At 43.4% G+C, this 144,179-nt stretch overlaps 1 protein-coding gene across 4 annotated transcripts; it reads left to right on the forward strand.

The window, feature by feature from the left end:
- The first annotated feature begins 20,559 nt into the window (after positions 1–20,559).
- On the forward strand, positions 20,560–120,724 carry MFHAS1 (multifunctional ROCO family signaling regulator 1). 4 transcript variants are annotated; one of them, XM_053578654.1, is made up of 6 exons: positions 20,560–23,680; positions 106,945–107,071; positions 112,021–112,136; positions 113,554–113,729; positions 114,378–114,488; positions 117,842–117,862. In XM_053578654.1, exons 1-3 carry the CDS (start codon positions 20,683–20,685, stop codon positions 112,061–112,063), a joined length of 3,168 nt encoding a protein of 1,055 aa, XP_053434629.1. In that variant the 5' UTR covers positions 20,560–20,682; the 3' UTR covers positions 112,064–112,136; positions 113,554–113,729; positions 114,378–114,488; positions 117,842–117,862. The 4 variants fall into 4 exon arrangements, with proteins under 4 accessions (XP_053434629.1, XP_053434628.1, XP_053434631.1 ...); XM_053578653.1 differs by having other exon boundaries at positions 112,021–113,729; XM_053578656.1 differs by lacking the exons at positions 112,021–112,136; positions 113,554–113,729 and having other exon boundaries at positions 117,842–120,724.
- The last annotated feature ends 23,455 nt before the right edge of the window (positions 120,725–144,179 follow it).

The raw sequence follows: 144,179 nt of genomic DNA on the forward strand, positions 1-144,179 counted from the left end.
GGACATTCACCACAACAAGACCAGCTCTACAGGAAATACTTCAACCTGTTCTGCACACTGACCATCACAATGGATCAGCAGCAAAGTAAGAACTCAGAAATTAAAGGACAGAACCTAACCTCCACACTGATGCAAAAGATAAAACTAAGCAATGGACTCTCACAAAGTAAGACGAATAGAATACTACCACACTTATCAATTATCTCAATAAATGTTAATGGCTTGAATTCCCCACTGAAGAGACATAGATTGGCTGACTGGATTAAAAAACACAAGCCATCCATTTGCTGTCTGCAAGAAACACACCTGGCTTCAAAAGACAAATTCAAGCTCCGAGTCAAGGGTTGGAAGACAATTTTTCAGGCAAATGGAATTCAGAAGAAAAGAGGAGTTGCAATCTTATTTTCAGATACATGTGGATTTAAAGCAACTAAAGTCAAAAAAGACAAAGATGGTCACTTTATATTGGTCAAGGGAAAAATACAACAAGAAGACGTTTTAATTCTAAATATTTATGCACCCAATTTAAATGCTCCCAGATTCTTGAAACAGACCTTACTCAGTCTGAGCAATATGATATCTGATAATACCATAAGAACAGGGGACTTTAACACTCCTCTTACAGAGCTGGACAGATCCTCTAAACATAAATTAAGCAAAGATATAAGAGATTTAAATGAGACCGTAGAACAACTGTGCTTGATAGATGCACATAGAACACTCCATCCCAAAGATGAAGAATATACATTCTTCTCATCACCCCATGGAACATTCTCCAAAATTGATCATATCCTGGGACACAAAACAAATATCAACAGAATCAAAAGAATTGAAATTTTACCTTGTATCTTCTCAGACCATAAGGCAATAAAGGTGGAACTCAACTCTAACAAAAACGCTCGACCCCACACAAAGGCATGGAAATTAAACAATCTTCTGTTGAATAACAGATGGGTGCAGGAAGAAATAAAACAGGAAATCATCAACTTCCTTGAGCATAACAACAATGAAGACACAAGCTACCAAATCCTGTGGGATACTGCAAAAGCAGTTTTGAGAGGAAAATTCATCGCTTTAGATGCCTACATTCGAAAAACAGAAAGAGAGCGCATCAACAATCTGACAAGAGATCTTATGGAATTGGAAAAAGAAGAACAATCTAAGCCTAAACTCAGTAGAAGAAAAGAAATATCCAAAATCAAATCAGAGATCAATGAAATTGTAAACAAAAGAATCATTCAGAAAATTGATGAAAGAAGGAGTTGGTTTTTTGAAAAAATAAATAAATTAGATAAACCATTGGCCAGACTATTGAGGAATAGAAAAGTAAAATCTCTAGTAACCTCAATCAGAAATGATACAGGGGAAATAACAACTGATCCCACAGAGATACAAGAGATCATCTGTGAATACTACCAGAAACTCTGTGCCCAGAAATTTAACAATGTGAAGGAAATGGATAAATATTTGGAATAACACCCTCTCCCTAGACTCAGCCAGGAAGAAATAGAGCTCCTGAACAGACCAATTTCAAGCACTGAGATCAAAGAAGTAATAAAAAAATCTTCCAACCAAAAAATGCCCTGGTCCAGATGGCTTCACTCCAGAATTCTTTCAAACCTTCAAGGAAGAGCTTATTCCTGTACTGCAGAAATTATTCCAAAAAATTGAGGAAGAATGAATCTTCCCCAACACATTCTATGCAGCGAAAATCACCCTGATACCAAAACCAGGAAAAGACCCAAACAAAAAGGAGAATTTGAGACCAATCTCACTCATGAATATAGATGCAAAAATTCTCAACAAAATCCTAGCCAATAGATTACAGCTTATCATCAAAAAAGTCATTCATCATGATCAAGTAGGCTTCATCCCAGGGATGCAAGGCTGGTTTAACATACGCAAGTCCATAAATGTGATCCACCATATTAACAGAGACAAAAATAAAGATCACATGATCCTCTGAATAGATGCAGAAAAAGCATTTGATAAAATCCAGCATCCTTTTCTAATTAGAACACTGAAGAGTATAGGCATAGGTGGCACATTTCTAAAACTGATTGAAGCTATCTATGACAAACCCACAGCCAATATTTTACTGAATGGAGTAAAACTGAAAGCTTTTCCTCTTAGAACTGGAACCAGACAAGGTTGTCCTCTGTCACCTTTACTATTCAACGTAGTGCTGGAAGTTCTAGCCAATACAATTAGGCAAGACAAGGAAATAAAGGGAATCCAAATGGGAGCAGAGGAGGTCAAACTCTCCCTCTTTGCTGATGACATGATCTTATACTTAGAGAACCCCAAAGACTCAACCATAAGACTCCTAGAAGTTATCAAAAACTACAGTAATGTTTCAGGATATAAAATCAATGTCCACAAGTCAGTAGTCTTTGTATACACCAACAACAGTCAAGATGAGAAGCTAATTAAGGAGACAACTCCCTTCACCATAGTTTCAAAGAAAATGAAATACCTAGGAATATACCTAAGGAAGGAGGTGAAGGACCTCTATAAAGAAAACTATGAAATCCTCAGAAAGGAAATAGCAGAGGATATTAACAAATGGAAGAACATACCATGCTCATGGATGGGAAGAATCAACATTGTTAAAATGTGTATACTTTCCAAAGCAATCTACCTATTCAATGCCATTCCTATCAAAATACCAACATCGTACTTTCAAGATCTGAAAAAATGATTCTGCGTTTTGTATGGAAGCGGAAAAAAACCCGTATAGCTAAGGCAGTTCTTAGTAATAAAAATAAAGCTGGGGGCATCAGCATACCAGATTTTAGTCTGTACTACAAAGCCATAGTGCTCAAGACAGCATGGTACTGGCACAAAAACAGAAGCATAGACACTTGGAATCAAATTGAAAACTAAGAAATGAAACTAACATCTTACAACCACCTAATCTTCGAGAAACCAAACAAGAACATACCTTGGCGGAAAGACTCCCTATTCAATAAATGGTGTTGGGAGAACTGGATGTCTACATGTAAAAGACTGAAACTGGACCCACACCTTTCCCCACTCACAAAAAATGATTCAAGATAGATAAAGGACTTAAATTTAAGGCATGAAACAATAAAAATCCTCAAAGAAAGCATAGGAAAAACACTGGAAGATATTGGCCTGGGGAAAGACTTCATGAAGAAGACTGCCATGGCAATTGCAACAACAACAAAAATAAACAAATGGGACTCAATTAAACCGAAAAGCTTCTGTACAGCTAAGGAGACAATAACCAAAGCAAAGAGACAACCTACACAATGGGAAAGGATATTTGCATATTTTCAATCAGACAAAAGCTTGATAACTAGGATCTATAGAGAACTCAAATTAATCCACATGAAAAAAGCCAACAATCCCATATATCAGTGGGCAAGAGACATGAATAGAACCTTCTCTAAAGATGACAGACGAATGGCTCACAAACACATAAAAAAAATGTTCCTCATCTCTATATATTAGAGAAATGCAAATCAAAACAACCCTGAGATATCATCTAACCCCAGTGAGAATGGCCCACATCACAAAATCTCAAAACTGCAGATGCTGGCGTGGATGTGGAGAGAAGGGAACACTTTTACACTGCTGGTGGGACTGCAAACTAGTACAACCTTTCTGGAAGGAAGTATGGAGAAACCTCAAAGAACTCAAGCTTGACCTCCCATTTGATCCTGCAATCCCATTACTGGGCATCTACCCAGAAGGAAAAAAATCCTTTTATCATAAGGACACTTGTACTAGACTGTTTATTGCAGCTCAATTTACAATCGCCAAAATGTGGAAACAGCCTAAATGCCCACCAACCCAGGAATGGATTAACAAGCTGTGGTATATGTATACCATGGAATACTATTCAGCCATTAAAAAAAATGGAGACTTTACATCCTTCGTATTAACCTGGATGGAAGTGGAAGACATTATTCTTAGTAAAGCATCACAAGAATGGAGAAGCATGAATCCTATGTACTCAATTCTTACATGAGGACAATTAATGACAATTAAGTTTATGGGGGGGGGAAAGCAGAAAGAGCGGTGGAGGGAGGGGGGTGGGGCCTTGGCGTGTGTCACATTTTCTGGGGGCAAGACATGATTGCAAGAGGGACTTTACCTAACAATTGCAATCAGTGTAACCTGGCTTATTGTACCCTCAATGAATCCCCAACAATAAAAAAAAAAGAAAAGAAAAAAATGAATTACAAGGTCATTTAACAGAGTAAGAGTGGTAAGTCCAAAGTGAATATGGATCTTTGAAGAACTTTAATTTTATGATCCTATTTATTTTGCTCAAGTTTCTACATAATGAGAAGCAGATGAAAATGTTGAACCAGGGTCAATCTTCAATATTTCCAGCAGCAGCAAATTAATCTACTAGAATACCTGGACTTTACGCACAAATTCAACGTATTTCATACAGATAAACATAACAACTGTCTTGGACACAGTTTTCCATAGTCCTACATTATTTTCTGGGTTCCCATTCTTTTGAATTCTACCAAGTCAAATTTTCTTGACAGATTTTAGCTTCTAAAGGAAGAATTCTGCTTCTGTTAACTCCTTGTGTTGTGTTTTACACACATGGAATTCAGGGAGTGGCATGACCAAATTGAGAGTTAGAAAGAAATTCTGGTGGCAATATGAAGGCTGCCTGGTAGAACAAAGAACCTTTTCAAGGTATATGATGAGTGGGAGGACACCTGAGTCACCTGCTGTCACAACTGATTTCTCACTTTTTTTTTTTTTGAGATAGAGTCTCACTACGTTGCCTGGGTCGAGTGCTATGGGATCCTAGCTCACAGCAACCTCAAACTCTTGGGCTCAAGCGATTCTTTTGCCTGAGCCTCCTAAGTAGCTGGGACTACAGGTGCCCAGCGGAATGCCTGGCTATTTTTTGTTGCATTTGTCATTGTTGTTTTAGCTGGCTGGGCTGGGTTCGAACCCACCACTCTCGGTTTATGCGGCTGGCGCGGTAACCACTATACTATGGGTGAGCTGATTTCTCACTTTCAAATGTGGGAAAAGCCAATGCTATTAAATGAGTTGTAACAAGCAGACAATATAGCTAAATGACTTTGGGGAGTCAGTTGCTCAAGACTAAATATCCCAAATTCTTTTCATCTAGCTCTGACATTGACTCACTCATTGATCTTGAGGGAGTTGGGCTGTGCTTTCGTTTTCCCGTGTATAGATTGGAGTATTAGCATCTGTGTCATGGATTAATTCATATTGTGCTTTGAAGATGAAAAGGACATGCAATTACATTCCTTTGACTTCTGTAGGTCAAGTTTTCTTGACAAATTTGGTTTCTAGAGGAAGAATTCTACTTCCATTAACCCTTTTAACTCAAGTTCATTGGTGTAGAGCTAGAAGCTAGAATCTCCTTGACTGTATATCCCTTTTCAATTCTGCCTAATTGATGCAACAAATATTCACTTGCAATTTACCATGTGCCAAGGTCTAGGTTAAAAGTCAGTGGTAAATAAAACAGTTAGATTCCCTTCTTCATGAAGTCAGGGGGTAACAGGTAACAAACATACATATACCAGGTAGTGATAAGGGGGAGGAGGTGGGAGGAGTGGGATAAAGAGAGCAGTAAACACAGTCAGTGGGATCTAACTGAGCTAGGTGGTTAGAGAAGGCCTCCAGGAAAGGTTACAGGAAAAACTAGAGGAAGGAGGTTCATTCAAACATCTTAGGAGCCAGATTTCCAAACAGAGGCCACCATGAGGAGATGTACGAGGGTTTTCAAGGAACAATACAAAGTCATTTTGTACAGAGGGGTAGATTAAGTGAAGAAGTGAAGAAGTTTGTTTTAAGTTAATATCAACCCATGTGCTGTAGGAGTCAAAGTAACATTAGTAGACTGCTTTTCAAGGTATATGATGATGGTACACAGGTCACCATAAAAATTCCAAAAGTGAAGACTTGGGCATTCTTTCATTCATCAAAGATTTATCAATGCCCATTATTTTCTAGCCTGAATACATTTTTATTCTCAAGAAGTATACAGTTTAGAGAACATGCCCATGAATTTAGCCCCAGTTTGGGTAAGGAACCTATAAATTGCAATAGGTAACACATTTTGGTTAAAAATAATCTGTTTTGGCTCGGCACCTGTAGCTCAGAGGTCAGGGCGCCGGCCACATACACCCAGGCAGGCGGGTTCCAACCTGGCCCGGGCCTGCTAAACAATAATGACAACTGCAACAAAAAAATAGCTGTGCGTTGTGGCAGGCACCTGTAGTCCCAGCTACTTGGGAGGCTGAGGCAAGAGAATCGTGGAAGCCCAAGAGTTTGAGGTTGGTGTGAGCTGTGACACCACAGCACTCTACCCAGGGCGACTCTGTTTCAAAAAAAAAAAAAACTCCATCCTGGGCGGCGCCTGTGGCTCAGCGGGTAGGGCGCCGGTCCCATATGCCGGAGATGGCGGGTTCAAACCCAGCCCCGGCCAAAAAAAAAAAAAAAAAAAAAAAACTCCATCCAGAGGGACTCTGTCTCATAGTACTTATGGTGACTCTGTGTCATAGTGAGATTTTGTCTCAAAATCCCCCCCAATAATAATCTATTTTTGTTTCATTTATGTAAGATTAGTGGCAAAATGCAGTTATAGCCTTGATCTTTGCGATTTACCAAAGATCTTTTTCTTTTATTTTTATATTAATTGACTCACAATCAACACTATTTTGTCTATTCCCCCCCCCCGGCACCCCCTTTTAACTCTTCACTGGATCATTCTGAAGCAAACGGAGGCATCATTTCCTCTGTAAATATTTCATATGTTTTGTTAAATAGTCTTTTAAAAAACCCAAACAAACAATACTTCCTTTATATCATGGCACATCTGGTTGTCCAAATTTCCTTCATTGCCTCATAATTCCTCTTTTAAAAAAATTCAGTATGTTTTAAAAGTTGCAAAACATACAAAACATCAAATGTATCATTTTCAAAATGTTGAGTTCAGTGGCATTAAGATCATTAACAATGTTGTACAATCATCACCACCATCTATCTCCTGAAGTTTTTCATCTTTCCACACTGAAGCTCTGTATCCTTTAAATGCTAACTCTCCCATTCTCTCCACCTGCCCACCTCCCCCAGTAGCAAAGCAACCAATATTCTGCTTTCTGGCCCTGCAGTTGACTGTGTTAGTACCTCATCTGAGTGGAATCAGACAGTGTTTGTCTTTTTTTAGACTGGCTTATTTTGCTCAGCATAATGTCTTTGGGGACAACCTGTGTTTTTTGTATTTCATTTCATTCTATTTTGTTTCAGATACAGAGTCTTACTCCATCACCCAGGCTTGAGGGCAGTGGCGTCATCATAGCTCACTGCAGCCTCCAACTCCTGCACTCAAGAAATTCTCCCATGTCAGCCTTTTGAGTAGCTGGGACTGCTTTTTCTAGACTTTGTCGAGATAAGGTCTCTCTATGGTGCCCAGGCTGGTTGTGAACTCCTGGCTTCGAGGGATCCTCTTGCCACACCTTTCCAACGTGCTGGGAATACACCCATGCTATGGTATATGTTAGAATTCTATACACCATGCTATGGTATGTGTTAGAATTCCTTCTTTTTAAGGCTGAATAACATTCCATTGTCTGGACAGACCACATTTTGTTTCTCCAACTGTCTCATTATTCCTTTTAAGTGTTTGATTTTGGTATTCTATTGGCAAATTGACTGAATTCTTTGGGTGCAAAGCTGTACATAATACATGGGGTAGCAATACTTTTCAAAAAACCAAAGAGATGATTAATCTAAGGATCAGTGACCTCATTTATTCAGGATCCCTAACAATCCCAGGTTAGATCACTGCTCTCCACAGTTGCAGGGGCAGGCTATTATTTTGTTTTGTGGATGTGGTATTTCTGTCATGCGCTAAGACTTGGTTGCAGAGAAGCCAGAACCAGAGAGATTGACCCTGTACTCAGCAAGGCTGGTCAGGAAATGGGTGAGACCCAGCATGTGGACATAATGGCTTCTGCAAAAGCACTGCTAGAGTGAGTTCCTTCTCAGACCAAATTTCCAAGTACACCTGCAGCTGGTTTCTAAGGCAACAAGACACTATGTATCCACATTACCATAAAGTCATTTTTTTTTTTTTGAGACAGAGTCTCACTATGTCACCCTCAGTAGAGTGCTGTGGTGTCACAGCTCACAGCAACCTCAAACTCTTGGGCTTAAGCAATTCTCTTGCCTTAGCCTCCCATGTAGCTGGGTGTACACATACCCACCACAATGCCCTGGCTATTTGTTGTTGTTGTTGTTGTTGTTGTTGTTGCAGTTGTCATTGTTGTTTTAGCTGGCCTGGGCCATGTGGTCTCTTGAAAGTGTATGTAAATATCAGAGAGACTGGTGCAAATAGGTATTTTGCATTATCAACGTCAAGCAGAAAATAAAAATCTGGAGATTCTGAATTCATTATAGTTAGATTATTTATACATTAATGGGATCAAGGACTTGTCAACAGAGTTCACCTAACTTAGGTGATCAGCATGTCCACCGTGGTCCAGGTGCATTGCCCCTTCTGGTCTCTGATAAGGCCTCCACTTCTCCCAGGGGGCATTTCTGGTGGCACATTTGTATTGACTTGGACAGGCCCTCGAGCATCCTCCTCCATTCAGATTCCACATGACGGAAACTAGACTGTGACGTGCGTCAGTCACCAGCTCAGACTCTTCTTGCTCATACCGAATTCTCTTTGGGGCTCTTGGTTTCCTTTCCTGCTATTAACCAGACCTCTATACGCATTTGCCTACTCCCGTGATCGTCTCCGCACAACACGGGGTGGGGATGGTAGAGAAATATGGTGTCTATGGTGGGGCAGGGTGAGAGTGGCTGAGGAAAGGAGTCTCTTTAGCAGGATTAAAGTCAAGCAAAAGCAGCATTTTTAGAACTTTACTTCAATTTTTTTTCATCTACAAGTGAGAGTTCTGGAAATGTTTTGGACTGAAATACTAAGCAACCAGATTCCTGACATTGTTGAAATGTATTTAAAAATCCCCAATTTTATGAGTCCCATGCAATTAAGTTGGAGACATTGCACATGTTGGATATGGGTTGTGAGGGCCAAGAAGGAAGCTTAGAGTGATATTCCAGGAAGGAGGGGGATTTCCTTGTGAATATATTTGCTCTTAATCACAAATTAAAAAACAGGATACAGCATTAAATAAAAAGTAATTTTGGGATTGCCTGAACAAAATTTATGTAGATTTTTGCATAAATTTCTTTTGAGATATTCTGGTGATAAAGATAGTACTTATTATAGAAAATTTGGAAAATGAAAAGGGAAGAAAATAAAATTGCTGTAATTCCAGCAAGTAGAAGTAATGACTATTGAACATTTGTTGCATATATCATCAGACTTTTTTGTATGAACGTACATTTACACACACCTATGCACATATAAGTATGTATGTATCTCTTTTATATATAAAATAGGATCACGCTTATATAATGAACAGTATCTTGATACTTTCAACAAATATTACAGCATAAATATTTTTTAAAGTTATTAAATTTTGTTGGAAAACAGCTTTTAATAGCCACATGGAGTCTATTATATATCTATGACAACGTTTAACCATTACTCTACTGTTGAAAATCCAAGGCATTTTCAGTTGTCTCCACTGAATATCCTTGTATGTAGATCTTTGGATGTTTCTCTACTTTAGAACAATTTCTAAGAGCAGTACTTTTTTTTAGATTTTTGCTGTATATTATTAAATGTTTTGCATAAAGTTGTACCAATTTGCAGTTCTAGCTGTGCTACTTACAAATGTCCCTTTTCCTTATTTTTGTATAAATATTGGATGTTTAAAAATTGACGCCTATTTGATGGGCCAAATATTGTGTCCTATTTTAATCTGAGTTATTTTGATTACTTTTGAAGCTAAACTCTCTCTCTCTTTCTCTCTCTCTCTCTACATATATATATATATATCGGCTATTTGCATTTCTTAATCTAAACTGTTTTCTTTGTCAATTTTTGGATTATGGTATTCATATTTTGCAAATTGATTTGTAGGAACTCTTTATATATTTTGACTATAAACCCTATGTCATTTGCATTGCAAATATTTTCTCTGTAGTTTTCTTTAGCTTATGATGACGTTTTTTTCCCCCTCTAACATATCACGAAATGTCCCCTGTGTTGATCTGACCTGAATGGCTTTACAAGGAGGCAGGCTTCATTGTGCTATACGATGGGGTAAATGAGTGGAATAGAGAAGGCGCAGTGCAGTGTTTGCAGAGGTAAAGTTGAGGTTCTGAACTTGAAGTCCTCAATGCTTCTGGTTGAGGATATTCCCATTTAATTGCCAAAATTGTAAATTTTCTCAATAAATACTGCATATTTAGTTTTAAAAATGGTTACAACAAAGAATCTGGTTGGTGCTAAGCAGGATACGTGAATAGCGTCCTTGAGGTGCCTTTTAGACTGACTTTGAGCAATCTTAGGTGACTGGATGTGATCATAAAGGCTTCATATTCTTACTCTGTTTTCCCGTCTTCTGTGAGGAGGCAAACTTGGCCTGAAGTCTCTTTCTTGCTCTTCCTTGAAAGGCTGTAAGAACTGCGCGTGGCCTAACATACTGTTCTTTGGTTGAGGGACTATCCACTTCTCACCCCATCTGTTTTGATAACTGCTTTTTTTGATGGACTATAACTTGAAAATTCACTTCCAGATAAAAATATCTATGTTAAGACTCTTTCAGCTTCAAAGAAGAGAAACCAATTAAAGAGCACTGGAAAAATCAGAGGATTTATTATAAGTCTTTAGGGCAGGAAATTGAGCTAGGATTCAAGAATTACCAGTTAAGAAATCAAAGTGTTTTTGGAAACCCAAGAAATATGGTCTGTCTCTCCTATCTGCTATCATTTCACGTCTGCCTTTTTCTTATTTGGTGACTGGCTTTCTGATATTCCTTCTTGATGAAATAGCTTTGTGGTGCTCCTAAGTCCTCCCAATATTCTACAGATGGCTGCTCATGGCTCTAAATTTACTAGACCCCCCTAGAAAGACCGACTTTCCTTCTCTCAATCTCAAATCCAAATTTCTAGGAGACGGACTTTGGCCAAATCTCAGTTAAGTGCCTAGCTCAGGTCTAATTATCTGAAAGCAGGAGTGTGGAGTCACACAGGACAATGGCTCTTGAGAGCCCATTGCTGGGGACAGTTAAAAGAACTCCTGTGAATTTACACAGACAGCAAAAAGCTGTGCATCACAGTGACTGTAGGTTTTTGTTGTTGTTGTTGATGCTGTTCTTTGTTTTTTGTTAGAGACAGGGTCTTGATATGTGGCCCAGGCTGGACTCAAACTCCTGGGCAACTGATCCTCTGGCTTCAGCCTCCTGAGTAGCTGGGATTGTAGGTACATATCTACAAACTGCACCTCACCCAATTATGTTTTAAAAAACATGTCCTATAATCTTCTATCAAAGTTAATGTTATGTATAAGGAAACTTAAAAATAACTAAAACTATCTATTTTAAGAATATTATCTGCAAGAAATTTAAGACAAAACCTGAGAGTTTTATTCTAGTCAAATTCAGTTCCTCTGCAGACACATAGCCTCTGGCACCATAATGATAAGTAACAGGGGTGCGTGACTATGTTGAATGCTGTATGGAACATGACCTACAAGGATACAGCTCTTATAATTTTTCCAGTTAATCTTGGAACATATTTTCATTTACTTTGCTTAAAAACTTACTTCATTTACTTTGTTTAAAAACTTACTAAGATAAGCCGAATTAAAAATAATAATCAATGTAGTATTCCATACTAGAACAAAACCCAAATCCCTAATACATAAACTTAATATTCCAAGGATGGTCTTGAAAATGTAAATTAAAGGTTAATACAATTATTTTCAAGAACCACCAACACAATGAAACAATATTTCCTTACAGAGGAAGGGAAGGACTTCCTCAAATTGTTCTTTAATACCTGAGCGGCCACTGTAGTTAGGGAACAAAGGAACCAAATTGAGGTGTCTGCTAGCAGCTCTATCTAGACGTCTATGAAATCTGCTCTGAGAATTTCGCAATACCAGCATCTTTTGAACTTACCAGAGGACCACAGCTTTTGAAGACTTTATTTTTGTGCCTTGATGAAGAGAACAAAGAAGTCTTTTGAAGTTATCCCAAGTTCAGCCACCTTAGCCAGGGCCTTACATAAGTATTTGTTGGATTAATACCGAAGTTATGAACAACTGCGATGCTTACATTATAACACACAATATCCCCCGCCTTTTTTTTTTTGAGGCAGAGTCTCACTCTGTGCCCAGGCTAGAGTACCATGGTGTTAGCTTAGCTCACAGCAACCTCAAACTCCTGTGTTCAAGGGATTCTCATCCCTGCCCCCCAAGTAGCTGGGACTACAGGTGCCCAGCTAACTTTTTCTATTTTTAGTAGAGATGGGCTATCACTGTTTCTCAGGCTGGTCTCAAACTCCTAAACTCAAGCGATCCTTCTGCCTCGGCCTCCCAGAGTGCTAGGATTACAGGCATGAGCCACAATGCCTGGTATATATGTTATTTTAAGGAGTTTCATAGAATGATACTGAGAGTCAATTAGGGAATTAGGTTTTCTTGTTTTATTTTACAAAAGGTAAACAGAAACCATTTTAGCTACAAGAGTTCTAAGTAAGCTGGGAGCAGTGGCTCACACCTATAATCCCAACACTCTGGGAGGCCAAGGTGGGTGGATTGCCTGAGTTCACAGGTTCGAGACCAGCCTGAGCCAGAGTGAAACCACCCCTCCCCTATAAATAGCTGGGTGTTGTGGTGGGTGCCTATCAGCCCAGCTTCTGGGGAGGATGAGTCAAGAGAATTGCCTGAGCTCAAGAGTTAGAGGTTGCTGGGAGCTGTGATGCCATGGCACTCTACCAAGGGTGACAAAGTGAGACTCTGTCTCCAAAAAAAAAAAAGAGTTCTAAGTATCAGGGAACCCACAAATGGTAACTTTGGCTTCCCATTTATTTATTTATTTTTTAGAGACAGAATCTCACTTTGTCGCCTTGGCAGAGTGCTGTGGTATCACAGCTCACAGCAACCTCCAACTCCTGAGCTTAAGCGATTCTCTTGCCTCAGCCTCCCGAGTAGCTGGGACCACAGGCACCCGCCACAACGCCTGGCTATTTTTTATTACAGTTTGGCCAGGGCCGGGTTTGAACCCACCACCCTTGGTATATGACACTGGTACCCTACCCGCTGAGTCACAGGTGCAGCCGTTCCTGTTTATTTTTTAATTAAAAAAAATTTTTTTTGATTTCTGCAAAAAAATTCCCTTTTACTAAAAACATGGCTTTATAATAATCATCCTCAGAAATATACTCATTTGGGAGCACTTTATAATTTTGATGCTATGCTTTATGATATATGTCATATTACAAAAAAATTTTAGAACTGCAATGTTCAAAAAGAAGGGCCCAATATCCCTGTATCATTTACTAAAAAGCTGGGGGCTAAGTACATTTTTTTTTAATGGAAAATATTTTTTTCCAAACTGTGTGAACAGAAGCAGAGTCTTAAGCCATTTGTCTCACTGAGCCCAAATCTCATTAAAACTTCAGACTAGTAAGAAAATTCCACACAAAGGCACCAAAGAGGCATCTTTTGCAAAGTCCCACCATAGAGCGACTCCCTGTCCAGGGCTTACTTTCAGCAATATGAACAAGGGTGCAAGGGAAGAAGGAATTTTGGAGGGGAGGGACAGAGTATCCTCTCTGCACATCTCTCCTCCTGGACATGCTTCATTTCAAAGTGCCAAGTATTCCATCGTTAGCTTCACTCATCATAACTATTGCATAGACGTTTTCTGTTTAGCTATCACTGGACTAATTTTCATTTTCTCAGAGAGGATATTTGCTCCAGGACTGAGAATGGTGGGCACAGAAGGGGATGGGGGAGGAGGCGAGGGCACAGCGCAACTTACAGACTCCCAGAGAAAGTTCTGGAATTCTAGGTGACACTTTGGAAAATCCTTTGGCCTGCAGTGAAACAGCCCGGAGCCCGTGGAATATCTTCAGCTGAAAGTATTTCCAACGGATGCTAAAAATACACTGCAGTTTATTCTCCTCACTCGGGAGCATATGGGTTCCCACTTGACCTGGAAACACAAAGAGATCCAATGTTAAATTTAATGTTGCCCATTCTAAGATAAATGAGTTTTCTGTAGAACAAGGAAAAGGAAAAACAGCCGACGCACAGGTACAATTTTGCCTTTGCTCTCTGGAGGCGTCAGCACCTTGAACTCATTTTTCTTGCTCCCTCGTTGTATGTAAGTGACAATTCTCAGGTTCTTAGCCATTGCTGATGTGAACTGGCTTGTCCAAGGCAGGGTTATTAAATTTGGGAAAGAGGATGAGGTATGCTTAAAATCTTTTTGAATCCAAAGATGTCAGACTCTTCATAATCTCAGCTTGATAAATTAGTCTTCCATATGTTTTATATGTCCTTATCAAAACAAAAAACCTAGAAATGCCTTCTAATGGAAGGACAGATTTTATGGACATTGATATGAAACCCCTTCTGTCTAAAACTGACAAATCAAACACACACAATTGATCTACAACTCACACAGAAATTCTTTCGGTTTCCTGCAGGGACATTTAATAACAGATGTTAAAGCCAATTCTTGTAGTTTGGGGATACTGTTGGCTTTTGATCGCCCAATGTGACATTCTTTAATTTTGTAATAGCACAGTTCACTTTTTGCTGAAGACGGAGTGTCAGCTTTGTCCCCAGCTGGTACTTTTTCTCTACAGCTTAAAATACAGAGTGTGTTCCCAGTAAACTAAGAACCATTCCCCTCCATCCTCCTGCTCCCCGTACCCCTAGAATTAGCACGGTGATTAACTACATGAGTTTTGCACTTTCAAGTGGATTTTGCTATTCAACTGTTCTGTCTTCCTTTTTCTGTCTCTGTAAAATGAGGATAACAATGGGACCTGCTCTTTGGGGCTGGTGGGAAGATGGGAGGAAATACCACCTCATGAGCAGCACACAGTGCCTGGGAGCACAGAAGACCTTTCATGTATGTTAGCTGCTGACTGGCAATCATTCTTAGATGTCACAGTGCGTGAGACCCAATATCAAGAGTCCCAGTGACACGACTTCCAAAACCCTCTTTAGCAAAACTGTTTGATGTCAATTCCAAAGCTTTATTTCTAATCCTCTTCTTTGGAAGACGCGTGCTGCCTTTTAGAAGCATGTTTCTTCCTCTCCTTTCTGCTTCTCCCTTGATTTCTCTTACTTATGTCTCCTCCAAACTTAAGCCAAGAAGGATGTGCTCTAGTGAAAATCATGAAACTGAGATTTTCTTAGTTACCTTTAGCCAGGCAGGAGGAAGCATTGTTGTTGCTGTTTCTTTAAAAAAAAATCTAGACTGGCTCTACAATTACAAGAAAGGAGAAATGTGGAAAGCCCTTTCCCCTATTTCATGATAAAGGGAACAAAATGTTCCGTATCTCCAGACTTCAAGGAGAGAACAAAACTCATTTTCTCCTGAACTGTTGTAATCAGCCCTCATCAGCCAATTTGCATGGAAGGGCTAACAGATTGCCAAATTTCTTTTCAAGACCAGACAGGTGGTTTCTGCCCTCTGAAGTGGGTGAGAACCTCCAGCCCTCAAAGGTCCTGTCTTCTAAGTTAGGGAACCACTGAGTAAATGAAATCAGAACTCTTCCGAAAGCCTAAAGTAGGTGAAGGGAGTAAAAGTGCCGCGTTTCCTGAAGTGTGAGAGGTAAAGACAGAGCAAGAGAAAGGGCTCCTTTTAAAGACCAAGTGGGTTAATTAACCATACTAGTTTCCTAGGACCGCCCTCGTTTTAAGACTGTCTACCATCCCGGGAAACCCCTCACTCTTGGGCACATTGGAACATTTGATCATCTTAAACGAGATCTTGATTAAGTTGTCACTGATAAAAAGATCATATGATTTTTATAAACTATTCCTCTTTAATAGAAACAAAATAATATAAATATGAGCACATATTGACTCAATCCTCTCTGAAGAAGCCACCCCTATCCAGGCAAGCCCTGGCCAGTATGCCGTGCAGTTAGCAGTTCATTTGGTCGCACTTACTCTAATTGCTAACTTGATCCCTAGAAGGAAATTAGTCTTTAAAGGGCTCTTTTTGAAAATCAAGCCTTAAAGGGACACCAAACATCCTATGAGCCAAGAAAAGAGAAAGTTTCCAAAGGAAATTGTTTAGTGTTTCCAACAATGGGAGGTCAAGGCCAATGGCAGGGTGAGATGGAAACCAGATTCCTGGGCCCAAGGAGGGATGATTGGGAGGGGTACAGATCAGCCCTAGACCACTTCTGTGAGGTATCTGTCAGGGAAAGGAAGTAAGGCAATGAGACAGTCGCTAGGTTAGCAAGGTCAAGGTGGAGGAAGGTTGAGAATGTTAAAAGCAGAGTGAAAGAAACCATGGCTGAATGCTTACCTGGGGCTTGTTAATCTTAGCCAAGGGTAAGAGCAAACCACCTGTATTCAGACTGACCCTGGTAGATATTTACACCAAGACATTTATCATCCAGGCTCCTTCTCTTTACCCCCATTTTCAAGCCTAACTCAAGACACAGCCTCTTTCCATGAACTTTTCCACTTCCCTAAATTACTGTGCCCTTGCAGAGGGTCTAGACTCCGGGAGAAAGCCAATGTTCATAGAATGCAATTGTCATCACCAGGTAACAGCTAAAGGGAAAACAGTCTAAGAGTAAGAAAGACAAGATCAATGAAAAGGCCTAAATTGAAAAGGTTCTGGAACTTTACAGATTAGATCCATGACATTGAATACACTGCTAAGGCAAGAAAACTTCCAATATTTAGAGTTCCTCTTCTCCAAACGGGGATGGAGAGATGGATGGATGGATTGTTTTCTTTTAGGAAAACCCTAGCATTTGCAGGGCCACCCCCATCCTTTGCAGGGCCTGGGGCAAAGGTACAAATGGAGGCCCATATGCCGAATGACTAAACATTTAAATGTGCAGAATCAGGCTAACAAATGTGGCACACCCACACCCCTTCTCAGCCCAACTTGGATCCCATCCAGCACAGAGAGGAGCTGTGTGGCACACAGATAGGCTTGAGCTTGGTGCACACCCCTAAAGCCTAGGATGTGTGTGACAGCAACTCCCTTTGAATGAATGGCTATGAAAGACTTCCCCACGACTCTCTAACCAGAAGCTGTCTGTACTGAGAATTAAGAGCCCTTTATACCAAGAAGGTGGAGGGACATGTTCTCTTGGCCCTTCAGAAACTTAGCCACAAGGGGTTTGGCATGGCAAGAAGAGGGCCAGATTGGGTGTCCAAGGCAGGAGTTTTTATAAGAACCATACTGAACACAATTTATTTCCCTGGATTTTATTTCATCATTGAGTTCTTATGATTTGCCTTTCTAGGTTTTGACATAGTGACTTTCAAAGAACTGGTGGATGAAGCTTTTCACAAGGTGTCTTACCATGTTGGCTACACTAGCACATAGCAGGCAGAAAACATTTTTCCTGCAGAACCAACTCATTCACACTAGGCTTTGGGGCTGCAGTGTGGGAGGAAAAAGCCTAGCTTAGGGTATTTTCTGGTCCTATTTAGTTCTTTTTTTTTTTTTTCCTTTATTGTTGGGGATTCATTGAGGGTACAATAAGCCAGGTTACACTGATTGCAATTGTTAGGTAAAGTCCCTCTTGCAATCATGTCTTGCCCCCAGAAAGTGTGACACACACCAAGGCCCCACCCTCCTCCCTCCTTCCCTCTTTCTGCTTTTCCTCCCACCCCACAACCTTAATTGTCATTAATTGTCCTCATATCAAAATTGAGTACATACGATTCATGCTTCTCCATTCTTGTGATGCTTTACTAAGAATAATGTCTTCCACTTCCATCCAGGTTAATACGAAGGACGTAAAGTCTCCATTTTTTTAGATAACTGAATAGTATTCCATGGTATACATATACCACAGCTTGTTAATCCATTCCTGGGTTGGTGGGCATTTAGGCTGTTTCCACATTTTGGCGATTGTAAATTGAGCTGCAATAAACAGTCTAGTACAAGTGTCCTTGTGATAAAAGGATTTTTTTCTTTCTGGGTAGATGCCCAGTAATGGGATTGCAGGATCAAATGGGAGGTCAAGCTTGAGTTCTTTGAGGTTTCTCCATACTTCCTTCCAGAAAGGTTGTACTAGTTTGCAGTCCCACCAGCAGTGTAAAAGTGTTCCCTTCTCTCCACATCCACGCCAGCATCTGCAGTTTTGAGATTTTGTGATGTGGGCCATTCTCACTGGGGTTAGATGGTATCTCAGGGTTGTTTTGATTTGCATTTCTCTAACATATAGAGATGAGGAACATTTTTTCATATGTTTGTTAGCCATTCGTCTGTCATCTTTAGAGAAGGTTCTATTCATGTCTCTTGCCCATTGATATATGGGATTGTTGGCTTTTTTCATGTGGATTAATTTGAGTTCTCTATAGAGAACTTTTATAGTTCTTTTTTTATTAGATAAAGCAAATTACAGATTATCTCTTGACAAAGGAAGAGTACAGTTTTCAAAAGACATTTAAAATGGAAGTATAATTTCTCCATGGCTTATAAAAGAGAACAGTTTAGGGCATGGTATTTAGATACAATTCTAACTGTTTTAGGACCTACGTTTAACCATCTAGGGAGCTGATGCCTTCTCCGGGTTCCTCACCCAGGCTGAGGTTCAGGTTTGTGGTAGAAAAGGCTGAAGGGTGGATAATGTGGGATTTGGGCCAAGAACTAGAGGGTGAGGCTCTCAGGGGAAGAAACTCTACCCGGGGAGTTAGGAGACCATGCTCTACTCTTTACCTTGTTGGACAATTGGGAAGCCACTCATGTTAGAGCCTGTTTCCTCCTAAGGTCAACCTAGATAACTTAGAATATTTCTTGTAAAATTTTGACTATCTCTGGGAGGGACAGTGGATGGGTGAGGGTACAGTGGACAATCTGAACTTCCAGTAAGTTCTTCAGAGTGAACACACCTTAGCTCTCCCATTAACTTGCCCTAATTTCACCTGTGGCCAGGGAGCCTCTGAGACCCAACAAAGCCCAGGAACATCTTCTACTTATAGAATGTACTGGAAAGACTTGACACTTCTTCTGGAGCCAATTTCCAGCCTCAGATGTTCAGCTACTCTCTTTGAAGAGACAAACTCCTCAAATAACCATACTGTATGTGGTTAACAACCACAACACAACAACCAAATTGCCAGTGGGGTAGAGCCCCAGGGTGTTAATTCATTTCTGGTTTCCTGAACACTTTTCCTTATCAGCCAACCCGAAGGCAATGATAGAGGTGATATTGGAGTCTTGATAGGGTTCCAGGCTTTCCTAAATTAGGAAGAAATTATGAACTTTGTGTAGGTCTGGACTCAAAGAAACTTCCCCCCAGCGGCCTAAAAATTAAGTCTTAAAGTTTGAGCTCCGCACTGTGAATTGTGACTGAAACAGCTGCTCTTTTCTTGAAACCACAGAGCAACAGGTACTGTGCTATTGGGGACGTGTCATTTGTCGCATGGGGTTGTTGTGAAGGGAAAGCGAATACCACGGAAAAAACACCTTGCGTTGCCCCACCCCATAACCCTCTGTAGGCTGGAGGGGGCGCCTGCTCAAAGTCTTTCCCGGAGCAGTGTGTGTGGGGGTGGGGGTGGGACGTCTGTTCTGGTGGGTCTGGACTAACCAGGGCCTCCACAAAGACTGTGTTTACCGAATGAATGAATGGTCGCCTGCTATCCTCCTTTGTTCAACCACACTCTGGTCGTAAGCTCCTGCGATGACACCGGGCCCCGGAGTCCTGCCAGCTCCATTCCGGCGTGGACTTAGGCAGGGAGGAGGCAGGGTAAGGGGAAGAAAGGGAAGCCGACACATTAGGGGAGACCGGAAAAAAGTCCTTAGACACTCAGGGCCGACAAAGAGCCCGGCGCAGGCGGACCCAACCCAGCGAGCCCCGGAGCCCGGATGGCCAGCCAGGGCGCCCTCCCAGCCCGGCGCCGTCAACGCGCGGCCCGCACCGCGCCCTCCCGCAGCCCCCGCCCCAGGGGCGGTGCCGGGAACACGCGGCGCCTCCGCCGGTCACGTGGGGGCGCTCGGGCGGGCGGTGCTGCTGTTTCCCGATCGCGCCCTCCCAGCGCCGGGGACGCGGCGCTCGCGCTCCCGCCGGAGCCCCGCGAAGCGGAGACAAGGAGGCGCCGCCGCCCGCTCCTCGCGGCCGCGCCCGGCCCTGCGCCCGCAGCATGCCCGCCGCCGGGTCCCGCGCCGCCCTCCTCCCGGAGCTCGCGGGGGCGACGCCGCTGCCAGCCGCGGGGCTGCGGCTGCTGGGGTAGCGGGGCCGGAGTCGAGCGGAGCGGGAGGAGGAGCGGCATCCCCGCGGCGCGGCGCGCCCATGGCCGGCGAGGAGGGAGCATGCGAGCTGCACCCCGCACCGGCCGCCGCCTCCCCCGCGCCCCCCAGAGCTGCGCGCTACGCCGCCGCCGCTGCCCCCCAGCTGCGGGCGCCGGACCGCCGGCTGCGCTAGGACCCGCGGCCGCCGGAGGGCTGGTGGGCGGGCAGGCGCGGGAGCGAGTGTGCCCGGGAGCCGGGCGCCGGCCGGGGCGCAGCGCGGCATGTAGCTGCGGGCTCCCGCGCGAGGGTGTCGGCCCGGGGCCCCGCCATGGCGGGGAAGGACGGTGGCAACCTGAAGACGGTGAGGCTGTGGCGGGACGCCGCCCTGCGCGCCAGGAAGCTGCGGAGCAACCTGCGCCAGCTCACACTTAGCGCGGCCCGGGGCTGCCCCGGAGCCGGAGTCGACCCCCTCGAGTCCCCCGACTCTCCCCAGCTGGTGCTGCCGGCCAACATCGGGGACATTGAGGTGCTGAACCTGGGGAACAACGGCCTGGAGGAGGTGCCCGACGGGCTGGGGTCGGCGCTGGGCAGCCTGCGCGTCCTGGTCCTGCGCAGGAACCGCTTCGCCCGGCTGCCCCCCGCGGTGGCCGAGCTCGGCCACCACCTCACCGAGCTGGACGTGAGTCACAACCGGCTGACCAACCTGGGCTCGGAGGTGGTGAGTGCCCTGAGGGAGCTGCGCAAGCTCAACCTCAGCCACAACCAGCTGCCCGCCTTGCCCACCCAGCTGGGCACCCTGGCCCAGCTGGAGGAGCTGGACGTCAGTTTCAACCGGCTGGCACACCTGCCGGACTCCTTCTCTCGCCTCTCGCGCCTGCGCACCCTCGACGTGGACCACAACCAGCTCACTGCCTTTCCCCGGCAGCTGCTGCAGCTGGCGGCCCTGGAGGAGCTGGATGTGTCCAGCAACCGGCTGCGGGGCCTACCTGAGGATATCAGCGCCCTGTGTGCCCTCAAGATACTCTGGCTGAGCGGGGCCGAGCTTGGCACACTGCCCTCCGGCTTCTGCGAGCTGGCCAGTTTGGAGAGCCTCATGCTGGACAACAACGGGCTTCAGGCCCTGCCCTCCCAGTTCAGCCGCCTGCAGCGGCTCAAAATGCTGAATCTGTCCTCCAACCTCTTGGAGGAGTTTCCTGCCGCGCTGCTGCCCCTGGCTGGCCTGGAGGAGCTCTACCTTAGTCGCAACCAGCTCACCTCAGTGCCATCCCTCATCGCGGGCCTGGGCGGACTTCTCACCCTGTGGCTGGACAACAACCGCATCCGCTACCTGCCCGACTCCATCGTGGAGCTGACTGGCTTGGAGGAGCTGGTGCTACAAGGGAACCAGATCGCAGTTCTGCCTGACAACTTCGGCCAGCTCTCCCGGGTGGGGCTGTGGAAGATCAAGGACAACCCTCTCATCCAGCCCCCCTACGAGGTCTGTATGAAGGGGATCCCCTACATTGCAGCCTACCAGAAGGAGCTGGCGCACTCCCAGCCGGCTGTGCAGCCCCGGCTCAAGCTGCTCCTGATGGGCCACAAGGCTGCGGGGAAGACCTTGCTCCGCCACCGCCTCACGGAGCACAGAGTGGAGGGAAGCCAAGGAGGAGGGGACAAGGACAGGAGCTATCGACCTTCACCGCCCCCCATGAGCAAAGGCATTGAGGTGACCAGCTGGACAGCCGACGCTTCCCGGGGCCTGCGCTTCACAGTGTACGACTTAGCTGGTGATGAAACTTACGAGGTCATCCAGCCCTTCTTCCTCTCCCCAGGGGCCCTGTACGTGCTGGTGGTCAACTTGGCCACCTATGAGCCCTGCCACTTTCCCTCCACAGTGGGCTCCTTCTTGCGTCGCTTGGGGGCGCGGGTGCCCCATGCCGTGGTGTGCATCGTGGGTACGCACACAGACCTGTGCCGGGAGCGCGACCTGGAGGAGAAGTGTCTGGACATTCACCGCCAGATTGCCCTGCAGGAGAAGCACGATGCAGAGGGCCTGAGCCGCCTGGCCCAGGTGGTGGACGAGGCGCTGGCCGGGGACTTCGAGCTGCGCTGCACCAGCCCCCACGCGGCCTACTATGGCGTTTCAGACAAGAACCTTCGGCGGCGCAAGGCCCATTTTCAATACCTGCTCAACCACAGGCTGCAGATCCTCTCCCCTGTGCTGCCTGTTAGCTGCAAGGATCCCCGCCAGCTGCAGCGCCTTCGGGACAAGCTGCTGTCGGTAGCTGAGCACCGAGAGATCTTCCCCAACTTGCATAGGGTCCTGCCTCGATCCTGGCAGGTGTTGGAGGAACTGCATTTCCAGCCACCTCAGGCACAGCGACTTTGGCTAAGCTGGTGGGACTCGGCGCGCCTGGGCCTGCAGGCGGGTCTGACCGAGGACCGGCTTCAGAGCGCCCTCTCCTACCTGCACGAGAGCGGCAAGCTGCTCTACTTTGAGGACAGCCCGGCCCTCAAGGAGCACGTCTTCCACAACCTCACCCGCCTCATTGACATCCTCAATGTCTTTTTCCAGAGAGACGGTTCCTTGCTGCTGCATAAGCTGCTCCTGGGGACCAGTGGGGAGGCAGAGGCCGAGGAGGAAAGGTCGGCCACCGTGGCGCTGCCGGCCCCTGCTCAGGACCTGCTCCGGGCCACCCAGCTCCATCACTACGTGGAGGGCTTTCTGCTGCATGGGCTCTTGCCCGCCCATGTCATTCGGTTGCTGCTTAAGCCTCACGTCCAGGCCCCGCAGGACTTGCAGCTGCTGCTGGAGCTGCTAGAAAAGATGGGACTCTGTTACTGCCTCAATAAACCCAAGGGCAAGCCTTTGAACGGGTCCACGGCCTGGTACAAATTCCCTTGCTATGTGCAGAACGAGGTGCCCCACGCAGAGGCCTGGATTAACGGGACCAACCTGGCGGGGCAGTCATTTGTGGCTGAGCAGTTGCAGATTGAATACAGCTTTCCCTTTACCTTCCCACCTGGATTGTTTGCCCGCTACAGTGTTCAGATCAACAGCCACGTGGTGCACAGGTCGGATGGCAAATTTCAGATCTTTGCCTACAGAGGGAAGGTTCCTGTGGTGGTGAGTTACAGACCTGCCAAGGGGGTCCTGCAGCCAGACACCCTGTCCATTGCCAGCCATGCTTCCCTACCAAATATATGGACCGCGTGGCAAGCCATAACGCCTTTGGTGGAGGAACTGAATGTCCTGCTTCAGGAATGGCCTGGACTGCACTACACTGTGCATATTCTCTGTTCTAAGTGCCTTAAGAGAGGGTCCCCGAATCCCCACGCTTTCCCAGGTGAGTGGACAGAGAGGGGGCACAGTTCTTCCCTGGTGTGTTTTAAGGTCCATTTTCGAGGATATTCATTTTTCATTTGGTTGAATATTTGCTTAACCTCTTAGCTTCTCTAGGCAAGTTAATTTTCAAGGTAAATGTAGGGAGATTTGGAGACAAGAGAAAGATCGGACATTCCTTGATCCATAGGAAATACAGTGGCAAGCGTCATCCTCTCCTGATACAAAGACTCAGACTTCCAAATTACATTCCAGTTAAAACATGTCCTCTCTCCTTTTCCCTTTTTTTCGAGGTACCACTCTTTTTCAGGTGGTTGAACAAGAGCTGGATAGTGTCTGATGTTAGACTCTTGCAGAGCTTTGGCTAAAATTCATATTAGACATGTTTCAAAGGGAGGAGTTTGAGTTTCAAGTATCCAGTGTCATATTCTTCTGTTAAAATTATTGCTCACTTTTCTAAAGAAATTCCAGAGAAAATGCTTTGCAGTTGGGGTGAATGATGAGTAAAGACAAAAATTTCAGAGTGGAATGCGTGACTCAATCCTGAGATTGCTGTTTCAGTTAGCCCACAAGGGCTCAGAAGAGAGATGAGTGAAATCTTTGAGGGGAATTTCCTCGGGTCTTTCCTGGCAATTTGGAGATTTGTGGACATCGTAAGGTTTGTTTTTTGTTAAGCATTAAGAGAATGGTACTTTCTGGGATTCCTTTATGAGAGAGGAAAGGAACAAGAAACTGAAAGATTTTTCTCTTCCGGGGAGTGTTTTGGAACAGATATATATTTTTTAAACCATTATAGGGGAGTGGGAGAATTGCAGGATAAATTGTGTAGGATTTTTTTTAAGGATTTTTATTTTTTTAGTGCTGTTTTCACGTTTATAGCGAAACAGAAGGCACAAGAGATTTTCCATACACCCTCTGCCCCACTCATACCTTGCTCCATTATTCACATCCCCCAGAAGAGGGATACAGTTGTTACCGCTGGAGGGATACAGTTGTTACCACTGATGAACCTGCCTTGACACATGATTACCACCCCAAGTTCATAGTTTGCGCTCTGTGGTTCTGGAGAAATGTGTGATGACATGTATCCACCCTTACAGTATGGAACAGACTAGTTTCACTGCCCTAAAAATCCCCTGAGCCCTGCTAGTTTATCCTGCCCCCTGACAACCACTGTTACCTGTTTAATGTCTCCACAGTTTTGCCTTTTCCTTGTCTGGGTTTTTTTGTTTGTTTTTGAACCTGGTTAATTGGCATCAAACCATCCGTAGTTGGAGACGTGTCCATTTCCTCATCTTCTGTACTTCTTTGAACCACTGATTCTTGTGGAGCAGGCTTGATTAACGGTGTTCAGCGTGCCTTGGGAACACACCGGACAATAGCATCATTGCACGTTTCTTACCTGGGTCCCCCACGCCCAGAGTACATTGAGGGGAGATGAAATAGGAGACTGCATGTCATTCTAGTCCTTGCCCTGGTCACAGTGCCAAGAAGCATGCAGCTTGTAATGTAATAGTATCAGGAAGGAATTGGATACCAACATTTCTGAAGGTAACATCTTTCCTTTGTCCTAGATCTAGGCTGAGTTTTCTACTTTAGTGTGATAAAAGCTGTATTCAGTTTCCAGTCGAGCGAGCGAGCCATCCATTCAGTGTGATTATCTGGTGTATTGTCCCCTCACTTGGTAGGATCTTCAGCCTGTTTTGGATTTACCACCGTATTTTATTCATGGAAGAAAATACTTCTTTATTGTGTTACTAAATTGAATACGTGGGTCGTTTACTGAAGAAGCTACCGGAAGCCAATTCTTAATCTAAAGATGGACTGTTAATAAAATTAACAAAGGGAAAGACATGGGTTATTGAACAAGTAAATTGTTCAAAACTTACTGGAAGTTTGAGGACCAAACAGTGAGGCTGGATTTTTTTTTTTTTTCCTAACCTCATCTCTGTATTTTTGGTTTTTAACAGTCAGAGTCTATAAACAAACTTGTAACAGGGTTGCAGAAACAAGCTCATCCTCTTGTTAGTTTGTCTTTTTGCCTTTTAAGTGAGGCATACCTGGTTTTACAACCAAGGCTATAAGGAAGAGTTCTATTTTTTTTTTTCAACATGGAAAACAAATGCTTTTAAAATTGTGAAATTATCATTGACAGGGTGTCCATAAAGTTTGTGTGCAATTTACAACTGAAATGCACACCTTTATGGACACCCTGTATATTGAACAGGAATAAATCATCCATTTTTATGATATAATTATAAAATATTTGTAAAATAAATGCAAATGTAAATATTTAAACATATCTATAAATATTTGTCTTATTTCTAGTTTTTTTGATTTGTTTAGTTTTTTTTTTCTCCAAAGTAGCAAAAGGCACAGAATATAGTGAAAAAAGATGATCATGAAGAAGATGGGGGAAAACACATTTCCCTTTTTAATATTTTTCTGGGATAGCCATCATTTCTTAGTAATTGTTACAATTCTGAGAGACTTGTAAGTGCTAAGATAATAAAAACTAGAAGCTGACATATGACCAGAATTATCACGCTGGATGATCAGTTAGGGCATACGTTAAAAAGTATTCATTAAATCCCTAGATCATGAAAATATATTTTAATTCAGCAGAAATCTTTGAATCTATTAGTACTTTTTTGTCTTTTTAAGAAGTCTTTTCCTTTTGAGGAACATTATAATAATCGTTATTTAGTTTTATATTTATTAATGTAGCAAGTGATGCTGTAAATTCTTATACAATGGTGAAAATGTTGGATTTTTAATTTTTTTTAAATTTGGGATGTTCAAGTAAGCATAAATAGCCAGTTACTGTCTCCTTTGATTTTTGTGTAGAAGAAAAGTCAAATTGCACTTATATCTTCTAAAATGTTTTTATGTGAAAAGCCTGTTCTGGCCCTGTCCTGCTGGGTGCTCTGGCCTGAGCTGCACTAGTGTAGTTGGCTGAAGGAAGTATAATGTTAGATTTCTCTTTTCTGGTTTTGGTTTACACAAGAAATGTAATGTTTTGGTAAATGCTTAGCATATACCCACATGTTTTAAAAATTCTTGTAAAAAAGATCTAGTCCCATTGTCAGATTACCTGTTTGTCTCATTTAAGATGAATGGGTTGGGTGATAGGAAATTCTTTTGGAAACTCCAAGGAAGATTCAATGTCACTGCCTGGAGAAGCCTTTACCTGCTTTCTGAGAGTATCTTTTTTTTTTTTTTTTTTTTGCAGCCCTAATGCCTGCATCTGATAGGCAGGATTTCCTTTCTATTGCTCTTTTCTTTTTTGTTACTTGGTCCTATGTTCTTATCCTCCAGCCAGTTTCTTCTTCTTCTTGTGGGATGTTTATTTATGCTTTTATTCTGTTCTACCAACATGAAAACTGAAAAGCTGATACTCCTGAGTCTAGAACATAGGCCTACAGCAAGATCCTAGTGTTTTGACATCCCCTTTAAGCAGGGAATGAATGCTGTGTGTTTTTAAATTGGAAGAACATGTCTTAGTTCTGTGGTCCTCAACTCCTAGTACCAGTCCACAGCCAGTTATGAACCAGGCCACTGAGCAAGGGGTGAGCAGGTGGCCAGCAAGCATACCTTCATCACTCATATCACCACCGGAGCTCTGCCACATGGCCCTGACCTTGCCCCTGGTCCATGGAAAAATTGTCTTACATAAAACTGGTCCCTGGTGCCAGAAAGGTGGGAGCCACTATAGAAGTTGATCGTACTGAATGGGAGTTTTCACTGAATGTCCTACTCTCCAAATTACTAAAGGTCATTTAAAGAATAATGAGAAAGCAGCCCAAGTTGTAGACAGAGTTAGTCAGATGGTTTTCTTTGATATTGGTGTCTTGTACTCGGTAACTTGGTGCCTTTCCTTAGCTCCTGCCACGTGTCTCCTTCCCCGCATCAGTTTCTTGCGCACACCGGTACCTCTGGGACAACACTCGGCATATTTTGACTTGTTCTGTTCGTGTTTGTCTATGTTATAACATCTCTCTGATCATGTTCACCTCCCTCCTCTGAGCAAGTATTCTTGTTACCTGCCTGAGGCTTTGCAGCCTCTGCAAGAGTCAGATGTTTGCTGAATGATAGTTGGATCTTTTGTAAAAAGTATCTTTGTTTCTTCCTTATTAACACAGTCTGTCGAATTCCCAGGTAGTACTATGATAACAATCTTGCTTTGTTCTGCTTTCCAACTCGGCTGCCCCTCAAATGTTCCTCTGTCTTTCCCATTGTGCCTCCGTAACTGGTCTTGCCTTTGAATGGGTCCTTCATTTTAACCACTGAAGCAAAGCAAAATTCTTGCCTTATTATATCTAAGTTTTAGAATTACTGGAATCTGAGCATGACCTAGTTGTTTGGCTTGAATTAGTCATTGTTTCTGATGTCACAAAGGTTGTTCAATATCTCTTTCATTTGGTTTTATTAATATTGATGCCTCTTGGCTTTTATTTTTGTGAGCAGTTCTTCTTTGAACTCTCTGGGACTTTGTTTTATATAAAAATCAAAACCTTAATCATGGAAGAAAAGAATACTGTGCAAAGTAGAATTCAAAGGCTAAGCAAGGCCTTTGGAGTCCTCAATTTTAGCATTGGGTGCTGCTTCTAGAAAAGATTCTCAGGTCTATCTCTGCACAAATGGCTTAGGATTTCCTGGAGAAATTAGTTTTTGTTTGTTGGCAGGTATTTCATGCATACTCTGCAGTTGTATCCTCTGTGTCTGTGAAGAGGTGAGGATGGCTGCTCCGCTGAACAGGACATCCTGAATGCGGAGAGGCTGGTATTGGACATGTCTGGTTGCTTTCTCTCTCCATCCATTGATGTTTCTTTGTGGGAGCCTGTTTAGATGAATGCCTTTGACTATCCAAGCATTAGGGCACCTTTTTGTTTCTGTTTTAGTTTTTTTGAAAACCAGGGGCAGGTACAGGCCTTATGCTCTTGTCCTCTCTTGTCTCTGGTAGCCTTGGTGCCCCTCTGCCCAGGGGTGGAGAGCTGCTTGTATTTCTGGTCTCTATGGAAAGCACATCAGGTGTGGTTGGCTTGGGGTAGGCCCAGGTAGGTCTCAGTTCTTCCTGGGTTGGATTTTCTCATTGCAACACCAGCTGCTGGGTGGTCATGGGGTCTCCCTGGCTTAGAGGGAGCTGGCCACCTGCACTTTAGTGGGGGAGGGAGCAGAAACCTGTTTTAAGCAGTCTTCTCCAATGCTGCTCTAGGGAGAGCGAAGCTGGCCCCCTACTCCCCGCTGGTTCCTCAAGCCTTGGGAAGCCAGAGTGAAGGATAGACATCTCAGACAGCCACGGAACACATGTAATGTTGTGTCATCCTCCACCCATAAAGACCCACTTGTATGTAACGAGTGGCAGTATTACCACACTGTGACACTTCTCCTCTCTGAGTTCTGCTGTTTCGTGTGATGGTCCAGCGTTCTGTGTAGGGCCTAACCCAGGGCTGAGCAGGTAGAAGGAGCTCAGTGTGCACTGGTTATTTTAAAAGAACTCAACTCAGGGCACAGTGGCTCATGCCTGTAGTCCCAGCACTTTGGGAAGATGGCTTGAGGCCAGGAATTCGAGACTAGCCTGGATAGCATGGTGACACACCCACCTCTAAAATTAAAAAAAAGTAAAATAAAATGAAAGGATTCAAGAAATTCTCAGTGTTTCTTTTTTTTTTTTTTTTTGTAGAGACAGAGTCTCACTGTACCGCCCTCGGGTAGAGTGCCGTGGCGTCACACGGCTCACAGCAACCTCTACCTCTTGGGCTTAAGCGATTCTCTTGCCTCAGCCTCCCGAGCAGCTGGGACTACAGGCGCCCGCCACAACGCCCGGCTATTTTTTGGTTGCAGTTTGGCCGGGGCTGGGTTTGAACCCGCCACCCTCGGCATATGGGGCTGGCGCCCTACTCACTGAGCCACAGGCGCCGCCCAATTCTCAGTGTTTCTTAATTGATGCCTGGCAAATGCTTTTTTTTCTTTTTCTTTTTTTTTCAGTTTTTGCCTGGGGCTAGGTTTGAACCTGCCACCTCCGGTATATGTGGCTGGCGCCCTACTCCTTGAGCCACAGGCTCTGCCCATGCTTTTTTTTGTTATTATTTTTGATGCTCTTTATCTAAAGTATGTGCTTTCAGGGAAGTGTGTTATGATGTTCTTTATCTAGAGTATGTACTTTAAGGGGCGCATGTGTGATCTTCCCACAGCCATTTTCCCTTTCTAAGAGGCTAAGTATAGGTGGTCAGAGTGTGGAGCTTTGATGGTGGAGATGGAGTGAGTGCAGGCAGGACGGTGTCTTCACTGGCTTGTACCTGCGGTTTTGCCTTCTCTAGGCCATGTTGCTTTTCAGCAGCCCTGTACTGCTTTGAGCAGGAAAGCGGTGGAGGACTGGGTGGCTGTAATGCGGGGTGGCCCCACATGTGCTCGGCATGGTGGCGGCAGCATGGACCACAGCTCCCAGGCACCACGGCCTGCAGGACAGACTTATTCATGGAGAAGGAGACGGGAAAATTTTGAGTTATTTTTATTTTTGGTACTAAATGCCAGAAAACATTTTTTCCTTTTTACTTCGTCAACATAATCACTTAGCTGAAAATACTGGGGCTTGGCTTTAAAGAATAAATTGAGTAAAAAGCTTTGAGCAAAAAATTTTTTTTCTTTATCTGTAAGTTTACAGAAGGCAAAGACTATAAAAGGTGTATGTTCATGGAGGGGGTTGAGATTATGGGTGGAGGACAGAGCCCTCCAGGTTATGGTGATGGGAGGAGGGGGCAGAGCCACCAGGTCAGGGTGATGCAGGGAGGACAGAGCCTCTAGGTCAGGGTGATGCAGGAGGACAGAGCCTCTAGGTCAGGGTGATGCGGGGAGGACAGAGCCTCCAGGTCAGGGTGATGCGGGGAAGACAGAGCCTCCAGGTCAGGGTGATGCAGGAGGACAGAGCCTCCAGGTCAGGGTGATGCAGGGAGGACAGAGCCTCCAGGTCAGAGTGATGCAGGAGGACAGAGCCTCCAGGTCAGGTGATGAGGGGAGGGCAGAGCCTCCAGGTCAGGGTGATGCGGGGAGGACAGAGCCTCCAGGTCAGGGTGATGCAGGGAGGACAGAGCCTCCAGGTCAGGGTGATGCGGGGAGGACAGAGCCTCCAGGTCAGGGTGATGCAGGAGGACAGAGCCTCCAGGTCAGGGCGATGCAGGGAGGACAGAGCCTCCAGGTCAGGGTGATGCAGGAGGACAGAGCCTCCAGGTCAGGGTGATGCGGGGAGGGCAGAGCCTCCAGGTCAGGGTGATGAGGGGAGGGCAGAGACTGCAGGTTAGGGTGAACCTGGGACGACAAAGCCCCCAGGTTACGGTGATGGACTTGCCGGGTGTTTTGTGTCTGGAGCTTTTTTTACTTCTCTGAGGAAGGAACTTTCTCCTCTGGACCAGCAGCCCCAGCACCCGGGCTCTCCTACCTGTTCCTCCATTTCTGTGGCTCTGTCACAAGGGCACTTGGGAGAAGGGGAAGGAGCAGAGGGACACTGAAAAGTGTCTGCTGTTTGGGAGGCCCTGTTCTTTTTTTTTTGAGACAATCTCAAGCTGTCACCCTGGGTAGAGTGCTGTAGCATCACAGCTCACAGCAACCTCCAACTCCTAGGCTCAAGCGAGTCTCCTGCCTCAGCCTCCCAAGTAACTGGGACTACAGGCGCCCGCCGCGACGCCCGGCTATTTTTTTTGGTTGCCGCCATCAATGTTGCTTGGCCGGCCTGGGCTGGATTCAAACCCGCCAGCTCAGGTGTATGTGGCTGGCGCCTTTGCCGCTTGAGCCACAGGCGCTGAGCTGGAGGGCCCTGTTCTGCGGGCTGTTCTGCTTTCTGAGTAGACTGGCTTCATGAGTTAAGCACTGATCTCCGAAGCGGCTGCTGTTCCTCCTCCTTTATTGAGGCTATAGTCAGAGTGTGAAATGAGCCATGCTAGAGTGAGCAAGTCCATGGCGTTTAGTGCATTCACAGGCTTGTGTGGCTACTGCTGTTCAGGGGAGTGCTTCTGAAAGCAGGGTAGGGATGCATTGGTAACTTTCTTCCCTGGGAGAATGGAATTCTTTAGCCAGACTCTTTGTGGCAACTTTCTTTCCAGGGCATGACTTAAGGAGACCAGGCATTTGGGGGCCGGGCCTTTGAGATGCCCTATTGACTGGACAGCCTTGGCCTGGTTGTATTGGGAATCCTCTTACTTTGTGTTGATGAGAGGATGGAAAGTGGGACACCCAGGCCTTCTGGTCTGTTCTGTGGCGTATGTGATTTAAGGAGGGGCTAAGACATTGGGGCCCCATAAAGGACACTTAGAAGAGGTAAACAGAGCACAGGTAAATGCGGTATAATTCCTGTCTCTGCATGCAGCCTTTTTTCTTTGTGGAAATTTTGAGTTGAGCTCCTAGAATGGTTGACAAGGCTTTATGCAGGTAAAGTGGTGGGGTGGAATGATACAAAATTAGGTTGATTACCAAAGTAGACAGATAAATGTACTGAGAGTTTATTAGTTGGATTCCATCATCAATCACCCTCGAATACCTGCTGGGTATAGAAGTTTGCCTTGAATTTGGAGTTTTAGGAGAATAAAATACTTAACATGGGGGACTGAGTTGGGATCTCAGTTTACGTAATTGTTGATTCTTGTATGTATGGCATCTGACCACATATGGAGAAAATCATTTGCGTATTTGAAAATTATTGGAGATTAAAAAAACCTTGGCTTTTGATTTTTCTTGGAAAAAGGATCCTACTGAGAAAAATATGGCTACTGCTTTGAATTTGTTTGACATAAATAGGAGGGTAGAAAGTGATACCCAAGTCTTTCTTTTCAGTTTGAATTATTCGTCTGCAAAAAATCTCAGGCAGATCTTAAGGGATGCTGGAAAAAGAATGTATTGTAGTGGAGGGTTTCTAAAAACTTACAAAACTCATCAGTCTTTTGAGAAAAGAGATGCCTCTTCTTCTGGAATCCTTGTCTTTCTTGTCATTTATGGACTTGCTGTCATGTAGGGAGGAATTGAAGTCCTCAGTCATTTTTGAACACTAATGACTCTGAATGCTGAGTCTGAAGACACCACAAATTAAATTGGATACCGTCAGAATAAAAATATGTGGCTGCTGCTTACAGATTTCTTTGTTGAGGGTGCTTTGGTGCCTTGTTGAGGTGCTTTTCTAGTAAATTAAATATTGAGAGAATTACGGAGTTAATTTTCTTAGATCCTCCTTAATGCTGAAATGAAGTGTATGCTGTTAACATTGTGCTAGTATTGGATCACAGTGGTAATGGATTTTGGACTAGTAGGAAAAGCCTCCAGGAAAGAAAGAATTAAAACAATAATGGAGAAAGAAAATTTAAAATCAAAAAATTATTTCTCCTATGTGCTGTTGTTTGACTTATCAGTTTTATTATGGACTTAGTAAGATTCTTATTTTTCATGCCATAAAGGTTGTATTAGTCAGCACATCTGTCTTTCAAAAGGTATAGGGTTGGAGGAATATGGGAGAGTGGGTGAGAGTGTTGGGATTTTATCCTGTTCTGGAGACAGCGCTGAGAGCTTCACAGGGTGATCTCATTTAATCCCTGCAGCAACTGTGTGAAGTCGGTATTGTCACCTTCTTTACTTTCAGATGAAGAAATTGAGGTTTAGAACTTAAGTGACTTCCTCAGAGTTGGAGCGCCCTGGGAGATCAGTCTGGCCCTTTGCTCCAACTGTCTTATCTTGTCTCCCTGTGAAGTTGCTCCTTGCTTTCCAATGGACAGCTGCTCACCTTCTCCCCCTCCTCCACACTACCCAGAGCTGAGCAGACAAGGTCCCCGGGTGCATGGAGGTCCCCGGGTCCGAGTGGAGGTTATGGTCAAGTGGAGGTACAGGGGGAGAGGGTTCCTGAAAAGGCCACACTGTAGCTGAGTGGTGGAGGGTGACTTCCATTTAACCCCCTGAAGAAATGGGGCAGGACATTTCAAATTAGAATAGCATTTAAAAGGGTGGGTGGGGCAAACAGAGAGTGCTATTTAGGAATTATAGTAAGGGAGAGGCTTCTTCTTTTAAGGGATATTCGTGGGCTGGGTAAAGGTTTGCCAGGGGCCACTGCCAGCCCGTCAGTGTTTTGGAAGCATTGTCCTAGCCTGTTCCTTTGTTATCTGGCAGGACTCTGTGGAGATCATGGAAGAGATTTATGAGCTGGGAAAATGGAAAGGTAGTTTCACAAGATCTGCTCAGACTCATAATCACGTTATTGTTGGGCTGACAGAGCACCTGCTCTGCAGAGCCATGTCTAAGTGTGCCACTGGTCACTTTGTCAGAGCAGAGGAAAAGAGGGGCACTGGTCATTCCAACATCCGGAGAGCTGCGTGCCTCTGTAATCCCCAGGAATGTGTCCTAGAACATTGATTTTCCTCGCTCTCAATCTTTCCACAACTAACCTCACCATAGAGGCAAAGTTGGATCTAACATACATGTTTTATTATGCACTGTTTCAGTTTTACTATCGTTATTTTACTTGATGTATGTTTTTATTTTTTGGTGATGGAAAATACTGTTTTTATTAACTTCGTTAACTCCTGGAATGCCATAGTTGACGCGTTTTGTTTGTTTGGAGACATCTCACCACACTGACAGCCGTCCCTCTCTCTTCAATTATATAATCATCGGAGTTCACCTTCTTTTGCCTGTTGATTTGTCAAAACACGCTCAATTACATTTTAATCGAAATGGTGAGGAAGTACAAGATACTTTAAATTTTTGCTTTATATTTTGTCTCCATTAACTTTATAGTTTGACTCGAATCACTTGGGATTGTGTGTTAGTATTTTAATTGAAGCGTTATGAGTGCTGGTGTGTTGCAAGGGCTGACTGCTGGCTTCTAATTCCCGTTCTGCTGCTTGTTACCAATTTTAGCCGTGGACTTGAGGCGGGTAGGAGTTTTTCTTGTGGGGGGTGGCCGTGAGGACTGGGTTAATACATGACAAATGCTTAGAACCATGCTTGACATCTGGCAAGAGCTCAGAAGAAGTTACCTGCCACTGTTACTGCTGTTAGTCCAGAGGTACAAGAGTCTAAAAGTATATTTGGAAATCTTATAAGTCTGTGGATAAAACTCAAAACAAGGTGGAGTACAGTGTGATTGGTATTCATACACACCTTATGCTTTTTAATAATGCTTTTTTTCCCCTTATTAAAACACAAATCTGGAGGGCAGAGAAATAAAAAGAAAAAAAATGCCCATTGTGGATATCACTCTGTACATTTTGTTTTATTTCATTTAGGTCTTTTTACTCCCTGAAGCGTAGGTTTCTAAAAATGTAGTTACCACCATATTGTATAACTAATTCCCATACTGATGTTTTAAACCTGTGCTAGCATGCATGTGATTTCATGTGATCAGCATCTGCACGGTAGTTATAAATTCTTGCACCGTAGAACACCGAGACGATTTTTACCTGTGTTCGTTTAACCTTATGTTTCTTTTGTTTACTTAGTCATTTGTGCTTTTTAGTTGATTCGGGTTTTGTCTCAGTTCCCTGATGACTGTATTTCTTTGTAAAAGCTCTTTCTTATTTGGGCAGTAGTCCCTGAAGTGGAATCACTGAGTCATAGGCAAAGAATGCCATTAGACCTCAGTGCATATTATGATGCTTCCCGTGAGAGCGGCACCATTGCCTGCCCATCAAATGCAAGATCTTTCTTACTGTGCTTCCTCCACGTCGGGTATTACCTTAAAAATGCACTAACATTTAATGGCAAACAATATCTCCCTGATGATTCAAGGTTTCAATTAGTATGTCAGTGTTTTCACGTGCGAAGGCCGTGTTAGTTTTTTGTGAATTCTCTGACAATGTCTTTTTGCGTCACCTTCGTGTGTGTTTCTTAGTAACAGTGCTTTGTCAGTGTATATGAACTTTTCATAAATTAAAGATAACTTTTTGTCTGGGATACATGAAGCATTTTTTTCTCCTAGCTCATTTGCCTTTCTGATCGCTTAAAAACCTTTTGATGTTTGGAAGTTTTAAATTTCATGCAGTACAATACAGGGTGGCCATAAAGTTCATGTGCCGTTTAAATTATGGCCCCCCTGGTCTACCGATACCTTCCTTTGTGATTTCTTCTAGAGCTTAAAAAAGAAAACCCTAACATTATTTTTGTACAGACAAGGTATCAGCATGAATCACATAGTGATTCTCCACCCGTATAACTTTAACTACAATAAAGATTATTATCTGTATGTGGATGGTAAATTCAATAGCAAAAGCCCCTTTCTCCTTATCCCTCCCCAGATTCTTTTTATCCTCTTTAAAATGTTTGTTAGGATTTCTTTCAGGGAAAATAAAACATGTATTTGCATGTAATTTAACGTGAAACTGTTGCATGTAATTTACATGTAATTTGTATGTAATTTAACATGAAAGTCCTACATCTTCCTTTTGGAGATGCTTCCATATGAGTAGTTAAAAACCTATTACGTACATATATGTTACACATATATGTGTCTATCTCAATCATCATATTCTGCCAACAAAAGTACTGTTTAGTCACACCTGTATTGACAGAACTTTGATCCTTTCCAGATTGTTTTATAGATTTTAAACTAAGTAAGTTTTCCATCTCCTAGAGATTTAAGAAATACTTGGTATCATTGTTAGGAATCCTTCACTGTGCAGAGAACACTCTTGAGATGCAATTAAGAAAAGACAAACTCTCGGCTCAGTGCCTGTGGCTAAGGCGTCAGCCACATACACCTGAGCTGGCAGGTTCAAATCCAGCCCGGGCCACCAAACAACGATGACAACTGCAACCAAAAAATAGCCGGGTGTTGTGGCGGGCGCCTATAGTCCCAGCTACTTGGGAGGCTGAGGCAGGAGAATCGCTTAAGCCCAGGAGTTGGAGGTTGCTGTGAGCTGTGATGCTACAGCACTCTACCCAGGGCGACAGCTTGAGGCTCCGTCTCAAAAAGAAAAGGAAAGACAAACTCTCTGAATCAAAATGGGGGGACGTAAACAGGGGCTTGGAGATTACGAAGGTTTAACTTTTTGATTTAATACAAGGGTTATTTTTTAAATTGGCTTTTGTGATGCATATTGGGGTACCGTTGTCTTCAGCATAACTATGCTTTTCACAGCTTAATTCATCCATTACCCTGTGATGCAGTGTTGAGCCATAGCCATAATTATAAATCATACATGTTCACAAGTACATATCCCACTGATCAAAATAAGACTAGCAGCAAGAATAACACTGTGTCCATGTAAGAAATCAATGAATAGAATTGACAATGAACTGTATCTCGCGGGCTCAAGACATTGCCTCTGCTTTTCTTTTTTCTTTTTTTTTTTTTTATTAAATCATAACTGTATACATTGATATGATCATGAGGCATCATACACTCGCTTCATAGACCATTTGACACATTTTTATCACAGTGGTTAACATAGCCTTTCCGGCGTTATCTCAGTTACTGTGCCAAAACCTTTACATTCTACATTTACCAAGTTTCGCAATGCCTCTGCTTGTCTATCCCACCTGTCATCTAAACAAAAAGCTGCCCGTGCCGGGGTGGCATTTTTTATTTCTATCCTGTAACCAGCCTCTGGAGTTCCACACCATCGTATGTTCTAGACCTAAGCTTGGTGTGTTACGCATAGGAAACGTGCCTTTGATGTTTTGCCCTCATACCAAGTGGGGCTTTAAGATTTAAGAGATGAACCATACTGTTTGCTTATCTGTGTGTGGAGTGAATAAAGACTGGGTCTAACTCAGCACACTAAAACTGGTTTGACCCGTAAAAACCATCAACAGTCAAAGCCTGTTACAGTTGTGTTTAAAACACACTTAATGTTTGAAGCTAACAGAGTCCCGGGTCAGGTTCTTGGAGTTTTTTTCACAGGGCTCATTGAAGCATTTGGTCTTTAAAAATCCTTCATCTCTAGAGCTGAATGATTAAAAAATAAAAAAAAAAGAAAAGAAAGCATCCTTCATCCCACAGTAACTACCCAAATCAATACAGATAGTACAGAGAAAAAGAGCAGGTTAGATTTTCTCTGAACATGCGACTGAAAAATATATTCCCTGGGAATCTCTGGACTGAAGGCATAGCTGAGGTGCCTTTGATTCAGAAGGGTTGTTGCTCATGAATTGCATGGGAAAAAACTAAAAATAGAAATGTGAATTTTCCAGAACACTGATGCCAAAAATGGCTCACCAATCTGCTGAGAGCTGGGCTGTTTTGTGCCCAAGGTACAGTAACAAAACACGGGATGCAGAGCCACCGTAGGGTGCATCTGTCCCCTTCCCGGACACTGCTCTTCTCCCCAGATGGCACGAGAGTGGCACTTCCCTGGTTGTCACCCTCTCGTGCTTTTTCAGTGTTTTGCTGCTTCTCTGGGATGAAGCAGGTGTTCTTTTGATTTCTTCCTTTTCTTAAGCCTCTGTGACTGTGCAGACCGTTCCCGCTCCCGAGAAAAACACACATGTGTATGCTGTCTGCTTTTCTCTGGTTACTACATTGTTCCAATTTTTTTTTTTTTTTTTTTTTTATTGGTATAGGGAAAAGGAAAACCCACTCATTTTCTGTTGGGTCCCTTCTGGAATTTGCCTTGGGGCTGCTGGGCCGGCCTTTACTGCAGCCAGTTTATCAGCAGTGCTTTAACCTCTCCCATAACCCTTCCCATTGGAGCCTCGTCTGCACAATGAGATGTGGCATTAAAAGCTTACCCAAATAGCAGGGATGATTGCGTCAGGTTGATTACCGGGGGCTGTTAAAATTCTCTTGCTTAGCTTTAAAACACACACACACACCCCTACACAAAATCTCAGCTATTTCCAGGAACAGATAAACTGCCGTGTCTTGGGCCCCAGGTGTTCCGCATGGAGGCAGCGACAGGGTTGGAATATGCCCGCTGCCGTCCCTTTTGCCGTTCATGAATCTTCCCATTTATTGTGCCGTTTGTGGTTCCAGACATGTTTATTCGTGGGGGGATTTCCACTGACAGCATCACCCATTGTAAACCAGAAGGAAGAAGCTGGAATTAGAATGGTTACATTGTTCTTTGTTAGAAAAGAATCCCGATTCTTTGTTTGTAGACAAATATTTGCTTTTGAAGAATCTGGTAGTGTGTTGGTGGCTTTGTTCACGTCTATACATAAACACATGCACTCTTGTCTTCTACGGGCATGGAAGCACGTGTTACCCAGATCATCTCATAATGCTTGGAGTCTGGGTATGTGTTACTCAAGCCTGAATAACTTCCGGCGTCCTCTTCCTCCTCCCTCTGTTTCCCTGCTCTGATTTAGCTCATTTCTGTAAGGGGGCAAGTCCCAGAGGGTCTGTATGTTTTCCTGTGGTGGGTGACATAGAACAGCCATCCTTTTAGCTGTAACTAGAGATGAATATTGCCACGCGCCTTTTCTTGCTTTATGTCTAATCATCATCAGAGAAAGAGGCTTTAGATACATACTTTGTCTTTGGAGGAAGTCAAAGGCAGAGGACTAGGGAGGGCTGGACCTCTGGGAAGCCACATAGCCTCCCAGAGCCCCAGTTTCTTCATCTGTAAATGACGAGAGGTAGTTCCCAAGTGTTTGCACTTGTAATCACAGTCTTGTTAATGTCTTGAGGATTAAATGACTGAATGGACATCATCTCCACAGAGTAGTGTTTACCGTGTAGAAAGTGCTCAGTAAATGTTTGCTTGGAAGACAGATGGTTGTCCCTGTTTACAGATCAGGAACACTGAGGCACCTTGCCAGGGACACGGTACGGAGCAGAGGCCAGGCTTCCTCTGGAGCTGACGGTCTTTGCTAACACCCTCTGCTGCCTCTTAGGGAAAAAATGGCTTGTCAGCCGTCAAAAATGGGCAGTTACTTGAATGAGAAATGGATTAGTGTGTGAAATGTGTGTGATTGTTTTTGAGTTTGTGGTAAGGGACTGTGAACTTGAGCTGGGGATCTGCAGGAGGCAGAGCAAGGGGCTCTGAAAGTGAGCAAGGCCCTGAAGCTGCCCCAGAAGCTGCAGCCGGGGAGGCAGAACAGCAGTTGGCAGAGACTTGCCTCACTGTGCAATAGATTCCAGAGAAAGAGATCTTCAGGGCCCTGTGGGAGGGAATCTGCCTTGAGCCAGGTGGGTGGGGTCAGATGTACCTGAGATCTTTGAAGGGAGTGACTGGGGACTTCCTGTGGGACACTAGGCCCACTGAGGCACAATGGGCTGTACAGATGTTAGCTACTCACAGATCAATGTATGTACCCTGTAAGTGATTTTTAGCTTATCTAGAGACTAGCTAATTTTTTCTTTTTTTTTAAATCACAAGAGAGCTCTAGGTAGGTGGGTAGAAAGCTAAAATAAAGCCTGAACATCCCCCACCCCCTGCCAGGTGAAGGGAAATATTGAAGAGTCAGATGGGGAATGTGTTAAATTTCCATTTTGTAAGCACACTCAGGGATTTCAATGGAGTAAGAATGGAGTTAGGGGGACCACTTGGAGGTAATTCAGACAGTAATAAATTACTTAGGCCATCAGGAGGATCCTTGGGGATGAAGGAAATAGAATCCAGGATGTTAATGAACAGAGTCCTGGCCCTCTGTCCTCCTGGCTGTGAGATCTTGAACCTCTCCAGGCGTTAGTTTCCTCACCTGTCACGTGGAAAGCCTCTCTTTGATTTGAGTGTATGGTTCCAGATGAACTTGAACTACTACAGGAAGAAGACTGGAGTGTCTATTTTAAAAACTGAAAGGGGAAGATACTTGGTAAGATTAATTTCAACAGGACTGATATATGTAGGCCGCTGACTTAGTTTATTGGGGTCATGTAGCCACCCTCTTACGATGAATACCAAGTATAGTCTGGAAGGTTTATAGTGTTAATGTTTGTAAGTAATGCCATTTGCAGAACAATAAAATTCCTTAGTTCTTAAATTTGGAAGAGTCACATGGAAAGAAGAGACTTCATAAATATCTGGTAACCTTTTCGTGCTTTAAAATATCGAAAGGGTAAATGATGCTGATCCTGTCTTGCTTTGCGTCATGAATTATGTATGTGGCATGCCCTGGAGTTCTTTATGGCCTTGCATAACGAATCCTCTTTTGTTCTAGCTTATTTTCAGTGGTGGTGCCTATGGAAGAAGAGGTCAGAGCAAATGCATTAAGAAGATTCACTTAGTGCAAGATGACTGGGTTTTGCCATCCTATTCTGTCTGTTGCTTTTGTTTGTGCTTTGTTTTTTTCATTATCAGATTTGGAGAGGGTGGAAGGAGCAGCCGCTGTGGCAGGAACAGCTGTAATGCTGGGCTGACGACAGAGCATGGTGCTCTCACCCCTCTTCTTGGTTCAATGCACCTCCAAAAAGCTCTTTTCTCGCTTCTTCCTCCTTGCACCTTTAAATTCTTCCAGGCAGTTGGCCTCTGTCAAGCTCTTTAGGTTGCATAAAAAAGCATGTTGGTTCTTAGCTACTTTTTAACCTAATCATAAAAATGAAATAAATGATTAGGAACGTGTTCATGAGATCTCTTCTTTCACTAATTTTTTTTCTAGACTGTAGATGAAAATAGAAAGAATTAAAAAGTAAGAAATGAGGCCAGGCATAGTGGCTGATGCCTGTGAATCTCAGCAATTTGGAAAGCTAAAGTGAGAAGACTGCTCGAGGGCAGGAGTTCAAGACCAACCTGGGCAATATAGCAAGACCCCCATCTCTCCAAAAAAAAAAAAATAGAAAAATCAACTGGGCATGGTAACATATGCTTGTAGTCCCAGCTGCTCAGGAGGCTGAGGGAGGAGGATTGTCTGGGCCTAGGAATTTGAGGTTACAGTGAGCTATGATTATGCCAGTCCAGTAAGGACCCCCCCTTTTTTGGGGCGAGGGGACAGAGTTTCACTTTGCCACCTTTAGTAGTGTTATGGGGTCACAGCTCACAGCAACCTCAAACTCTTGGGCTCAAGCGATTCTCTTGCCTCAGTCCTAAGTAGCTCGCTATTTTTGAGGTCTCGCTCTGGCTCAGGCTGGTCTAGAACTTGTGAGCTCAGGCGATCTGATCCACTTGCCTTGGCCTCCCAGAGTGCTAGGATTACAAGTATGAGCCAGCCTTAAGACCCTGCCTCTTAAAAAAATAAGTTGACCACCCCAAGAACTGACCACCCAATAAACCGATCAACATAAAGAACTAGGCTTATTGTACTGGTCTGTACATGTGGTGTAGATGCGGTCTGTGAAAATTAGGTCATCTTAAGGAGGTGGTGGTCAGTGTGGTCAGCTATGGAGGTTCCGCTGTTTATGAAATGGAGCAGAGAATGTTTGTCTCCTTTGTCTTCCTTTCTTTTCTAGCAAAGATTCCTTTAGGATCTAAGTGAGGCAGAAATACTGTTTAAATTTCACACATATTTTTGTTTTTGTTTTTTTTTTTTTTTTTTTTTTTTGCAGTTTTTGGCTGGGGTTGGGTTTGAACCCACCACCTCGGGCATATGGGGCTGGCACCCTACTCCTTTGAGCCACAGGCGCTGCCCTAAATTTCACACATAGAAGTAGTGATGACTGTAAAAAGCCAGTTGTCACATTGCTTGTTTTAGGGAGGGAGATACAGATGTCATGCCTGGCACATCAGTAACTTATTAGAAAGGCCCTACCTGTGTGTTTCATTGTGGGTGAGTTGATGAGCTGCCTCATCTTCCGTAAGGTGAGTTGTCATTTGTGGGGATGAGCCAAGGCAAAGATTTAAGTAGTTGGGGGTGGCTCTAGACTGAGGTAGTGGCTAGCGCCTACCTCTGGACGTGCGCGTCTGTCTACCACAGACTGCTTCCCGTGTCACAGTGAGAGTGCCACTAGGTAATCAATTTACAGTTAGTTTAAAAATGTTGGCCTGTCCTTCTCCGTGATTAATTACAGTTACAAGGGTATATGTGAAACTTGGTAAACGGTCTGTGAAGCTAGTGAATGATGCCCCATGATCATATAAATGTACACAGCTATGATTAAATAATAAAAAAAAAAAGTCTTTGCAAAAACAATTGTTTAACCTAGTTTGGCTGTATGCAATGCAGAGCTCATGCAATATGGAGAAATGGGATAACATCTAGAGTTTACGTGTAGGGAGATAATACTCATTTCATCTTCTATTAATTCACCAAGAATTTACAGAGGCCTTGCAGCAAGTTCCCACCACTATGGGAGATTCAGCAGGAATCGCCCTCAGAGCCTGTCCTCAGGGAACTTGGCCCAGAGGGGGATCATTAGTGTACAACTCTAATGCATGATAAAAAGTAAATTTAGACAAAGTGCCATGAGCATTCAGAGAGAGAATCCTTCCAGTCGAATGAGCCATGGAGAAACTCAAGTTCCTTTTATTATTATTGGTGGGAAAGGTGTCCTGAGAACAAAGGGCTGAATTAAACAAATGGTCTTTTCATGGAAACCCTGAGTTTTTATTTAACCTGTTCCTAAAAAAGTGCAGTAATTAATAATTTTTGAATTATTGTTAGCCTGTTATCATGAAAGCATAACTTGCATTCATTTTAAAATCTTGAGATCGGATTCATAACAGAGTAGTAACCTTATTTAAAAAAATTTTTTTTTTCAATGTGGGTACATATGAACTCTTAGGAATGTTTATTTTGTTTTTGCCATCTTTTAGAAAGTTAAAAGCATACTTTTCAAGAGAGTGAGAGTATATTTTTAACTTGGGCTCTGACAAGAGTCTGTAAGCAGTTGATTGGTTATGGTCTCTCTGTAGTCAAACTTCTCCACTAATGATAATCTGTACCTGCAGCTCCTCCCCAGGGCTGGCATCACCACGTCAGCTCTGCCTGAGACCGGCAAGCATTAGATTCTCAGAATAAGAGGCCACTTAGATGCCTCGAATGTGCAGTTCGCGGTAGAGTTTGTGCTCTTCTGAGAGTCTAATGCTGCTGCTGCTATGGCAGTAGGCGGAGCTCAGGTGGGGATGAGACTGATGGGGAGCGGCTGTGAATCCTGAGGAAGCTTTCCTTGCTTGCCTGCTGCTCACCTCCTGCTGTGTGGCCCAGTTCCCAACAGGCTGTGGACTGGCCCATGGCCTGGGGGCTGGGGACCCCACTTGTATCAGTTACATGTCTCCCCATTCTCTGATGAAGGTCTGTTGTACAAGCAAACCATACTTTTTGATTCATGAATTCCTATCATGATTTTAGTTTAGGATCCCTCCAGGTAATTGTTCATTAGAGAGATACAAGGAGTCACATGAGCATTTTCCATCTTATTCATATAGTTCTGTCTTCCACAGAAAATAAGTGAGGGAATCACTGTTTATAAGAATGTATAGAGGCTGGGCTTGGTGGCTCACATCTGTAATCCTTGCACTTTGGGAGGCCAAAGAGGGAGGATTGCTTGAAGCCAGGACTTTGAGACCAATCAAAGCAATAAATATAGCAAGACCCCTTTTCTAAAAATATTTTAAAAATAAGCCAGGCGTAATGGCATGTGCTTGTGGTCCCAGCTACTAAGGAGGCTGAAGAGACATTATCTCTTGATCCCAGGAATTCAAGGCTACAGTTAGCTATGATCACACCACTGCACTCCAGCTTGGGGACAGAGTGAGACTTCATCTCTAATAAAACAATTAAAAAACCCAAGAATGTGTAAGTAACTGGAGAGAGAGAAGGGACTTAGTGCCATTTAGTGTCACAAATCCTTTTTTACCAGGTTTAAGAGTGATCCTTACTAGGCAGACACCGAAACTCCCCATTTCAGCGTCTGAGTTTCATCTTCTGAGAACACGGTGGTCTGTTAGGGAGAGTGCTGTTGGCCAACTGAGTGCCTGTTGCATGGCTGACACCCAAATGGTATTGGCCCAGTGGCAAAGAGTAGCACTTCTGGGTTCCTGGCTTTCTTTTTCTCTATTCTTCTTTGCAGAGAGAGAGAATAATAAAACTACTTCAGCCAGGAGTAAAGCTTTCCAAAAACTGTTCAGCCAAGTCCCGGGAGAACCAGAATTGAAACGTCTTTGTCACCCCTTCCTTTTGAGCTTGGCATGTTTGGTGCTTTTCCTGTGGCTGCTTTTCCATTGTCAGAAGAGCAGCCAGGCCGGCTGAACCAGCCAGGGTTTGAGGGGGGCAGCTACTTTGCAATAGGAGTAATCCCTGCCCTAGTTTTTCTGCCTTTCTGAATAAAATAACAGGACACCAATTGTTTTATATAAACCAGACCTCTGACCTTTTGGAAATGTGAAGCTTAAATTCTTCCGAGATACTGAATGTCAGATTTGGGAACAAAAAGTAGTTGGACTAAGTAACAAGTCTAGTTTGATAGTAATTACTAGGCATTTCAGAGATGGTACAGCCTCACCTGAGTCAGCTGGGTTTTGACAGTTGAGTGATATAAAATTGTACTTCACAGCCACTTTCTAAAACAAAGAGAAGTTTTCTGGAAAGTAATGTCCGGTGTCATCTGTGGCTTTTCAGCATAACTCTTCTTCTCCAGGGCATTCCTGGCCAGTGTCCCTGAATGGGTTTGGACTCAGTGCCATCTGAGTTACGGTAATTCCAGGTCATCTTTCTCTCCATCTCCTGTGCCTGCCCGTTTTTAAATAAATGTCCTGTTCCAGAGTTTTGCATTTTTGCCGTTTGAGTTTTGTTTCTCGAACTAAGTATAGCTAGATCTTCAGGGTGAAACTTTTAAATATTTATTTGTTTATTTATTTATGTTCACTTAGATGGATTCCTAATTGCTTTGTTGGAAACAAGATACCCTTTTTAGTAGCTAATATGTGACTCACAGATAAAGCCAAAAGAAATCTCAAGTTATCTTTTGGATGAGACAGTCTCGGTACTACGTTGTATGACTTTATGAAGTCATCTTATCTCCGTCACCACTTTCTCCCTCTTTTTTCTCCTGGAGCCTGTAGATGAGTTTAAAGATGAAATGTCTACAGAGTGACCCCTGTCCAAGGGCTTTAATCCTGAGGTGTGACTGGGAAAACTCAGTTTACATGTTAACATAAACCTCAAAACCATCTGGGAAGTAGCTGGTATCAGTCACAGGAAGACAGTAGCTAATTTTATGCTCATCCTGGTTCTTTCTGTAAGATGATGTGAATTATATGTTTGCATATTTTAGGAGAAAGAAATTTAAAAAGTGATCTCATCGAAACAGTCATGTGTGGGCTTTTGCATTTTGACTTGTCTGAAACCAAGGTCACCGTGTGAATATTTAGGACATGAATTTGGTCCAAGGAACATTTAAATTATTTTTTCTTGGTGACTTTTAATATGAAGACATCATGTCTACTGACGTGCGAGGGAGGAGCAAAGAGGAGGAGGAGCCGGGGGCAGGCCTGTCTAGTTGCTTGGTGTGGCTGGTGCCCATTGAGTTCTGCAGTGCAGGGCAGCCCTTGGGGCCCTTAGCAGTTTTAGTTTGGGGTTGGGGTGGAAAATGTCACCACTTTCACTGGCTTAAGTACTAGGAGAAATTTTGTTGCTTTTTAATTCATTGTAAAGACTATTAGCACTGGTTACATCTCAAGACCGTGATAGTTGTTAAATTTTCAAGGGTTTCATGAGACAAAAAGCCTGTTTTTTGTTCTAAGTTATACATTTTATTTTGTCTCATTTTGGTTTTAGTTCAATACTAAATAGAACTTATAGAGCTTTCTGCTTAGAATTACAGTGGATAGATATAAAAATGAGTTTGACATTATTCCAGCCTCAAATGATTTAAGTGATAAAGTTAAAAGACACATACAGACTTTTTGTCATAATTGCTAATAAGGGACTTTGAGGGACTTAAGGGACAACTCTCAGACTGGTGTGTTCATTGTAGGAATTTTATGAAATTGTTGGGGTTTTTGTCCTGAAGAAATAAGTGATTGTGGATTTGTATATGTATACATACATATATAAACATGTATGCATATGAGCCTGAAAAAAATGGAAACTATATCAGTGAGTCAATTTGCATGAAAATTAGAACAGTCTGTAAGAGCAATGATCTCTCTTATTTTGCTGTCACTTAGTGGATGACTTTTTAAGTTATTGGTTCAATGAATTGAACCATCAGCACTGAGTGAGGTGGTCTGGATGACTTGATGGCATTTTATTTAGGGTGAAGAAAATGTTGGCAAAGTAGTTGTCACTTTATCCTGAAGCCTCTTGTTTGCTATGATGATGGCATGGTCCATACACAGTATCAGAGAGCCGGGGTAACACCTGAGGACATATCCTAGAGAATTCACACAACAGTGTCTCCAGGCTGGCCAACTTGGTGCCTTGTTTTCTTAGGTCTGGACATCCATCGCAGCAAAATGAAAAAGAAGTTTCCTGAAGTTTCCTGGCTGTGGCATATTTTACTCTTTTATTGACTAAAGAAGGCAGGGGGTTGTTACTATTTTTATGTCAGGTGGACCTACCCTAGCAATCAGAGACGAGATTGTTGACACATAGCACAGAGTCTGGTATTTTTCGATACTTGCCACCAAAGAGAGTATACCGAAGAAATGATGTCCTGTGAGTGGGATGGGTTTCCATGTTTTGTTCTGCACTCTGTGTGGAATCTCAGGCCTGTGTGTGCTCCCTCTGACAACACCTGTGCTCTTGAGGAAGGATTTGCAGCTCTAAGAGAGAACAGGCATAGTCAACATTAATTACCTGAGTAGTTGTTTTGTGGCACTGTGGGACAAGGGGAAAGCATTCAGGTTTTGGAGCCAGCCAAATGTGATTTCAAATTCTAAATGTGATTTCAAATTCCAAATCTTCTACCTAAGGTTTATAATCCTGGGCAAGTTATTTCATCTGTTTAAGCTGCCACTTATCTGAAAAATAGGATTAATACCAGATGTCACTTAAAATGATTGAAAAATACAGTTGGAGCTTGAACAATACAGGCATTAGGGGTGCTGAACCCCTACTCAGTTGAAAATCTGAGTATAACGTTTGACTCTCCCAAACTTAACTACTAATAGACTGTTGACCAGAAGCCCTGCTGATAAACTGTTGATTAATATATAATTTATGTTGCATGTATTATATACTGTATTCTTAGAATAAAGTAAGTTAGAAAAGAGAAATTATCAGGACCGAGAAATATATTTACTATGATGTGGAAGTGGATCATCAGACTCATTTCATCCTCATCATCTTCAGAGGCAGAGGAAGAGGAAATGGGGTGGGTCTTGCTGTGTCAGGGGTGGCAGAGGTGGAAGGAAACCAGAGTCACAGTTGACTGGCAGAGTTCAAACCCATATTGTTCAAGGGTCCACTGTACACACTTAACTATGAACTAATTGTTTTAAAAAATATTACTTAAAAAGTTGTTATATAGCAAAAATGACTCTTGATGTATAGTTCTATGAATTTTAACTTGTGTAGATTTATATAACCACCTCCACAATCAGGGTTCAGAGTAATTCTATCACAGTAAATTCTATTTTTATCACCCCAGAAATACTTCATCCTGCTGTCCTGTTATAATCGCACTTTTCCCTAATCATAAAAATTTATTCTTAAGAAGGGTCATGGGGTACAAATTGTGCTTAACTTACATTTAATATCACTCCAAATTTTGAAAAATCTTTAGCTTATAACATTAAAAATAAAAATGTTCAGAATCCCTCTTCCAGGTAGCAGGGGAGGGAGGATAATATGTCATATTTTTTTCATTTTTTTCTCCCTCACCCTTTTCTCAGGGAAAAAAACTTACATAATTCTGCCTGTTCATTGGAAAAGCTAAATGCCAAAAAGTCTAATTCTCAGACCATTTTCTCTGCTTTGAGATTCTTGAGTGTAAAATCATGCATGGATTTGAAATCTCACAAAACTGTGTTTTGTGCCACATTTAACATCAGCTCCAACCCAGCCTGTGAAGCAGACACTTTGTCAACAAAATCCCTCCATCTTTTGAAGTGCTCAGGATTCTTTACAAGTTGATGTCTGCCCTTAGGTGACTCATAGTCTGACTTAAGAGAACTAAGAAGAGCTTCCTGTGTTAGGGGTTGAATTGTATCCCCACTTTCAAAAAAGATAAGTTGGAGACCTAAGCCCCAGTCCCCCCAAATGCGGCCTCATTTTGAGGCAGGCAGAGGTAAGTTAAAATGAGGTCCTTAGGGGGGCTCTAATCCAGTCTGATTCATGTCCTTATAAGCAGGAGAACTATAGACTCAGAGAGACAGGTGAAGGAAGATTGCCATGTGACGATGGAAGCAGAGATTGGGGTGATGCGCCTGCAAGCCAAAGATCCCCCAAGATCGCCAGGAAACCACAAGAAGCAGGAGAGAGGCCTGGGTCAGGTTCTCCCTCAAGGCCCTCAGAGGGAACCAGCCCTGCCCACACCCTCCTTTTGGGCTTCAGCCTTTAGAACTGTGAGACAGTAAATTTCTTTTAAGCTGCCATTTGTGGTACTTTTTTTTTTTTTTTTTGTAGAGACAGAGTTTCACTTTATTGCCCTCAGTAGAGTGCCGTGGCATCACACAGCTCACAGCAACCTCCAACTCCTGGGCTTAAGCGATTCTCCTGCCTCAGCCTCCCTAGTAGCTGGGACTACAGGCGCCCGCCACAACGCCTGGCTATTTTTTTGTTGCAGTTTGGCCGGGGCTGGGTTTGAACATGCCACCCTCGGTATATGGGGCCGGCGCCCTGCTCACTGAGCCACAGGCGCCGCCCCATTTGTGGTACTTTTTTTATAATAGCCCTAGGAAAGTAATAACTGTGCTTGGTTAAAAAAAAAAGAAAAATTATTATTATTTTTTTTAAATTTTTTATTTTTATTTTTAATTTCAGTGTGCTTGTTCATGTTTGTTTGAAGTACTCCTTTTCTGGTGATTTTCTTCCTTCTCCTGCGGTGCTGGCTGTTTTTTTTTTTTTTTTGATGTTGTTGGTAGAGACGGGGTCTTACTCTGGCTGACTGCTGCTCATATGGGTTATGAACCTCTGAGCTCAGGCAATCCACCTGCCTCGGCCTCCCACAGCGCTGGGACTACAGGCGTGAGCCACCACACCCGGCCGAAAAATTATTTTTTTTAAGAGACAGGGTCTCACTGTATTGCCCAGTCTTTAGTACAGTGGCACTTTGAGCTCACCAATGGGCTTTGAACTTCTGGCCTCAAGCTATCCTCCCGCTTCAGTCTCCACAGTATTTGAGGCTACAGGTATGTACTAGCATGCATTCCTAATTTTTGAACTAATTTAAAGAATTTCTTTTAGAGATGGGTTCTTGCTTTGTTGCCCAGGCTGGTTTTGAACTCCTGGCCTCAAGTGATCCTCTCCCAGCTTGCCCTGCAAAATGCTAGGTGTGAGCCACCGCACCAGCCCAGTTATTTCCTTGAATAGATTTCAGCCAGGCTCTGTCCCCACCAGCTCCACAGTGTTGCCCTTGTTTGGTCTTCAGTGATTTTCACGTGGTCAGTGGACAGTCCTTAGTCCCCCTGTACTTGACCCCATGGTCATTCCTCAGTCATCCCTCCTCTCTCCACCTTCCTGGAAACATTACCTTCCCCTGGCAGATGGTTTCTTGACCCCTGCCCAACACGGGTCCCCTGGTTGCTTTCTTACCTTGCCAGATGCTCTTCCCAGCGCTAGATGTGCTCCCTCATCCCAGCATCTAAGGGTGATGGGCCCCAGAGATGAGGCTGCCCTCAGATTACTTCTTCCCTCTTCTCTCTATGAGGGATTGGCGAACCTTTTCTCCAAAGGTCCAGATAATGAACATTTAAGGTTTTGTGGGGCTGCAGCTATTCTTCCGTTGTAGCACAAGAGCAGCCGTAAACACCGTGTAAACAATGAGTGTGGCTGTGTTCCCATAAAGGTATTTGTGGACACTCATGTGTAACTTTCTTATAGCTTTTATGTCTCAAAGTATTGTTTTAAGTTGTTTTTAACCATTGAATATGTAAAAATCATTCATAACTTGGGGGTCCTACCCACACAGGCAGTGGCCTGTGGCCGTGGTTTGCCAATATTGTGATCTCGTCCAATTCTTTGTCTTAATATACTACAGATATGCTGCTGAATGAAAAATTTATCCCTCCAGCCCCACTGTCTCTTAAGTTTCGGACTAACACATTCAGCTTCCAATTTTATGTCTCCACTTGGATATCTAATAGGCATCTCATGTCAGAAATAGAGTGATCCCCCTTCCCCCCTCCCCTGAGTGAACTAAACCTCAGTAAAAGTCCAAGGGCAGAATCAGGACGCCACTGTGGTAGGGAATAGCAGGGACTCAGGAGGCAGACTTGGGTTCAAATCCCAGTGCTGAAAAGCCACCCATATGTAGGAAACAGGTGAAGGAGAAATTTGTTAATAAGTCTATTTATATGACAGAATAATAATACCTTAGAAAATAAGGGTATGAATCAAAGCTTCAGAGGATACGAAAGGACACGCAGAGAGGTCCAAAATTGTAGGGTCCCAGCTTCCCAGGGAGGATAAGTCCTCAAACTTCGCATGAATCTGGTGGTTTAGCACTATTGGAAGAAGTAATGGGTTGAATTGTGTTTCCCCAAAACTCGTATGTTGAAGTCCTAAGCCCTGTTATCCCTGAACATGACCTTAGTTGGAGACAGAGTATTTATGGAGGTAATCAAGTTAAAATTACTTCGCTAGGTGGACCCTAAGCCAATGACTCGCGTCCTTTTTATCGAGGGAAATGTGAAGGTAGGAAAGCACAGAGGAAGAAAACAGTCGTCTCTAATCCAAGGAGAGAAGCCTGGGACAGATCCTTCCTGCATGGCCCTCAGAAAGAGCCAACTGACACCTTGATTTTGGACTTAGGGCCTCCAGAACTATGAGCCAATAAATTTCTGTTGTGTAAGCTGCCCCCTATGTGGTAGCTTGTTACAGCAGCCATAGGACATTAATACAGAGGGGACCAGGAGGACATCCGGGGCATGGCTTGATTTAAGGACCTCTCATGAGACCCCCTCTGTTATTCTCTTTGTGCTTCTGGGCTGTGCTCACTGTCCCCCATCGCTCCTGCAGAGTGAAGGACAGTTCCCGAGTGTGAGCCTGCAGGTATGTTCTGGGAACCCGCCGCCTTTATCTCTTAAGACCCAGACATTGTGTACCCCTTGAGTCTCTGATGTAGAGCAGTGTTCCCAAAGTATGTTGTATAGATTTATTAGTCCACGAGATCCTCTGAAAAAAAGTTTCTGGTTAAGTTAGTTTGAGAAAAGCTATACGGTTGATGCTGAACAGTGCAAGGGTCAGGGACACCAACCCTGTGCAGTTGAAAATCCACGTGTAACTGTTGACTCACCCAAAACTTAACTGCTAATGGCCTACTGTTGACCAGATGCCTCACTGGTAATGTAAACAGTCAGTTACCACATATTCCATTGTATGTATTATATACTGTATTTTTATAATAAAGTAAGCTAGAGAAAAGAAATGTTATTGAGAACATCATGCAGCAGAGAAAATATATCTGCTATTCTTTAAGTGGCGGTAGGTCACCATAAAGGTTTTTGTTCCCTCCTGTCTTCATGTTGTGTAGGTTGAGGGAAAGGAGGAGTCGGTCTTGCTGTCTTAGGGGTGGCACAGATGGGAGAAAATCTGCATCTAAGTGGACCCATGCTGTTCAAAGCCATGTTGGTTAAAGATCAACCAGATTTCATAGAGCTGTATTTGAAAAGCACCTAGCGAATGAGAAGGCCTCTGAGAAGTTCCACAGTGAACATGGCATGCTGTGTTTGACCTAGTATTTCTCATCCTTATTTGAATATAGAACCTGTGTGTGTGTGTGTGAGACTTATCATCCCGTGGAGCTTGTATTGTGCAGAAAACACTTTCAGAAATGCTAAGTAAATCTACCTTATATTCATCAACATTTTTTTTTTTACTTAGACTGCTTTATCATATAATTATGGGTATTTTCATTCAGAGTGTGAAAATAATTTGATAGATTTAGATGACATGGAAACATCTGAGCCTTTCCTTTATTGTAAAAGAAGCAAAATCTGTTTCATAGAGCTGTTAAGGACCAAGTAAGATCATGTGTATAAAAGTATAGCACAAGGCTGGGCAAATGGTAAACACTAAACAATTTCCTCGCCTCCCTTTTTGGTTCCTTATGCTCTGTGTCTCATCTGCCCGCACTCCCTGCCCCAGTTCCTGTTCCAATACCAGGCAGATGGCAGGTGCTCTGAGATAGGTCAAAGATTAGGAAATGCAGGTAAGGAAATGACCCAGATCAATAGACACTAGTCATTTTTATTAAAGCATTTTGTTCAGTTTAGCCCAGTTATCTGAATCCTCGGTTTTTCTCTGTTTAGAAAATGGTTTAGATCAAGTGGTGCTGAAGGATGACTGATTGTGTGTGTGCAGGTCTGCAGGTGGAACTCGTCCCACTGTAGAGGAAAACTTGCTTTAAGCTTTAGGGATTTTAAAAATTAATTTGTAAAAGTCACCTTTATTTAGGTCGACAGATAGTTAAAAGGCAGGTATGTATTTACTGAGTTTACAAAACAAAAGACTGATTCATTTTGAACTCATTTGAAATTAAAATGCTTATTTAAATTCATTTCACCTGGCAGTTGTCTGTACTCATTTAAAAAAATTTAAATGTGTGTGACCTGTATATCATATATATGCTACTTACGCATATATAATATATAAACATACGTGTTTTTATTTGTATAATAATATGTTACTAAATGTGGTTGAGGGGACTAGAGCATTTAAGGCTAAGAGAGGGGAAAAAGTACCGAAGTCCAGACAATTTACAAGTTTGTTTCAGAGCAGAAAACGTTGGCATGTTTTGTCCTGGAAGATGTATCATTATGGAGTCTGAAAAGGACATTAAATCCTGAAAAGCACTTGTTCTGTATTAGTTAAGCATTGAAAGTTTGGATTGTCTGTTTAATACTTAAATAACAGAGCTACGTCTGGAATTTATTGATCTTTCATGAATTTTCTGTTTAAATCTTTATTGCCTTGAGATTTGCTTTTGTTGTTGTTGTGACTATTCATTTTGTTTAATAGGCTGACTTTGTTTCTGGCTTTCTGAGTTTCTTTTTAGAATTTGGCAGTGCTTTCCAAGATGTCTTCTGCACTGCTTCCAAAACAAAATTATAAACAGGCTGCCTTTTTGTGGATATATTGTGAAATTTTTTTTTTTTTTTTGAGACAGAGTCTCAGTATGTCACCCTCAGTAGAGTGCTGTGCTGTCACAGCTCACAGCAACCTCAAACTCTTGGGTTTAAGCGATTCTCCTGCCTCAGCCTCCCGAGTAGCTGGGACTACAGGTGCCTGCCACAATACCTGGCTGTTTTTTTGTTGTAGTTGTCACTGTTGTTTAGCAGGCCCGGGCCAGGCTTGAACCTACCAGCCTCCGTGTGTGTGGCCAGTGCCCTATTCACTGAGCTACTGGCGCTGAGCCTCCAATTTTAGTTTTTAAAGTGTTAGTATTTCTAATATTGAAACACGAGACCTTATAAGTAATAGTAAGCTAATTAGCCAACTTGAATTGTCTTTAATATAAAATATATTCTGGGGTTTCCCATCAGTGGATCCCAAAGCCTCACTCGATGCACTTGGCAATGATCAAGCCCTTTTTTCTGCACTCCACAGAAATCCCAGCGGGAAGTAGGTGCGCACCACCTCTACCTTCCTCACTCTCTTTCTTCCCTGCTCCTACTTCTTACCGTGATCTTGACATAGAGGGGAAGTGAAGTTGCTTCAGATGTGTCTTCCACACTGCCAGGCCGTGCAGGTCACACCTGTCCATTGCCATGACAGGACACTACCATGAACTGGGCTAGGGGTCTCCAGTGCTGCCCACCTATTCGACTCCCGTGCCCTGCACAGCTCCCTTGGCTGTGATCACAAAAAGAGCTAGAGAGTCAGTTTTCCAAATATGGGCCCCAAATCTTACTTTCTGAGCTGTGTATGTGGACAGTTTATGGAGATTCCTTCATCTCAGCAGACACAGGGAAGACTGTTTTCCAAATTGTATTTCTGAAACAGGTAAACTTTCAGACCCTGCCAACTCTCAGAGCACTTAAGTGATGGAGACTGCATAGTACTATAAACAACTCAGTCCATTTTCTCATCTGTTTTATGGCCAGGGGTTCCTAATTTCAGATTACCTTGGCAGTAACTTGCTTCAGATGCACCAAATGGCAGAAAGCATAATTCTTCACAATTTATAGTTCTGCACAGTTGCTTGGTTCCTGGGCTTACACTGGAAGGTGGTGTGGCATTAGCAAGCTTGTCTTTTCTTATCCAGCTCACTCCCTGCTGAGCACTCACTGCATGCAAACTGTGAGGCTCTCTTTTTTTCATGGTTCTGATGAAGTTATCATTAGTACATCTTCTGGGAGTTTCAGAAACTTCTGCCTAGCTCGGGATTCACCTCCCATGGATTTTACTCCCGAAGGGTGAGAGTGGTGGGTGATGTCCAGTCAAGGAAGAACCGTTAGAACACTTAAGCAAGTTCATGAGTTAGGATTAAAGAATCAATAGTGTGTGTAGAATTATAGAATAAGTTCTGTAATGATCATTTTCATTGTGAAAATTAGAGACTTTCATGTGTATCTCCATTAGGATTCAAGTGTTCCTTCCTCTGTGTTCCTGAAACCCCTGGTAAGCATCTCTGATCCTCCACTGTAACCTGCTTTATTCTTGTTCAAGTCTAGTTCTTTTACCAGATGGTGAGCTCTTAGAGGTCAAGTACATACTTGTTTTCCCAGGTCTTAATATAGTGCTAAGATTTCTAGACAAAATATAGGATGCCCAGTTAAATTTGAATTTCAGATAAACAGTAAAGTGTTTATCATAGGTATGTCCCATATATACATATATTGTTACAGGTAAGCACCAAATAATTTTTAGTACACATATGTCCCATGCAATGTGCCGATTGAATCAGTCATCTTGTATTTTTATTTCCCAAATTGGGCAGTTCTGTACAATGCCCAGGAACTTTCAAGTAATTCTTTTAATCTTACATAAGGATAGTTTTGAACTATTTTGAACTAATTTGAAAGTCAAATCAACGTGTTCATGGGCTTGGTCTCTTCCATAAAATCCAGGATGGGAAGTGCAAATGGGAGAAATTGCTCTCCTTGACAGATAATGAAGATGGACCATTTCACCCACAACAACTAGATGACCTTGACAGTAGAAATTTGCAAGGACCTGAATTAATGGGTTCACTCCTGTTCCTTACCTTCTCCATGCCAGGCACTGGTAATCTGAGTTTTTTTTGGTTCAGAATGAGCAGGTATCTTGGTCAGTTGTGCATATTCACTAATTAGGTAGTTTTCTGGGATTACTGAGCTGTGGTTCGGGCCAGGTACTGGTTCCCTCTGCCTTTTCTGTTGTTCCTGGTGCTCTCAATACAGCTTTCCAACTCTCCCCTTTATTTCTGAAATGGGAAATAGGCCAGTAGGACAGGAGTTTGTCACCGGTTGAGCTAGAAGAGGTGGCTTCAGAATCACCTGTGACAACACGAGTTGTTTTAAGCCTCTGTTTTTTTGTGGAACGTGTAAGCATGTCTGTGTGGGTCAGGGTATATATGTACGTAGTGCACCCAAGTAAGCCTGGGGAGATGGGGATAGCCTCATTGTTACAGTAGGAGAAAGTGGAGCAGGGAGATTTAAGGTCAGAGCCTGGAGAGCAGAGCCAGGCATTCACTGCTGCTGAGGATAGACTCAGGACCTTCTGTCCTCCTCTACCCCCCGCCCCGGGGTTATACTGGGTTTTTTAGGTCATCTTCCCAGGCACAAAATAAGACTCTGAAATAGTCTGAGAATAAGTGTTTTTCTGGAAATGTAAACAGTTCTGACCTTAAGCATTCAGAAGTAAGGACTCATGCCCTTCTCGCAGAATGTAAATTTGACTCGTTAAGGATAAAAACAATGATAGCCCAATAGAAGAAACTCTTTACCAGTCTTTGTTTTGATGTCAGCCAAACCAGAGTGGTGGGTGCCGGCTCTACCCTATTAGGGAAAACAAAAATAGAAAGCTTTTTTCCTCTGGACTGCAGAACCAAATCAATGTATGGTTATTAAAAGGATCAGCGGCGAATGGCTATGCAAGTCAGGATCTCAGCCTTAATGAAGGGCAGTGGTGTCCTGAGAACACATTATTTGCAAAGCAACAAAATGTTTAGGTTGGTTTTTGAGCTAGTGACACCAGCGGATGCGAGGTGTAAATCCTCTTCTGGTATGTTTTAAGTAGTCATGACCTTTGTGCCTCATTTTGCAGTCCTGTAACTGCAGCTCCCTGGAGGAAGAATAGCTGGTGTGGGTGTGACTCTTGCTGTGGACTGGACACTGGCATCCGCCACGCACTCCCTGTGCCTCCAAAACGGATTTGGCATTGCTGTTTCTTAGGGAGCGTCCCGTCTTTGTTAGAGGTTCGCTTGGTGACCTGGAATTTATACTTTACCTTCAACTTTGTCCAGAGAAAGTATTTTTCCTCTATCACTGGAAGAATGGAGAACATGGTCGATGATTTTGAAAGTCTCACATGCCAGAAAACTTTTGTTTTCTGGGAGGCATCAAAACTTCCTATTTTTTTCCCCCATTCACTTTAGTTTAATATTACTGTAAGGGTTTCAGTTGGATTAACTTCCTGTATTTGTTTTTATTTTAAGTACATTCTTTGGTTAAAGTGTTACTTAGAGAATGGAAAGAGAAAAATAAGGCAAGAGGAAAGGGGTCCGCTATGAAAGAACGGGGTTTTGTTTCCAGTTCTGTTCTGCAGCGGTAGATAAGAACCGTAAGCTTTATTCCCTGACTGTTTAACATGAGAACTCCATTTTATGGAACTACATGTTTGCGATGAATTTAATTAGTTTTAAAAAAAGCAAACTAGTCTTGTTGAGATAGCAGCTCTAGGCTCAGTGCCCGTAGCACAGTGGTTACGGTGCCAGCCACATACACCGAAGTTGGGGGGTTCGAACCTGGCCTGTACCTGCTAAACAACAATGACAACTGCAACAAAAAATAGCCAGGCATTGTGGTGGGTGCCTGTAGTCCCAGCTACTTGGGAGGCTGAGGCAAGAGAATCGCTTAAGCCCTAGCGTTTGAGGTTGCTGTAAGCTGTGATGGTACAGCACTCTACCGAGGGTGACAGTGAAAGTCTGTCTCAAAAAAAAAAAAAAAGAGAGAGATAGCCGCTGCACATGGAGAGTCTGAAGAGGCTGTTTTGTGGGATCCAGACTTAATTTTTAAGAGAATTCTCCAGAACTTCTTCACATTTTGTGGGGACAGTTGTTTGCTGGCTGCTCCTTATGTGTCCGTGTGAGGCCCAGTGTCCCACTCACTTGCCCATGTGGGATTCAGTCAATGGCAGAAACTTCACACATCCTCAGCCCTGGCAGAGTGCTGAATATCAATCAAGCAATGCTGAATATCAATCAATATCAATTAATAAGACACCCCAAACTGAATAAACCGTGGGATAAATGAAAAGGGCAGGTTCTTTCTGGTGGAATTGGACATACTGAAAACCACCAAAAAGTAATAAAAAGAGAAAATGAATTTTATGCTTTCAGTCTTCTGTAATTAATCTGGCCCTGGAATTTTCTCCTAAGCCCTTGAGGGAAACTTACATACATAAGCTTGGGTGAGGTTTTTACATTATGAGGTAGGGGGATTCATGCTAAGGAAAAACTGGGCAGCTGTCGGTGATTACCTCATACTATTACAGTGACTGTGGAAGCCTCTGGCTGGATGTGGGGAAAAGGAATTCTGTTGAGATTGTGAGAGTGCTAAAGGGATAGACAGGCTGGTGTGTAGTGGTGCTGGACTGGTAGTTGGGGTGTTCTGATTTCATTTATACCAATGAACTCTGTAGCTTTGGACTTTCACCTTTCTGGACCTAATGCTGTGGTCCCCAAACTCTGGGCTGTGGATCAGTACACGTCTGCGGCCTGTTAGGAACAGGGCGCTATGGCAGGAAGAGAGTGGCTGCCAAGTGAGTGAAGCTTTATCTGTATTTACAGCTGCTGCCCATCACTCTCCTCACTGCCTGAGCTGTGTCTCTGTCACATCAGGTATAACATTAGATTCTCATAGGAAGACAAACCCTACTGAACATGGTGGGTGATGTTTATTCATGAGAGGGATCTGGGTTGCACACTTTTTATGAAAATCTAATACCCCCACCCCCACCTCAACCATAGAAAAACTGTCTTCCATGAAGCTGGATCCTGGTGCCAAAAAGGTTGATGACCGCCGTCCAAATCTATAAAATGAAGACCTTGATTAAATGCTCTCTAAAATCTCTTTCAATGAAAAAATTCTATCATTTAGAAATAACACTGTTGGGAAAATATTAGCACTGCAGTCCACCTCTTTAGCACGGGAAGTATTTTCAGGTTGGATATCACTGAGTGGGGAATTATTAGCGCATCTTGTCACACCCGTGTTAAGCTATTTGCATTTAATTAATGGAAGAGAACTTTAAGTACCATTAAATTTACCACGGATATAGTTGAGAGTTAATAGTTGACAAGGGCTATAGCTGAGAGTTAATAGTTTATAGAAGCTAACTAGTTTAAAAGCTGCTATTTACCTCTGGCCTTAAAGATTTACACTCTGAGTTTTGATTTTGGTACCCTCAAATCTAATCAAGAATAGGTGATTTATATAAAATTATCTTTAGAACAGCATTGTATTAGCGATCATCGCTGATCAAGGTAAAGATTTCCGTTGCTTTTTGTAGGTTTCATTTAATTCCTTTGCTTTCTCGAAAGTTTCTATCATCCTGAGAGAGTCTAGTAGCTTCATCAGAGACCTGGCTGCTTTCTGATCTCAGAGTGTTTAAGGCAAGGCACATTTTCTCAAAGTGGAATTTTCCCTGGGTCACACCAGGCAATTAGGGCTTTGAGTCATAAACTGTCAGGGTTTGGTTCCCTTTGAGAGAAGGGACAAGGAGATCATTTTGCTCTTGCTAGAAAGTAAAGTTTATCGCCTTTTACCTGTTTTCATTTTAGACAAAGGACTAGTTCATTTATACAGAAGTTAGTGCGCACTTTCCCTTGGCTACAATAAAGTACTCACTTGGCTCCTGCTTCTCAGCCCAGGGGAGGCTCTCGGTGTCAGGCTTGGACTGGTTGGGATGCAAACTGTGAAGGTATAACTGTGCGGCTGTGTAAATACCTTCATAATTCCACATTCTTCTTCCCTATATAGAATACACATGACTGTGCGCACACAGATACATATGTGGGGCTGATGAAGGAAGCAAAGTCAGTGAACTGTTACCTTTCAGAGCTAATTGTTGCGGAATATGGTTCCTTTGCGAATGAATATCTTTACCCAGAGGTTGGAGGAAAGTGGCAAATTCAGTCCCTTAGCAATTTCAGAGGAAAGTGACTATCATGGTGGTTTAAATTCTCAAGTAAATCTCTCTCCTACCTTCAGAAAAACAGTGATAATTTGATTTAACCACTCCCCCCCTCCCACAGACCAATTTTGTGTATGGAAGTCGACGTTGCACTGTTGGGTGAATCTGGTTCTGCAGATATTTCATTCATTGGTGTTACGGAGCCTGAGTTGGTGTTGCTATCACAAAAGGTCTTAAGTCAAGACCAAAAGCTTTGTCTGTTCTCTGCTGAATATTTTATTTATTGTTTTAAAATAACTACCCAGCTCTGTTAGCCAGAGGGCTTGTCTTCATTGCATGACATATTTTAATATTTCAGTTTCAGGTTATATGACAAAGTTTGTTTGTTTGTTTTTTTTTTTTTTTAGTTCCCTGGGAACTTCATTTGGTCAATACTTATGTCCTATTATATTAATGGCTTTCTCTTTTATTCCTTGGCTTGCAATGGAGAGGGACATGAAATTAGATGGCTTTTTATTTTTCATTTTAAAGCTTGACTGGTTCTTTATAAAATGGAGAGTAGAGTCCGTCCCCCAAATGGCTAACCTGGCTTCAGCAGTGTGTAAATTAGGGTCATAATCCTTTCATTGAAGACTAGGAGGTGTGTGGTGATGATAAATGTTGTAGAAATGATTAAAGAGCAGCGTACAGCAGGACGCAGCTGCAAACCCTTTGCTGTCAGGTGGGACACCCTCTGAGCCCAGAGATGGGAAGGATTAGCCAGTGCAGCCCTGAGTGACAGTAGGGAGCACAGCAGTCCCCAAGTGACGTTGTCAGCAGTCTTAATTACATCCTGGTGTCTGGGTTGTGTTTTTTCTGTTCTCACCTTTTATCAGAGGTTGGGGGAAAACATCCCACCATAAGGAGGGGTGTTTCCCTCCTTATGTTTCTCTAGTACCTGTTTGTGTCATATGAGATATATTCCCTCTTCCAATACCTGCAGATCTTTTAAAAGCATAAATGTGGTGGGACATTGATGCTTATTCAGCTGTATGGGCGACATGGTAGTCAAACCAGGTATTGGTTTGATGAAGCAGAGGATGAAAAGCTGTGAGTGATTTGAATTTAGACACCTGCTGTGTGAAGTACTTAGGAATAGAGACCTTCCTTTCACAAGGAGGGATTTCAGTCCATGTATGTTTTTTGAAGGTCTAGAAGGTACAGGGAATTTGCTGCAAAATCAGTTTATACATATATAATGGAGTGATCTTCCTTTCTTATATAAACACTAGCTGTCTTATTAATAATGAATTCCTGTTCTCACTCAGACTTTCTTTCCACAATTTAAGTAAATTCTGCCTATTTCTGAAAAATCTCTGCTTTCTAACTAGTCTCTTGGAAACAAAAGCTGAAACCCTGTGGCTGTCCCTTCCAGAGACTCCCGGTTTTGTGTGGTTCTATTTCCCTGGTGCTGTGTATTAATGTGGCAGTGATTAGGGCAGCGAGCTGCCTGTGAGCTTACATGCTTGTCTGTGTTCTGGTACCTTGAGCTTCTGTTTAAGGGGCTGAGAGAACCCTACTTTTTAAAATAGCATTTATTATTTTAATAATTACTAAAGAAAGTTTATTGTCAGTGCATAAAAGTAGAAAGAAAGAAGAGAAAATCACTTGTAATCTCACCATCCAAAGATAACCACAATTACTATATTGCTGTATTCTGTTCCTTTTTGTAGTTTTGGCTTTTTTTGCAGGTTTTATCCTCTTATTTTTAGTCGACACATAATAAGTATACATATTTGTGAAATACAGAGCAATATTTGATATATGTTTATAGTGTGTAATGATCAAAACAGGGTAGTTAGCATATCCATCACCTGGAATATTTATCATTGCTTTGTGTCATGAACATTCAAAATTTTCTCTTCTGGCTTTTTGGATATATACATGGTAATTGTCATTAACCATATTTACCGTATAGCATTATAGAACATTGAGACTTATTCCTTGCATCTAGCTATAACTTTGTATTTGTTAACCAATCTCTCCCCATCTGTATTTTGTTATACATATATATACATATAACTTTGTATTGGTAAACCAATCTCTCCCCATCCTTCCCTCGTCCCCTCTTTCCCAGCCTCTAATGACCTCTATTCCATTCTGTATTTGTACGAGCTCGTATTTTTTAGGCTCCCAAATACATATGAGGAAGAAAATGATATTTGTCTTTCTGTTCTTGACTTTTTCTCTTAACATAACATTCTTTAGCCTCATCCATGTTGCTACAAATGACGGAATTTCATTCTTTTTTATGTGTGTGTGTGTATATGTATGGTACCCTGTTGTTAATTATTTTCAGTAAATGCATACATATACGAAAACAAGATCAGGATCTTATTGTATATTTTGCTTTATTTCTGACTCTTTTATACTACATATCAGGAAAAGTTTATTTATTTTTTTTTGAGACAGAGCCTTATTATGTCACCCTCAGTAGAGTGCCATGGGGTCACAGCAACCTTAAGTTCTTGGGCTTAAGTGATTCTCTTGTCTCAGCCTCCCAAGTAGCTGGGACTACAGGCGCCTGCCACAACGCCTGGCTACTTTTTGGGTAGGAGTTGTCATTGTTCTTTGGCAGGCCCTGGCTGGGTTTGAACCCACCAGCTCTGGTGTATGTGGCTGGTGCCCTAGCTGCTGAGGTATCAGGAAAAGTTTTAACCACCATCATCATTCATTTGCAATATTACTTATAAACACAACCTCGTTGTATTTTAGTGCTGTGCCTTAATTTAACTAGTCCTATATCATTGACTGTTTATGTTCTTTTACATCTAAATTTGTCATTATAATTGCATTGAAAATCATTGTATTTAAATCTTTGTGTATACCCAGTAGTATTTTCTTAGGACAAATTAATAGAATGGGGATTGCAAGATCTGTTCAGACACTACTTGAAGTGGTTGGGAATGGGAAATACTCCTTTCCCTACTTATGATGAGGCTGAATTTTGGTACCTTTTTTGAATGTCTAGAATGTGCAAAAAAGTCACTATAAATTGGTTTATGCATGTGTGATGAGGTATCTTTATTCAGATAGTTGATTTGTGGGCAATATATGTCAAGAACTGTGACGTGTGAGGTTTTACCTTCCTTTCAGGCTAATAATTTAGCCAGTCACAGCTTCATGAGTGCTGGCAGGAGACATGAGATTCCCAGGTCAGAGACAAAGCACTTGATTATTCATGACACAGCAAGCAATATGAACTTGGAGCTTGCGTTGGTTCCCTTTGCCTGCTGTATACCACAGGGGTGATGTGGAATATCCCAAGTGGATGCTGTGCCTACAGTGGGTTTGCTTTATGGTTGAGGAACCCTGAGGTTAGGAAGCCTAAATCTTTTATAATGGGCAGTAAACCTGTTTGGCCATTGCTTGTTGGAAGATGTTGTCTTTGCTATGCTGAGCATAAAATAAACCTGCCCTCTGCTGCAGAGGGAGACACTGTCTTACACAAATGTTCCTGAAAAGATTATTTAAAATAAAAGCTCTTTGCTTGCAAGATGTGCAGAAATGCAAGTAACCCATGGAGATTATCTCCTAATAATATGTTTTTAAGGTTCTTAACTAACATTGTCCATCTGCCTTTTGTGTTATTTTACATTCCTATTATCAGTGTACGCAGGTACCTGTTTCTCTGCTCTTTCTGCCATTCTTGTTTTAAATCATTGGAGTTAGATTTCTCAGGGCCATCAGTTATCAAAAGCGAGGCTGTGAGACAGATTGTCTTTTGCTGAGTCTGGTTGGAGGAGGAATGTCAGAATTTTCTTCTTTATGTGTTTATCCATTCAGCGAGTATTATGTCTAAGACATAGTAGAAGTCTAATGTAGTCACACATCCAACAAACATTGGAATGCCTGCAGTGTATCAGAAGTTATTGTAAGCACCACACAAATTCATTGCTTTTGTGGGTGTTTCATACTGGTGTTAAGAGACAGCGATGGGGCAGGGGGATGCTGTTTTCCATAAAGCCACCAAGGAAAATCTCTCTGGCCAGTGACAGTTGAACAGAAGCATGAATGAGGTAAGGGCACGATTAGTTATTTGGAGGAAGAACATTTGAGGCGAGGAGAACAAGGCCCTGAGATAGTTATGTTCTTTGTTTGAAGAGTAAGGGGAAAGCCTCAAGCAGGGGGAGAGTGGTAAATGAGATCAGAGAGGTACCAGCCCAGGAAGGGTGCTCTGTAAGGGATGGGCACTTAGAGACCAGAACATTTTAAATTTAACAGTTTTGAAAGCCTTGGAGGATGCATGTGGTGACTAGGGAAGGCAGACAGCTAGGGTAGACTTTTGCAGGAAACATGCTTAATAGCATGGAGCTGGTGAGAAGTGGTGATGGTTCTAGATCTGTTTCAGAGAGAGAGCTAAAGGGGTTGTTGATGGTTTGGTTGTGGGTTATGAGAGAAAGGAGCATAAAAAAGGGTAAAGATTTTTGGCCTAAGCCACCAGAACAGTGGAGTTGCCATTTACTGAGCTGGGGCAATGGGGAAGAAGAGCCAATTTCCTGGGGGGGAGGGGGGGGAGGGCAGGAGTTCAAAAGTCGGGGGTGACACCTGTTTAGTGTGTTATTATGGTAGTTGTGAAAATCTGTTGTCTCATTTAATCTTTAACCTTTTTCTGCAGGGCTGAGTGTGCTTTTGTTTATAAATCTCAGGGCAACACTAAGCCTAAGATAGGGAAACATTAAGTCAAAGAAAGAGAGATTGGGGATAAAGACCAGAAGAAGCCAGTAAAGGGAAGGCACCCCCAGGAGCATGGTGTGGGGCCCCAGCAGGAGGGTTGTGTAAGAGGCAATTTAATTAGACTGCAGGTGTCTAATTGAGAATCTGTTTGCAGATGCCATTTCTGATCTTTTGTTCCTGGGTCTAGCAATAACCGAGTGTGTATTCAGGCTTGGACTTTAACGTTTAATGTGTCCTGTGATGGTGCTAATGTTATTAAAAAGGAATATGATTTTCTGCTGCTTCAAAGATAGAGCAGTTATAATCTGGCCAATATCACCATTCACTATGAAAGCAGCTTTTGAAGAAAGTGTTCTTTTGATGGGACTTTCAAACAAACTAACCTAGAAAACTCCATTTTTGTTTCACCTGATTAAATATGAGGAAGACTGGCCGTTGAGGCAGAATATTAAAAAAGAATCACTTGATTTTATTTTCTTGCATATGAATGAAAGCAGGCTGTTTAAATCTCCATCCCTAACTTTTAAGGGGAAAAATACTGAGGAAGTTGTAGCTTAAATACTGTGGATTCAAAATGCTGAGGAAGTTGTAGCTTAAACCATGTTATAGGTCCCCATAGTTTTTCTCCCATTCCAACTAAAATGAGTTCCTTTTTTTTCCCTTTCTTCTTTTATTGCTGTTGTTCCTATCTTCACCCAAGAGTTGCTTTATGATGCCGATAGTATTTGGGCCAATATTAGAGCTTCAAATTTGCTCATTTGGCCAGGAGCCACAGAGTAGCCCTCTGCACCAGGCACTGTGCCAATGGCCCTGCTCTCCAGGAGTCGAAAATCAAGTTGGGGGAGAAAAATGAAAAATCAAGTTGGTCAGTAATCCAATATGCAAATACCAGAGAAGGTGAACAGAAGCCAGCCCAGCATCTGCACAGTTCTAATATGACAGTTGTATAGTTTGTACATCTTTGCAAGTAAGAAGCTGGTGTAAGAGCTTGTTTTCAATGACGACAGGTCTGATGTATGTGCCTCGGTATATTTTTATAAAGAAGACTAGTTAAGTGTGAATAGAATCATAGTTTGAAGGCGGCTGTACTGTTTCCTAAAATAAGCAAATGATACATTTGAAGTCTGCTGGTAACATCTGTGGGTCATTCATCCCAATTTTAAGAGAAACAGTGACCTTGTGACAATGATTATTTGACTTAGAATCATAGAATCATGTATTTTTCATGTTTATATGGAAGGATCTTTGGAGACTACCCAGGCTGGTTTCTCCCATTTCTCTGAATGACAAAACTGAGCCTAAGAAACTGCCTGTGGTTTCGCTCTTAGTAGATGGTGTGCAGCCGCCCAGGCCTGCGGACTGCAGAGTCCTTCCCTCTCCATCGCACTCCTCCAAATCATCAGAATCTGAGTTTCCATGTCTTTCAGCATGGCATCCATGTAATTAGAGTCCCACAGAAGAACAGATGCTTAATTATATTAATTGGATCCCACAAACACTTTTATATTTTGTATTTAGGCGGGTAATTCTGCTTTGGATAATAGTAAAGCAGGTAATTTGTCAATTTTTACCTTTTTGTATTTGGAACTGAGTGTGAAAGTTAAATTTAAATACCTTTCTTTCATTTTCAGCCTATAAGAGATGGATGAATTTGCTGGTGTTTGTGAGTAGCAGGGATGTGGCGAAGTTTAGGGGAGAAATGACCAGCTCGTGTCCGGCCCCTTCTACCCTGAGCCCGTCTACCTTTTACTTTTTTCTTTCTGTCTTTCAATGTTTCTTTCTTTCTCTCTCATGAAAACCAGATACCTATTTTCTTGTTTTCCTATTGATTAAAGCACGCTAATTTGTAAATCAAAATCACCAAAGCACAAGTGAGATCAAAACAGATCACGTGGGATGCCGTGAGCTTCCATCCAACCTGCAGTGGCAGCGGGGAGGGACTCGGAGGGAGCCCTAGGATTTCTTTGAGATGATGCAAGTGGTTACTGGGATTAAGGCCACGCTTCTCAAACTGTACTGTGCTCCCTGATCACCTGGGTGCTGGTTACTGGGATTAAGGCCACGCTTCTCAAACTGTACTGTGCTCCCTGATCACCTGGGTGCTGGTTACCGGGATTAAGGCCACGCTTCTCAAACTGTACTCTGCTCCCTGATCACCTGGGTGCCAGTTACCGGGATTAAGGCCACGCTTCTCAAACTGTACTGTGCTCCCTGATCACGTGGGTGCCGGTTACCGGGATTAAGGCCACGCTTCTCAAACTGTACTCTGCTCCCTGATCACCTGGGTGCCGGTTACCGGGATTAAGGCCACGCTTCTCAAACTGTGCTGTGCTCTCTGATCACCTGGGTGCCTCGTTGGTGTAGATGATCCTGATTCTAGAAGCTGGGTCAGGGCTGAGTGATCCCAAGTGATGCTGGTGGTGAAGCCGGTGCGGCTTGTCCAGGCCACACTTTTTAGCAAGGCTGTAAGGAGGGATTTCTAGTAGGACTTACACATGTCTCCCAAGTCATATGGAAGTTGTGATTTATTGTGTACTGAGGAAGTGTTAGTAACAGTTAAAAAAGTATGGATGTGTGGTTTGTGCGTCAGAGTTTCCCTTTAAAACTTACAACAGGCAGCCCGAATACTTAGATCAGGTTATTTAAAAGGTACAGCCTGTTGACACTCAACCTCCCACATTGCTTGGTGCTCTATTTCCATCTTTCTTGACAGAGAAGCAGGCCCTGATTATTTTTAACTGCATGGCTCGCTGAGACTGAGAAGGGGTTTTATTTCTCAGATTGAGATGAACCAACATCCCTCTTTCTTTAAGTGCAGAAAATCTCACTACAGCTGCCAAAATTGGCATATTTCCTAAAATTACTTATCAATATAATGGGGGGCAGGGGGTGCAGTTTATTCCAGGATAAAAACAGGAAGATTAAGTCTTTTATCCTGTTCAACACAAAAGAAAATACAGGAGCCCGTGATATTAACAGGGTCAGGGAGGCTTCCTGGAAGCAGAGGCCTTATTTCTGCTGAGTCTCTCTGTAGCCTAAGGTGAATTACTTAAACTCTTTGGGCCCTGGCACTACTGTTTCTAAAATAAGGGTCCTTGACTTGACTATCTGACAATGTCATTGTTAGTTCACAAGGCCACTTGCAATAGGTGTGCTGGCCAGGAGTTAGTGTTTTTCTGTGCTGAGTTCTTCCCCACCAAGCCTCCCCCACCACACATACACAAAAAAACAAAAATATCTGCCATCAGTAAGTGTTTTTAGCACATGCCCTTAAGAAAATATTGTATATTTAGCTTGATGACCTTTATTAGAGCACTTAGCTTTGTAATAAATTGTCTTATATTTTATTATTTTTTAGCTATGTGGGGTTAAATGAAGATATTTAAAATATCACATACAATTTAACTTTTTAGTATCTAGCTTTATGTATAGTATAAAGTTTTTGTGCCTTAAAATCCAATATGAAAATAATATTTGCATATAAGAAGTGGATCATTTTTTTTTTTTTTTTTTTTGTAGAGACAGAGTCTCACTGTACCGCCCTCGGGTAGAGTGCCGTGGCATCACACGGCTCACAGCAACCTCTAACTCTTGGGCTTACGCGATTCTCTTGCCTCAGCCTCCCGAGCAGCTGGGACTACAGGCGCCCGCCACAACGCCCGGCTATTTTTTGGTTGCAGTTTGGCCGGGGCTGGGTTTGAACCCGCCACCCTCGGCATATGGGGCTGGCGCCCTACTCACTGAGCCACAGGCGCCGCCCGGATCATTTTTTTAAATGAGGTATTTAGAAACAGAAAATTCCTTTAGGTGTTTTTAAAGTGTTACCTTTTCATCATCTTTTTAGAAAAACACACAGGGCAAAGCACATCACTAAATTAGGCAGATAGCGGGCTGCGCCTGTGGCTCAAGGTGCAGGGTGCCGGTCCCATATGCCAGAGGTGGCAGGTTCAAACCTAGCCCTGGCCAAAAACCAAAAAAAAAAAAAAAAAAAAAAAATGAGTAGTGCCTACTGAGCTGGCATTACCCCCCCCCCCAAAAAAAATAAATAAATTAGGCAGATAGAATTACATACAGTATAGGTATCATGAGGTGTGGGTTTTGGTGAGGGCAGATTTTAGATCGCAGTAGTTAGTACCCAACTAATGGAATTGTTCCTAAAGGAATATTTAAGAAATGATAATCTGGGAGGTGCCCGTAGCTCAGTGGGTAGGGCGCCGGCCACATACATCGGGGCTGGTGTCTTCCACCCTGGCCCGGGCCTGCTAAACAACGACAACTACAACAACAACAAAAATAGCCAGGCGTTGTGGCGGGTACCTGTAGTCCCACCTACTTGGGAGGCTGAGGGAAGAGAATCGCTTAAGCCTCGGAGTTTGAGGTTGCTGTGAGCTGTGACACCATGGCACTCTACCAGGGGTGACATAGTGAGACTCTGTCTCAAAAAAAAAAAACAAAAAAAATGATAGTCCATTTGAAAAGATGGTGCCCTTATAACAATTGAAGGACACTTTGCTGTCTTGTATAATGGGTCATCACTGGGCCCATGTGTGACCAGCAACATCATGGCTGCCCAGTCTTTGAGACTTGAAAATGATGTTGCAGATGGTAAGAAACTGTCTGTCGCATCCCTAGAGTCTTCCTGATAATGGCGGGGAGGGATTGTATATTTCTTTTGATGGTAACAATCATTTAAAAACATTGTACAAATATGTACCCCCCCCACACACATGCACTCTCTCTTTAGAACTAACAGATCCAGACACTAGTGGGTTTATGTAAGGTTTCCCCCCACCTATTTCCTTCAGTTATTGTGTTTATTTTGAGTTATATTCAAACCCTGAAGGGCAGTGCCTGTGGCTCAGAGGAGTAGAGCACCAGCCCCCTATGCCGGAGGTGGCGGGTTCAAACACAGCCCTGGCCAAAAACTGCAAAAAACAAAAACAAACAAACAAACAAAAAAACCCTGAAAACACTCATGAGACAAGTCAGTCCGGATATGGTGGGTACTGGGTTTTCTACTCTAATAATAATGAAATGAGATGTTTTTTTTTTTCTTATGACCAATTGGATTCAACAAGAGGCTGTTATTCCTTGGGCTTATGTTACAAGGATATGATGATGACATTCCATTGATAATAGGTAATACGTAGTATATTAAATGGTTTGAGCCAAGTTAATAGGAGTAGCTACTATTTCCTTTAACCGAGAGAGGCTTGGTGATTTTAGTAGTTCATTATCAGATCTACAGAGCTAGCTGTGAGAGGAGGAGGGTGTGGGTGGGAAGACATAAGAAAATGGAAGTTTAAGGCAAGTGGTGTGGGCCAGAGTCCTCAGTATACAATGGAGGTTTGGGACCAGAACGAGGATATCTGATTTCTAGCCCAGTGTTCTTTCTGTGGTGTCATATTAAAGGGACAGTCTAGCTTTTAGATGTTGATAGTCTTCAAATACTCTGCACTTTACATTTAATAGGGCTTTTACATAGCACGTTTTCCCCAAAAACATGAATAATGTTGTCTTTTAGTTCCTTACGTTGGGTGAGACTTGAGAAGAAACAACTTCATCTTTCTCCGTCTCAGTTTTTGCATCAGGCCTTTTAAACTTAACAATCCTTATTTCTTTCTTTTTTTTTTTTTTTGTTCTCTCTTTCCTCCAGGTTTAATTTTCTTGAAAGGAGGAATTGTAATACTAAGTGATATCCAGAGTATATTCTGCAGGAAATGCGTTTATTGATCTCATAAATTTTAGTGCCCTAGTTTGTCAATATTATTCTCATTCCTTAATAGCATTTAAGTAGCAGCTTGTAATTGAATTGAAGTCTGTCTTTCACAGGAGCAGAGATAAGCATCACATGCCTCTGTTTGTTTAGTTTGCATTATGTGAGATCTGAGAAAATCCTCTAAAATATGAAAATGGTACTTAGGAAGGGAAAAGAGAAAGTTGAAGGTTATTTGGCATTTTGTGAGGTTTATTAGAAGGTGTGGGGAGGAGGAGGACAGGGTTCCTTCCTGCTGTGCCACATTTTATCTTTTGATTTGAAAGCCCAGCAGGATAATTTAAAATTTTACATAAAATAAAACGTAAAAGTTTAAATACACTATTGGACAAGTTGGGACCAATGTATACAACCACCCCCACGATGCTTTAAAGTTCCTTTCTTCCTCTGCCCAGCCTGGCCTCCCTTGTTCCAGCCATAGGCAACCCCCAGGTGCTTTTTGTTACTGCAGATTAACTTTTTCTAGAGTGTCATGTAAATGAGACGTGATCGCCTTTCTTCTGGCCTTTTCACTGAGTGTAATGTTTTTGAAGTTCCCCCATGAGCTGGTGCATGCAATAGTAGTTAGGGAAGGGGGATTGGTGGGATTACACCAGCCGTGCATCTTACAAGGGTACATGTGAAACTTAGTAAATGTGGAATGTAAATGTCTTAGCACAATAACTAAGAAAATGCCAGGAAGGCTATGCTAACCAGTGTGATGAAAATGTGTCAAATGGCCTATGAAACTAGTGTATGGTGCCCTATGACCACATTAATGTACACAGCTATGATTTAATAAAAAAAAAAAATAGTAGTTTACCCCTGTTACTACTGAATATTCCCAGTTGTATGTATCCATTCACCTGCTGATAAATATGTAAGTTGTTTCTGGTTTGAGGTTATTAAAACTAAACTTGTTCAGAATATTCACATATACATCTTTATGAATTGGACATATATTATTATTTCTCCTGGGTAAATATCTAGGGGTGGAATTGTTGGGTCACATGGTAATTCTATTTTTAATTTTTCGAGCAACCACCACACTATTTTCCATTGCAGCCGCACCATCTAATATTCCCATCAACAGTGCACAGAGTTCCAGTTACTCCCAATCCTTGCCAATACTTAGTATTTTTTATTTTTGATAGTAGCCCTGCTAAGGAGTATGAGGTAGTATCTCATTGTGGTTTTAATTTGCATTTCCCTAATGATTAGTGGTGTTGACCATCTCTTTCTGTACTTCCTGGGTATTCTCCTTTGGAGGAATGTTTACCAAAGTCGTTGGCTGCATTGCTTTTTAAAATCTTTTTACTTGAAATCCAGGCAGGATTTTGTTCTAAGAATATATAAAAAGCTTGCCTAACTCAGTAGAACATTCGTCTCGTCATTTAAGAACAATGTTGCTGGATTACAGACTTAATAACAGTTCCTATTTCGAAGACTAAATGAATGTAGATACTGAACTTAATTATTTTGTTTTGCCAAAGTCACAGTTTCCCCCTTTGCTCTGTCCAGTTCAGCTTGTACAAAAATACTTCAAGTATTTTTTTGCATGAGACTCTGTTTTGGTCATGACATTATACAGATAGAAGGAGACTCACATGTTTGTGACGAGTCATTTTAAAAACACCGATAACGCCTTTTACTGTGGGGGGAACAAAGGAAAGAAGAAAAGTTGGTTAACTTACCGAAAAATGATGAAGTTCAGATGGGAAAAGGAATTAGAATTTTCTGACCTATATGAAAAGAAGCGAGGCAAAGGGCAGACAGCTCCCCTTTATTTGTTCCCCCCAATCTTGTGTTCATGGATAGATGGTTTGAGGCACCAGAAAGTCTTTCAAAAGGAAAGCTGGGTACTTTTCTAAGAAGCTTAAAGTCATTAATAATCACATTTCACAGAAGTAGATTTTTTTAGTAGGACGGGACCCAGAATCTGCGGCTAACCAAGCCTGTGGTCCCCAGCCCTCAGGCCTCCAACTGGTACCCATCTGTGGCTGCACAACAGGAGGTGAGGGGACAGATACTTCCTCTGTGTTCAGGGCCACTCTCCATGGCTCACATCACCGCCTGAGCTCCGCCTCCTGTCAGATCAGCTGCAGCATTAGATTCTCATAGGAGCACAAACCACACTGTCAACTCATGTGCGAGGAACCGAGGTTGTGCTCCTTACAAGAATCTAATGCCTGGTGATCTGAGTGGAGCTAAGGACACAGTAACATACTTCAGCTGTCACCACCTCCCATCACCCCCACATGTCTTGTTGCAGGAAAACAAGCTCGGAGTTCTCACGGACTGCCTTATGGCGAGTTGTATAATTATTTCATCATACAGGGTGGACATAAAGTTCATGTGCAGTTTACAATGTAACACTATTTTAAACTGCACATGAACTTCATGGATAACCTGTATATTGCAATGTAATAATAATAGAGATAAAATAACATGAAAAAATGTAAGGCACTTGAATTGTCCAGAAACCATTCCCACTTCCCCTACCCCAGGTCCATGGAAAAAATTGTCTTCAGTGAAACCGGTCCCTGGTGCTAAAAAGGTTGCGACTACACTCAAGCTTGTTGGCAGCAACAGTATTGCCAGAAATTTACATTTGAAACAATAAACTCCCTCAGGCATCCTGGACTACATGTAGTTGTTTAGTTGTGTTTAAAAGAAATGCTTCATGTGAGGTGTTCAGTTTTCTGCTGTTTTTTCCTGTCTGTCTTACATGGTTCACTACGTCGTTTTTTTAGGTCAAAACACTATAGATCAGAGTTCAAAAGAATTTTTCTGCAAAGGGCTAGACAGTAAATATTTTCATCTTTGCAGACCCTAGAGGCTCTGGCAGTTACCCACCCATGCTGTTGTAGTAGGGTTGGGAAGGTGAGTTGCACCATCTTGGAAAGCAGCCTTCGATATTATGTAAATAACTGGCCATGGCTATGTTCCAATAAAACTTTATCTACGAGAGCAGGCAGCAGACTGTATTTTGCTGCCCTTTGTTCAAAATAATCACAGGAGCTATGAAAAGTTGAATTTCAGCGCCTGACAGCAGAATCTGAATGTCGACTCTCTAGGCCCCCAATACTCTTTACAGGTGATGGATCTTTTAAAATTTTAATGTGAAGCCTTTTTCAGTGGCTAGAATCCTGAGAGAGTGTGTGAGAGAGAAGATTTATAAATATTTATAACTGCTGAAAATTAAATTGCTGAAATAAAATTTATTCTTTTAAAAAGATCATTATATAGTAAGTTTGGAATTCAGTTTCAGTGTTCATTTCCTCGTGGAAACATCTTCATCATGAGGAAAAATGAGGGCATTAAGGAGCAGATGTTTCCTGAATATGAGCTGTGACGCTTTACTAGTCACTGTGAGGGTGTCATACTGGTCTGTTGTGAGGTGCTCACCATCTAAAGTAAAATGCTGAAGGCCCATGAGAGACACGATAATTTCAAGAATGTAGAGTATTGTATCTTAAATTTTATTGGCTGGCTCCAGTGGCTCACACCCGTAATCCTAGCACTCTGGGAGGCTGAAATGGGTAGATCACCTGAGCTCAGTAGTTTGAGACCAGGCTGAGCAAAAGCCAAGACCTCTTCTCTACTGAAAATAGAAAAGCCAGCTAGGTTTTATGGCAGCCATCTGTACTCCCAGCTACTTAGGAGGCTGAGACAAGAGGATTACTTGAGCCTAAGAGTTTGAGGTTGCTGTGAGCTATGACCCTAAGGCACTCTACACAGGGCAACAAAGTGAGACTCTGTCTCAAAAACCAAAACAAAACAAACTTTATTAAGATATAATTTACATACAGTAAAAAATGCACGTATTTTAAGTGTATGACAAGGTCAAAGAGTTTTTTTTGTTTTGTTTTGGTTTGGGGGTTTGAGGGGGTTTTGTTTGTTTTTGAGATAGTCTCACTTTGTTGCCTTAGTAGTCATAGCTCACAGCAACCTCAAACTCTTGGGCTCAAGTGATCCCCTTGCTTCAGTCTCCTGAGTAGCTAGGACTGCAGGTGCCTGCTATAATGCCCAGCTAGTTTTTCTTTTTTTGGTAGAGAAGAGTCTCACTCTTGCTCAGGCTGGTCTTAAACTCCTGAGCTCAGGATATCCACCTCCTGGAGTGCAAGGATTACAGACGTGAGCCACCGTGCCTGGCAGTTTAGTGAGTTTTGACATGCGGTCACCATCACAATCCAGATAGGGAACATTGCCATCATCCCACATTTACCTGCACCCCAAATATACCCCAACCCCAACCCAGGCAGCCACTAATCTGCTTTCTGTTACTGTAGGTTAGGATTGCCTATTGTAGGATTTCATATGAATTGTGTCTGGCTCAGGGGTTATCATGCTTCTTTGATTTGGAGCTCCCGAGTTAAGGGGACTACTTAACAGCTGCATTAGAGCTAGAGAACTCAGTAAAAGTCATTTACATGGTGTCCCAGTGTATGTGCTGGGTTCCCTCAAAAATTTAAAATGCCCAGTGGTATCCCTGTGAAGTGACTGTGGTGCCCTGGGGGGATTTACTGTACAGTTTGTGAGCCATACATCTGTCCTCTTTTACTCAGCATAATGTTTTTGAGACTTATTTACAATTGGTACATAAATTATTACACTTCTGAGTTGTTTAACAATAGGGCTGAATTATAAGAAACGTGTCATTAGGTGATTTTGTTGTTGTGCAGACATCACAGAGTGATGTGACGAAGGTAGTGACCTGCTGAACACCTGGCCTGTCGCCCCCAGGTCACACACCTGTATAGCATCTTCCTGTACGGAATGAATAGCTGAATAGCGTAGGCAGTTGTAACACAGTTGGTATTTGTGTATCTAAACATATCTAAACAGAAAAGTGTCAGTAAAAATAGTTACAAAAGAGTAACAGATAGCCCACCCGTATAGGGCACACTTCCCACGAATGGAGGTCGCAGCCCTGGGAGTTGCTCTGGGTGAGTCAGTGATAAGTGGTCAGTGAACACAAAGGCCTGAGGACATTCCTGTGCCCTGCTCTAGACTCAGAAACGCTGAATACTTAATCTACACTCAATTCATTTTAAAATAAAGTAATTGTGAAAGGCGAAAGATTTGTGCGATCTGAAGAGAAACCAGAGTACGTGGCTCAAAGGGGTAGGGTGCTGGCCCCATATGCTGGAGGTGGTGAGTTCAGGCTCAGCCTCGGCCAAAAAAAAAACTGCAAAAAAAAAAAAAAAAAAAGTAATTGTGCTATCATGGCTCCGATGTCTCTAAGAGGAGTTTTCCATTACCGTCTTCTGGGACCACTATCGGATAAGACGTTATTATGTGATACATGCTCATTCTCTGTTCCTTTTTATTGCTGTATCGTACTCTGCTTGAAGAAAGACAACAGTATTGTCATTCATTTCAGGAGGGACATCCGGGTTGTTTGCATTTTTTTGACAGTCTGAGTCAAGCCACTGTGAGCTGTCATACGTAAGTCTATGTGTAAGTTTATGTTGTCACGTCTCTAAGATTAGAATGGTCAAGTAATATGGTAAGTACGTGTCCAGCTTTATAAGAAACCGTCACACTTTTCCAGTCTAGTTGCACCGTTACTCTCCTGCCAACAATATAGGAAAGTTCCGGTTGCTCTCCATGTTCATCAGGACTTGGTATTGTCAGTGTCTTCAATTATAGCTCATCCTAGAAAACAAGTTGTATGTCGTAGTGAGGTTTCTATTTGCATTTCTCTGATGACTAATAACGAACATCTTTGCACGTACAGGCAATCCCCCAGTTACAAATGAGATAGGTTCTGTAGGTTTGTTCTTAAGCTGAATTTGTATGTAAATTGGAACAAGTAACATTTACCTATTATCGGCAATAGCCTTTGTTCGTAAATGCAAGTTGTACATAAGTCAGATGTGTGTAACTCGGGGACTGCCTGCATTTTATTTTTTTTTTTAAGAGACAGAGTCTCACTTTATAGCCCTCTGTAGAGTGCTTTGGCATCTCAGCTCACAGCAATCTCCAACTCTTGGGCTTAGGTGATTCTCTTGCCTCAGCCTCCCCAGTAGCTGGGACTACAGGCACCCACCACAACGCCTGGCTATTTTTTGTTGCAGTTTGGCCGGGGCCAGGTTTGAACCCACCACCCTCGGTATATGGGGCCAGCGCCCTACCCACTGAGCCACAGGTGCCATCCCGGGTACTGCCTGTATTTATTGGCCATTTGTGTGTTTGTGTATGAAGGGTCTTTTACAATCTTTTGCTCATTTTTAATTGGATTATTTAATTTTCTTCTTATTGAGTTCCAAGAATTTTTTAAAATATATTCTAGAAACAAGTTTTTTGCAGGAGTTATTATTACAAGCATGTTCTCCTACTTGGTGGATTGCTTTTTTCTTAACAGTGTCTTTTGAAGAGCAAGAATTTAACATTTCAATTTATCAGGGTTTTTTTTTGTTTTGTTTTGTTTTTAGTGTTTTTAATTTTCCTATCTCAAGGTTAAGAAGCTCTTCACCGGGCGGCGCCTGTGGCTCAGTTGGTAAGGCGCTGGCCCCATATACCGAGGGTGGCGGGTTCAAACCCGACCCCGGCCAAACTGCAACCAAAAAATAGCCGGGCGTTGTGGCGGGCGCCTGTAGTCCCAGCTACTCGGGAGGCTGAGGCAAGAGAATCGCTTAAGCCCAGGAGTTGGAGGTCTCTGTGAGCTGTGTGAGGCCACGGCACTCTACCGAGGGCCATAAAGTGAGACTCTGTCTCTACAAAAAAAAAAAAAAGAAGCTCTTCACCTAGACATTTGTGATTTTAACTTTTGCATTTAGAACTGCGATCCATTTCAAGGTTTTTTTTTGTGTGTGTGTATATGTATGTGCTGTGAAGTAAGGATTGAAGTTTCTTTTTTTCCATACAGGTATCCAGTGGTTTCAGCACTATTTGTTGAAAAAAATCTATTCTTTCCCTTTTGAATTGCCCAGGCTCTTCTGTTAAAAATCAGTTGACCATTTACGTGTTTATCTATTTCTAAATTCCGTTCTGTCCCATTGATCTTCTGTAGGTCTACTCACATTTCTTTGATTTTTGTAGCTTCATGATAAATGTTGTAATCAGGTAGTTATGGAGAAGATGTATTTTTAAGTTGGGTTTCTTTGATCAGGCTGTTTTCTTAAATGGTTTACTCTCCTTCTGAGAAATGAAATAAGCATATTTCTTTCTAAACTTGGACATTGAGCGATGCTTATGGCTCAGTGAGTAGGGTGGCCCCATATACTGACAGTGGCGGGTTCGAACCCGGCCCCGGCCAAACTGCAACAAAAATAGCCGGGCATTGTGGCGGGTGCCTGTAGTCCCAGCTACTCGGGAGGCTGAGGTAAGAGAATCACCTAAACCCAGAAGTTGGAGGTTGCTGTGAGCTGTGATGCTATGGCACTCTATTGAGGGCAATAGAGTGAGACTCTGTCTCTAAAAAAAAATAATAAATAAACTTGGACGTTGTTATGGACTGAATTGTGCCCCACTCCCAAATTCATGTTGCAGCCTAACCCCCGATGTGACTGTATTAGAATAGGGGTTATATGGAGGTAATTAAAGTGAAATGAGCTCGTAAGGGTGGACCGCAATTCTGTGGGATTAGTGTCGTCCAAAGAGGCACCAAAGAGCCTGCTGTCTCTTTCTCAGAGTGAGGACCCAGCAAGAAGGCAGCCATCTGCAGGCCAGGAAGGGGCCCTCACCCAAAACCGACCATGCTGACTCCTTTATCTTGGACTTCCTAGCCTCTAAACTGTGGGAAAATTTATTTCTCTTATTCAGCCTGGCAGTCCCCAATCTTTTTGGCACTAGGGACCAGTTTCATGCAAGACAATTTTTCCACAGACCAGGGAGGTGGGGAGAGGTTCAGGGTGATTCAGGCACGTTACCTAGCTACCTGAGATCATCAGGCATTAGGGTCTCAGCAGGAGTACACACCCTAATCCCTTATATGCATAGCCTACAGTAGGGTTCACACTCCTGTGACAATCTATAATCTTGCTGCTGATCTGACAGCAGGTGAGCTCAGGTGGGGATGTAAGCCATGGGGAGCAGCTGTAAATACAGATGAAGCTTTGCTCACTCGCCTGCCACTCACGTCCTGCTGTGCAGTCCAGTCCCCAGCAGGCCATGGACTGGTTGTGGTCCACAGCCCCAGTGGTTGGGAACTGCAGATTTGAGCCACCCAGTCCGTATTAATTTGCTGTAGCAGCCTGAGCAGTCTGTAATGGCAAGGAAAGTATACTAAGAAATAGGAAAGGATTTCTTGCTTCAGAGCCAGCCTCGATGACCTTGGACCTCTGTTTCCTTGCCTGTGAAATGAGAAGATAGGTCCTGAGGACTCTTGGATAGCCCCTTCTAATGTCCTATTTAAATTTAATAACTGGTCATTTTAGATGCATCAGAAACGATTTTCTCTTTTATGTGTACACTATGTCCTGATTCAGGTTTTAAAATAGCCAAGCAAAACAAAACTGAGAACCCAATAGCTTAATGAAAACAGTGGCAGACACTTAAAATAACTTAGTACTTTTTTAGTCTAAATGCTTCAGGAAAATTCTGACGTAGAACCAGATTCTTCCATTTATTTTAGGAGCTTTTACAGTCATTCCTTCCTTGGGCCTATTTCCTTGGCGTTTTCTGATACATAACTCCTAAGTAACATTTGCTTCTTAGTTCATGGCTCCCCAGGCTGGAGGCATGGGGCCACCTCTCTCTCATATTTGTGTCCGTGGACAGATGCCAGGATGGGAGAGTAATTAGAGCTCATGCAGCCCGCTGCACTTCAGAGTCTGGTCCCTGGACCAGCAGCTTTGAGGGCACCTAGGAGCATGTTAGAAATGCAGATTCCCAGTCGCAGCCCCCCTGCTGACCCTGGGTACACAGGCATGCACCTTGAAGTTGGCAGGCACTGTTCAAATTGAGCCGTGGAGAATCTTCTCTGTGGGGTTCCCAGCAGGCCATGTGGCCTCTGGACACTTCTGAAGGTGACTTTTTTAAAGGGAATCTGTTCCATTTGTGGATAGCTCCATTCAACTTTCTTTCTTTCCCTTTTTTTTTTTTTTTAACAGAATCAATAGCTTATAATCACATTTCTCTTTTGTTTTCATGTGAAATATATTTTCTGGTGCCTTCTAGTTTAATTTGCAGCCACCATTGGCGCTGCCAATGTGCCAGGCAGTGAGACTACAACAGAATCCCGCTTTTCCAAAGAACTCACAGTCTGATATGAAAGTGGAAAAGTCGTGAATGAACCATAGCAAGGAGAAATGTACTGAAGATGATTTCCAGGGGGCTGCGGCAGCAGGGAGAGGACGGTGTTGGCTGCAGGTGCAGCCGCCGTGCAGGTTGGGTTGGAGTCTGCTATACATGGAGGCGGGGAGGGGTTTGGGAGAGTGCCAGGGATGGGAGGGTGTTCCAGAGCCAGGGGAGGAGGGGGTCTGGGAGAGTGCCAGGGACGGAGGGTGTTCCAGAGCCAGGGGAGGGCTTCACAGCAGCTGTGAGAGGTGATAGGTGTTAGATACACTGGGAGTTTTGCTGATGCTGACATGTTGGGGGCTAGAAAAGTGAGCAGAGGCTCACTGTGCAGTGTCCAAGAACGTAACCTTAATCTAAAAGGTTAGGGTCATGGACTGTTTGCATTCTAGGACGTTGGCTGCTGGCTGCAGTGTGGATTTGCTCCTGGGCCATAATGAACCACTCTCAGAAATCGAAAGAAACAAATCTTATCCCATAAGTTGTTCACTTTTGCAAAACTCCTGTTTTTAGGGCCCAGTTATTTTCAGACTGAGCTGGCCATGGGGGGTGTACAGATAAAGAAGGCCTTGCCCCTCGTCCTGAGTGTCACTGCTTAGTGGGGTGATGGACATTTCCCATTGCTCCTTCTTCGTATGACATTGTTTTAAATGCCTTTATCTGTTCTTTCTTCCTCATGAGAATGGTCTAGATATTCTCTTTAAATGGCAGAGTCTAGACCAGAATGACGTGCTCCAGCTAGTGGGCTGAGCAGTGTGGAGCAGGGGCCCTGCTGTTCTCGCCTTTCCATTGAAATGGCCTGAGATAAGGTACGGATCTGTCCCGTTTGGACAGTCTCACGTCAGGGCTGCTGACAGCATTCCAAAGAGGACTCGGCATGTGTATGCCATATTCCCATCTTATTTCTTGAGCTTTATTTGGTGTTTTTGATGTTAATGCCTCTAAATGTGAGCTCTAAGTACATCCTATTAGGCGTTATCACGTTATACATTTCCGCTTGCTCCAGCCTGTAGAGTTTTTTATTTTTCAGTCTCTGCTTTCATCCTGTTAATTCATTCTGTTGGTTACAAGCCAGATGAATGCTTTATGAGTTCCTTGTGTATTTTCGTCAGCGTCATGGAACTGAAACACCCATGAATACAGGGTGTAAGTCACAGTCCTGCCAGACGCCGCCACTTGACACTGTGCCTTCAGCTGGGAAACAAGGTGGTGCTTCTAATCAGTGGGGGACATGAACTCATCAGGAAAGAACAGCAGAGTGCCTGTTAGGAGAGAAAAAAAAAAGCTAGAGTGCTTCTTCATTCCTTAGATAAAAATAAATTATAGCTGACTCAAAGATTTAGACTTAAATAATGAAATCATAAAGAGTATTAGCAGAAACACAAGTAAAATTTAAATATGTCTTAGAATGGAGACAGAAGGCTTATTTCTTTTTCCCTAAGTATGTCACAGAAGCTATAAAGGAAAAGACTAACTTTCCAAAAAGAATCATTTCATGTGAAAATGTAAAAGCTCTATTTGGCAAAAATTCCATAAATGACATCAATTGATAAATAATATATTAGGGAAAATACTGCCTGTATGTGCTAGGGCTAATTCTTTTCATATGGAAAGAAGTCCTAGAAATCAGTAAAAAAAGATGAAAAATGGAATAGTTGGACCAATGTTCATTGTTAGAAGTAAGGATATGGAAATGTGTTACTTTGTTTAAAAGTTCAAATGAAAACAGTGAGATGTCAGGTTTTTTTTTTGTTTTTTTTTAACCTATAAGAGACTACCCATGATAAAGTTTGATACTACCCCCTTGTTGATGAAAGGATGAATATAGTTCAACAAATGTAGTTGTTTAAGTGTTGTTGAAGTTTATTTGTACAGTGTCTATTAGAATTTTTAAGGCACATATCCTTAGGCTCAGTAATTCCACTAGTGACCCTGTAAGTGCTTTTCTACAAGTACACAGAGACAGCTACACAGATACTGGTTATAATGGTGTTCATAATAGCAGACAATGGAATCAGCTTGTACGGCCATCTGTAGGCACACAGCAAAAATACCATGTAGTATTTAAAGACGTGCAATTCTCTGTGTCCTGATTGGGAACTATTCAAGATAAAAGAGCAAATCAGAATGTATAATACAATATCATATGTTTAAAAAACTTTAAAGATATATATCAGTGTTAAGGAAGATATTTGCTATAAATAGTTTTTTATAAAAAAGAGAAGGAGCTGTATTTACCTTGTGCAACAAAAAGTCTGCATATATCAGCAGTGCAGAGTGGGACAGGGTCTCATCTCTGGCATTCCTGCCTTAGGTGCTTTCTTTATGCTCTGCAGTTCTAATTATGTGTCCCTCTGTCCTCATGGCAGCAAGATGGCTGTGCTCTACCTTCCCTCACATCTGTATTTCCAGACAGGAATAAGATGTAAGGAGAAAAGTAGGAAGACAGAATGGCTCCTGTATCACAAATGCCAAAACACATCCAGAAATCCTCAACCAATTCCTGTTTACATTTCATTGCCTAAAACTATCTTATTGCTACCCAGACCTTCAAGGGAACTTTTAAAGGCAAAAATCTTGATTAGGTACCTGTTCTTCCCTGACACACAATCCAGGGCTCTATAAGTATGGACAAGCAGAGAGGATATTGGGTAGGCAGTTAGTGCACTCACACGTTGGTGTATTTCTGGAAGGTGCTTCAGAAATGGATGAAGTAGTTATCTCTGTGCAATAGACTGGCCGTCAGGAGGAAGAGAGATTTATTTTTCACTTTGTGGTGTTCTTTGTTGCTGGAAAAAAAATTTTTTTTAAACAGTGACTACGGGAACTTTAAAGGAAGGAAATTAATAGGAAGTGGACATCAATCCATTATCAGAAGCCCTCAGGTCCAGCTGTCCATCTGGTTACTCAGAACCTTGTCACTTTACCCCTGTGTGCTTCAGCCTCCAGTGTTCAATGAGGGGTCGGATTAGATTAGTATCTCGGGCTCCTTTAGCAAAAAAGGGAACTTAGCACTTTGAACAGGTTCTTACTTAGTCTTTGTTACGGGCCGAACTGTGTCCCCTTCTAACCCGTATGTTGAAGTCTTAATCCCCAGTGCTGCAGAATGGGACTATATTTGGAGATGTGGTGTTTACAGAGGTCATTAAGATTAAATCAGGTCATTAAGTGGAGACGTGGTCTTTACAGAGGTCATTAAGATTAAATCAGGTCATTAAGTTGAGCCCTAATTCACCGTGACTACCATTCTTATGAGAAGAAATTCTTACCTAGACATGTACAGACAGAAGACCACATGAAGACATTGACCGCTAAGTCCATCTGGACCACACATAGTTTTAGTTTTTAGAGATGCTCTGTATCTTCTCAGCTGGTGAGATTTGAGAGCAGGATCCCACATTATATGAGGGATAAATACTGGCAAGAATTGTAATTGTACTTGTGATGAAGCAGAGAAAGGTGTGTGTGTCAGAAAGTAGCCTTGTCCTTCAGGACTGCGCCTGAGCCAGGGGACTGTGAAGTGGTCTGCAGTGTTTAAGTTTGAGGGAGACTAGCTATTTCTTTCCTGGGGCTATCTGAGGGCCATTTTCCATGACGGAGTGCGTAATGACTCCAGGGCCACCCTGTACACTGGGAGGGGACCACAGATGCTCAGATGACTAAAGCATCCTTGAGCATCCGGTCCCCTCTCCTCCTCCCGCTGTGAACCCCCAGAGGGTGGCCTTAGGTGTGGGTTTGCCTGCCTGGTTAGCAGTTATGCTCCTGGAAGCCTGGAGGCCCTCATGGGTCAGGTGTCAGAGCAGAGAGCTGGCCACAGAGGCTAGTATTTAGGACTGCCTCAGAGGTATGTGTCTGTGAGCTCCTGGAGGGTACTGTTTTGCTACGTGGGGAATGAAAAGTACTTTTATTTATGTGCAGAATTAAATCTCACCTCTTTTTGTATGATTTACCCCATTGTCTTCCCTGCAGGGATATTTGCTGTGATAGAGAAACAGGGAACAGGCCTTGAGTGAGCACTCAGCTCATAGATTACGCACGGCGGGGTGAAGGTTTTGAAATCCACGGAGACTGCGCGTCTGCGAGTGAGCAGAGAGGTCGTGGCTTTTTTTCCAGCCCTGTGTATCCTCTATGATACCTCTGAGACTGAGCACAGCCACCGTGGGGCTGTTGAAATGTCACAGATAATGCATTTCTTGGTGCCCTGTGGAGTCAGTGATTTGTGTCAAAGGATGAGGATGGGAGGATTTGGGAAGTTGCAAGAGGGTGGCCGGGGAGAGCCAAGGACATGTTTGTGTGCTCTATTTAGGAGATTGTTCTACTTCGCACTAAATTTGTGAGGAGTTTAACTTGAGAAGCCTAGAAAATTAAATAGAAAATACATTCTCAAAGTATTTTAAGCTGCAACAGACTATTTAAAGCTGGAGCAGACCCTAAGGATAAATCAGTTCTATCTCTTCCTTTTGCCACAGATGGGTTGAGGTCCCCCAGACTCCCCGTTGGTAGGGCGCTCGCAGGGAGGTGGGGCAGTGCCAGATGTGGGGCCCGGGGCACAGTGCCCGGCTGCTTGGCTGCCCTGGTCTAGCAGCAGTGCCCGCCGGGCCTTTGTGATGAATTTCTCTGGATGTAGAGGGGAAAAAAAAACGTTGTTTGTCATAAAGTAAAGCTCTCAGAAGTTGTTTTTATAATAATTCTTTAGAGTCAGATAATAATTTGTGAATAACAACTTACAGTTCTTGGAAGAAATGGATACTCTCAATAAAAGCTGTTTATATGGGCTAGGCACCTGTAGCACAGTGTTACGGCACCGGCCCCACCGGCCCCACCGAGGCTGGCGGGTTCGAACCCAGCCTGGGCCAGCTAAACAACAATGACAACTGCAACAACAACAAAAAAGCTGTTTATATTCTAATTATGTTCTAATTTAAGTGATTAGATTATCCCTTAAATTATATTATAAAGCAGCATTATAGCAAGAGGAGAGTGACGCCCCAGAATCTAAAAATGGGCAACAAAGTCCAGGCCTTCTCGGTGAGGACCAGAATTCAGGACTGGTCTGTTCTCTGCTGTCCCCCCAGTGTCAGTGGGGACACTGCCCTCCTGCCTATTTTTCTAGTTGTCAGTCATTCTTTCCCATCATCTTCATCCCTTCACTTGGTGCCCTGTGCCATCCTCTGCTCCTATCTCAGCCCCGTCCCGCGGGCTGTCCCTCCGCCTGTCCCTCTGCTCAGGTGTGCTCCTGTCTTGGTGCCATCTCTGCCTCTCCCTGAGGACTTGCTCCATTTTTCTCTGCCCTCTGACCCATTTCCTCTGCAGCTGGCACATGGGTGTAAGGCTGCTCCAGCCTCTCTCTGCTTCAGTCCCCACCACTGGCTAATGCTATCTCTCACCCCAATTTCAGATTCCCTGGGGAGCACTGTGATCTGCTTCAGCCCTCTCACCAGGCTGCGTGCTGCTGCCACACTTAGGAAGTGGCTGCCTCTGGCCAGGTGAGCAGCCAGGGTCACGGGACCTTGTGCCACCTGCTTGTGGACCTGGTCTCGTGCAATCCTCCTCACAGCTTATCAGGGGGGCAGTGACATTGTGCATAGAGAAGTGGACACTTGAACCTAGAGCCATCAGAGCCATTTGCCCAGGGACCCACTGCTGGGCGCTAGTGCAGCTGGAGTCAGCCTCAGAAGCTGGGGGCTTCTCTAGACTAAGTGAAGTCCTCAGAAGTCGGAAAGCTCTGATGCTGAGCAAACCCTGAGGTCTTTTGCACGTGGTTTGAAAGTTACTACTTAACCATCTAGGCTGTCTGTCTAGTTTGAGATTGACAGGATTTTATTAAAACCCCAATGGACATATTAGGATCTGCTAACATCTTTACATGCCTGAGGGTGGAGGATTTCTTTGATACAGGTTAAGTTTTTGTAAACACACCAAAGGAAAGTTTAAACATTGCTGGCTGGTTTGTGGGATTTGAAAAGCCCTTCCCTTTTAAAAAAAATGTGAAGCTCTGGCATAAATCAAATTTGGATTAATCAGTGATGATTGGCTTGCATTTGCATAAACTCAGACATCAGTGAAGACTTTGTACAGACAGAAGGATTATAAGCACCTTTGGGAGGGAGGTGGCCAGTTCTGCATCCTCCTCCTTGCCCAGCCAAGGTTGTAAGGACTCACTTGCCTTCTGTGAAATTTGCCATGATGAAATCTAAGAACCAAGAAATGCAGGGTGGAAGCAGACTTAGTGGGAAGTGACCTCCTATTTCCCCTCTTCCCCTTGTTAGATTCTTTGACCTCCTGCCACAGCGGCCTTAGCTGGCATCCGTAAGCTTTGCACAGAAGCCACTAATCCCTGCAGGCAGTTCATTCCCTTTTCATCTGGCAGCTGCTCCTCTTACACCCCAGGGTGTGCAGGGAGTGGCCTGCAGACACTGGGGAGGCAAACGGGCTGAGGGGTGGATGGACCCAGGTGCCTTCCCCTTCCCCCGCCGATTCACTGTGCTCTCCCATCTCTGTTGGCTTTTGAAGAAGGGTGGGGGGTGGTAGAAATGGACAGCAAAACTAGAGCCCTGTCCAGGACTTGCTCAAGAGCTTCTCTCTGTCACTTATGCTATTTTCTCTCCCTCAAATGTTTGATTTAAGTTTGTTCAAAGCATCCAGTGACTTTGGCCTGGAATCTCAGTTAGCACTTGGCTAGAGCCCAGCTTTAGCTCATGGGCCAGCTGGCTGGAGTTTGCCCTGGAGAACCCCTGGAGTGCATCCCCTCCCTGAGTCTCAGATGCCCTGGGAGTGGGAACCTGCTTTAAGTAAGGAGGGCCTGGAAGGATTGCATGGTTGGAATGCAGACACGTGGACTCTCCTCCAAGGGGAGGAAAGGAGGTTGTTTAGGAAATGGAGGATTCCATTTAAAAAATCAGTTTGTGACACAAATCCGTTTATGTGAGATTGTATGACTGTGGGGTACTTGGGAGGAGGGGATGAAAAAGATACGGAGATAAGTGAGGAAAGAAATTGGGAACAAACATTGTACTCACTCTGACTTGACTTACCAGATAATATACTGTCAAAAAAAAAAAAATGTTGCAGTTGTGCTTAGGGTATGACTCTGCTTGGAAGACAAGAAATCAGCAAAAATTCCTTGGTGTACATATGTGCTTTTGAAGAACAATAAGGAAGGGCACACACCAGTCTAATACTAGGTACTTGGAAAGCGGGGGGAAACAGGGAAAGGGATTGTGCACTTTTTTTTAATACATCTTATGTTAATGTACTTACTAAAACAAGCACTTATTAACTTTTATAATTAGAGCAAAAAAATGTGTTTTTTTTTTGAGACTGAGTCTTGCTCTGTCACTCCAGGGAGAGTGTAGCAGCATTATCGTAGCTCACTGCAATCTTGAACTTCTGGGCTCAAGGGATCCTCCTGCCTCGGCCCCCTGGAGTGTTAGGATTATAGGTGGGAGCACAGCTGGCATATTTAGAGGAATTTAAAGAAAGTTAAAAAAAGAAAAAGAAAACAAACAAGAAAACTATTCTGGAGAGAAAAAAGGAACAAAATTTAAATTTATATTGGGGTAGATTATTTTATGTTCAGTAGGTAGTCTATGTAAATGGCACAGAATTCAAGTGGTAAAAAGGCTCTTTGGAGGAAAGAAAGTGTCTCTCCTGTGTGGAGCCAGCTATTTCTCCTCCCAGAGGCAGCCACTTTCTCCAGATTCTTGGGTATCCTTAAAGAGACACTCGGTTTTAAAAAACATATGTGGTATATTTGTATGTATAAACAGGGAAAGAGAGCATTGTTTATATTAATGGTAGCATAATACAAACAATGCTTGTATCGTATCCCTTTTAATTTTAATTTAAAATACATACTAGATATATTGGCATCTTAGAAAACTGATTTTCTTTTCTTTTAGCTGGCTGCATGACCTGCTAACTTTAACCCACATTCTATTGAAGAGTATGTGGGTTATGTTTAGCCGTTTACTTTAGAAAACAATATTGCAGAATACTGAAAGGCGTATTCTTTGATTTTTGTGAGTATGTGGATGGAGTAAATATCGTGGAGAATTGCCCAGTTTTTCTCCAAAGAAGAGGTGCAAATTTACATTTCCTTTAGAAAGGGATGAAAGTACTAAATATTCTTTATAGAACAAGGTCAGCCTTGGAGATGGGATACAATATAATAGCAGCAGAGATTTTAGAGAAGTAGGCAAGTCAGGCCCTTTCAGAAAGTTGCTTGTCTTGTAGACACTTCTCTTTTTAGAAGTTAGTTGTGCTCAAACTTTGGTTTTTATATTCCATATTAATAAGGGTGTGGAGAAGTAAATAAATATTTAGTGACCTGCTGTTATGTGTGAGGCATAGGATTAGGCCAATTGCAAATATCATCATGTCATTCTTAGAGCACTCTGTTATCATATGTATTTGGCATTTGCTGTATCTACCATTCACAGATGAGACATTGAGGCTCGGAGAGCCTAGGTTACTTCCCCAAGGGCACATGGTAGATGCATGTCACACAGTGGATAGATGGCAGAGCCACTTCCCAGCCTTGTCAGAGAGCTCATGTGCTCACAATTTTTTCAGTCCTTCTCCTATCTCTTTCAGAAAAGTAGACATCTCTGTAGATCGTGCATTGTGATCTACACAATAGAGTAGAATGTGGAGGTGAGAATGCGCAGATAGGTGTGGGCTGGAGCCACAGCAAGGAGAAAAATGGGAGAGGCCAGAGCTCCCTCGTCTGTGGCCTGGAACGGAGTGCAGGGGTGCAGCGGCTGCAGCAAGGCTGGGCGAGGGTACAGGGCAACAGGTGGGCTTGTTAACAGCATCAGAGGGAGCACTGCTAAGAGGACTGGGGGCTGTTTTTTATTTTTGAAAATCAAGTGTTTATAGTTTGGCGATTGCCTATACTTTTTACTTGAAATGCCTTTATTAAAATAATCATTTCTTCCTGGGTGAGGGGCACAACTATAATTTGGACTCTGCCCAACAAAGGCAAACAACATAACCTAATCATCTGTACCCTCCTATTAATCTGAAATAAAAAAAAATCATTTCTGATACAAATGGACTTCAGTTAACAAAGAGCTTGGATGTAATTTGGTGTAATTTCTCAGCTCCAGAAATAAAGTGCTTTTTTTTCCTTTCTTAAAAGCCAGGGTACATTTTCTCGTAGGTGATAGAGATGATTATGGTAGTTATTCATTTCTCATTTTTCTAAAGTGGTATAATTTACAGTCTAGGTGGAGAGACGATGGTGCTCTTTTGAGCTAATTTTCTGAACTCTTTCCCTGGATTATTATGTGCTGTTATTCTGAAAGGAGCTGGTGTCCTGGTCTTTACTTACTCTTGGCCTTGTCTTCCTGAAGTTTGGTGGAATAATGTTGGATGAACTAACGCTGTGTCTCACTTAAAAACAGACAAACAAGTAAAGGAAAGCTGAACGTCTTATGTCTAAGTTAGAGTTCTTAACCTTGTGCACATAATAGGCAGGGAATCGTTTCCTGAGATTGAAGACAGAGAAGAGGGGAAAAAAGTCATCTGTAGTCTCTAGGTCATAAGAGGCCGGTAGGATTGTGTTAACCTTGACTTAACCTTCCCCGAATGTCACCTCTTTCATGTTTGTATTTCAGCTGCAGTTATTAGGCACGTTTCCATATTATTGCCTTTAATTGTAACCATCAATTACCTTTAACTACCTGGCCTACCAATTTTATAGCCAGTAGTAAGTAGTGTCACCTACCAATTATTATTAGATACTATCTAGTATTGCTAATGTTAGAACTTCTTACATGATTGAGTATTCATCAGCTTGAAATTTCATCTTGCAGAAGACACGTACACTTTTTTCTTTTACCTACATTATGAGGCAGAATGAAATAATTATAAGTTGAAGAAAGAATCTCAGTAAAAAGGATGCATAGTTACAAGGAATGTCTGCCTCTCTGTAGACTTGAGATCTTCACCATGCTTCTGATTCTTTTAGCATGAAAGTGATGGGGATATGGTCAGTGAAACTTGAACTTCCCAGAATTTGTGACGTATTTTTATTTTCTTACAGAGAGTGATCATGCCTTTTCTTAGAGATAGTTTAGGTTTCATTTGTAGTTTTGTTTGTTTTTAATTGAGATATAGTTGTGACATAATTGGCATGCAGAAAAAAGCATATACTGAAAGTGTAAAGTTTGGTAAGTTTTGACATATACATAACCCATAAAATTGTCACCACCATTAGGGTGATGAACATACCCAAGAAGAATCTTCTTCTTGCTCATTTTTTTTCGTTCTTGGCTTTTAGTCCTGAGGAAGAGGTTGTCTGGGCTTCCATGACAGGCTTACCATTTAAAATAAACCACAATCACGCATCACTTAATGACAGGGATATGCTCTGTGGCATGAGTCCTTGGGCGATTTTGTTGTTATATGAACATCAGGTAGTGCACTCACACAGACCTGGACGGTGGAACCCACTGCACAGCTAGGCATAGCCATTGCTCGTGGGCTGCAAACCTGTACAGCGCATTCCTGTACCCAGCCCTGTAGGCAGTTGTGACACACTGTTACAGACATTACACACACTGTTAATGTTTTAATGTATCTAAACATTAAAAAGGTACAGTCAAAATACAGCATAAAAGATTAAAAAAAAAAGGTATGTCTGTACAGAGTATGGACCATGAATGGATCTTGCAGGTCTGGAAATTGCTATGGGGTGAGTCAGTGAGCAGTCAGCCCATGTGCAGGCCTCGGATATGAGTGTGCCCCAAGGCAGACATCATAAACACTGTACATTTAGGCTACCTTGAACTTATAAAAAACATTTTCCTTCAATAATAGATCAGCCTTAGCTTACTATAATATTTTACTTTATAAACATTTTAATTTTTTAGACTTTTCGACTCTTTTATAGTAACACTTAGCTTAAAACAAACATGTTGTATAGCTGTACAAAAATATTTGATATCCTTATTCTGTGAGCTTTAAGACAAAAACACCCACAGTAACCTAGGCCTACACCAGTCTCACTGTCTTCCTCCTCCCTCTCCTGTCCCACGTAAAGGTCTTCAGGGACAGTAACATGCATGGAGCTGTCATCTTCTGGGACAACAGTGTCTTCTTTTGAATTACCTCCTGAAGGAGCTGTCTGCTTCACAATGAACTTTTTTTATTTTTATAGGTAGAACAGTATGCTCAAAAATAATGATTAAAAGTATAGTAAATATATAAACCAGTAACACATTTATTATCACTGTTAAATGTTAGGTACTGTGCATAATTATATGTGCTAGACTTTTTTTTTTTTTTTGAGGCAGAATCTCACTCTGTCACCCTGGGTAGAGTGCAGTGGCATCACAGCTCACAGCAACCTCCAACTCCTGGGCTCAAGCGATCCTCCTGCCTCAGCCTCCCTAGGAGCTAGGACTAGAAGTGCTCAGCACAATATCTAGCTTATTTTACTATTTTTAGTAGAGACGGAGTCTCACTAGGCTGGCCCACTCCGGCTGGCCTTGAATTCTTGAGCTCAAGCGATCCACCTGCCTCGGCCTCCCAGAGTGCTGGGATCACAGCTGTAAGCCACTGCACTTGGCCTGACGAGCAGTGCAGTAGATTTATTTACACGAGCGTCACCACAGACCTGTGAGCTGCGCGTTGTGCTGTGACATTATGGTAGCTGTGACATCACTGGGTGGTAGGAATTGTCTCACTCCATTATAATCTCTGGAGTACACTGTTGTATATGGGGTCACTGACCAAAATGTCATGATGCAGCATAGGACACTGTTTCATTCCCAGTATCAACAGCACGTCAAATCCTATAAGGAATAAACCGTAAAGCAAAACCAAAAACACCCCTATAGCCACACTGCACTTCCAACCAAGAATGACTACCAGAGCAGGGGACACGTCTACTCCTTCACCTGGGGGGAAAATAGCAAAATCCTGATTTCCAACACTGTGCCCATCAGGCAACAAAGAAGAGTGTTCCGGGGCTGTGGGAATGAGTGAGGTGAGCCCTGTGGTGGCAAAAGCTTACTGCCCGGCGACAGTCCCCAGGCTTCAGTACAGGGAAGGCAGATGGAGACAGGTCTGAGAGGAGAGACACCTTCAGGTATGTGCACCCCCTTCGGCCCTAGGACCCAGCACAGTGCTCAGCTCAGGTGGGCAGAGGAGCTCATACTGGGAGAGGAAGGGCAGATGGCCCTTCCAGTTTAATCTGGCTGCAGTCCTATCCCACCCGAAGCACTAAATAATTTGTTCTATCTCTGCCTCCCTGTCTCAAAATCACCTATATTCAGCTACAGTTCAGGAGTAGACATTCTGTGCTACACTTACAGATTTCCCCTAAGGAGTCCCAGAGCTATGTAATCCTCAACATTAAGAAAATATTTTAAGAGGTTGGCATTAGAATGGGTCCTGCCTGTGTTGTGATTTTCTCTTTGGTTTGAAAAAGATGCAGGAATGTGGTAAGCCCTATGGCAGGGGGCTTTCCTGGAGAGTTCCCTCTTTTTCTTGTCCCTGGGTGGCTTGCTAAGGAGGTGGAAGTGTGGAAAACTTCCCTCTGGCTGGGCACTTGTGTACCCTTCAGAAGACGAGAGTGCAGGCAGTGGCCCCTCACGGCCTGTGTCCATGCCACCCCAGTGTCGGATTTGGAAACACAAACCTGGGGGAGCTCAAGAGGCCACCTGTTATGCCCTTGACTTATGGATTTCACACTTGATTAATTTAGTTACTCAGCATGCACTTAGCGCCTGCTGTGTGCCCTGTACTCACTGCTATGGATCCAACAGTGAACGAGGGAGATTCCACCGTGTAGAGAAGACACACTGCACACCTTCAGCTGATAGGTGTTGGTGGACTTTGGCCCTGTGGAGAAACATCGCTGGTGACAGACTGCACATTACCCCCTGGGGGTGTGCTCCTTTATACAGGGTGGCGGGGAAGGTGGTTTCAAGGTGGTAACATTTGGGTAGGGACCTGAATGGAGTGGGATGGGGAGGGGAGCTGGGTGACAAGGACAGGTCTTGAGCTGGGGTGCTTTGCATGGGGGTCCATGAGGCTAGAGCAGAGTAGGTGAAGTGGGAGAAGAGAGGGCAGGTGATACCATCAGAGCCGTGGGGGGGAGCAGATCTCACAAGGCCCTGTAGACTCCAGTGAGGATGTGGCCTTTTCTTCTGAGTGACCATGGAAGGGGACACTGCAGGCTCTGAGCAGGGGGGGAACTGGTCTGGCCTGCGGTATGAGAGACCCCTGGGTTTACGAGTAGGAGCGCAGCGAGAAGCTTGCCCTGGTGTGCAGAGGTGACGGTGGTGTGGGCTGGAGGCACCAAGCGAGCACGGTAGATGCTGGACGTGTCTGAAGGCCGAGCACAGAAGGGGCTGGTGTCTTCCCTGTGGGTGGAAAGAGAAGAAAAGGAGTGGAAAACAACCGCACAGTTTCGTCCCAAGTCACTGAAGAAGAATGGGGAGGATGTTGACTGACACAAGGAAGGGAGTGACCCAAAGAGTCTGGCACCAGCTGGGAGTAAGAGTGTGATTTTGGCCTATCAGTTATCCAAGTGGTGGTATTGTTTTTTTTTTTTTGAGACAGAGTCTCAAGCTGTCGCCCTGGGTAGAGTGCTGTGGCATCACAGCTCACAGCAATCTCAAACTCCTGGGCTCAAGCAATTCTCTTGCCCCAGCCTCCCAAGTAGCGGGGGACTACAGGCACCCACCCGCCCAGGCTGGATTCTAATACGCCAGCCCCGGTGTATGTGGCTGGCCTCTTAGCCGCTTGAGCTGTAGGTGCCGAGCCTCAAGTGACAGTGTTAATAGGCTATTGTATTGCAGACCGAAGTTCAGGGAAAACCCCAGCTGGAGGTAACCGAGGCCATGGCCAGGCAAGTGACCTAGTTGGGGTACACAGGAGTTTGTGGTGGCTTCCATGAGGACTGAGCTGCCTCCGAGCCGTGGCTTCTCCACCGCGCAGCCCTTTCGTCTGACAAAGCTGGTCCCACTTGGGGATCCCTTACTTTCTTCTCGCCTTGAACGCCTTCATGGTGATGTTCTTTGTCTGTCCCTGCCTGGGCTTCAGTCTGGGTGTCTGTTGCACCTGCACATAGGTAGGGGTATAATTGAAATATGCAGAATTCATTCTTGTTTACAGTTATAACTTTTAAGGGGTTAGAGTGGCTAAGGAGTGCTGGGTTTTGATGGTTTGTGCAATTTAATGTTTTTCCTGTCATCATAGATGCTGTGGGTTGAAGATGACCTGTGTCCAGGCTAGATCTAGTGTGAATGTCACTCGGGTAGGGGGGACTAGATAAAGGAAAGCTTTCCTTGGGATTCCTCCCAGTTGGAATCTCCTCCTGCCCTGCTTGTTTGTGCACGTGGAAATATTACTCGTGTGCAAAAGAAGGAGGTTGAACCCTCTCAAGGTTCCTTCTGGCCTTGAGGCTCCGTGGGTCCCACTCCAAGTTTGCAGGCTTCCTCTTGTCTCCCAGGCCCAAACTTTGACTCCCCCACCTTCCTCCCTTCCTCAGAGAAAAACGAATTTGCAGGGATTCTTGTCATCTTCCTTGGTAGGAGACAAGAAACAAATATAGTTGAGCAACTCGGTGTAACTAGGAGTTAGGACCCTGACTCCCTCATAGTTGAAAACGCACATAAAACTTAGTTCAATGTAAACATTCCACATTGTATATCAAAGCAGTACCCTGAACCTCATAAATACATCAATGTACAAAGTTATGATTTAATAAAAAATAATTAACAACAAAAAAAACTTTTAAATCCCACAAAACTTAAATGATTAATAGCTATTGTGAGGCGGTGCCTATGGCTCAAAGGAATAGGACGCTGGCTCCATATACTGGAGGTGGTGGGTTCAAACCTGGCCCCTGCCAAAAGCTGCAAAAAAGAAAAAGCTATTGTGGACCAGAAGCCTTAGCAATAGCATAAAGAGCTAATTAACATATTCTGTATGTTATATGGGTGATTTGTGTTATATTCTGTATTTTTACCACAAAGCTAGAGAAAATAAAATCTTATTAAGAAAATCAGGGCGGTGCCTCTAGCTCAGTGGGGAGGGGTTCAAACCCGGGCCGGGCCTGCTAAACAGCAGTAACAACAAAAAAATAGCCAGGTGTTGTGGCGGGCACCTATAGTCCCAGCTACTAGGGAGGCTGAGGCAAGAGAATCGCTTAGGCCCAAGAGTTTGAGGTTGCTGTGAGCTGTGACACTACAGCACTCTACTGAGGGTGACATAGTGAGACTCTGGTCTCAAAAAAAAAAAAAGAAAGAAAGAAAATATGTTTACTATCCATCCCGTGGTCTTCTTGTTGAATGGGCTGTGGAAGAGAAGGGCTTGAATTTGCTGTCTCAGGGTGCAGAGGTGGAGCTCTGCTGACCCGTACAGTTCAAACCATGTTGTCCATGCGTCACTGTGTACGGCTTCTGATCATTCTTAAAGGCTTCACGTACTTCAGAATCAGGGAGATTTTGACACAGCCTTTGGGCCACTGTTTCAAATTTCAGGTCATAAAAGCTCCTCTTATTTCCTGTTGAAAGTAAAACTCGTGTTGGAGGAAGGACGCTGTCGTCTGAATGCTTTTATGCTGTCTGGACTGTAATTTCTCTGGGTCTGGAACTGTTTTCCAGTAAGAAGTAGGTAACAGGCTATCAAAATAAAGAGTAACCTTTTGAAAGCACTTCAGCCCAGCAGTGTGGGCTTTTTATAATCCTGCCTTGCGTTTTAAGAGAGGGGAGGGCTCTGTTGGGTTTGGGCTTCTTGCTTCCTGCTCCCCACTTCTCCCCAACACACTTTGATCTGTGAAGCTTGTCTAATCCTCAGCCAAGTCTGCTGGAACTTTATCCAGAGCAGGAAAAGGGGAAATAGTTTTCCTTTCTTGGGTGGATTTGTATTTATATAAACCTTAAGCAATGCAAATGGAGCCAAGTAGCAGAAGCACATGGCTGATGGGAAAGGCTTGGCTAGTCTGTCCCTCTGCACTGAGGCACTTTTGACTTGGGTCTTTAAGAGTCCGTGAGACAGTGGCCAGCCCTCACGCACATTTGCCTGCAGACACGCTTAGATGGAGGGCCGGGATGGAGAAGCGAGGGACTGAGCCGCAGCCCCAGGGTGTGTGGGTCACACTATCCACGCCCTTACCTATATCACTGTACAGTGGTCCCCTTATCTTGAGGGTTACATTCCAAGACCCCTAGTGGACGCCTGAAATCCTGGATGGTGTGAGCCTAGTTGGCATCTGTCAGAATACTTTTCTGTTTCTCTTTTCATCTTTTACCCACAATTTAATGCCTTTTTCATCTTAAGTGACTTAACCATGTACTGGGACCATACCTGCAGTGTGACAGCAAAACTAACATGAATTTCTTTTTCTTTTTTTAATAATTTCACGGATAAAAGATTTGTTCTTACTATAGATCTAGCAAGCTCAGCATACTATTTTTTTCTTTCCTTATTGAGTCAAGGACTTTCACTTTCTCACTTTAAGGGAGCACTTTATGCTTTTCCTTGGCAGATCTTCTCTTGCCTGTTGGGGCCATGATGAAGTAAAATAAGGGAACACAAGTACCATGATACCATGACAGTCCCTCTGATCACCAAAACAGCTACTAGATGACTAAGGGCAGGCTGGAGACACTGGGTGGCATGGGGGTGGTGCAAGAGTTCATCACGCTGCACAGAATGGTGCACCATTTAAAACTTAAGAATTGTTTATTTCTGGAATTTTCTATTTAATATTTTTGGACCCAGGTTGACTGCAGGTATCTGAAGCAAAACCGAGGATAAGGGGAGACTACTAAACAGATAGATGGATAGATAGACAGGTAGATAGATAAGTTCATTTTTACTGTCTTCAGTTGTTACTGAGAGACTAATGTTGGAGAAAGCCTTAGCTGTCCTCTGTCTTCAGCTTCTCAGAGTGCTCCCCACTATTAATTTACTTGTGTGAATTTATATCAGCATTTTTTTTGCACCAGCCTTTGCTGCTTCTGTGGATAGGTGTTTTTAAAGCTTGCGTGCCACTGATGCAAGCACATTCATTTTGTTGTAGGGTGGAAGGGGAAACTTCCCTTTTGCTCTTGGCAAGTTCACTGAAAATCAGCTGACCAAAGGCAGATTAATAAGAGAAAAGGCATACAACATGTTAACATGCACAGTGGGTGGGGGAACTCAGAATGATGACTCTCCCCTCTCCCCACTGGGGCACAGAAGCTTATGTCGCCTTTTCTTAGAGGAGGGAGGAGAGAGGGAACTAGGCAGTTCTTTTGAGGGGCAAGCAAATGATGATTAGGGAGAATGAATGGACCAGGGGGACAGACGTTAACTTGTATATGATTCTCTTTGGAATCAGAATGAGCCCAAGAGGGAGGCGTTATCTTGTGAAAAAGTCTGTCCAGATATGGTTTTGTTCCTTAGTTGCCTTTTTTTGCGGTAAGATTTTAGGAAGGGCACAGAAAGCAGTTGTGTTACTTTTAGTAAGAAGCTTTCTTGGTCAGAGAAGGCAATTCAAGGGACAGTCCCTTATGGCACTTGGGGGGGGAGAGAAACAAGATGAGGTTAGAGGGACCTTGACTCTGAGACTTATTTCTTTCCTTGGGTGGATTTGTGTTTAGATCAGCCAAGTTGAGATCTTCCACTTTTCAAAAGCGCTCAGCATGCCCAAATTGCTTTATATTGAGAGAATCATTATCTATGCCCAAACATTGTAAATTGCTGCTTTGAAGTCACAAGTGGTGCCCTATGGCTCTACTTTTCTAGGCTATGAGGTGGCCCATTTTTAGACATGACTGAGAAATCTCGTACAGAATCTGGAGGGAAGATCTGTTTTTCATGTAGCAGCAGGGGTCACCTGGGACTAATGACAATAATGAGAACAGCAAGTTTAAAGAATGTTGATATAAAAGTCTTTTACTTTGCTGTTGTTTGTGCTTTTAGAACTAAGAGCAAAGCTCTTCCTAGTAGGTGACTCAGCTTCCTGCAACCTCCCTGGAGCAATTTGTCCTACATATGAATAAATGCCACATGAGCCACTTGCTGGCCTGGGATGTTTATTTTGTGTCTGGTTGAGCCTCACACTTCAAAGTGGAATCCTCTGGAGTTTCTACCTGGCTTCTCAGCCCAGTGCTGGAATGGATGGTTGGGGAAGGAACCTCCCTCTGGGCCGCTGGAGATGCCCAGACCCTAAAGCTTCCGCAGGTGAATATCCAGGAGGAAGAGCAGACTGCAGGAGAGGTGGATGGGCTCTCCGACCGCAAGGAACGCTGGAGGAAAAGGACCCTCAAATAGGCAAGCCCGAGGAAGATGTAAGAGAATGCAGCAGAGTCCTGGGTTTGTGTGAATAAAAAGAAACCCCCCAACAGAAAACATTAAAAGGGGACATATCAGCTTGTGATGGTAGGGAAAGACTAAACTCGGGTACAGATTTGTTAGCAGTTTTTTCCCCTTGATTTTCCTTGGTTGAACTTTTTCCAAATGCTTGGGAGGAAGTGCTGTGATCTGAGGCCACAACCCTTTGATCTAGAAGAGGCCTTGTGTGATGCTTCATCACGGCCCGTGGACCAAATGCAGTTCCTCTTGAGATACCTGAGATATTTAGTCACCTCTTTCCTTCCTGTTCCTCAAACCAAAAAATAAAAGCCTTGTGTAAATAGCAAGCAAACATTACTGTTAGGATGACCATCTTCGGTCAGGAGTTGGGCTCGTGGAGGAAAGGCTGAGCTTGTGAGCCCCTTGTGGAGTACCTGCTGTAAGGGGAAGCGGGGTCAGGCATCCGTGCTCAACCTGGCATGGCCTGGCTTCCCCTACATGCTTCATTCCCAGGAGGATCTGAGCACGTCCCAGGTTAGGATCATTGTGGGCATCACAGCAGTAATTGAAATTGTGACCTTGGTTTTTTCTTCTCTGCCTGTACCTGTCATCAGTTTGGAGGATGTTAGGTGGAAGTGAAGTATTGAAATTTAGTGTTTGGTGCTGCAAGATGAGGCCTTACACCAATTACTGAAGTTACGTACTGAGTTACATCCTTAGTTTAAGGGCATCTCCAAGAACCACAATTGGCCTGACTTATTTATACGACTTTCCAAGTTGTTCCCAAAGCCTCAAGGCATACAAGGACATTTCTGAGTATTGTTTTTGTTTATCTTTTTTAAAGCCATCTCAGCATTCAGAATTGAAACTGGACTTGAGAAGTTCAGAAATGGCTAGAGATAGAAACTTCCCTTCTTTTGAAAATGGCCCAGAATTTAGTGGACTTGCAGGAGTAAATGATGAAAATGAAAACACAGTTCTAAAAGACGTTCAGTTCATGATTTTTGATAGTTTAATTTTCTGATGCTGAATCTACAATTCCAGCCAATTCCCTGGTGAGTTCAGCACCTTCCCAGAGAGTTTCTTATTTAGTTTATACCAAGAATTTTTTTTTTAATGCACAAAAAGAACAACCCAGAAACAGAACAGATATTGACTTACCAATGATAACATACCAGGAATTTTTTAACCAATAAATTAATTCCTCATTCTAGGTTATTGTTTGCTCTTGTTCTCTCAAAAGTCATGATAAATTTACAAAAAAAATTTCCAAAACTATATTTTTTCTTTCCATTTTCAATTTACTTTTAAGCTTGATCTTTAGTTCAAATGAGAGAAAGTACCTTGAAGTGACATTTTATGATCCACTTCTTTTTGGTTTCTAAATTTATTTTTTATATTGACATTTACTCCCCTTGGCGACTTATAAAGTGTCATTTGAAGACAACCTCTTACAGTCTAGGAGGGGCATATTTTTATAGTTGTGCATAACTTTTATACGGGTTCTGTGACACCTCCTGGGCTTGGAGGGAAGGCCCCGATCTGTTCCTGCTCTTTGTATAGACTTGCTCTGTTAACTTCCTGCACCATGTCCTCTTCTAAGAAAAGTTATAATTAAAGGGCCAAGATCAGAGTCACTTCACAAAATAGATTTTCTTGTATAAATAGAGCCTATCAGAAAGTCAAACCAGGTCTGTTTATTGTATTTCTTCTGAGCGAGCATTTTCCTAAGGGGGACCTTGTGGTGTGGAAAGGGGCGGGTTGCGGGGCCCTCCCCCCCAAAGGAAAAGTCATCACACTTTGCAAACAGTTGGCAGTGTTGGAACCATGGGTATGGCAAGATTTCTTCTGCCACCTTTCCTAAAGCCTTATTTTATTTTTTTGAGACAGGGTCTCACTCTGTTGCCCCAGCTAGGGTGCTGGGGCATCAGCCTAACTCACAGCAACCTCCAGCTCCTGGGATCAAGAGATCCTCCTGCCTCCTGAGTAGCTGGGACTACAGGTGTGAGCCACCATGCCCAGCCTCTTTTCTAAAGATTTTAAATACGCACAGGAGCACATTTTTAAATTGAACATTTGAATGTTCAGTGCATACTTCTCCTGTGACCCAAGGTACCCTTTTATCTCAGTCCACCTTTCCTCTTCCCTAGGAAAGTGACTGTATAATTCTCCAGTCCTTGGTGTCCCTGATAAATTGGTGTCACAAAGTCGGGAACCTTCCAAAGCACTGATTTCGGAGGATGCTGCCTTTGCCAAGAGGAGGCTCATGAAATTGTATATTTCATAGCAGCCACATCCAGATTCATACCTAGTTAAAAAGACAGCGGTTGACTTTGGGGGCAGAGGGCTATGAATTCTAATGTATTAGAGTGAAAAGAGATCTCGAAGGCATCAGAAAGTCAAACCAGGTCTGTTTATTGTATTTCTTCTAGATAATTTGTTACTTCATAGAATCTGTGTAGATGGTTTCTTTTAATTTCTAGACTACCTTTGCTATGTTGAGGGATGTTTATAACTAGGGTCTTTACCCTAGATTAGGAAGTGGCTTTTATTTGCATTGAAAAAAAGTTTAGACTTTTAATATTATAGTTGAAGTCATCAATATAATTTTTTAGCACTTTGCACAATATGCCCAGTATTTGAGAATTCTGATGATTAGCAGAAAAGGATGAGTTCATTTCACTCATTTTCTGTTGATTAAAAAAAAAAAAAAGAAAAGCTAATAAAACTTGGTGTCCTCTTCTTCCCTGGGGAGAAACACACGGTGATAAGAGTTTGCTGGCCTTCTAATGGCAGAGGCCTTATTAAGCACAGCGTTTTTGTGAGTTCAGTGGGTACGAAGGGCTGCGTAGTGGCCTACCACAGTTTCAGTAAATACAGTGCTCTATGCAGTAGGCCAAATTTCTGCACCTTCAGAAAGACCGATTGTATCATAAGATCTCCAAATAGAGGAAACATCAGCATTGAAAGTTGGCATCTTCCTTTTGTAGAGTCATACTTTAGTCTCTTTTATTATCCACTCCAACATAAGTAAGCCAAGCGTGGTGGTGCATACCTGTAGTCCTAGCTACTTGGGAGGCTGAGGCATCACTTGAGGCTAGGAGTTTAAGGCTGCACTGAGCTATGATGATGCCACTGCACTCTAGCCTGGGCAACAGAGTGGGACCCTCTCTCTTAAAAAAAAAAGTAAATAACCTCAGGACCAATTCATTTTGAATGACTCATTTCGTGCTGAATTCATTTATGATCTTTCTCAATTTGTGTTTCTAATTAGAATGTACTTTCAAATTTATATTTCCACATAGAAATTTCATTTTCATAATATTTAATGACTACAGACTATTCCACCTTGTTAAATGTCATAGTTTTTAGCCATTTCCCCCTTGTTGGACATTTGAAGGAGCTACCCAGTCTTCACAGTATTATAAACAGTGCTGCTATGAGCAGTCAGCGTATAATTTTGTCAGAAAGGCCTGCTTCCTTTAAGCAAGTTTCTGAAAATAGAAATATACCAGGTCAAATGTATATTTTTTCTTAGTTTATTGCTAATGTGCACTCTTTAAGTATAATTTTTTTTTTCTTTTTTACAGCTCCCACCTACTTTGGGATGTAGCTTCTTAATTTACTTTTGCTAATGATGACAAATTATGTAATAAGATCAACAATTTTTTTTTCATTTTGAATTTTTCAAATTTTTGGTGGGATGGTGTTTTGCATGTCATCTTTTTTGGTCTAATTCTGCTGTTTTGCTCTACTACAGAGAATCTGGGTACTGATCATGTACTTGTATGAATTCTTTATGTATTCGGAAGTGTGAACCTTTATGAAATCTAATCATGACTGTAATGGTAGTGTCAAGAACCTACTAGATGCCAGATAAAGTGTTTAGCGTTTTTCATGTATGTATTACTAATTTAATTGTATCCTTGTTGCCAGATATTCTGATCTGGTGGCTAAGGGTTGAGTCAGATGGTCTTAGATTCAAATCCCAGCACTGCTGCTTCCTCCTGCGACCATTGGCAAGTTACTTATCCCCGCGGAGCCTCAGTTTCCCCTTCTATGTAAGGAAGATAATAATTGTCCCTAGCTCATAGTGTAATTATACCACATCAAGCACAGAGTAAGCATTTAGTAAGTGCTGGTTGCTACTGTGAGCATCCTTTTTTCTTCCTGGGTTAACTTTGATTTGTTTCTCAGTTTGACCTGCTTTTTAGTATTACAGCACAGCAGTGCAGTGCACCTACAGTTCTCCATTCAAACATTGAATGTTACTGGGTCTTTCCCAATCCTGTGAGTCAGTATTAGTCTCTCCTTCTTGTGACTCCATCTCTTATAAATTTGCTTGGAGAAGATGCAGGATGGTGGGTGGTTCTTTGCACACTTGTCTTTCTCTGTAGAAACTGAGATCCCCCAGGACAGAGGCCATCTCCCCGGGACAGAGGCCATCCTCCCAGCACAGAGGCCATCCCCCCAGGAGAGAGGCCGTACCCCTAACACAGAGGCTATCCTTCCAGGACAGAGGCCATACCCCCAGGATAGAGGTCGTACCCCTAACATAGAGGCTGTACTCCCAGGAGAGAGGCCATACCCCTAACACAGAGGCTATTCTTCCAGGACAGAGGCCATACCCCCAACACAGAGGCCGTACCCCCAGGATAGAGGTCGTACTCCTAACACAGAGGCCGTACTCCCAGGAGAGAGGCCGTACCCCTAACACAGAGGCTATCCTCCCAGACAGAGGCCATACCCCCAGGACAGAGGCCATACCTCTAACACAGAGGCTATCCTCCCAGGAGAGAGGCCTTACTCCCAACACAGAGACTGTACCTCCAGGACAGAGGCTGTACCCCCAGAACAAAGGCCGTACCCCTAACACAAAGGCTGTCCTCCCAGGACAGACGCCATACCCCCAACACAGAGGTCGTACCCCTAACACAGAGGCTATCCTCCCAGGACAGAGGCCGTACCCCCAACAGAGGCTATCCTCCCAGGACAGAGGCCATACCCCCAACACAGAGGCTGTACCCCCAGGACAGAGGCCATACCCCTAACACAGAGGCTATCCTCCCAGGACAGAGGCCGTACCCCCAGGAGAGAGGCCGTACCCCTAACACAGAGGCTATCCTCCCGGGACAGAGGCCATACCCCCAACAGAGGCTATCCTCCCAGGACAGAGGCCATACCCCCAACACAGAGGCTGTACCCCCAGGACAGAGGCCATACCCCTAACACAGAGGCTATCCTCCCAGGACAGAGGCCGTACCCCCAGGAGAGAGGCCGTACCCCTAACACAGAGGCTATCCTCCCGGGACAGAGGCCATACCCCCAGGAGAGAGGCCATCCCTCCAACACAGAGGCCTGCATCTTCTTCAGTCCTCACCCACAGAAAGGTCACAGTAATTAGTTCTCAGTGGAAGAAGGCACTTCATTTTGAACGTCGAGTTTGTTAAACTCAATTAGCTTTCGCCATTTTGCTGGCTAACACGTACTAAACTGCTCTTCATATTTGCGTTAAGATAGGTTGAGAGGGAAAGACTGCTTTTCTTATGTTCTTAATCTAGGCCCATTTCTTAATCCTGGAGCACCGTCATCTGCCATCGTGTGGTAGGCTGTTGACGTAGACGGATGTGCTGGATATTGGGAAGCATAATGCTTGTCCCTCAGGATTCATTAGCATCACGTGTAGCTTTTGTGTGTGAACTTCTGGGTGTCTTCCACTTTCTTGCTCTGTTACCAGGCCTGGCGGTGCTGCTAGGGTAGGACCCAAACAAAACCAGTTACCCATGTCTGTGTGACACTAGGTCCAGGGATGAGGTGAACATAAAGCTGTTAGTTTAATAGAAATTGGTAACCTAGGCTTAACAGTCTGCTGCAAATTACTTCAAATTCCCAATTTAACTGATCTTCTGATCACCAAAAGCTACAATATTGTCAGCCAAGAAGCCAGCTGTGCCTGGCCAGTACCAGGGACGGGCACTGGAGACAGGAGCTTGGCATCTGCAGTTTTATCCTGGGTGTCCCGGCAGCTAAAACGCAGACAGAGCTGAGGCTCATGAGGGATTCTAACCAGGAGAGAGTTTTCAGGAAAACTAGAGAAGCCAGTCTATGTTCAAGTCTTGGGGGGGGGGGGGGGAAGGAGATTTTAGGACAGACAGTAGAAATTGAAGTTGTCCAGTAAGGATCTAGATTGGGGGGGGTCTAGGATGCGGGGTGTTCAGAGCATAGTCTTATTGGTGTCCTGTGGGACTGGTGGCTTGGTGTGCAGACTGAAGCTATCTATTGGGCTTGGAGCAAATCTGTTGACCTCAGAGAGCTTCTGGCATGTAAATTGCTGTGTGGTGCCATCCGGTTTCAGTCTAGCTTTGCCTACTACCCTGTCACTTTGGTTCATTTTGTTACTTTGGTAGCACTTGACGTTTCCATTTTTAACTTACATTTTGATACTTTGCATTTTTACCTTTTTTTTAGCTGGTGTTGGAGTATAGTTCTGACCCAGGTATCCATGATGCAGACTAATGGTACTGAATTAACTTGTGCAGCAGTTGGGTGTTCACCATGGTTAAGGAGCTCCAGTCCCATTCAATTCATGCTATATAAAAAACGTTCAAGTCAGGAAATGACTCTTTCATAAAAGCGTGAATATGTCAATGTTTAATTCATTATCAAAAAAATAGTGTTTTAGATTGTTCTGGAGGAAAGGTGTACTCTGGCATAAAGGCTATCCCTGCTTTGGAGAGATGGTAGGCCAGCAGAGGAGGGGAAGGACCCAGAAATGGGTTTCCAAATGGGTTCCCAAATTCACATCTCCAATCCACAGAGTTCTTAGTGTAACTTCCCTCAGCATTAGCTTCCTTGTTTGTAAAATAAAGATAAACCACACTCAGGGATCTAAAAATAGACCTGCCGTTGGATCCTGCAATTCCTCTACTAGGAGTATATCCAAAAGACCAAAAATCACTTTGCAACAAAGATATTTGCACCAGATTATTCATTGCAGCTCAATTCGTAATAGCCAAGTCATGGAAGAAGCCCAAGTGCTCACCAACCCATGAATGGATTAATAAATTGTGGTATATGTATACCATGGAATACTATGCAGCCTTAAAAAAGATAGAGCCTTCTTTTACGTTTACATAGATGGAGCTGGAACATATTCTCCTAAGTAAAGTATCCCAAGAATTGAAGAAAAAGGATTCAGTGTACTCAGTACTTCTATGAAACCAATTTATTTTTACTCACACTTTCTTATGAAAGATAGATCACAACTATAGCCCAGGATGAAGGAGAGAAATGGAGTGGGAAGGGAGGGGAGGGGGAAGGTTTGATAGAGGGGGGGTAAAAGGCGGGACCACACCTATGAGCATATGACAAGGGTACAAGTCAAATCTATCAAATATAGAACATACATGTCTTAACACAATAATCAAGTAAATGAGGCAAAAGCTATATTAATTAGTTTGATGTAATGTAAGCACTCCAAACTGTATTAAAAAAATCAACACATTGGGGTGGCTCAAAGAAGTAGGGCGCCGGCCCCATATGCTGGAGGTGGTAGGTTCAAGCCTGGCCCCGGCCAAAAACTGCAAAAAAAAAAAAAAAAAATCAACACACTGTACCCCACATATGCATAAGTGTATTCATGATCTATGTGTATATGACTTGATAAAAAAAAAAAAATAAACCTTATAGGGACATTGTCAAGATTAATGAGATGCACGTTTAAAGCTCTTAGTTCACTGCCGGCTCATGGGCAGGCTCCATCAGTGTGAGCCATGCTGAAAGGGAGATGTTGAGAAATATGGTATTTTGAGGCCAAGGAGTTTTCAGTTACCCATTGTCAACCATGGTCCCCTTATAATGAGATGCTTTGAGAAAGTGAGAAAAAAAGAGATCATATTCACATAACTTGAATCAGTTATAACAATTATTGTTATAATTGTTTTATTAGTTATTGGTGTCTCTTACTATGCAATTATAAATTAAACTTTTTCATAGCTATCTGTGTATAGGAAAGCACACAGTCTACATGGAGTCTGGTACGATCACAGTCTCAGGCACCTTCTGGGTTCTCTGAGGGATGAGGGGGGGAACCACAGGACCTCAGAATCTCTAGGCTGTCCAGTCAGCAGCAGCTGGGAAGGCTGCCAGACAGCTGAGGTTTTAATTTCAGTAGCGTCTTTCCCCAGGTGGCATATGTTTTGTGTCCTGGGTTTGGTTTATTTTCTTTTCCTAGGTGTAAGGAGGACAGTTTAGGCCATGACGCGTGCCCTCCACAGCCGGAAGCTGTTTATTGGGTACTGTGTGAGGAAGGGCAGTGTGTCCTAGGTGAGTGGATGACGGGAGGGAACTAAACATGGAATCATTACTGCTCGTAGGGACTTAATGATCCAGGTGGAGAGGGATGATATCCAGGGCGTGCAGAGTGGCAGATTTCCTCTCGGTGTCATGGTAATCCATTAGGTGACTTATCTGTTTTTACTAGACCCCATTCGTCACTAGATGGTGTTGTGTTAGTGATTCCAACCCTGCACGCTTACCTGTCTGGGGAACCCTGCTGCCAGGGGGAGGCTGGCCAGGTCCCAGCCTGCTTGCCTTGGTAATGCCTTTTGTCTGCTGAGTTTCTGGATCATTTATGCAGGGCTTGGCTGAAATCCCATCTGCCCCATCCTCATTACCAATACCTCCCTGGCAGTCATTACTCCATGGGGCTGTGGGGATCCTGACTCAATTGATGATAAGTGGAGAAAGTTCTCCAGAGTCAGTCTGTGAAAGGGAAGGTAAGCAAAGCAGCCCCTGATGCTGCCTTCATGCAGGTCATAGAATGTTCTCGTTCTCAGGCATAGATGAGGCGGTGGAGCAGAGGCTGCGCATTTGTTCTCTGAGTCCAGCATCTGCAGACCCTCCAATTCCTCACTCCTGCCCTTCTCCCTCCCTCCTTGACCCTCAAGCTCTGCATTTGGCTGCAGAGTGACCCCGTTTTCAGGGCACGTTGCCTTAATGCTCCTCTGTCTCTCTGTTTCATGCAGGGGAGTTGCTGAGTCAGCCCAGACCAGAAGGAGTGGCAGAGATCATTTGCCCCAAGAACGGCAGCGAGCGAGTGAACGTTGCCTTGGTTTACCCGCCTACGCCGACTGTGATCAGCCCCTGTTCCAAGTGAGTTCTGGAAGCTCCACAGCCTGTGCCCCTTGCTCCTGATCCTGGCTCCGCAGCTGTGATGACAAAAAGCCAAGTTAAACTGCATCTGCGCAAACCTTGTACAGACCCCAGAGCAGACATGACTCTTCTGGGTGACACTAGCACCCAGCTTACGTAGCAGCACAGGAACTTATATTTCCTCTTTTTTGTGCAACTTTTTACTTTTACTGATAAAGTCAGGCTATTTTTTAACAGCTTTTTTGAAATATCATTTCTATACCACACACTTCACTCATTTAAAGTGTACAGGCATTGTTTTTTAGTATATTTGTAGGTATGTCCAACCCAAAAGAGCAGCTTTTGATTGGGGGGGGGTCTTACCTCTGTCATTGCTGAATTAAGTGGACCCCCCACTTCACAGAGCAGTGAGGGCTCACGAAATAAGAAAGGCCTACAGAGAATCAGTAATAGAGTATTTTTTGATGCAGGGCTCTGATTCTCTAGTCAGTGCCTGAAAATCAAGGGCTGCGCAGTTTTTACCACTTTCTCCCCAAGTGGACTTGAAGACAGAGAATGCACAGTGCAGACCAACTCGGGGATGGAACGCTAGCTAGCGCTGCGGGTAGAGCTCATCCTGCTGCGGCTTTGTGTGCGTCTGTCTTCCTTTCCTCACCCTCCTCTCTTATCTCTCCCCTCTTCTCCCCTCCTCTCTTCTCTCTCCCTTCCTCCTCCCTTCTCTCTGTCCTCCCCCTCCTCTTTGTCCTCTGCTCTCCTTTCCTCTTTCCTTTCCTCTTCTCCCCTTCTCTCTGTCCTCTCCCCTCTTTCCTCTGCGCTCCTCTCCCCTTTCCTCCTCTCCCCTCCTTTCCACTCCTCTCTGTCCTCTCCTCTCCCCTCCCCTCCCCTCCCTTCCTCTCCTCTCTCTCCCCTTTCCTCCTCTCCCCTCCCCTCCTCTCCTCTCTCTCCCCTTTCCTCCTCTCCCCTCCCCTCCTCTCCTCTCCTCTCTCTCTCCTTTCCTCCTCGCCCCTCCTTTCCACTCCTCTCTGTCCTCTCCTCTCCTCTCCCTTCTCCTCCTCTCCCCTCCCCTCTCTTCCCTTACCTCCTCTCCCCTCCTTTCCCCTCCTCTCTGTCCTGTCCTCTCCTCTCCTCCTCTCTCCTCTCCCCTTACCGCCTCTCCCCTCCTTTCCCCTCCTCTCGGTCCCCTCCCCTCTTCTCTCCTCTCCTCTCCCCTCCTTTCCCCTCCTCTCGGTCCCCTCCCCTCTTCTCTCCTCTCCTCTCCCCTCCTTTCCCCTCCTCTCGGTCCCCTCCCCTCTTCTCTCCTCTCCTCTCCCCTCCTCTCCCCTCCTTTCCCCTCCTCTCTGTCCTGTCCTCTCCTCTCCTCCTCTCTCCTCTCCCCTTACCGCCTCTCCCCTCCTTTCCCCTCCTCTCGGTCCCCTCCCCTCTTCTCTCCTCTCCTCTCCCCTCCTCTCCCCTCCTTTCCCCTCCTCTCGGTCCCCTCCCCTCTTCTCTCCTCTCCTCTCCCCTCCTTTCCCCTCCTCTCAGTCCCCTCCCCTCTTCTCTCCTCTCCTCTCCCCTCCTCTCCCCTCCTTTCCCCTCCTCTCGGTCCCCTCCCCTCTTCTCTCCTCTCCTCTCCCCTCCTTTCCCCTCCTCTCAGTCCCCTCCCCTCTTCTCTCCTCTCCTCTCCCCTCCTCTCCCCTCCTTTCCCCTCCTCTCGGTCCCCTCCCCTCTTCTCTCCTCTCCTCTCTCCTCCTCTCCCCTCCTTTCCCCTCCTCTCTGTCCTGTCCTCTCCTCTCCTCCTCTCTCCTCTCCCCTTACCGCCTCTCCCCTCCTTTCCCCTCCTCTCGGTCCCCTCCCCTCTTCTCTCCTCTCCTCTCCCCTCCTCTCCCCTCCTTTCCCCTCCTCTCGGTCCCCTCCCCTCTTCTCTCCTCTCCTCTCCCCTCCTTTCCCCTCCTCTCGGTCCCCTCCCCTCTTCTCCCCTCTCCTCTCCCCTCCTCTCGTTTCCCTCTCTCCTTTCCTCCTCTCTCCTCCTTTCCTCTCTTCTCTGTCCTCTCCTCTCCTCTCCTCTCCCCTCTCTCCTCTCTCCTTTCCTCTTCTCCCCTCCTCTCTTCTCTTCTCTTTCCTTCCTATTAAAACCAAAGAGGCCACTTTTAAACTGAGATGAAATCCCTGTTATTTCTCAAATCTTAAAAAGTAGCAGCCTCGGGTCTTCTTGGGTCAGACCTCATTATCTGGGTGATACCAGCTACACGGCTTACCCAGCAAAGCATTCAGATGCAGCAAACTCTAATCTTCCTTCCTACCGGCCTGCATAGAATTTTTTTTATTTATTTATTTTTTTTTAATTTTTTTGTAGAGACAGAGTCTCACTTTATGGCCCTCGGTAGAGTGCCGTGGCCTCACACAGCTCACAGCAACCTCCAACTCCTGGGCTTAGGCGATTCTCTTGCCTCAGCCTCCCGAGTAGCTGGGACTACTGCATAGAATTTTTTAATGAAAAAATTGTATGTGAATATAAGATTTTTATAGGGAGATTGGAGAGTCTGCATTTGAGAATTGTGGCCTCTCCCCTCTCATCCTGGGACCCGTCCAGCTGCATTTCAGAGCTCTAGCGGACGCTCCCGGCTGTCTTTATGGCAGCAGCTCCCCTGCGTGTGTGCCCTCTGCAGGGAGAGGGTCTCCACTGGCGCAATAGCAGCTGCAGGAGACATGTGATGCCCCCTTTTCTCCAAACTGGGCAACTGATTAGATAAGACAACCCAAGGCCGTATTTGCTGCAAAATATCACTGAGCACTCAAGGGAAACTTGTGTCTAAGACCCTCACATTCAGAGTGCTGTTTTATCTAACACACATAATTTATCACTAATATGACCCTAAGACACTGTGACGTCTTGACGGGCTTCTTAAATATTCAAGAAGGATTACATGATGACTTGGTATTAATCAGAATATCCTCTGTCTTGAACATACCGAATAACAAACATTTTGCAGTTTTTGAAATCTCTGAAATTACGTCCCTTTCTTTCAGAGACACCTAAGGTAAAGGGAAGCCGTTATTCAGGAAAGACATTTTGTGTTTGTGTAGATTTCCCAGAGCCAAAAGAGACATTAGTTTATTATTTGCCATAACCACGTGCCAAAATGGGGGAGGGGTTTTAGTATCTGTTTGCACAAGAAACACCACGCCAGCTTTATCAGTATTGTCCTGTGGACTTCTGGGTGTTCTGCCTCAGAAAGACCTCATTTATACCAACCTGAAAAAAAAATGTTATCAGCCTTTCTCTCTCTGACAGCTTCCTGAACCCAAATGAACAAGCAGCCCTAAAGTCTTGGGTAACCAGAGGCGCAGAGCTGTGATGACTGGATGCTGGCGGGAGGGAGTAGGCATTGAACCGGTTTTGATTCAGCTGTCTGGATTGTGAAATGAGTCACAAAAATGTTCTCATAAAATGGATGATGACTTCGCAATGTAATTCTCAACTCTAAATGAAGGAATATTCTCTAAATAGGAAAGTTTCGCATGCCTGGCAAGACTTTTCTTGGAAATGACCATCTTTTAGTGTGGCGGCAAGGAGAAAATGGTCTCCTGTGTGACCATCTGTATAAAGGTTCTCCTAGATTTGAAGGTGTTTCACTCCCTGCCCCGACTCCGGAAGCATCACAGCCCATTTCCACAAGCACAAAACAAATGTGGAGGCCTGGACAGGGTCCAGACACAGTGGGAGGGCTGATTCACAAGAGGATGGTAGTGTGTTGTGTACAGGAGATTTGGGGGGATGGATGGGGAGAGCTGTCAAAGGAGGTGGTCATTACACCAACACCGCTGAGCCTGAGACCTGGGGTCCCTGCTGGCACTAGGAGCCAAGACACTGGGACTGTTGCACTGGTTTTTTGCAGCTCAAGGACATTAACCCAAGCAGGTCACAGTACAGATCAGGTTTTAAAAATTAGTCATGTGTGTCAGACATTCTTGGGTGAAAGATCAGGCATGAATTTTTAAAATCAAAAAAGTCACCTGGGTGATTCGAATTTGTGTCTGCTGGACTTTCTGCTCCCTCAGATCCCTTCCATGCCCCTTAGGGTGGGCCCCCTGGCTAGAAAGGGCCGGGAGGGCCGAACGGCCCATGCCCTCTTGCTATTAGCCTCAGAATAGTCCATGCCGCTGTTCAAATCAGGACAAAACTGAGAGTGGCAGGAAGGCTATTTATTATCATTATGCCGGGATGGTCCCAGGCAGGCCAGCCTATCACCCTAGTCTCAGCCCACTGATCTAGCTCTTATGGGTGGTTTTTAAAGACATTCCATGGGCTTCAGTGTGGTTTATAAAGAAGAAAACAGGGGGGAGGCGCCTATGGCTCAGTCGGTAAGGCGCCGGCCCCATATACCGAGGGTGGCGGGTTCAAACCCAACCCCGGTCAAACTGCAACCAAAAAATAGCCGGGCGTTGTGGCGGGTGCCTCTAGTCCCAGCTGCTCGGGAGGCTGAGGCAAGAGAATCGCTTAAGTCCAGGAGTTGGAGGTTGCTGTGAGCTGTGTGAGGCCACGGCACTCTACAGAGGGCCATAAAGTGAGACTCTGTCTCTACAAAAAAAAAAAGGGAAGAAAACAGGGATGATTGTTAGTTGATCGGCTTTTCCTTATGAAATCCTCGCTTTTCTATTTATTTTTAAAAATGTCTAGGTGTTTTATTCTCACATGGAGAGAAACCAACAATAAGGAGTAGATAGGAACTCAAAAACTACAGCAACAACTTGAGGAGGCAGAGGCAGGAGGATCTCTTGAGCTAGGAGTTCAAGACCAACCTGCGAAACATTGCAAGACCCATCTCTACCAAAGACAAAAAAGCCACCAGGCAATGTTACTCTTATAACTTGTCACAGTAGTTGGGGGCTGAGGTTTCAACCAGCATTCCCTTGGGATGAGGCTGCAGGAACTGAATGAAATGCCCATCCTCCTACCCCTCTCCTTCTAGGGAGAAGCAGGAGCTGAATGGCCTTCTCTTTGCTGATGATTAGATAGAAACATGAGTAATCTCCACCCTTTGGATATCTTTGGTTGATTTCCAAAGGCATCTGCATTTGAAATAAGGTAACATTATCTAGTAGCCACTTTGCCTGGGTTGCTCCAAAAATCTTAAAAATATGAATTGTGTGAGGTATGTGTTTTTAGCACATTATTAATACATAATTTCCATACTCTAAAACTCGCCCATTCGGTGATTAGAAATACAGTTGTAGGGTTTTATAACCATTGCCACAATCTAATTTAGAACATGTTCTTTACCCCCCAAAGAAAACTTAAGCCTATTTATAGTCAGTTGTGTCTATACAAAACCTGGTGCCATGCAGTCAGTAAATCTTTGTAACACCACTTTTCAGGAATTGTTTTGCTGGCTGGTGTGTTGGTATGAAGCAGACTTCTGAGTTTTGTTTTTATTTTTATTTATTTAATTTTGCAGTTTTTGGCCCTGGCCGGGTTTAAACCCACCATCTCCGGTATATGGGGCTGGCGCCCCACTCCTTGAACCACAGGTGCTGCGCAACACTTTGGAGTTTTAAAGAAATTCTCATAAATGTGTAATCCTGGGCATAGTTCAGTCTAAAGAAAATGAGTTGACTTTACCCCTACTGCTGGGCCTTGTTTCCTGGATAGTGAAAAGGTGTGGGTGTTTTGGGGGGTTGGGGGAGGTTCGTCCTTCAGAACATCTTCATGGCAGCCTGATTAACCCCCAGATAGTTGAGGGGTGCTGAGCCTTTGTCACTAGGAGTCATAAAGAGCGCAAAAATGGACTTTGATGGGAAGGGGGCATGTGCGGTGGCTCACACCTGTTAGCCTCTGGGAAGCTGAGGCAAGTGGATTGCTTGAGGTCAGGAGTTCAAGACCAGCCTGAGCAAGAGCAAGACCCTATCTCTACTAAAAATAGAGAAACTAGCTGGATATCATGGCAGGTACATGTAGTGCCAGCTACTTGGGAGGCTGAGGCAGGAGAATCGCTTGAGCCCAGGAGTTGGAGGTTGCTATGACAGAGTGAGACTCTGTCTCAAAAAAAAATAGACTTTCATGGGGAAAAGTAGGGAGCAAGTAGAAGAGATTATCTTTTATAAATTTTATCTGTGAATCTTTGTCCATTTGCTCTTCAGGTTGAGACACAATATTCTAATTCCCAGGGAAGGTGAGTCCCTTTGGACAAAGGGTAGCTGGCCAATTGCAGTTCATTTTTTAGGCATCCTGCCAAATGTTTCCCTTTTCTTTCTCTTTGAAATAAGGGTTAGTCCAACCTCTTCTGCCCCCAGTTAAACTGTAAAGCTCTATGATAAACTGCCAGGTGACCCAGTTTACCTAGTGATCTTTATGTACGAGAGAGAGAACTCAACAGGTTAGTATGTGGAAGCGTGTTACCTTGTGGCACCCTGGAAGGCAGCCCACATTCTGCCATGGGGTTTCTTAATGGGCTGACCCTAGAACATACAGGAAGTGGTGATGTGTCATATTTATTTTCCGACAGGGACATTTCCCTTATGGTGGTACCATTTCTCCCTATGCTCCCTCTTCTGGGGAGCAGCGGGAGTTCTCAGAGACTGAAGAAGGATGTTCATTCTGATTTGGTCAGTTCATGCATTGCAGAGCTAGAAAAAAATGGGCTGGTTTGAAAATTGTTGGGCGAAGCTTTCTCCTTTTCCAGTAAGTACTAATAATAGCAAGCGAGGCTGACATACTGCATTGCAAATTTCCCTTTTAAAATCTTAGATTATTTTCTCTATACTGTTCCCATTCAAGCAAGAGCACCATTAGATTCCAGTTACTCACTATTTGTAAGTATTCTCAAAAGCACAGTGATGACTTTGCACAGGAATTTTGGCAGTCACATTGTTTAGACATAAGGTTATTTAAGACCAATTGATATAGCCTGACATAGCCTTTCAGAAAAAGTAGGATGAAGACCCTGCAGCCTTTATCTCACCAAGCAAACAGGCAAAATATGTCTAACTTCACACAGATTGTTTAGTATGGAGTTAGTTATGGAGTAGTTTGAAGGTTTCTTTAGAAAGCAGGGGAGCAGAATGAATTCAGCTTCATCACATTGGAGCATTTTTACTGTCCACAGAATTCTAGAACATGGAGGGTGGGGATGGGGTAGTATTTCCCAAGGCTAAGTGAGGTTGTCTGTGGGGTGTATCACATTGATTTACATTGATTTGTTTTGTTCTCTGCACAGTGAGAGAGCACGTGGCCTTGCTCCTTGTATAGGCCAGAAGAAAATGTGTTTCTTTAATTACTTAGTCTCCCATCAGCCACATTGATACCAGAATTTTTCCCCTCTCTGCTTAGGTATCTTCATACTTTCTTGGAAAATTAAGTGGAAAAGATAACGCATCTTTTCCTTATACCATCATTTTTACTGTACCCAAACTGTGACTTTAGGAGCACCAAATTTTAAGGGTAAGTCTCTGTGAAGCAGAGAAAATTTCTTAAATAGGTAAGGCCCTCCCAAGCCCTTGGAGAGTTTAGGGGTAAAAAGGGGGTGTCGGGATGAAGGGATTCCATAGAGGAGGACATCTTAAGACGACAACTCTTATACTTATCTAGAATCAACTTGAAGTCAGGAATTAGGAATAAGGAATTTGTTTGACTCCTTTGCTTAATTGACCATGGTAGCGTATATAGTAGCAAGCAATCTTAGATCCTTGTCAGAAAAAGGAAATCATTTTTCTAAAAATAGACTATGATGCAGGAATATCACAGTTGGCTGGATCCACCCCATTTGGGACTCTGCAGGGCATCATAGGCAGAGAGAGGCAGGGACTTTATTGTGGGATGTGCCCGCCTAGCGCTGGCTGGCTTGAATAATTTCAGTGGCTGGCTGGGGCACAGGGGTTGTCCTCGGTTGTCTGGCCCTGGGGTGATTAGGGCAGGTGGCTAGTGGCCTGGGGTGTGAAAGCCCAATAGAGGAGGTATTTGGGGTATGGGTTCAGGGTTAGTTAGACTATATTTGTAAAGTATATCCTGGGACAAGTTTACGGTCTCTCAACTATCTCCAGAAATTGGCCGGCCCAGAGGGGGATGGTTCCTCTGGGATCAGCAAAGTCCCAGATATGAAAGCATCAGAATACAGAACATAAAAGACACAGTTAATACAATGCACTGTAGCTTCAAGTTCAGCCTACGCTTCTAAATATCGGAGTCATGATCTCTTTGTTGGGTTTTAGGGCAGGTTCTCAAACTTAACCCCTATAGGCTAGCCCCTCCCCCAACCTCTGTTCCCAGTGTTCTGCGGGCTTCAAAGGTGTATCTGGATTTACTGTTCTTCCGCCCCAAAACCCTTCTCCCTGTCTCTTGTGGTGGCATGGCTTTGCACCCATCTGCCTAGTGCCTTTCTTGCCTTTCTTGGACCGTGGGTATTGTTCACCAAGACCTGTCATCCCATCTTACCAGTGTTCCCTGCCGTGAGTGAATCTGACCATGTACCTTTCCCTTCAGCCTCAGCTTTCCTCTCGCCACTGCCCCCACCACTACCTACCTCCCACCCCCCATCTCTGCCAAGATTACTGTGACTGAGTCTGAACTGGCCTTCTCACTGTCATCTTTACGTCCTTCAAACCAATATTATCTTTTAACATCAGCCCCTTTCTATTAGAAAAAAACCTTGGATAGCTTCCTGACGATCACAGGCTCATGTTCAACATCTCAGGCACAGCTCACAAGGCAACTCGTGATCAGACTCCAGCCACTCCCTGACATGTGAGATGCTCCCTTATTGTGGGAGGTCCACCCTGGTGCTCCCCTGGGTGCTGGTCCTCAGTCCTCTGCTGGCTGCCACCCTTCCCTCCTACCCAGCGGTGGCCCATTGGTCCCTGAGGCCAAGGCCAGCTCCTCTGGGAAGCCACCCCAAGGACCGCTAATTACAGTCACATCTCCCTACTTCTTTTTATATATCTCCTCAGTGATCTCACTGGTCTTGGCTGCTTTTTCCTGTGGCTTTTTCATCACGTCTTATCATTCATTCAGCAGATCTTTGTTGAGGACATGCCTTCTAGTAGATGTTGTGGCAGGTGTGGAGGACACAGAAGTAACCCCATCAGACCCTGCCCTCAGTGATCTAATAGCCTCCTTGGGAGAATGGTAATCAAATAACCAGAAGAACGTGCGTCTAATTATCATTAAAATGTGGTCCCTGCTGTGACAGGCATATGAATAAAATCCTGGAAGGGCAGAAAACAAAGAACCCTACCAGAAAGACTCAGGGAAAGTCCCAGGAAGTAGTATTTGAGGTGGATGTTGAAGGATGAGGACAAGTTTATTAGAATGGAAACATGATGTACAGAAGGTTGACCATTTGGTAGCTCTTTTCCCTAAAAGCCCAGATATAAGTATCAATATGATTGAACTTTGGGTATTTTTTCCTGGTGCCTTTGATTTGCTGTTCTTGTCTCCCTTCTGGCGCAGGGGAGCAGACAGCTAGACGCAACTCTCCATTTCCGAAGGTTCTTTAGATTCAGTGAGAGGGGTGGCAGGTCTCCCACGTGAATCTGAAACTCACACAGCCAAAGTGATCTGCTTTGTTGAGAGGTGTGTTTTTATACTCATCCTTTTCACTATTAGATTTATCATGGTACTACTTAAATTTGAGGCAGTTTGCAAAACCTCTTCAGAAAGCGCCCATGGCCAAGTTCCATAGAAATGGGAAACCCGTCTAGGGCCTGGACATCCTGCCTCTTTTTTATCTGTGGCACGTGTTTTGGAGTCAGACAACCCTCGTCACACACCCGGCTCTGCCATTTACTAGTATGTAGCCTCAGGGAAGTTATTTCCACCATTAGAACCTTAGTTTTCCTTCTTAGTAAAGTGCAGAGTTAAGATGGAACTTACCTGGTAGGATTTTTAGGAGTCAAAGATCGATAGATAATGCATTAGAATGAAGGGCGCGATTCCTGGGATGTGGCTGTACCTGGAAGTGGCTTACTTTTGGCAACATCATTTATCATCAGCGTGTTGGAAGGAGCCTCCAGCTGATTCTTGTCTGGGCTGGGGCAGTGTCTTAGGTGGGTACTGAATTATCAGTGTCCCTGAAATCAAATAGCATTAGGGGAGACATGGGGGCTTGGGGACAACAGATCATAAACCTTTTTCCCTTTCTTTTCAACGTCTTCAAATGTTCTATCAAATGTTGCTTAAAAGACTATCAAAAATATCCTGTCACTTGTCATTGGAAGAAAGCCAAAATAAAGGATAGCAATGTTTGACACTCATTCCTCTAACCATTCTGTCTGAATTGATGCCACTTTGTTAAATTCGCTGAGGATACACTAGTGTTCTCACTTTATACTCATCAAACTCCAGATTTTAGTTGTCAACCTCACTTTTAACATTTTAATTAAAATTATGCTTTCTAGGCCACAAATCTCATGTTTTAGTCTTAGTATATCTATTTCTACTCCTAGGGGGTTCTTTAGTGTGTCTTTTTTGTGATGTGTTTTTTGAAAGGAAGTAATTCTGTGTTTAGAGTTGTGGGTTGTTAATTAGAAATGTAGTTAAGCTGTAAAATCACGATAGAATAAGTGGGGACAGCCAATTAGCACCGTTCCTTGTCTATGGCCGAACTGAGCTGTACATCGATAATAGTCTGGTAAATTTACTATTCAAAAGAGTTTTTCCTTTGTGGGGATGTTAGTTGCCTGCATTTATGTGTTAATAAGGCATTCTAGAAGTAGCATTGAAGTCTGTGCAGAAATCGATGGGCATTGTTGCCTAGAACCTTCTGTCATCCTTCCCTTTCTTCTCATCCACCCATACAGGAAGAACGTTGGTGAAAAGCATAGAAACCAGTGACTTTGACAGCTGTGGAATTTCCATGGAGAGCAAAGAGCATCCGAACTCACCTGGACTATCTTTTGTACCCAGGGAGCCCTCTACACCCCAGCGTGTTCTGTGAACTCGAGTGACTAAGCATTCAGGGTGCTTTCAGAGGTGGGGAGCGGGCAGGCGGGGGCGGGGCGGGCAAGAAAATGGAGCAAATGTTTTACAACCTGAACCTCAGAACTGTGATCCTCCAAGGAGAGTGCTACTTGAAGAAAAGAAACAGACAAAAAGTCGAATGGCTTCTCAGGGATTTTGTTTTCCACGCACATTATAAGCCATAGTTTCAGTACAGGTGGCAGTATTTAGAGCATTCAGATTTTAGTTGTGTTAAATGTGAAAGAGGGATCAACTGATGTTCATTGCTGTTCCGTAACTAGTGTAAAAAATATATATGTTTATCTTTATTTTTATAATATGCAAATACATTTAAATTTATACAGTTTGGAGCTTCTAGCGTTAGTTAACACTGGGTGCAATATTCTGCATGAGAACTGTGCCAAGATGGGGCTGATTTCTTATTTTAGCATAAGCCTTTTTTGGTTATTTTTTTTTTCTTTATTCTTTTATCCTTCTCAGATTAAACAAAAGAAAATCTATTAGGATTAAGTATTGGTTCGTAGACATTGCCAATAATCAGTAAGACCCTTAAACATGTATTTCAGACAGTGTCCCATTCCATTTCAATAAAGGGTCCTGCTTATAAATCTCCAGGCACGGCAGGGATTATGCCCTTTCCTTCCCCCACATATCACTGGTGTTAGGCAGAGATGGGGCACTCTTAGGGGCGACAGGGGACAGAGAGTCCATGAAAAAACTTCGTGTTTTAATAGCTCAACATAATCAGGATTCAGTTTTGAATCATGCAAAGAACTCTGCTAATAAGTACCTCATTTTCCTAGAACAGTCTGTGAAATTTAGCAGAGCCCTTTGCAGTCTCTTCACATCTGGCTGTCGGGCCTTAAGATAGTGACCTTCCTAATTGGAGAGCATCATCCCACGTTGGTTATTTATAAATACAGAGCCTCTGATTGGACAGCCTGCTGCCGAGAACTTGTAAAACCCTTGCTTTAAAATCTCCATGAAGTCAAACTTTAAGCAAATGAAAAAAAAAATTGCTCTCTTTTCTACCCCTAACGGGGCCAGACTGCGTGTGCTGCCATAGGGACAATAGAGAGGACTCTCTTGACATCTGCCTCCTCCAGGTGTTGATTGGAAAATGTGTAAAGCTAACTGATTCTCTCCAGGGTCACACAAGAAAAGCGAGTCAGCTGGGGTTACTCTTCTACCTCTTTGATAAAGTATTGACTCTTGGTAGGCCACAGTAGGCAACGCCGCAACAGATTTTTTTTTTTTTTTTTTTTAACAGAAATAACAGGCAAGCACCTACCTTGGGAGAGATCATGAGTTGCTCTCTGGAGGGCATTTCGTGCCCCAGGAGGTGACTTCCCTGACCCCAGAGCCTATAATTCAACAAGTAGGATTTCTTCCGATCATAAAACTGAATGGGAGCAGACTATTTTTGCATTTTCTTTTTCTTTTTTTTTTTTTTTTTTGAGACAGAGCCTCAAGCTGTCCCCCTGGGTAGAGTGCTGTGGCCTCACACAGCTCAGAGCAACCTCCAACTCCTGGGCTCAAGCGATTCTCCTGCCTCCGCCTCCCAAGTAACGCCGGCTATTTTTTGGTTACAGCCATCATTGTTGTCGGGCGGGCCAGAGCATTTTCAAGTACTTGAAGGGGACAGCTCAAGTTGGAGATTTTGTTTTCTTTAGAACACAGTCCCGAGATGAATCTGGTTAATCCCTTTGTCACAGTTCTCTTAGGTAGGTGTGCGAGAGTGTGTGTGTGCCCACGCATGTATAAGTGTAAAACTGAATGGTGACATTTAATTGCTTTTTGGACCATTGAATTGTTGGGCAATGAGAGTTTTTTACATTGGCCCAAGACAGTTTCTAGACTGTCATATTAACCAACTTCAACCAGTCTTGAGAACGAGACTCTTTAAGTGTGTGACTTGTGGGCTACCTCCCCAAGGGACCATATTAAATGAAAAAAAAAAAGCAAAAAAACCAGGCTCCTTTGGGTGACCTACCCTGCACAGTGTTTGCTATTAATCATGAGCATCAATACCCACATTCTTAATATCTAATATTATTTGACAAGTGATGTTTCGTGCTGTCATCTGAACCCTAGAGAAGCAGCGGAAGAAGAAACCTTGGTGTCACGTGTGTTTTAGCAAAAGGGTCCACATGGTAGAGAGTCAAGTGACCGAAAGAAGCTCCGGAGAAGCTTGAGAACTTGCTTCAGGTGGGGGGAGGGTTGGAGACACAGAAAACATTTTGCTCTACAAGGAATTTTCAGCGCCTGTGCAGGAAATTCCATTTTCTCTTTCAACACCTGGGAAGACTCAGCAACCAGCCAAGACTGACAAGTAGTTCACTAAGCACAAGAGGAATGTTTTTTCCAACCAAGGAGTCCCTTACCTCTCAACGAAATGCCCTTCGTGTTTGTTATGGCTTCTATTCCTGCAACTGGTGGTATCAGAACCACTTCCTGGAATTGTAAAAGCATTGCCAGAATAAATGGTCTCCCCCTTCTAAGAAAAAAAAAATAATGACAGTGCTCATATTTGACACTTGTGCATTAATTAGACTCCCTTTTGAATGAATAAAAAGGAAAGGGTTTGGTGTAATTCCTGATGGGGTGTGTGTTGTTTTTCATGCCACAGTTTGTGGATTGTAATTGTGGTTTCTCATTTCATTGTCATAACTGGGCCGAAATTTTAAAAAATAAAATTCAATAAAAATATAAAGAAATGGTTATGCAGTTCTATTCCCAGAGTTTAGTTGTTTCTGTTTTTGTTTGTTGGTTTTTAGTTTCCATGTTATCAGTTGAGAGGATAACTTTTATATTTTTTGTTCTTAAGTGATGTTCAGGCTATTGGGGGAGAGGTGCTGGTGGCCCTCATCTGTTTGGTGATTGAGTCCTCTAAACTGAAGAGTCACTGTTTTCAAACTCTGCCTCTGGTTTCAGGCTGGGGATGCAACTCTGAATATCAGCTCTGTTTCTTAGGTCATGGTTATGATAGGCCTGGAAGTTCTTGATCTTTCTTTCAAGGGCTCTTAACACAAGTCCTCACCACCACCTCATAAATATTACGCCAGAATGCCCCATTTGCAGGCTGATACAGCAGCCCTCTCCGTACCCATCAAGAAGTTCTATTCCTCACTCCTGTCATCTTAGGACTCTGGGAAGCTGAGGCAGGAGGATCACTTGAGCTCAGGAGTTCAAGACCAAACTGAGCCAGAGTGAGACCCCATCTCTACTAAAAGTAGAAAATTATCTGGGCATTGTGCCAGGTGCCTGTAGTCCCAGATATTTGGGAGGCTGAGGCAGGAGAATTGCTTGAGGCTGGGAGTTCAAGGCTGCATTGTGCTATGCTGATGGCACTGCTCTCTAGACTAGCTGACAGAGCAAGACTATGTCAAAAAAAAAAAAAAGGAGCTCTATTCCTCCTTTTCCTCCGGCTTTTTAAAAATGGCAGATGAAGAGATAAAAAGAGGAAGAGTGTGGCAGCAGCTTCTAGGGCAAAAACCAAGACCAGAGAGCCCTTCTTTGAGGACAGAGGGACACCAGGAAGAAGGGACGGCCTCAAACCAGAAGCGCCTCTTTGCAGGGCTCCTTACGAGGCAGGTGAAGCCACTGGGTGAAGAAGCCATTGGCAGAAGAAAAGCAGAAACCACAAGAAGGTCAGTATTTCCAAAAGAGTCATGCAACAAGGTGTACATCCCACGGGGAGCGCTCATTCCTACAGCTGTGTCCCAATAACTAGAAGCAGTCTCCTGCAGGGCCTCTCCTGGTGACGAGGGCACAGTGAGCACACATAACCACTTTGGGCCTCGGTTTTCATTATCCAGAAGCTCTGAAGGCGGGGTGCGGTGTAATCCCAGCACTCTGGGAGGTCGAGGTGGGTGGATTGCCTGAGCTCATAGATTCAACACCAGCCTGAGCCAGACCTTTTCTCTAAAAACAGCCAGGCATTGTGATGGACACCTGTAGTCCCAGCTACTTGGGAGGCTGAGGCAAGAGAATCGCTTAAGCCCAAGAGTTTGAGGTTGCTATGAGCTATGACATCATAGCACTCTGCTGAGGGCAACAAAGTGAGACCTCTCTCAAAAACAGAAAAAGCTCTGAGTTCTTTCAATTTGCTGAGCAGGTCACACAGACAAGCAGGTGTCAGTGGTGACAGTTTGAAGTGCATTCATCATCACAACTTCCCATACCTAGTTGTAAGTTTTCCGAAATAGGTTCCAAGTTTACTGAACTTGGGATACAAGGTGCCTGACACTTATTCTAAGGAAATGATAAGAGATTTTGTTCAAATCCCCAGGGTTTCCTTTGCCTGTGATGGCTTCTGTCCCTGGTAGAACTGACACAGAGGAAGGCCATCACCTGGAGAAACTCGCTGTTATTACTCAAGTGGGACATGGGGGGGGGGGGTGTGTGTGTGAAGGAATAGAAGAGGTTTTAGAAAGCAGGTGACCTCTTAAACTTATCTGGGTGTGACAGCATAAGAGAATTCATGTAGTAACAGAAAACCTACTTTGAATATCTGTAGTCTCTTTGAATGAAGAAATGCTTTCTTTATATTTTTCAGTGAAATTAATTTCTTTTAAACACTGAGATGAATCCAGCGTTTTCCAAACTGTTCTGTGGAACATGCATGCTTCCGGAGATACTAAGACATGCTCCTCTTTAAAAGGATTCTGAGATCCAGTAAGTTTGAGAAATTCTGTGTTAAATAAGGATTAAAAGACCCAGCTGGCCATGGTAGCTCACACCTGTAATCCCAACTCTTTGAGAAGCCGAGGCAGGAGGATCACTTGAGGCCAGGGATTTCAAGACCAGTCTGAGCAGCCAGGCAAAACCTCCCAGTCTCTACAAAAATTAATAAAAAATTAGCTGGGCATCCTGTAGTCCAGCTACTTAGGAGGTCGGTCCAGGAGGATCACTTGAGCCCAGGAGTTGGTGGCTACAGTGAGCTATGATCTGTCATTGCATCTGTAAAGTGCCTAAACCATTCTCCCACTTCCCCTCCCAGAACAAAAGGTCTACCTGTCCCCTCCCCCCTCCAAGAGTGCCGCAGGAAAGACCCTAGCCCAACGAGGCCTTCCAGCAATCTGTGGAATCTCCCTCCCCCTAAGCCCAGTAGAAAAACAAGCCCCACCCTCTCTCCGTGCAGCCACCATCTTTGTCCAGGCAGATCTCAGTCCCCTTTCATTAAAATTGGCCTGAACTTCTGCCAAACCCCTTTCATCACTCTAGCCTGGGTGACCCTGTCTTAAAAGAAGAATCTGCTTTAGAACTCTGAGAGCTTTTTAGAGGCCAGCCTCAAGTGTGGGCCTTGAAAAGAGGAGTCGAACGTGCAGCATTTCCACGAGTATCTGAGCCTGGAAGGAAGCCTTTCCCAGGAGTCAACTGTGGATATCCTCCAGGTCCAGTGTTTCCAGAGTATGGCAGGGGTGTACGGCAGCCTCCTGCCAGTGCAGGCTGAGGTGGCTGTGGGTGAGGCAGAGACAGCATCAAATCACAGAGATCACCTCTTTTACATGAAGTAGGGGGCAGGCGGGTGGCATGGTTAAAAGTCCTCACTCCACATTGCCTCCATTTGAATCTGGGCTCTGCTATCTACTTGGGCCTCAGTTTTCTTGTAAAACAGGGAAAACAACCTCTCTGTATAGTTGTTATGAATATAAAATTAGATACTGTGTATAAAGTGCTTATGATACTAAGTGTTAATCAAATACAGCTGTTCTCTTGCATTGCTCTAAGAAGAAACAGAATGTAGGCCTCAAATTCAGAGCCTTTTATAGTATCTAGCTAGAATGTTTAACAATTTTTGTTTTCATATGTACTAATTGGCTATTTGCATGAGTGATAGAACATTTGCTTTACAAATGAATGTATTTAGAAAGAAATTCAAAAGTACTAGAAAGAAACAATAAATGACTAAGTGCAGATGTTACACAGATACAGAAAGAAGTGTGATGATATGGTATAATGTATGAAAATGACACGTGAGTGTCTGTGTAATGTAAAAGAGGCAGTCTTGGATCGCTGGCCTAAAGTGACCCCACTGGTTTAATGGAGACGTGGGAGAGACCAGGTGATTTGCCTGAGTAAGACCAAAGAACCCCATGTGGGAAAGGGATCCTCAAACCTCAGACACTGCCTGAACATAAGTGTGGCCATTTCGAGAAACTGGACCAAAAAGTCAGAAGAATTGAGCCAAAGGTCAATCCCCAGAACAATGTTTAAAGCCCCACATCTCCGGCAATGGCTGGGCAATTGCTCCGGAATGTTACAGAGTGTGGACTCTCCACCTGGCTACCAGCCCCTATGTAGGAGGTGGTCCCTCCCTTGGCTACCCCCCACTCACATTCTTGCTGTACTTTAAGATTAAAAAAGACACCTGAAACCAGAAGGGGCCAGGCTGATTGGTTCAGACCTCGCTTCTTTTCACTAATAAACTCCCTTTGCTTCTGGACAGGCCTCCTCTCCTTTCTATGAACTATCACTCTGTTTCTATCCCACAGCTCAATTTACAGCAGAAAGCTTTTAAAACCTCCAAAACTTCTATTTTATTTATTTACTTATTTGAAGATGTGGTCTCAATGTGTTTCCCAGGCTGGCCTTGAAGTCCTGGCTTCAAGGGCTTCTTCCTCCCTGAGTCTCCTAAGCAGCTGAGACGACAGACATGCTCCACTGTGTCCAATTGGACCCGGAAAGCTTTTAAAAATATTCCACTGTTTTCAAATTTCTGCTAGAAAAATTTATTGGAAGATTATAGAAAAATTATAAAATTAATATTTCTTACATTTGAAATTTAAGTTATGCTTTTGTATGATGTTTCAGTGCAGCCTGTTCATGTAAATATAATTGAAATATGGGGAAATTGATTTATGAAAACTATAAGTATAGTACTTTTTTTCCTCGGTTTTACTGAAGCCAGACTGAAAAAGTGAACTCACATGTTTCTTTCATTAGAAACAAAACCAAAATCTCACTAATGCATTTGGTACACATAGAACAAATTGCCTGGGTTTATTTTATGCTCAGTACTCAAGGGATTATGGCGTGAAATTAGGTTGGGCACAAGCCACCCACCCGGTGTGTGTCGGGGTTATGCAATGCCCTATAAGCTGGCCATGTGTTCTTTACTACAGCAGAAAGAATGGGAGATGAATAAGACTTCCAGAGAGACGGGTGAAGGAGCACAGTGAGAACACTCCCCAGCAAAAATTCAGTTTAACTAGGGGAAATTATTTTAAAAAACAAAGTAGACACAATCATTTAAAGCAGTGGTCCCCCACCTTTTTTGGCACCAGGGACTGGTTTCATGGAAGACAATTTTGCCATGGATCAGGGTGGGGTATGGGCGTTGATGCTCATAAGGAGCATGCAACCTGGAACACTTGCACAGTTACAGCAGGGTTCACACTCTTATGAGAATCAAATGCCACTGCTGATTGACAGGAGGTGGAGCAGGCGGTGATGTGAGTGATGGGGAGTGGCTGTAAATACAGATGAAGCTTCCCTCCCTTGCTCAACTGCTCATCTCCTCCCCTGTGTCCCTGTTCTAACAGGCCAGGAATCAATACCAGTTCCTGGCCCAGCAGTTAGGGACCACAGATTTAAAGTCTTTAGAATTCTCCCAAGGGAAAACAGGAGATGGAAGAGCATTCATTCAAGAAAATGTACTTAATATTGGTAAGAATGGCCAGACTCTAAGCAGAGGTCCTCAAACTACGGCCCATGGGCCACATGAGGCGGTGTGATTGTATTTGTTCCCATTTTGTTTTTTTACTTCAAAATAAGATACGTGCAGTGTACATAGGAATTTGTTCATAGTTTTTTTTTTAAAACTATACTCCAGCCCTCCAATGGTCTGAGTGACAGTGAACTGGCCCCCTGTTTAAAAAGTTTGAGGACCTCTGCAAGGCATTTGAGTCCAGACCTCCCTTTCCCTTCCCTCTATAGTTCCAGCAGCTCTGTTCTAGCCTTATACTCTAGGATGAGGTGGCCAAACAAGGGAGATTCTCTTTCCTCTCGATGCCCTGACTGCGAGGCCACAGTTTGGGAAGGACAGGCTGCTGGCCCTTCTGAACCCCCCCTTCCCACTCCTTATGACAGAAGCTCTATCCAGATAGGAGTGGTGAGAGGACTAAGGCCTCCTTCCACTTAAAGAACTGAAGCTGGACAGCAGGCTGATAACCTGATGCTGGATTGCCCCTGGCCAGCTCTTTCACAGGGTAGAGATTCCAGGCCAAGAGAGGCAAGCCAAGAAGACGGGGCTGCCACATCGTCCTCCCTCAGTGCCTGCTTTAAGGCAAGGATGTTATTCCCAGAACAGAGTTCCTGCCCTCCATTCCAGTGCAGGGCTAGAGGGCCTCATCCAGGGGAAGGCATGGCGTCAAGACGAGGCGCTCTCAGCTCTCCTACAGGGGCTGACTTTATTCGGAACACAGCCTGCAGAACTACATGCCTAAAAGGTTGTCCAAAGCAATGGAAGTCTCGGTGGAGAGTAAAGAAGGAGGTCGGTCGCTGTAAGACACAAGCGAGATGGCAGAGCAGCCAGATGTTGAACCGAACTAGGGCAGGAGACAAGAAGAGCAGGTGACCCGCCTGTGCTCTGCTGCACCCACTCAGGCCAGGGGGCGCGAGCTGTGGGCAGACCTCACAGCTTCCCCAAGCCACATGCAAGGCCGAAAGCTCTGTGGTGCACAAGGCTGGGTCACAACCTGTGAGCAGACAGCAACTGAAAAATAAGCTACTCCAACTCGGGGGAGCCCTAGGAAGCTGAGCTTAAAACTAAAATCATACTCAGTCCCGGCAGTCTGGAAGACCATGTGCGTTTTTGAGTCTGAAGTCCCTTAAGAGTGATCAGAGAGGGAATTCCAAGCTTCTAGTCCCTGACTGAATGCAGAGCCCCCCCAAATGTAAATTCCTCAAAATATGATAGAAACCTCCAAGCTATGCACACAGCAACAGTACTGGGTAAAACGCATCTAAGGGCTTGAGCACAACCTTTGACTAATAAGTGACTAACGCAGAATGTAGCTAGGCCAAAAGTTAAGAACAAGGGGGAGAGGTCTGAGCGGGGGCATCGAAGAGTCCCAATAGCAGAAATTCCGTAGATAATGATAGAAACTGCATAATTACACGTTGTCATTTTTCTTCTCTCTACTGATTTGAAAAAAAGCAGTTGCATAGAGTGGCGCCTGTAAGTCAAAGGAGTAGGGCACCAGCCCCATATCCCGGAGGTGGCGGGTTCAATCCCGGCCCCATCCAAAAACTGCAGTTGCACAAAGCGATATGCATCTCACTGTATTTTTGGTGTTATATAGAAATGAAATACATTTGAGAAAAGCCCAAAGGAGGTAGGACAGAACTGTATTGGAGTAAGGAAAAACACAAGACAATATACATGCCTCAATAACGGAGTCACAGAAGAAATCGCAAGGGAAATTAGGAAATACTTTGAGATGAATATGAAGGAAACAGAACAAAACAGAACTTACAGGGTGTGGCTACAGCAGCGCACAGAGGGAAATTGAAAGCTAATCATGGTAGGGGCGGCGCCTGTGGCTCAAGGAGTAGGGCGCTGGTCCCATATGCCGGAGGTGGCGGGTTCAAACCCAGCCCCGGCCAAAAACCAAAAAAAAAAAAAGAAAGAAAGCTAATCATGGAAGGGATGGTTTTCAGAGCAGAGGCCTTCAGGAGGAAATTAGGTCACAAGGGTGGTGCCCTCACAAATGGGATTAGTGCCTCCCTCTGCAAGGGGCCTGAGAGAGTCCACTTGCCCCGTCTGCCACGTAAGAATGCAGCAAGGAGACTCCATCTATGAAGCCAACGGTGGGCCCTCTTGTAGACGCTGGCATCTGCTGCCACCTTCATCTTAGACTTCTCAAGATCTACAACTGTAAGAAAGAAATGTGTCATTTATAAATTCCCTAAAGTATTTTGTTAAGGCAAACTGGACAGACTAAGACAGGCTCTCATGTGTGCTGAGTGCTGTTTGGGGCAAAGAAGGATCAGCGCTTGATAAGAGCTCTGCGCAGAGTGGATGTCCTTATGGTCAGAGATTGTAATGTGTGGCCCTGGCCTTGACTCACCCTCCCCTGTGCCCACCCCCATGCCTGGCCACATGCTTTTGACTCACACTGCTCAGGGTATTTGCTCTTTATAGAATTCCTTTCATCAGCTAAAACATCACCCATATCCAGGCCCAGCTCAAATGCTGCCCCCTCTTTATAGCTTTCTAGAAACTCTCATACAAAATTTATTCCCCTCTTTTCTATACTACCCAGCTAGCCATATTGTGGCCATCATGACACCTTGGAGTTAAAGTTATTTCTATGCCCAGCTCCTTTTCAGGAATGTGAACTCCTAGAGATCCAAAAATGGATCTGATTTCTCCTCTTCCTATCATGGAAGTTTCCAAGTAGAATTCATTCAATGCCTATCAGTTAAAATTAAATTTAACCTATGAGAAGCCGAGGAAAGAGAAAGTGATGAGGACATTGATCTTCGTTTTGTATTCCCAGCTTCCACATCTAAGAATGTGGTCATCTGTCCTTCTTTATCACTCCCTCTCTCTTCTAAAGTAAAATAAAATAGTGATGCATAATTAAAGGCTTTAATTTAGCTGACTTCCTACAAATCCAAATCATCACTAGTGCATGGACAAGCTAGTTATTTTTTGGCCTTGGCCCATGGTCAGGATTGCACAGCTACAATGAAAGCAGAATAAAACACTCCGAAGTGCTTTGAACTAGCAAAACTGTGTTTACACAATTACATGGAAACAAGCTTCTGTGATGGCATTGCTGATGTTTAATGATGTGGGTTCAGGAAATTAAGGTTCCCGGTCACATGTCTCATTGCAGATTGGTTTGCGTCTCCTCAGAACAGAATCTCGCTTTGGAGTTAGCCCCTCGTACATGGGAGATTGCTATACATAAGGCCCTAGGGAAGTGAATTCTTTTTTTGAGACAGACTCTCACTTTGTTGCCCTCGGTAGAGTGCCATGGCGTCATAGCTCACAGCAACCTCAAACTCTTGGGCTCAAGCAATTCACTTGCCTCAGCCTCCCGAGTAGCTGGGACTACAGGCGCCCGCCACAATGTCTGGGTAGTTTTTCTATTTTTATTGGTGACAGGGTCTTACTCTTGCTCAGGATGTGCTTAAACTCCTGAGCTCAAGCAGAATCCTTAAGTGAATTTTCTTTTCTCTTGAGAAACTAATATGAAGAAAAGTGAATTCAGCTTCTGAGATGCACAAGAAAATTCCACTACCTCTGTGCAGGTGGGAGCAATATAAAGGATAGTGAGTCCTCTTATGAGTCCAGGTTTCTATTTCAACCGGTTCTACCATGCCCTGTGGATTCTGCCAACACCCCCAAGGACATAGTCTAGAGATGTATCTAACGCAGTGCGAGAAACTTACAATCAGAAGACCTGGTTAAAGGCTCAAATAGCCACTAAGGAGCCATGGGGTCTTGGACCTGTCACTGGACTTCTTTAGGCCTTAAATTTCTGAAGATCCCTTCCACTACGTGAGTTGAATCTATGCCAGTTCATTAGACTGTCGTTTCACAGCTACAGCATTACTGGAGCTGCCCCATCTCCATTAGGGTTGTTCTTTTAATTGCACTGATTCATACACATGTTCTGACCTGGTTCTCCTGTAACTAACCCTGCTCTTTCACAGTGTCCCAGGGCAATGTGATTTGCTGAGAATGTGACACTCTTTCCTCTTACCCTTCCCTACTATTATGGGGATGGCCCCTAGCATTGCTGTCTCCCAAGCAGCATACTCTAATAGGTAGTTAATAAGCTAATTCATGCAATCACTGACCTGCAAGCATTGTATCACAGTATTATTTTTAAACTCAAATGAAAAGAACTCAATGTTTAAATGCATACACCGGGAGGTTAAATGAGTGATGCGTGGTCTGTGTGTGGGAGATGTCTTGTAACAGTGAGGAGGACATTCAACACAGCTGAAGGAAAGCAGTGAATCTGCCCTCACCAGGAATGTTTACCCCCCGGGGCATCTCTATAAATGCAGTTCTTGGAACTCATGTTTCTGAAACATGGACTGACAAGACTGAAATGTGAGGAATTTCTGAAGCCACATTCCCCAGAAAGAACCCTAAACAGCATCGTCAGGATATGTGGCCCTCACCTGTAGTCCCCACTGCTCAGGAGGCTGAGACAGAAGGGTCGCTTGAGCCCAGGAGTTCAAGACCAACTTGGACAACAAAGTGAGACCCTTTCTCCTAAAAAAAAAGCCATAAGGGATTGTAAAATGAAGGTGCTTCGAGGTACCATTTCAGTATATATACCTAGTAGGGGAATTATAGGATTGAATGGCAAATCTATTTTTAGATCTCTGAGTGTTCTCCAAACATCTTTCCAAAAGGAATGTATTAATTTGCATTTCCACCAGCAGTGTAGAAGTGTTCCCTTTTCTCCACATCCACGCCAACATCTCTGATCTTGGGATTTTGTGATATGGGCTAATCTTACTGGAGTTAGATGATATCTCAAAGTAGTTTTGATTTGCATTTCTCTGATGATTGAAGATGATGAGCATGTTTTCATATGTCTGTAGGCCATGTGCCTGTCTTCTTCAGAGAAGTTTCTCTTCAAGTCCCTTGCCCAGCCTGCGATGGGATCACTTGTTCTTTTCTTGCTTATATGTTTGAGTTCTCTGTGGATTCTGGTTATTAAACCTTTGTCAGAGACATAACCTGCAAATATCTTCTCCCATTCTGAGGGCTGTCTGCTTGCTTTACTTACTGTGTTCTTGGCTGTGCAGAAGCTTTTTAGTTTGATCAGGTCCCAGTAGTATATTTTTGAAGCTACTTCAATTGCCCAGGGGGTACTCATAAAATACTTGCCCAGACTGATTTCTTCAAGGGTTTTCCCTATACTCTCTTCTAGTATTTTTATAGTTTCATGTCTTAAGTTTAAATCTTTAATCCAGTGAGAGTCTATCTTAGTTAATGGTGAAAGGTGTGGATCCAGTTTCAGTCTTCTACAGGTTGCCAGTCAGTTCACCCAGCACCAATTGTTAAATAGGGTATCTTTTCCCCACTGGATGTTTTTAATTGGCTTGTCAAAGATCAAATAATGGTAAGTAGCTGGGTTCATCTCTTGGTTCTCTATTCTGTTCCAGACATCTACTTCTCTGTTTTTGTGCCAGTACCATGCTGTTTTGATCACTATCGATTTATAGTATAATCTGAAGTCTGGTAGTGTGATTCCTCCTGCTTTGTTTTTATTTCTGAGTAATGTCTTGGCTATTCGAGGTTTTTTCTGATTCCACATAAAATGAAGTGTTATTTTTTCAAGATCATTAAAGTATGACAGTGGAGCTTTAATAGGGATTTCATTAAAATTGTATATTGCTTTGGGTAGTATGGACATTTTACAAATGTTGATTCTTCCCAGCCATGAGCATGGTATGTTTTTCCATTTGTTAACAATTTCAGCTATTTCTTTTCTTAGAGTTTCATAGTTCTCTTTATAGAGATCGTTCACGTCCTTTGTTAGATAAACTCCCAAATATTTCCTCTTCTTTGGCACTACTGTGAACAGAATAGAGTCCTTAACTGTTTTTTCAGCTTGACTATTGTTTATATGCTACCGATTTATGAATGTTGATTTTGTAACCTGAGACACTGCTGTATTCCTTGATCACTTCTAAGAGTTTTGTAGTAGAATCCCTGGTGTTTTCCAGATGTACAATCATATCATCTGCAAAGAGTGAAAGTTTGATTTCTTCTGATCCTATACGGATAACCTTGGTCACCTTTTCTTCCCTAATTGCGATGGCTAAAACTTCCATTACAATGTTAAAGAGCAGTGGAGACAATGGGCAGCCTTTACTGAGTGTAAATGATTCCAATTTAACTCCATTCAATATGATATTGGCTGTGGGTTTGCTATAGATGGCCTCTATCAGTTTAAGAAATGTCCCTTCTATACCAATTTTCTTAAGTGTTCTGATCATGAAGGGATGCTGGATATTGTCAAAAGCTTTTTCTGCATCGATTGAGAGAATCATATGGTCTTTGTTTTTTAATTTGTTTATGTGGTAAATTATACTTATAGATTTACGTATATTAAACCAGCCTTGAGACCCTGGAATGAAACCGACTTGGTCATGATGTATAATTTGTTTGATGTGTTGCTGGATTCTGTTTGTTAGGATCTTGCTGAATTTTTTTGAATCTATATTCATTAGTGATATTGGTCTATAATTTTCTTTTCTTATTGGGTCTTTTCCTGGTTTGGGGATCAGGGTGATGTTTGCTTCATAGAACGTGTTGGGTAGTCTTTCTTCATTTTCTACATTTTGGAACAGGTTGAGTAATATAGGTACTAGTTCTTCTTTAAAGGTTTGGTAGAATTTTGATGTGAGGCCATCTGGTCCCAGGCTTTTCTTTTTAGGGAGATTTCATATGGTTGATGCTACTTCAGAGCTTGATATTGGCCTGTTCAACATTTCCACTTAATTCTGGCTAAGTCTTGGAAGGTGATGTGCTTGCAAGTATTGGTCAGTTTCCTTCAGATTTTCGTATTTCTGAGAATAAAGTTTCTTGTAATATTCATTAAGGATTTTCTGAATTTCTGAGGAGTCTGTTGTTATTTCATCTTTGTAATTTCTGATTGATGAGATTAGAGATTTTACTCTTTTTTTCCTGGTTAGGTTAGCCAAAGGTTTATCTATTTTATTGACCTTTTCAAAAAACCAACTTTTTGATTTATTGATCTGTTGTATAATTCTTTTGTTTTCAGTTTCAGTTAATTTTGCTCTAATTTTGGTTATTTATTCTCTTCTACTGGGTTTGGGGTTGAAATAGTCTTCCTTTTCCAGTTGCTTGAGATGTCCCATTAAGTTGTTAACTTCCTCTCTTTCCGTTCTCTTGAGGAAGGCTTGCAGTGCTATAAATTTCCCTTTTAGGACTGCCTTTGTGGTATCCCAGAGGTTCTGACAATTTGTGCCTTCATTATCGTTTTGTTCCAAAAATTTGGCAATTTCCTTCTTGATCTTATCTCAGACCCAGCTATCATTCAGCATAAGGTTATTTAACTTCCATGTTTTTGTATGAGTATGCAGGTTCCTGTTGTTACTGAGTTCAACTTTTATATAATGGTGGTCCGAGAGGATGCAAGGAATAATTTCTATTCCTTTAAATTTACTAAGGTTAGACTTGTGATCTAAGATGTGATCGATTTTGGAGTAGGTTCTGTGGGCTGATGAGAAGTATGTGTATTCAGTTTTGTTGGGATGAAATGTTCTGTAGATGTCTGCTAAATCCAAATGTTGGATGGTTAGGTTTAAATCTAAAATTTCTTTGCTCAGCTTCTTATTGGAGGATCTATCCAACACTGCCACAGGAGTGTTGAAATCTTTGACTATTATGGAGTTGGAGGAAATCAAGTTGCTCATGTCTGTTAGAGTTTCTCTTATAAATTGAGGAGCATTTTGGTTGGATGCATAAATATTCATAATTGAAATTTCATCATATTGAGTATTACCCTTAACAAATATGAAGTGACCATTCTTATCCTTCCTCACTTTTGTTGGTTTAAAGCCTAATGTGTCTGCAAATAGAATTGCAACGCCTACTTTTTTCTGACTACCATTTGCCTGAAATATGGGCTACCATCCTTTCACCCTGAGTCTATATTTATCTTTTAAGGTAAGATGTGACTCTTGTATGCAGCAAATATCTGGCCTAAATTTTTGTATCCAGTCAGCTAATTTGTGCCTCTTTAGAGGACAGTTTAAGCTGTTCACATTAATGGAGAATATTGATAAGTCTGGTAACATTTTGGGTATCAAGTTTTTCGAAAGTCCAGTGGACATTTTTAATCCTTTTGCCACTACGGAAGTTGGAGTTTGATCAAAAGTTTCTGAGTGAGTTAATTTTTGTGGTAGAGGAATGGGCTGGTCATTATGGAGGATAGGTCTGAGAATATCCTGAAGAGCTTGGTTGGTTATGGCAAATTTCTTCAACATATGAATGTCATTAAAGTATTTAATTTCTCCATCATAAATGAAACTGAGTTTAGCTGGATACAGGATCTGGGGTTGGAAGTTCTTTTGTTTTAGGAGATTAAAAGTCGATGACCATCCTCTTCTGGCTTGAAAAGTTTCAGCAGAGAGATCTGCAGTCGTTCTAATATTCTTCCTTTTGTAGGTAATGAATTTCTTACGTCTGGCTGCTTTCAGAATTTTCTCTTTCACATTAACACTAGTGAAGTTAATTATGATATGCCTGGGGGATGTGTTATTTGGATTGAGTCATGCTGGGGTTCTGAAACTGTCTGCTATCTGAATTTCAGAATCTCTTGGTATGTCTGGAAAATTCTCTTTCATAATTTCATGGAGAAAGGCCCCTGTGCCTTGCGAGGCCACTTCATCACTTTCAGGGATTCCAATGAGACCAATATTAGCCTTCTTTGAATTATTCCAGAGCTCTCTGAGAGAATGATCTGTTTTTGCTCTCCATTTCTCTTACTCTTTGAAAATTTGGGAGCATTCAAAAGCTTTGTCTTCAATGTAAGAAATCCTTTCTTCTGCTTTCTCCAGTCTGTGACTGAGGGATTCTACTGTATTTTTCAGATATCTGAGAGCTGCAAATTCTTGCTTCAGTGCATCAAAATCTTTGATGGTTTTGTCTTTAAATTCATTAAATTCTTGAGATAACTTTTGAATTTCTCCTCGAATTTCTCATTCTGACTTTTGAATTGCTCTTCGAATTTCTACTTCCAAATTTTCCTCCATTCTATTAATCTTATTTGCAATCCAAATTCTGAATTCGATTTCTGACATCTCGGCCAGCTGTTTATAAATGGGATCTTCAGTTACATCTGCCACGTCTTTCCTTGGGGGGGGAGGGGGGTTGATCTATTCTTGTTATTCATGTTACCAGAGTTTTTCCACTAATTCTGCCCCATGATTATTTTACACCATTTGACTTTTCCCCTGGAGCTTTGTTGAGGACTCGTACAGTGCTACGGCCTGAGAAACTGGGGACCTATTTGGTGTGGTGGGGCTAAGTGGTTCTGTCTTGTTTTCAGCTGGTTTCTGTTCGACCCTTGTGAAACAGTTACTCTGGGTTGAAGTCTCAGCTGTGGAGAAATACCAGCAATTAAGTCACCCCGCCCCCCCACAGGCAACAATTGGAAAAGGAAAATCAAACCTTCCTACAACCACACACCCAGGGCACCACTTGAATAGTCCTTGGGCGATTGGCTGAGTTCAAAAGGTCCAAATCAATTGTCTCAGTCAGCACCTGTCTCAGGTATAAGAATTTCAAAGGTCCCTGGGAACTGGATTACAGGGGTCTGGTGACAACTCAAATATGACTTGCTCCTGTGCTCTGTGAAGTCAGAAGGTCCCACCCAGCAAATTGAATAGTCTGGAAGGGTTGATCCCTCCTTCCCCACCTTGCACCTCTGTCACACCCAGTCACTGATAGCCCCGCAGGGCTGTGACTCAGTTGCCTCCAGTGAGCAGATACTCCATGGGTTTGCACCTGCCTGAATCACAAGGGAATCTGTATATGCTCAGCCAGGCCACTGCTCTCTGTCTCTATCCAGCAGGGGGTGGTGTGGCCTAACAACCTTGGGTGCTTGATGGAGGCTGGGGGGTATTCACTCAGTTCCAGCCCCACCTCTGATTGATGTTACTGACAGAACAGAACAACTTTGTGGTAATTTGTTTCTGCCCCTGCTAAATTCCTCTGCAGAAGAGACGCTGTTTTGAGTTCCCAGAACCTGTGCCTCAGGCCCTATCTTTACTCCTATAGTTTGTATTCATAGTCTGGTCAACTCTAGCCTCCTGCCTTCCTTTCTCTGTATGCTGATGATTTCCTGAGGGCCGGGTGCGTCTTAGGCTCAGTAAAGCGGTCCTCTGGGTTAGCCCCGCCCTGGGAATTTCCTGCCTCTGTGCATGCGTTTTTTTAGTCCCCATGCTCCACCAGGCTGGTACTGCCACAGGCAAACCCTTTACTCATGGGGCCTGTGTTTCAGTCCCAGATCTGATCCACGGTGGTTGCCATCTGAGAAGATGCCCAGCCTCCTCTGGTTGCCCAGGGAGACAGGGGTTGTGGCTTCGGAATATCTGGGGGTGGGCCGTATTGTTGCCAAAAATGGCTGCTGCTCTGTGCCTCAGGGCACTGCCACTCCGGTGGTTCCCTCTCAGCCGACTGTTGTCTCCTCACTCCCATGCCACAGAATCAGCACTGACCAGCTGCAATCCTAGCCCTGTCCACACCCCTCAAGAAATCATCCAAGAATCTGGACTCCTGGGGGACAGGCCTCCAGACCTCAGAGTGAGAGTGGAGGGGAGTGCTGGGAGCTCAGAATTGCAGGTCAAAACACCAAACTCATTGAGACCAAATGATCAAATAAACAGATAAAAAGGCTACCAGACACACAATCCCAAATATGCACAAACAATCAGAAACACATAGACATACAGACAACAACAACAATAAAAATAATGATAATCATAAAATAATTGAGAAAAAGGGTAAAAAACATACAAGCAAAACGAACAAACAAACAAAAAACCTCTAGAAATCTGATGTCAGCACTCTCAGAAACCATAGGAAGGGAAGAAGAGGAAGAGCGAATGGAGAAATATAAAGTGGTTTTCATAAAAAAGTTGAAAAAGAAGAAAAAAAATTAAAAATAGAAAAAATAAAAATAACATAAAAAATAATAAAAATTAACGATAGTTCCTCTAAGAAAATGATGAGAAAAAAATAGCACCAACCACAAAAATATTATTCTTGTATATATGTAGAAATATACATGTATATATGAGACGTAGGGATCAACTTTTGTAGGAATATATTTATAATGCAATATACTTTCTGGACACCAGGTGGCGCTGTGTGTGGTTCCCAGGCTTATACCTATTTCACAGTTTATACTGTTACCACAATAACCACCCTACCTGGCCCATCGCAGTTTTGGAGTTTCTGTAAAAGTTTTTTTTACCTGAGGAGCAGTTGTGCAACGTCAGCTGCTCTGTTTCAGACAGCACGCCTATCCGACCTCCCAACTCAGTGCAGGAGTTCACGCTTCACAAATCTTTCCACTCTGCTCCCACATTCTTCTGGAAACTGGCAACTGCAATAGGCTGTGGGGGAGGGTGCTGGCTGCTACAGGGTCTCCCTGCCGCTGTGGAAACCATATACTCGGTTTTTGTGGCTCAGAGTCTCACTTTTGAATCTGGAATTTTGAGTCCAGCCACCCGCCAATTCGCTGCGCAGCCTGAACTGCCAGCCCACACCAACATTCCCCACCAGGAATGGTCCAGTCTATTTTATCACTCCTGTTGTTCTGGGGGAAGGTGCCCGCCATTTCGGATAATTCAAAATGTCTGTTTTCCGGGCGGGATCCCTTTCTTTCAATTTTCCATTGGGTTGCTTAGTTCCTAGTGATTCTGAGTGGCTCCCCTTTCGGGTGCCAAACTCTGCCCAGGAATACATTTTTGTCTGTTGGGTTTTGCCAGGAATTGCAAGCTGCTGTCCTCCATGAGGGAGGGGCCTGCCAGCCAGCACGGCCAAGCAGGGAAAATCTCTACAACAGAGTCTGTGGTTTTACATTACACCTCATATACAGCAATCTGCCAATTCTCTGCGCGTCTCCAGCTGTCTGTCCACACCAATAATCCATGCGGGGTAAAGATCCAGACCCCACTTCCTCTCACCTGATGACTTGGGAGAGGTGGGGGCACGTCATCAGGTGAGAGGTGATGACGTGCCCCACGGCACGTCCATCCCATCCGCCATCATCCAATTACTTTTTCTAAGAGTAAATTTTGTGTAGCCTACGTGCACAGTGTTTATAAAGTCTACGGTTTGCAGTACCGTAATATGCAGTAATGTCCTGAGCCTTCACGTTCACTCACCACTCACTGACTGACTCGCCACAGCAACTTCCAGTTCTGAAAGTTCCATTCATGAGTCATCCCCTACACAGGTGCACCGTTGTTCATATCTTTTATATCATATTTTATTGTACTTTTCCATGTTTAAATACACAAATACTATGGTTGTGTTCCAGTTGTCTATACTATTCAGTGTAGTAACATGCTGTACAGGTTTGTAGACTGAGAGCCCTAGGTTAGAGCGTGTAGCCCAGGTGTGTAGTATGCTAGACCAGCTATGTTTGTACACTTAGGACATTCACATGACAATGAAATAGCCTAACATTTCTCATGATGTATTCCCATTGTAAAGCAACACAGGACAGTTTGTTCAAAGGTACGCACAGTGGCTCGGCACCCATAGCACAGTGATTATGGCACCAGCCATACACCCAGGCTGGTGGGTTCAAACTCAGCCCAGGCCAGCTAAAACAATGACAACTGCAACAAAAAAGTAGCCGGGCTTTGTGGCAGATGCCTAGAGTCCCAGCTACTTGGAAGGCTGAGGCAAGAGAATCACTTAAGCCCAAGAGTTTGAGGTTGCTGTAAGTTGTGATGCCACAGCACTCTACTGAGGGCGACATAGTGAGACTCTGTCTCAAAAAAAAAAAAAAAGATACACACGGAGTCTAAAGGGATACGCTTCAGGGTATTTAAATCTCCAAAGGATGGATTTACTTGTGGTGTTATTTCCTTGTGGAGCTTTGCTTTATCTTCCAATCTTCTTGAGCAAGTTTATGCTGCTTTTATAAGAAAAAAGAATTAATCTTACTTTTAACATCATAATTGAGGGCATTGTAAAAAGGATACATAGAAAAGAAGAGCCAGGCCAGGTGTGATGGCTCTCACCTGTAATCCCAGCACTCTGGGAGGCCGAGGTGGAAGGATCTCTTGAGCTTAGGAGATTGAAACAAGCCTGAGCAAGAGTGAGACCCTGTCTCTACTACAAGCGGAAAAAATTAGCCGGGCGTGGTGGTGGGTGCCTGTAGTCCCAGCTACTCGGGAGGCTGAGCCAGGACTGCTTGAACCCAGGAGTTTGGGGTTGTAGTAAGCTATGATGACACCACTGCACTCTAGCTGGGGCAACAGAGCCAGGTGGCAGGAAGACAGTAGGAAAGGGAGGAAGAAAGGGAAGGAGGAGGAAGGTCCAGAAGGTGGGGGGGTAAGAGATAAATTTTTTTTTTTGAGACAGAGTCTCACTATGTCACCCTCGGCAGAGTGCTATGGCATCATAGCTCACAGCAACCTCAAACTCTTGGGCTCAAGCAATTCTCTTGCCTCAGTGTCCTGAGGTGCTGGAACTATAGGCACCTGCCACAATGCCCCACTATTTTTTTTTGTTGTTGTATTTGTCATTGTTGTTTAGCAGGCCCAGGCCGGGTTTGAACCGGCCAGCCTGAGTATATGTGGCCTGTGCCCTAACCACTAAGCTATGGGTGCTGAGCCAAGAGATAAATTTTTATTTTCTTTTATACACTTCATTTGTATTCCTTTGCAATAGAATTACATTCCATCAGAAAAAAATGTACATTTATTTAAATGTACTTGAGTCCTACGTGGCTTCTGGAGAAATCCACGGCTGATATCCTTTCATTTCCAGGGTCAGGGGAGATTTTTCTCATGGATTCCCTGGCTCTAGCTCATTAAAGAGGCACATCCCTGCTATCTGATGCTGTCATGGCTATTTGCTGAGCATTCTTAGGACTGGGCAGGACCCCATGTACTTCACTCACTTATCCATATGACAAACATCTTTGATATTCCATTTTTGATGAACACATTTGCCTGTGTCCTGGAGAAATGTTCTGTCTTGCTTAGAGTACAGAGGAGTTCATCAGTAATAACAGCCAGCAGTGATTCTTAAATTCAGTGTGCCAAGGTCACCTGGAGAGCTTTCTAACCCATAGATTGCTGGGCTCTACCCCAGGTTTTTGATTAAGTCTATCTGGGTATCTCAGGATGTTGTTGGTGCTGGCCTGGGGCTCACACTTGGAGAACGATGACATTGTAAGTGCTCCAGAGAGAGGCCTATGGGGTGTAATGGGGGTGCCGAGGTACACCGCTGCCTCAGATGGTCTATGAGTGTTGAAAGCACTGAATTGTAGAGGTGTCGGGAAGACGGGCCCACAAGGCAGAATTTGCAATCAGTCCATAGATCCTTGGAGCCTTGGTGACCAGGCAGCTCTCCTGGCCTCTCAGGACTTAGCTCCTGCCCTGCTGCTCTCAGGGGCAGAGTCCTCTCAATCCCTTTTCTTTCCTGCCTCCCCTCAACACTCCCTCGAGGCACTGAAGAAACCAGAAGGAGTTCTAGGTCTTCTGAAAAGGGCAAACCCCATGCTGCAGGTGGCTAAGACTGGGCCTCCCAAAGCGTAACAACAGTTCTAACATCATTAGATACACAGGAAATAGGACCTCACCACTATGGGGACAGGTCACTGAACTATAAGCCCTTCAAGAAATAGCTTCACGGGTTATATCAGCATTATTAGTCCCCTCATATGCTCCAGTGTTTGAGGATGAGAGAGAAGCAAAGGATTAATAGCGACGAGACTGAAAATGCTCACGAAGCTGACTGTGTTGTTAAGGTCCTTTGCTGTGGATGCAGTGACCGCACTCAGTCACTCTGTAAGTGCATAATGTAACCGGAGGTTTACCCCAAGTCTCTGCAATCATAAAGTGTCATAAGGGTTCCTATATCATTACAATAGCAAGGCCACTTATTTATAAAGCTTTCTGGATGGAGATGAAATATATTATTACAGTATTTCCTGTGCATAACTAAAAGTCAAACAGAACTGGCCCGAACTTTATTTTCTGCATCTGTGAACATTGTGTTTTGTCAACTGGATGAGTTTAAATATACTAGAACCAATTCTTTTTTTTTTTCTTTTTGTTTTTGGCTGGGGCTAGGTTTGAACCCGCCACCTCTGGCATATGGGACCGGCACCCTACTCCTTGAGCCACAGGTGCTACCCAGAACCAATTCTTTAAAAGACCCACAGAGCTGACATTTGCAAAGGCATACTCATTCTCTAATTTTACTTAAATCAACTTAATTTAATTACTTAAATTACCTTAAAATTACTTGAATTAATTTGCATCTTACATGTTCAAGGTTATATCTGCAGCATTTAGCAAGTCTGTAAAGACAAGAGTTAGTCCGTCACTATGTCACATTTTTTTCTTGAGCAAATATGTGTGTGTGTAAGAAAGAAACCTGACAATAAAAATAGGTCTTTAAAAAATCTGGAGTCAGACACACGCAGGTAAAATTATTTGCAATCTCAGGAGTTTTGCTGCCCACGTCCTTCCTTCCTGCTCCTTGCCTTGCAGCTGATCTGATTTGTCTTCCTCTGCATCTGACGGCTGGTCTGTCCAGGGACTGCAAATGGAGGACAAACACCACCCGTGCAAACACTTCCCCCGAAGTCCTTCATTTTGGCTCCAGATGAGATATAGACAGAATCAACCCTTAAACCCTTTCTGGTGCATTAATTGAGGGCATCAGATTTCATAGTCTACTTTTCAAAGTGTTTCTTCCTTTTTTTTTTGAGGCAGGATTTACCTCTGTCACTGGGCTAGAGCTCAATGGCACCATCCCAGCTCACTACAACCTCAAACTCCTAGGCTCAAATGATCCTCCTGTCTCAGCCTCCCCAATAGCTGGGATTATAGGCACATGGCCCTACACCCAGCTAATTTGTTCTATTTTTAGTAGAGACAGAGTCTCACTCTTGCTCAGGTTGGTCTTAAACTCCTGACCTCAAGCCGTCCTCCCACCTGGGCCTCCCAGAGTGCTAGGATTATAGGTGTGAGCCACTTTGCCTAGACTCAAAGTGTTTTTTCTTGCATGTAAGAATGAACTAGTCTGGTAGGACATGACCTAATTTTTTCTGTGTGCAATGCAATGATGTGGTAGAAATTATTATACCCAGTTTACAGATTGGACAACCCAGAGAATACCAAGAGAAGTCTTCGTTTTGTTAATGACCGTTTATTCTTTAAAAACATCATCAAATGGTTCCTGTGAAATTATGTTTGATGACTTTGGGGCAAGAAAATATTTATTCTTAGCATATGCCTAAAATTTCAGAACGGATTAAGGAGATTAAATATAATCAGTGAAAATAAAGACTAACTTAAAAGAGTAAATATTTCCTTAATTTCAAATAGGATATAATTTTCCAACAAAGGCATGAAGGAAATCACCATGTGTGATTGTATGCATCTTTTAAAAGGTCTATGGAAAAATACTGTAGACAACTGGATGAGTTAAAGTGGATGATACATCTACAGAAAAAAATTGCAACATACACAAATGAAGAGATGGTATACTGCATACAGGACATCTTACAAGTCAGTAAGATTAAACACCTCAGGCTGGGCACCCGCAGCTCAGTGGTTAGAGCGCCGGCCCCATGGACCGGGGGTGGTGGGTTCAAACCCAGCCAGGGCCTGTGTAACACACACACAAATTGAACACCTCATTGAACAACAAAAAAAATAAATAAATAAAAAGGGAGAGAGTGAATAACGAGTGTTGAAAAGGATGTGGATAAACCTGGAAGATACAGTGCTAAGTGAAATAAGACAGTCACAAAAAGGGCAACTACTGGATAACTCCACTTATAGGAAGTACCTAGGACAGTCCATTTTATAGACACAGGAAAGGGGAAGAGTGCTCATTCAGGGCTGGAGGTAGGGGAGAATGAGCAGTTATCGTTTGGTGGGTGCACAGCTTGCTTTGAAAGACGGAAAGAGCTCTAAACATGGGGGTGGTGGTGGTGGTCATACAATTGCGTGAACGTACTTAATACCACCTTAAAATGGTTAAGATGGTAAGTTGTATGTTACGTATATTTTACCACCATTAAAAGTCGTTTAGGAATTAATGAAAATGTTCAAAAATGGCCAAACAACCTGGATAGTTCACAAAAGAAATGCAAGAGCAAGTACATATAAAAAAAATGTTGGACTCTGTCATTAATAAAATGCAAGTTAGAACAATCTTAACAGGTGGGGTGCAGTGACTGGAACCTGTTCTCCTAGCACTCTGGGAGGCCAAGCCAGGTGGATTGCTTGAGCTCAGGAGTTCCAGACCAACTTGAGCAAGAGCGAGACCCCATCTCTACTAAATATAGAAAAATTAGCCAGATATTGTGCCTAATTTTGTGGCATTGGTGGGTGCCAGTAGTCCCAGCTACTTAGGAGGCTGAGGCAAGGGAATCACTTAAGCCCAAGAGTGAGGTTGCTGTGAGCTGTGATGATGCCACAGCACTCGACCCAGGGTGACAGAGTGAGACTCTCAAGAAAAAAAAAAAAGAACAATCCTAACATCGCGTATGTCCCAAATTAACAAAGACCAATTCTGGGGCAGTCTGAACATCAGAATAAACAAATAGAGCAGTCGATCATCATTCATGGAAAAAAATTAGAATCCACGAGTACCAATATTTATAAAAATAAGTGAATAAATAAATAAATGGAGGGAAAGGAAAAACAGTAGAAAGCAAACTGGTAAATGAGGAATGATGGAATTAGAAAATCACCTTTTGGTAATTATCTTAATAATAATTGATACAGTAAGAATCAAGGGATGGTAAAAAATAGTAGGTAAAAATTTGAAGATTAATAGAATACTTACCTAGTCTCTAGTAAGTGCTGGATAGAGAGCTTGTAATTTCAAAGGATGAAGTGGTGACTTTTACAGCAGAGCACATTGGTAGGTCTCCCCTTAATCAAACTGTCAAAGCTCGATGTCATCAGCAGAGTGTCGGACCCTCAGCCTGTGCCTCCATCTGAGACGCACTAAGGAAACACGCTGTAATGTTCCTGCCAAGGTGCACAACGTACAAAGTAACTGTCCTGTACCCTTCCAAAGTCAAAGTCAGACAAGGCTGAAGAAACACTCAGGTTTTAAGACACCAAGGGAATAAATGCTACAAGTGGTCTTGGACTGGGTCCTGGACCAGATTTGGTTTTTCTTTTGCTAAAAGAACAATAATGAAAACACTAGTGAAATTAAATAAATTCTGAAGATTAAATAATCTTTTTTAAAAATTAAATCATAGCTGTGTACATTAAGGCATTTATGGGGTACAGTGTGCTGGTTTTATATTCAATTTGAAATACTTACAACAAACTAGTTAACATAGCCTTCACTGCACTTTCTTAATTATTATATTAAGACATGTATATTCTACACTTAGTAGATTTGACATATACCCTTGTAAAATGCACCATAGGTGTGGT

The sequence above is a fragment of the Nycticebus coucang genome, chromosome 24 (assembly GCF_027406575.1).
Source record: "Nycticebus coucang isolate mNycCou1 chromosome 24, mNycCou1.pri, whole genome shotgun sequence".
Classification (NCBI taxonomy): domain Eukaryota; kingdom Metazoa; phylum Chordata; class Mammalia; order Primates; family Lorisidae; genus Nycticebus; species Nycticebus coucang.

Bases quoted from the DNA above. Each gene is read 5' to 3' on its own strand.
- MFHAS1 (XM_053578653.1), top strand. From the start codon at position 20,683: ATGGCGGGGAAGGACGGTGGCAACCTGAAGACGGTGAGGCTGTGGCGG. The intron at 23,681-106,944 runs GTGAGTGGACAG...TGTTTCATGCAG, and splicing joins GAATCCCCACGCTTTCCCAG to GGGAGTTGCTGAGTCAGCCC. The intron at 107,072-112,020 runs GTGAGTTCTGGA...CTCTCCTTCTAG, and splicing joins GTGATCAGCCCCTGTTCCAA to GGAGAAGCAGGAGCTGAATG.